This window comes from Staurois parvus, unplaced genomic scaffold, assembly GCF_062004578.1.
Source record: "Staurois parvus isolate SC_StPar_1 unplaced genomic scaffold, SC_StPar_1.0 ptg000006l, whole genome shotgun sequence".
Classification (NCBI taxonomy): Eukaryota; Metazoa; Chordata; class Amphibia; order Anura; family Ranidae; genus Staurois; species Staurois parvus.
This window is the reverse complement of record NW_028317802.1, coordinates 258522-402700: the sequence shown is the minus strand read 5'-3', so window position 1 is coordinate 402700 and position 144179 is coordinate 258522. Positions and strand designations below refer to the sequence as shown.

Here is a 144179-nt window from a genome sequence, read left to right as displayed (position 1 = left end):
TTAGTGTCTTGAAAAGGCCATAGTATTCAGTGGCAGCACATTAAACTGCATCCACTCTAAATTCAAAATGCAAAAACACAATAAAAGTGCATCAATGCACATCAAAATCCATGTCAATACACAAGAGAAAAGCATGTTGATGCATGACAATGCACCTGCCTTATGCTACAATAAGATGCTTCTCTACGAACATGCTTAGTTCTTAAATGGGCCCTAAGGCCTGTTGCACATGGGAGTAAAAAAATGCTGAGTTTTTTACTTATCCTAAATGAAATGCGTTTTTATCTATGGGACATTGCACACAGCTGAGTAAAGATCAGTAATACAGTGCTGACTGCAGAGCAGCAAAACAAAAATAGAAAATTTTTCAATTGAGTGCAGTAATTACTCATTTAGGCCCCTTGCACACCAACGTCATTATTTACTGATGTTTACACAGGAATTAGTGACGCCCATGTGCAAGGGAAAAATGAGGGGATGAGATACACCGCACACCGATATCTCTGATTAACCTCTTCACACCTAAGGGTAAAACAAATATTAATGCCTAAGCACAATTTGGCAACTTTGACATGTTAGCAAAACTGTACATATCATCACAACTACTTTGTGTATCCAAGTGCATTATACCTTGCTTTTCTACGGATAAATTGGACTTTCATTTGGTAGTAAATGGTAATAGGTATCTCCTGATTTTTCTTTATTACCATTGGAAAACTGGCCCAAAATAGCAAAAAACTTTTTTTTAAATTTAGTTGTATATTTCTTGCTACTACCATAACCTACCACCAAAGAGCAACCCAAAATAATTTCTCCTACTCCTGACAATTGCAGCGATTCCACATTCGTGTATGTTAGTTGTTATTTGTACCCGTAGTAAAGCCCAGAAACAATAGTGTGCAATTTGCTTTTTTGTATCCTGCCACCAATTGACACTAATACTAATTTAAAAATTAAAAAAAAAAAATCACTGACCCTGACCTTTGACCCTGGCCTTGACCCAGACACTAACCCTGGCACAGACCTAGATCAAACCTTGATCTAGGTATTTTTCTTTCTTTCTTTCTTGTTTATTTTTTACACAATGGTGTCCGTTTATGAAACTGAGATCAGCGGCAATCCTGAGGATCGTTGCTGACCTCAGATCATTAGTGGTTTATGAAACGGAGATGATCAGCGAAGAACATGTCCTTCTGTAATCTCACGAGATTACAGTAACAGCAGTTGTTTTCTAGAGTTCAAAGCGTTTGTAGATCACTTCACTCCTCATAAGGAGAAGCGATCCACACTGCTTCATAAACAGGCACTCAGAGGACAGCTGTCTCCTCTGAGAATACCGGAGAACTGAGCAGCAGTCATTTACCGCTGCATGATAAACGGGCACCATACTTGTTTTTTTTCTCTCTGAAAGGACAGAGAGATACAATGTATCTCTCTCCTCCATTCAGAGAAAGAAAACAAGAGGGGCAGGCTACACAGTGACTGGTCACTGTAATAGCAAATCAGAGGCTATCACAGCGATCATGTCAAACAATAAAAGATAAAAATTCCCAGCTCAGCTTACCAACCAGCTTGCAAACAAACCGAATTAACCTGTCCAACAGTATGTGTTAAAAACAAGGGTTTAGTTAGCACACATTTGCAAATACAATGCGTAAGCTACAGAGCCTCTTCACAGCACCCCGATATTCTGCAGTTCCTAACTCTACAAATTTTGAGAGCCCCCATAGTAGAGGCACATGTGTAAATGGATAGACTGAGGGCAGGTGAGCCTAAATGAGCCCACCCCTCCTTAACCTCTTTGCGCTGGCGCCTCCTGGCCCTTTAAGAGTTTCAGAAGCCGGGAGGCAGGGCAGAGTTTTAGGGTCATGTGACCGCCAAGATTCGCTGTCACGGCAGTCACATGATCGGAAAAGGTCCCAATCAAAAGGGCAGATCGGGACCTTTCCGGGAGACGTGGACATATGTGCTGGGAGCACGCAGGCCACGCTCTCTCAGCACATATGTATTTTCTAATTGTACGCAAATATGTGGTTGCTCAGCGTCAAGGCCCAGACGCCGAGAGGCCACATATTTGCGTGCGATTGGCATCAAGGGGTTAAAGGTACAAGAGCACACTGGACACCCAGCATGTAGCACAATGGCAGCTAGGGTGTCCAGTGCGCCCCCTCACCAACAATTCAACAGTACAAAAAATGACCACTGCCCCAGTCTATAACTTCCCAAACAATAAAAGAGAAAAATTCCTAGCTCAACTTACCGACCAGCCTGCAAACAAACCAAACTAACCTGTCTAATAGTATGCGTTAAAAACAGGGGTTAGATTGTTAGAACGGGACCCGATGCTCTCAGTGACACCCCGGTCTTTCCATGTGGCACACTCCCAGCACAAAGACAGGTACACAAATTAGCGGCCCCACGGAAAAAAGCACAGTTCTGTGAGGCTGCTAATTTGCATACGGTCAGCTTCAAGGGGTCAGAGATGGGACTCAAGGGGAGCTCAAGGCTGAGGCTGTTCACATTTCCTTTTACCTGTTGAACTAATGGTGTGCAGCGTTTCTCATGCCCTCATATTTCCCTGCTTTCTGGATTAAGCATAAAACAGCCTGCACCCTTATATTTCTGTGAGATTCCAGATCTACCAGAGTACCTTGAGCAGCACTATAAGGCCAGGTTCACATCTGTGTTCACATTACGTGGGCACAAGATCCCATTCATTTGAATGGACTCCCGTGCCTCGGGACACGCAGGGAATAAGTCCCTGCACTTCTTTGGAAATTGCAGTCTGCACGGGAATCGAGGTTCCCAGTACAGTTGCACCCACATTCCTCTGTGTGGGTGTTGCGGCTTCAGGTATTTGTGCGGGTCCCGGAGCGGCACCACCCGCTCAGATGTGAACCAAGCCTAAGTGGTATTTGGTATAGTGAGCCCGTGTGCAAGGGCCTGTATAGGGATAACTATGATCTTTACTGGGTCACATATATTTATATAGAGTATTATAAAATGGTTATGTATAGTATACTCCATCTTGTCTTTTTAGAGATGTGCTTAAAGTTGTTTACTGCAATTGACACACACTGGAATATCTGGATTGTAACTGTGCCAACAGGCTTGTGTAATATATTGGGTGGAGTGTCCATCTTGGTCCTTCCATGTAGTCTGTTTCTATTTGATAAGAAATGCTATTTAGGCAGAGAAGAACTCTATGGAAGGTGGGATACAGGGAGGAGGAACACTGTATTCCACATATACGTATATGCAAGAATAAATATAATTCGGAACCTTATCTCGTCAGCAGGTAATTATTCAAGTTTCCTTAAAATAGAGGAGCTTGAGCAGGAGGTACATTACTCCCTATACAGGCACCCATTACTGGCAATGAAGTAGAATTTTACCCGTCTATATGCTTACACACCTTTACTCACCTATACTCAACATTACTCAGGTCTTTACACACAATTTTTAGTCAATTGCACACGGGTGTCACAAGTTCCTAAATAAACATCAGTAAATTGCGACGCCTGTGTATGAGGGGCCTTAGAATTACACTGTGTATAACGCTTTGGGTTTACATCTATTTTCAATTTTAAAAAAATGAGCCTCACTTCTCACCCATTATAAATACAATACAGGTATGTGTAGGAGAGAAGCAGCCAATATTGTTAGACTGAAGACCAGCACAGACTGTAACTTTAAAACACAAAATCAATGCTATTTGAATAAGGGACTCATTTGTATGCTGGTTTCAATTCTAGGCTAACAGTGCCCCCTGCTGGAAAAAAATAATACATGCATAACAACACAAACAAAACATTTAAAATTCTTCTATATTATATAATACTGGGAAATGTATTCCAATATAAATAACAGACACTGGATATTTACTTTTAAATATGTACAACACATGACAGAATTATTTATTTTCATGTTTTAACATGTTTCAGAAATTATGATGTGATGTTTTGAGAACAAAACTGAGATCAAGCAGCAAATAACTCTTGGAAAACAGTTTGGACCTGAGGTATAAAATGAAACCACCACCAGACAGGGCCACTGTTTCCACGAGGCAAACTAGGTAGCTGCCTAGGTCACACTGCCACCTAGGGGTGCCTGGGCACATCTCAGGCCAGCACTCTCTCTGTGTGGCCTATGGACCTCTTGTGTGTATTCTTAATTTATATGCTGAGTCCTCCTCACCTCATACACCAGGAATGATGAGGGAATCATGGTATCATTACTCTGCACAATTGTCTCACAGCCTGTCCACACACTATCATTTAGTACCAGGGGTGGACTGACAACTCATGGGGCCCCCAGGCAATAGGGGATCATGGAGCCCCTGTGTCCTTGCCCAAACTCAAAAAAGCCTATGAAAAAGGTACCAGGGGCATCTCATGGGGCCCCCTACTGACCCCGGGCCCTCGGGCAGTGCCCGAGTTTCCAAATGGTCAGTCCACCCCTGTTTAGTACATGTATAGACACATATATCATTTAGTACATATATATGCATACACGACAGAATTCCATGCAGTGATGTATTTAGGTTTTGTGCTGCCCTAGGCAACACAAAAATAATCTGCCCCCATGGACACTGACATACACCATTCCCCCCTCCCTCCTCTTGTGGAGAGAGCCTGATATTGACCAAAAACATGCCTGCTCCCCACCTGGAAGAGCCTTCCACTACCCCCCTATCCCCGGTGATAGAGAGAAAGATACTCATCTTCAGCTGCGGACATCCCCTGGAATGAGAATCAGGCTCTACATAACACCATGAAGCAGCCTTCAGCCTCTCTCGGATCCCACCTGGTTCCCATGGCTCTTTCATTCATTCTTCTGGGGGGAGGTTCTGCCCCCCATAAAAATGCGACCCTAGACAAGTGCCTTGTTTGCCTTGTGGTAAATATGCCCCTGATTTTATGTAGCAGTGAAGTGTCGGCTCCCCCTAGGATGGGAAGCGATGACATTAGCCCAGTATCCCAGGCGGTCAGCAGTCTCTGATTGGAGGATCGGTCCATACATCTCCGGTACACATACTGGCACACACGATCCTCCAGCTGTAACAGGGAGCTGGCTAGTGACCAAATGGGGTGTGTCCAGCTCTGGCTCCACCTTCTTCTACACAGCTTTAGTCAATCAATAGGAGGGGTGTGCTCTGGTTGCAGGGTTAACCCTATGTGAGTAGGATGATTATGGTCCAATGTGTATGAGTGGGGAGGGGTGTACTGCTGGGAGGCCACCTGTCTTGAGCCACAGCTTGGACTCCGCACCCTGGCAGGAGCCATCAGAGGTGAGCCGAGCCTAAGAGGATGGCAGGTCATGGAGGTGACAGGAGGAGGAGGGGGGCAGGCAATGGTCGGGGTGAGGGGAGTGGATGCTGATTGGTCGTGTGGAACGTCGCCACATCATGAATGATCCTTCAGCTAAGGCAAGGGGTGGCAGAATGATCCTTCAGCTAAGGGAAGGGGTGGAAGAGGAGGAGAAAGAAAGGACAGAGGAAGATTCCTGGTGTCTGGGGCTAGTGTAGCAGCTGAGCTGACTCTCCTTCCAGTGTTCCTCTCAGACTCAGTCCCTTACTACAAGTCAGCTGGTGGCTGCTGATCACTGTGGAGTTTTGTAACTCTGTCTGTTTTTTGTTTGTTTCTCTATCTGATTGGTTAATACAGTTAATTTATATTTGGTTAATATATATTTTGTCTTTAATATTGGTGTTGGTGGCATCTTACGGCACTTATTTTTGCAAATCAAAAGAAATTTAGTGGTTTCGTGTTTTGTTGTCTTAATATTTTCTACTGTTTTAATTTTTTTGGTGGGGGAGGGGGAGGGTGCAAGTAGCTGGTCTTGCCTAGGGTGCAAAATAGTCTAGCACCGGCCCTGCCACCATATGGCACCAGCATTGTTCTTTGCATCACTACACTGTGCGTAGGTCACTGGGATGATAATCCCTTAAAGAGTTACAAAACCCAAAACAGTAAAATCAGTCTGTATATGAAGTAAAACATGCTTGTTATACTCACTGTGGAACCTAAGGGGTTAATCCTCCGCATTGTGTGAAAAGGCTGTTTGATCCTGTCTTCTCTGATCCTCCCCTTCTTCTACTGTCCCCAATCCATCTGCTGATAGTACAGAGCTCTAGGAATCACTCTAAACATGCTAAAAATAGTTTGTATTTCTATAAAGATTTTTTGATTTTTTTTGAGAGAGTGCATGTGATCAGCACAGGACCAATCAGCACAGTCCATACAGAGGGTCAGGGGTCATGCAACCTCATAGGACAGAGGAGAATGAAAACTCCTCCTCCAAGATTACCCAGTGCTCGGTTGGACACTGATAGAAGTCACAAGACTTATACTATATACTGCTGATGAGAAAAGGTATTTAGCAGTTTATAGTTACTAAAATAATTGTATTTCCATGTTCTGTGTACTGTGGGAGACCAGATATAGTGAATGCAGGGACCTGGGTTTAGTGACACTTTAAGGGCCAGTCCACGATGCCCTTTACTCCCAGAGTTGGGCTTTAACTTACAGAGGGCTTCTTTTCCTCACTGCTGTAAGTTAATAGAGCAATGGGGGGGTGAAGGTAAAGTTTCTCTATGCAGGTGCAGGGGCTTGATTTAGGTTAGGTTCATATTTGGGTATTACAGAAACACACATGAAATTGCGAGTGTTCCCGCAACACATAAAAAATGTGCACCCTTTTGCAGGAGTGTGGTGGCGCCATTAATTCTTTATGGCACCCCAGTGCACCTTGCTAACACGCATGCTTTTGCATGCACCAAACTGCATAGTAACAAATTCCTGTGCATTCTGGTGTGGTGCAGTTTAAAAAAAAGGTCATGCACTTCTTTTGTAAAATTTTATCACGTAGGGCAGCCAACTAAAATGAATAGGCTGTCCTAAATGGGACATGCGCAACAAATTACCATACGTTTTGGTGCGGTGCAGTTTTAAAAAGGGTCATGCACGTGTTTTATATGATTTTAGCACATTGGGCAGCTAAATGAAATTAATAGGCTGTCCTAAACGCAGCATGCAAAATTTCACAAAATTGTGCACAAACACATGCACCATCGCACATAGGTGTGAACGGATCCTTAGAGTGGACAGCTAAATTTCACGTCAAAAACTATATCAGCTTCAGAAATAGAGACACAATTTTTAATAATTCAGATTAAGAGATCTTAACAGTTCTTCCAATAAAAACAATAATAATAATTTGTATCATTATTATTATTTGCATTTTTTCAACGCAAAGTTTGCTTAAAGAAGAACTAAAGGGAAAGAGTAAGGCCTGGTTCACACCTATGTGGTTTTTGGTGCTTTTTGCAGAAACACACTACAGGCCCTGATGAAGTCATGTGACAACGTGACGTAACGCGTAGGACGTGAGCGTGGTGACGTACTTCCGGCGCGGACGCCATCTTGCTGCACCCAACTAACCCATACAAGTACAGCCATAGCATGAGGTTTACTGCTTGTTTTATCTGGTGTAATGTGAGTGGGCATTTGGCTGTTATTTTATTCTAAGAGATATTAAAACTGATTTACACTATGGGAGGTCTTTTTTCTATCTTTGCCCTATTTGTGATGTGAGCTGGCTGCTGGCTGCATTATCCATATCTATATTGGAGGGGACCTGGCTGCTTCTCTTGATTACTGAGGGGGATATCACCAGTCTGGACGGGTATCTACTGCACGAGGAGAACCTAATTATAGAAGATCCCCGGACTGAGTTCCAATAAGCGATTTGGCCCTTATAGGGTCGCTTCAAGGAGGTGAGGGGGCAATTTAGCCACGCTCAGATTATTTCCAATCAGTGGTTATGCACATCCACAATATCACTTGCACCTAAAGCGTTTGGAATACTTTAGGTGTTCACACACCTTTTGGACTTTTTTTTTCTTCCTTTTGCTTGGACTATTTTATGTTATTATTTATGTTGATGCGATTGTATTATTTACCACATTCATTCAATTTTTTAATTGTTTATTTGATTTCATTTCTTGATATGTTATCATGGCACCTGTCACCATTGTGATATTTGATCCCAATTTTAGGGATCCACTCAGTGTCACCTTGTTGTATGTATATGGCTTAATTTACCCATTTTTTCCTGGTCACTACTCACACGAGTATATTGATCCCATTTAGGGATTCACTTTACGATTATTTTTCACATTTATGGTCCCATTTGGACATTCTGTTGTCACTGGTTCCTGATCTTGATACCAGGTGAGGTCACGTTTATGTACTCACTATAGATCCCTGAGAGGATCAATTCACTGATTATGTTATTGTGGTATTTATTCACTTTGCACACCATTTTTTTGCCAATTGTATGATATATTGTGTTATATGATTGTTTTTAGGGTAGCGCTGCACCAGTCTATTTATTTAGTCTATTTATTATGGTTTCCTATGGGACCCGTTCACATCTATGCTTTTTTCAGCTGATGCGTTTTTAGAAAGGGTCAGATGCTTTTTTAAACACAAAACAGTGCGTTTTTGGTTCAATAGACTTCAATGAAGATGCTGCAGAAAAGCATGTAGTGCATTTTTTATGTGTTTTTGACATGGTTTGATGCATTTTTGACACATTTTTTAACCAGTTGTCCTCCGCCCTATAGCATAAATACTTCTACAGGGCAGCAGGGATGCGCAAAGTCACGTACTGTATATATACATGATTTGGATTTCCAGGTAGAGAGTACACACGCCCTACCCGCTCCGCTATTGGGGGCTATGGATGTCAATCACCGTGCCCCAGCTCTGCCGGCGATCGCAAAGAAACAGTGACAGGGGAGAGACCTGTGTGCAAACAACACAGGTCTCTCTCCTGCCAGCAACAACATGCTGCTTTTTATTTCTCTGCACAGCAGAGAAATATACAGCAGCATGCTTACACAGTAAAACACACACAGCACACATAGGAAAACAGCACACAGTTAACCCTTTGATCACCCCAGATGTTAACCCCTTCCTGCCCAGTGTCATTAGTACAGTGTCAGTGCTTTTTATTAGCACTGATCACTGTATTAGTGTCATTAGCATGTCAGTGGAAGTTAGTCAGTTTCCACCCAGTTTCAGAATGCCATCCACATTCCCACAGTCCCGCTATAAGTTGCTGATCACTGTCATTACTAGTACAAAAAAAATTAAAATTAAAATTCCAGTATATATACCGCCATTTGTAGACGCTATAAATTTCACGTATGCCAATTGATTTAAACGTATTGGAATTTTTTTTAGCAAAGTCAGAGCAGCAGAATACATTTTGGCGTAAGTTTATGACAAAATTAGATTTTTTTTATTTTCTTACTGGATATGTTTTATAGCAAAAAGTAAAAAATATTGGGTTTTTTATTTTTCAAAATTGTCAGTCTGTTTTTTTTAATAGCGCAAAAACTAAAAAAGCACATGTGATCAAATACCACCAAAAGAAAGCTCTATTTGTGGGCAAAAAGATATAAATTTCATTTGGGTGCAGCATTTAATGAACGCGCAATTGTCAGTTAAAGTAACGCAGCGCCGTATCAGAAAAAATGCCCTGGTCAGGAAGGGGGGTAAATTCTCTGGAGGGCAAGTGTTTAATCTGCCCAACAACATATTGGCCAGAAAAAGCATAAAAAATGTGAAACGCATTAAAAAAAGTGAAAAACACGTGTGTAAAAATGCAAAACACAGCACAAAAGGCACAGCAGAAATTGATCGAAAGCAAACTGCATAGGTGTGAACCAGAGCTAAGAGAGGATTATAACCCTTGTCAATTTTATTTTTGCCATATGTGCCCCATTGTCTCTTTGCTGGATAAGGATGTCTCTTTGCTGGATAAGGATGTCTCTTTGCTGGATGGGGCTGTCTCTTTGCTGGATGGGGCTATCTCTTTGCTAGACTGGGCTGTCTTTTTGCTATATTGAGATGTCTCTTTGCTGGATTTGCATGTCTCTTTGTTGGATGGGGATGTCTCTTTGCCATATGAATATGTCTCTTTACTGCATTGGGCTGTCTCTTTGTTATATGGGGCTGTCTCTTTGCTGGATGGGGCTGTCTCTTTGCTGGATCGAGCTGTCTCTTTGCTGGATCGGGCTGTCTCTTTGCTGGATTGTAATGTCACTTTGCTAAACTGGCTGCCTCTTTGCGGAATATAGGGGATGTCTCTTTGCTGGATTGGCCCATCACTTTGCTAAATATATGGGGGTTTCTCTTGGTTGGATTGGGCCATCTCTTTGCTGAATATGTGGGCATGTCTCTTTGCTGAAAATATGGGGATTTCTCTTGGCTGAATTGGGCCATCTCTTTGCTGAATATATGATGATGTCTTTGTTGCTCTTTGGCCAAAATATACTGTAATTCCCTACTGTAAAAATCTTATCTTAGATGTATAAATTCCAATATACTGTATATACCATAGTTTGTAGACGCTATAACTTTCGCATAAACTGAATAATATACACTTATTGGAATTCTTTTTTTTTTTTTTACCAAAGGAGTGTTGCAGAATACATTTTGGCCTACTTTTATGAAGAAATTTGATTTAAAATTTTTTTTTAATTGGATATGTTTTACATCATACATTAGGAAATATTGAGGGTTTTTTTCTTTTTTAAATTTTGGGTCTTTTTTATTTATATCACAAAAAAAAAAAAAAAAAAAGAAACCCAGTGGTGATCAAATACCATCAAATGAAAGCTCTATTTGTGAGGAGGGGGAAATGATAAAAATTGAATTTGCTTACAGTGTTGCATGACTGCGCAATTGCCAAGTGCAGTGCTCTGGTCGTGAAAGGGGTAAAACCTTCCAGAGCTCAAGTGGTTAAATGCCAGAACATGGAAATTCCCAGTACTGTTGGTCAGCTAAAGACATTTCAGGGACAAATCTCAGCACTAGTGACATGGCCAGCTGCTACAGAGATCTTGGAGTATCATTTTGTTCAGAAAAGATAGCAAATTGCTTCAATTAACCTATACAAGGCATGTTGCTCTCATTGTATACAGTAAAGCTGTGAATGTTTCTTATTGGTTTATTGGAGTAATTAGTTAGAAGCAGCTTGGGATTCCCTGTGCTATTCATAAGTCCTCATTATTGAGGCAGTTGTTCTCTGACCAGAGCCTATACAGTAAAAAAAAAAAAGGAATCTACATAGTGGATTTTAAAGCCTACATCTGGGATATTTTTTAATTTATAAAGAGTTCCCTCAGCAGCTTAAAGCTGAACTCTGGGCACAAAATATTAAACAATTTCCTTAATAGATATAAAGGATATAAATCCATGTTGTGTGTATCAAATGTTTTTGCAAACCCAGTAATTATATTGTAAAAGTAGTGGTGACATCATTAGTGTGCTGTACAGACATAGTCTGTACGGAAAGTATCGCTGTGGAAGTGACCTAGCAGTTATGGGTGGACACAAGACCAGTCATCCTGCATAAGGAGAGAGAGCAGCAGTGACTGTTCTTTCTTCCAGGAAGCAAAGTTTCACACTGGATTATTGCACAGATATGGAAGAAATCCACAAAACGCCCCAAGGTTTAAATAGGAATACAGATACCTCTTGTATTTATAGAATATTTATTTATCCTGGTGATCAGGCTGCAATACTTGCCTTTAATCCAGGACTGTCCATGCAGTACTTCATTTTCACCAGTAGCTGTCCTCAGTCTACCTTGTTGAATGACGCCCATAGTAGGTACCTGAAAAGCCATTGTAAAGCACACATTGGGGTTGATTTACTAAAATTGGGGAGTGCAAAATCTGCTGCAGCTGTGCATGGTATCCAATCAGCTTCTAACTTCACTTTTGTTCAATTATGCTTTAACAATAAAACCTGGAAGCTGATTGGTTTTTGTGCAGAGCTGCACTAGATTTTGCACTCTGGATCCTGTGTTCAGTTTTTCCTCATCTTCGGTAGCAGGTCGGATCAGTTTAGTTCTCTATGTGACTGGATTTTCTGAAATCTGTTTTGTGCAGTCTATGCTGTCAGTCAGTATAAGTCTATGTTCACACCAATGCATTTTCCGCTGCATTTTGTGTTTTGCAGAAACGCACAGCAGTCCATTTAATATGATTTCCTATGAGACAGGTTCACATCTTATCCGGTGCGTTTTTTTTGCAAGGGTCAGGGACTTTTTTAAACGCAAAACTTTGCATTTTTGGTTCTATAGACTTCAATGGAGAAGCTGCAGAAAAGCATGTAGTGTGTTTATGATGCATTTTGTGTTTTATGCTGCCCAGCAACAAGTTGAAAAAAAAACGCATTAAAAACACGGCAAAAACGCATGTGCAAAAATGCAAACCGCATCGCAAAAAGCACTGCAGAAATACATAGGTGTGAACCTAGCCTATCAACCAAGTGAAGGCTTCTAACAAATACATTTATACGCAAGCCAGACTGTACATTAGCTTGCTTCCCATTAAGGAAAGCAGGTCTGTATAATTCTCACAATTTTTGATTTTGAAGCATGGAATTACAGTAGATTAAAAAGGTTTTTTTACAAGTAACCTCTAATGACAAACGTTCAAACAAATCTTAATGTCTGAGGGCTGGTTCACATTGGACCGCGGTATGGGAAACCCACATTCTGTGTGCATTTCCCACACCAGGTTCAAAACACACTTGGCGTGTAATGCTTTTGGAATGCGAATGTGGACCGCATTCCTGTGCAATTCAGGTGTGAATCAGCCCTGAAACCAGTTTTGAAATTTTGGCATGTATTAGTGAACTGGACATACCTGTACAACTACTTAGTGTACTGGAGTGAAATATACCTTGTTTTTTTAAGGACAAACTAAGCCTTCGTTCAGTGGTAAATGGTAATGAATGTCGCATTTTATATATTATTATTATCAGAGAAATTCTGATCAAAAATAGTAACAATATTAATATTAAAGCAGAACTAAATTGTATCAGAGCACCACAAACTGAAAATGCTATTTGAAGTGAAATTAAAGCATTGGGTTTTTTTTCCGGTAAAATAACAAACATAGTATACTTACAGATTACCTCTCGGGGGATCAAGAAGGAATTTTTTTTCCCCTGCAGGAGCAAATTGGATCATGCTTTGCTGGGGGTTTTTTGCCTTCCTCTGGATCAACTGTGGGTATAGGATTATGACTTTTTTTTTTTTTGGTTGAACTGGAAGGACTTTTGTCTTTTTTCAGCCAGACTAACTATGTAACTATATACTTACCTGCTCTGTGTAATGGTTTTGAACAGAGCAGCCCTGATCCTCATCTTCTAAATGCCCCCTGTTTGTGCTCCTGACTCCTTCCTCTACCAAGTGCCCACCATAGAAAACCACTTGCTATCGTGGCCACTCACTTCTGATCCCGGTTGCTTGCGTCTACTCAGACACACAGCCCAGCTCGGTCCTTTTCCCCACTCTTTGCTCACTGGTTTTGACTGACAACAGCAGGAGCCAATGATTCCTGCTGCTCTCAGCCAAGCCTTTAACATCCGAGAGAGGCGAGAAGAGTTGCTGCAGACGTGCACAGCGCTGAACCGAGATTGGGCTCAGTTGAGTATTTGGGGGGAGCTGCATGTAAAAGGCACTACTTTTGGTGCAAAGCAGTGAGATTTCAGCCCATTCAAATGAATGTGCTGAATAGCACTGCACTCAAATCGCACAGGAATGCGAGCACATTCCTAGGCAATTCCTGGTGTGAACCAACTCTAAGGGTTCATGTTGAGTTACTAAACTCACAACAGTAAAATCCGTCTGTATATACAGTAAAGCATGTTTGATATACTCACTTTGAAACCTAAGGGGTTAATCCTCTGCATTGTGTAAAAATACTGTTTGATCCTGACTTCTCTGAACCTCCCCTTCCTCCAGTGTCCCCCTCTTGTCTCCTGATCAGACATATCGTGTGGAGTCACTCTGCACATGCTCAGTTTGGTGTGTTTTGCTACAGAGGTTTCTTTTTTCTTGGGAGAGTGCATGGGATCAGCACAGGACCAATCAGCACTGTCCAGACAGAGGTCAGGGGTTCTGCATCCTCCTGCAGCAGAAAGAAAACTCCTCCTACACGTTTTAACCAGTGCTCTGTTGAACACTAATAAAAGTCACAAGACTACTTTAACTGCTGATGAGAAAAGGTATTTAGCCATTTATATGTACTAAAATAATTGCATGTCCATGTTCTGTGTACTGTGGGAGACCAGATAGAGTGAATGCAGGGTTCTGGATTTAGTAACACTTTAACTTCTGGGAATCCATCTGCCCTTAGCTCAGGCATGCAGGCCGGAGGGTGTGCTTAGCTGAGAAAGCCTCTTCTCTCCTCCTTCAGATCAAAGAAAAAAAAATGACCATGAAGACTCCTGGCATGTATGACATTGTAGTAGCAACTTTGGGAATACCAGGTAAAACTCCAGACACAAAAACAGGAAAACAAACCTTTAACTCAGCACCTGGTTTGACCGAGCCAGACTCATGTCTGCAAAGCTAAATGGCTTGAAAAAACATCTCACAGAGTATACAAATTAACGTCACAATGCATATTTTTCCTCTTTCACTTTCTGTACATTCAAAAGACTTTCTAAACTGTGCAGTATATGGCCTTGAGTACCACCTACAGATAAGAATACCAGCTACAAGCTGGAACACTTTACTTCACAGGAAATAAGGGAGGGGGGAAGTGAGCTGGTGACCTTGCTTTTGCAAACAGAGGCTGCTAGTAATGTTGAAGTCTAAAGGAGAACTCTGCAATATTTGGGTGCTGCCACAACATTTCTTTGGCTTAGGCCAGAAACCAAGCAGCAACTGAAGAAATGAAAAAAAAATCTTAAAACAAATAAATATAATAAACCCTCTTATATATTTACTAATTCTATAGCAAAACAATTAAAATTAGTGTTGATTAAAATAGAAAAATTCCGCTTTAACTGTATATATCTTGCCCTTACCGTAACCCATCACCAGGGTTTTGTCTTACTTAAAACACAGTGACACCTACACTGACATTGACTTTAAATGTTTTTTTTTTACCCTGACATTGAGCCGAACCCTTACACTGACTCTGGCCTTCATCAAGACCATGATCCACCTGTTTTATCTTTATTTATGTTTCACACAGACTTTTTTTGTTTACAGTTTTCTCCTCTAGCAAGTAGAAAAAGATACTATTTAACGTTTTCTCCATTCAAGAGGAGAAAGCATTTAGGGGTGGTCTTTGCAGTCACTGATCACTGTGATAGCCACTGTCATTTTATCACAGTGGTTGTGAGATGGTGAGCTAGTCCTCCTAAATCTTTAGCACAAGATCTGGAACTGTTGGTGACAGCTTGGTCTCTGTGCTGGGAGTGCACTATGCAGGAAACACAGGTACGCTTATATGCAGCCCCACTGAAGAAAAGCCACTTCAGTAAGGACACATATCAGCATATGCTCATCAGCAAGGGGTCATTAAACAAGAGAAAGTCCAAATAAAACATGTTTGAAAACTCTAAAAGGTACATTTTAAGGGTAGATTCACACTATTGTAGCTCTGCGAGCCGCATTTTCTCGGGCACGGCAGCCCATTCATTTGAATGGGCTGCTGTGCTGCGTTTCATGCAGAAAAAAGCTTCCTGCACCATTTTTAGACCGCGACAGGCACAAAATCGCATGGTGCTTTTGCACCATGCAATTTCCCAGTAATTCCTGCACCCACAAATGCTGCAGTTTTATATGCATTGGGGTCCTTTAAGAATGAATGGCAGACTCCGCATGTCTCTAAAGAGTAGCGCATTTTGGCTGTGGGTGGTTATGGGTGCAGGAAAAGCTGCAATTCCCGCACCCACAATCTGCCGCAATAGTCTGAACCTAGCACAATCAAATATAGACATTTTGGGGATTAACCAAAGGAAATATGTCATTTAGTGTAAATATTGCTGCATTACCAATGCCATTACACAAGTTCTATTTGTTCTTGCACCAGCTGTGCCAAATCAAGTTAAAATTGATAGGTGACAGTTTTTTTTTCATTGGCAAAATAGCATACCAAAAATAATCAAGCACTTGTGCCAATGCTCTAAGTTAAAAATTGTTCAAAAATGTACACCATTACCACCATGACTGTAGTGAGAAGGAGCGAACAGTGAGGAGCACAGCAGGACAGAGAGGAAAGGAGAGGTGGATATGTATGAATGGACAGTACATCAACATCATGCAACAAATTAACTAACTGTCATGTAACAATTCTCTTTGTTCAGTGCATAAATTGCTAAATTGTACATATAGAGTTGATGTTTTTCTATGTGTGTCAATCTTTAATAATCCTCCCATTTATATTTAAATTGACTACGGGGACAGATCCTGACCAAAGTTCTAAGTAGCCTCGAATTTGAACCTGGGAAAATAGACACCAGAGTGTTCTGTGAATCCAGGCACATCCTCCATCTGGGACCAAAGCTGGCTTACATACAACAATAGGAGCATTCGAGGTTGGGTACATAGCTTTAGGCCCAGCTAAACACTCAGTGATACAATCATTTTGGCTGCTTCATTACATGTGGTCACCTAGAGATTTGTATTTGAGAAATGCTGCTCTATAATAACTCTTTTTCATCTCACATACGCAGGTATAAATATGTCTGTGTTATCATAAGACTCCCTAAGAAAACCAGAGCTCCACAGGAAAGATATTGCCTGAGCAGCAGATCAATTGTTGAAAACACAGAAACGTCTTTTAGCAGGTTCTATGCACTACCTCTACATCTTACTTAAAGTGGTACTAAAACCACAACAGTAAAATCAGTCTGTATATGCAGTAAAGCATGCTTGCTATAATCATTGTGGAACCTAAGGGGTTAATCCTCCAGATTGTGCAAAAAGGCTTTTTGATCCTGTCTTCTCTGATCCTCCCCTTTGTCTACTGTCCCCAGTCCATCTGCTGATAGTACAGAGCCCTAGGTGGCACTCTGCACATGCTCAGTTTAGTGTGTATGGCTAGAGAGTTTTTTTCCTTGGGCGGGTGCATGTGATCAGCACAGGGTCAATCAGGGCTATCCAGTCAGAGGGTCAGGGGTCCTGCAGCCTCATAAGGCAAACAGGGGAGAATGAAAACTCCTCCTACAAGCTTTAACCAGTGCTCTGCTGGACTCAGAAGTCACAAGACTGCTCTAACTGCTGATGAATAAAGGTATTTAGCAGTTTATATTTACTAAAATAATTGTACTTCCATGTTCTGTGTACTGTGGAAGAGCAGATATAGTGAATGCAGGGTCCTGGGTTTAGTAACACTTTAAAGATCTTATATACATAATTAGACAAATGTGTCAGAGTTATCAAAACGGCTATTTACATTTGTGTGATGTGTTAATGCACACTATGTCACACATCAGCATGCTGATTGTAGAATCCAAAGCCACCAATCATGGCTTTGTTTGTCCCCTCCAGCTGTGGGTGTATCAGGTGCTGGCCTAGGGAGCCCATTCCTGCTCTGTATGCCATCACTGTAACAACCCCTTTGGTGACACCACACTGTATTCATCCAAAGCAAACACATTGGAAGTACCCTCCAGGGAACTTCCCTTCTCTGGTGCATTATCGAGTGATGCACTAGCCCACTGTAGTTAATTGGTTTCTGATGCATGAAAAAACTGACGTCACCAAATTTTTGTCACAATGCACTATGGTCAACTGCCTTAGTGTGTTGGGGTGCTCTTCAAAATGAATGGCACTGCAATGCCTTAATGCATATTATGTGCATTGCGGTAACACATAAGTTCCTGCAATGCATACAATAGATATAAATAGTTCTTATGACACTGAGAAAACCAAAGCTCTGCTGCAGAGAATCTAGCAAAGCAGCAGACAAACTATGCAGAACACAGAAATCTCTTTGAGCAGGTTCTTTGCACTGCAAGCAGAGAGTTTACCTTTTGCAGAACCCCAGGTAGTATCTTGCCAATAAAGCCAATAAATAATTTGAGGTCTGTAATCACCTGAGCAGCTCAAGTAGCCAGTATGAAATATTGACCAGTATATGGAGCTCTCTGGAAGAAACAGAGCACCTTGATGTCTATCTCTGAAGCTGGTATTCTAAATTAGATCTGAATAGCAAATACCCATCTCTCTCCTAGAAAGGATGGATAGTGACGTTTATAAAGAGAGTCATAGACACTCATTAGAAATTTGCCTTATATTATTGCAAGAAATGGTTCATCTTGCGATAAGTTCATGCACACACCGGTAAGGTGTACATCAATCTGCTGAAAACTAGTGGTCATACACACTTTCATTTCTGATCCTGTCAATGTGCGGTTCGATGACAACAATTGCATCTACAAAGACTACAATAATCATAACTTCCCTTCAAAAGATTTTGACTCAATTTCAGATTTATCAGCCAGGACGGAATAATACTGATCATATTGCATTGATTGGCAGCACTGAGATACTTTGTTTGTGAATACACTTGTAGCACCCTCCTCTAGTTAGGCTTCTAGGCTAAGGAAGGGGTGGATGGAAGGAAGGAAGCGGTGGGTGGAAGGAAGGAAGGGAGGGGGGGTGGAAGGAAGGAAGGAAGGAAGGAAGAGTGGGAGGGATGGAAGAAAGGGAGGGTGGGTGGGTGGAAAGAATGGGAGGGGTAGGTGGAAGGAAGGAAGGGAGAGGTGGGTGGAAGGAAGGAAGGATGGGTGGAAGGAAGGGAGGGAGGGAGGGCTTGAAGGGAGGGAGGGCTTGAAGGAAGGGAGGGGTAGGTGGAAACAACAGGAGGGGTGGTTGGGTGGAAGGAAGGAAGAGAGGGGTGGTTGGTTGGAAGGAAGGAAGGGAGGCAAGGGTAGAACGAAGGAAGGGGTGGGTGGAAGGAAGGGAGGGGTGGATGGGTGGAAGGAATGAAGGGAGAGGTGGAAGGAAGGGTGGGTGGAAGGAAGGGAGGGGTGGGTGGGTGGAAAGAAGGGAGGGGTGGGTGGGTGAAAGGAAGGGAGGGGTGGGTGGAAGGAAGGGAGGCTGGGTGGAAGGAAGGAAGGGAGGGGTAGGTGGAAGGAAGGAAAGGAGGGAGGAAGGGAGGGGTGGGTGGAAGGAAGGAAGGAAGGGAGGGAGGGGTGGAAGGAAGGAAGAGAGGGGTGGGTGTAAAGAATGGAAGGGGTGGGTGGGTGTAAGGAAGGGAGGAGTGAATGAAAGGAAAGGAGGGGTGGATGGAAGGAAGGAAGGAAGGAAGGAAGGGAGGGTGGGTAGAAGGAAGGAAAGGAGGGAGGAAGGAAGGGAGGGGTGGGTGGAAGGAAGGAAGGAAGGAAGGAAGGAAGGAAGGAAGGAAGGGAGGGTGGAAGGAAGGAAGGAACGAAGGGAGGGGTAGGTGGAAAGAATGGAAGGGGTGGGTGAGTGTAAGGAAGGAAGGGAGGGGTGGGTGAAAAGAACGGGAGGGGTGGGTGGAAGGAAGGTAGGGAGGGGTGGGTAGAATAAAGGAACAGTGGAAGGAAGAAAGGGGTGGGTGGAAGGAAGGGAGGGGTCAAAGGAAGGGAGGGGTGGACGGAAGGGAGGGGTGGGTGGAAGGAAGGGAGGAAGGGAGTGAAGAAGGAAGGAAGGAAAGAAGGGACGAGTGGGTGGAAGGAAGGAGGGTGGGGTGGAAGGAAGGCAGGAAGGAAGGGATGGAGATGGAAGGAAGGAAGGATGCAAGGAAGGAAAGGGTGGATGGAAGGAAGGAAGAAAGGAAGGGGTGGGTGGAAGGAAGGAAGGGAGGGAGGTAGGGGTTGAAGGAAGGGATGGGTGGAAAGAACAGAAGGGGTGGGTGGAAGGAAGGAAGGGAGGGGTGGGTGGAAGGAAGGAAGGAAGATGTGGAAGGAAGGGGTGGAAGGAGCTGAGGTCAGACCTACATCACTCAGTCAGATTCATCAGAGCTGTCGGCTGCTCTTTTTTCAGTTTCCTGCCCGCACCTCCTCTGAAGCTGCACAGACTGGAGTGAGGGCGGGCACAGGGGGAGGCAGAGTAGATCCAGCCTCTCTCCCCTGCTCTCCTATCGGTGCAGAGGATGGAGGTAGGAGCTGGGCACTGAGAAGCACACAGCGGCGGTGGGAGGGCCAGAAAGAAAACTGAATCATCAGGTATGTTCTGTGCAGCGGTGGGGGCGGTGACAAGCAGCGATCTCCTGTATGGATGAAACGGCTGGAAGCCGCTTCTCCTCCTCTCCCTCCTGCGACTTTCAGCTGCTTCATTGAAAGCCATACAGGAGATCGCTGCTTGTCACCGTCCCCACCGCCACCCCTCCCACACATCTCTAGTTCCGACACTGCTCGCCGCCCCCACCTTATTTCCACTTGCGGGCAAGTGGATCGAGGGCTGCAGGGATGGTTGGCAACTCTCCTCTGGGGTGGGGTTCAGACCCCCCTGACTCCCCCCTTATCTACGCCCCTAGTGTGCATTATGGCGTGCATGTTAACATATGGGCACTTCCACCATAGATAATGGCAGAGAACGTTTCTCAGACTTTATTTCTGTGATTCCTGATCCTGAAACTTGTGCTTGACCTTGTTACTGACCCGGCTTTCATCTGACCTGATTCTGGATTATCCTTCTCTGCCTATGATTGCTTTTTATCTCTGTTGCTGACCTCAGCCAAGACTCCTGACCAAGATTCTGCCTATTGGTTTGGTATCTTGTTGGCTGCATATTGCCAATCACTGCTTGTTCCTAACTTTGATTCTGCCTTTGATTTGGTGCCTTCCTGCTTAGCCAGCCATACACAAATCAAAATTCAGCCAGTTCAGCAGGAACCTACCCAATTTGTATCCAGCTATAGACAGGCTGGTTTACTGTAGTTGATCAGCTATTGACTTCAGTACAACCAGCCTGTTTTTTTTTTTCATAAAATCAAACCATGGTTGAAGGAAAGAAAATTACATAATGTATGGCTTGCCTTACTGAACCAGCTTGTGACCTGACTTCCCTCATAGCTGAACGTGTATTCTGCAGGTACTACCAGCTGTAATTCTGCTCATCTGATACCAATGCTCCAAAGTGACAATCTTCAGGTTCTTCACCCTGGCTCTTGTGCCCTTCTATTGCCCTTGCAGTCCCTGTCTCAACTTCCAAGGGTGTTTAGACGGGAATTGTGCAAGAGGACACGCTCATCATCTCAGGCTTCTGATATAGGTACGCAACTTTAGGTTAAAAGCTTCCATGTTTTCCAAGATTACAATAAATCAATTCTAAAGAGAACCATACTAAATATGAGCCAATCATTGTTAAGAGTCACCTAGCCCTTCAGGAAATGCACCCCAGTCACTAACCCATAAATACCTTTAGGATGGGGGTGGTTTAAAATTAAACTCACTATTTTTTTATTTAAATATTACAAACCCAGACTAAGTTTCTTTATATACATATTTTAAAACAGCGACATTTTGGGCACCTATGCACATTTAATAACATGCCTATGAATTGGGTTCAAAATCGATTTTTATTTCTCAGTTTTACAGGCAAAACTCCTCCATTTTATTTTAATACCTTTCACATCAGAAAAGCCCATTTAGCACAACAGATTATTTCTTTCCTGCAGGTTTTCTGCTCTCAATTTGGAAGAAAAAAACCCCAAAGTGGCGTATTTAAAGATGGTTGAATGGCACCGAGGTGGCGATTATCTGATGATTTTCAAACTCCTGCTGTAGCAACAGAATAGAGAACTCAGGGGTATAATGGTTTGTATTGTGTTCGCGCTTCACGGTAAAAGACAATAGGTAGTAGAATGTCGCTGGAGCCTCGAATTGTGTGAGCGGCACGCGAATATTATATTTCCTGCAGAATAGTTTGGAAATAATCCATATTTTTTCATGGCTCCCAAAATCCCAATTTAATATTAACTTTTGGAAGGACTAGTTTAAATATTTATTATGAAAAACAAACTATGCCAGAAAGAGCTGAATATAATAAAGTTACCCTGAACCTGAGTATACTTTCTTCTTCAACCGTCTTAAATTATTCCTAATGTTTCTGGAGCTGCACAGTCAGTGGATTTTAGCTACTACTGGCCTAGCGTAGGCAAGGATTACAGTTAACTCCTGAGAGTACAAGAGTACATAGTTTACCATACCTTTCTGTTAGAGTGTAAAAAAAAATGTATTGATTAGTTGGCTGGTAGGAGAACTGCACAGCAGATGTTCAAAGTCAAATGCCTTTTTTTTGGAAGATTGAAGAAAGAAAAAGCATTGTTTGATATAAGGGCACTGGATACTTACACACCTCCATTGTAAGACATCCTTCTGCTGGGCCACACACTGATGCTATCATGGTTAGAGGTATGGATGTATTACCAGTATAAAGGAAAAGTGGTGGAAAAAAAGCACCTTAACCAAGTTATTTTTGTGTGTTAAAGTTTATGTGAAGCACTGGCGTAGCATGTGAGGGGAGGGAAGCCGGAGTGTTTTCCCCGTGGGCAATATTTTGAGGGGAGCAATAATTAGTCTCGTGCTGTCCTGGGTCCGATGCTCCAGCCAACCGCCTGACTGCACTGCCTGCACTGGACCGGGGAAAAATTACAGGATCCATGCCCTGTATCTGTGTCTCTCCCTCCAGCAGCGGGCTGCCCAATTCACTCCTGCACCCGGCACTATTTTAGTATAGTCTCTGTCAGGCAGAGGCCACATTTTAAATGTTAGAGGGTGGGCTGTGGATGTGTGTGCTGCTGGTTGAACCTACACCCTGCTCTGGCTCCCTGTGGGTTCTGGTCACCCAGGTGGAGGTGTGAGTCCCTCAAGGCAAATCCTTTACTTACTAGACAGCGTTAATCTTTATACTACTTGTCTGTTAAGTTTACTTATGAAGTTTTGATTTTGCTTTATACTTGCATACATTTTTTTGTTCATATACAGTATGTAGGCATTCTTCCAGTTTCCCTTGATGAAGACTTTTTTATAGTCAAAACGCATTGTGAAAGCCATACTGGGGAAAGTCATGTTGTGCTGTAATCTCCAATGTTGTTCCTTTTAATGTACATGTGCCATGTAAACTATACTATATACTTTTTAACCACTTGCCCTCCAGAGGATTTACACCCCTTCCTGAGCAGGCCATTTTTTTGCATTAGGGCGCTGCTTTAGTTTAACTGACAATTACGCGGTCATGCAACGCTGCATCCAAATAAAATTTACGTCCTTTTTTTCTCACGAAAAGAGCTTTCTTTTGGTTGTGTTTGATCACCTGAGTGTTTTTTATTTTTTGCGCTATAAAAAAATATCTGACAATTTTGAGAAAAAAAAATATTTTTATCTTTTTGCTATTAAACATGTCCAGTAAAAAAATGTAAAAAATCAAATTTTTTCACAAATGCCAAAATGTATTCTGCGACATGTCTTTGCTAAAAAAAAATCCCAATACCTGTAAATTAATTGGTTTACATGAAGGTTATAGTGTTTACAAATGGTGCTATATATACTGGGATTTTTTTTTTACTAATAGTGCTAAATTTAGTAATGGCGGCAATTGGCGACTTATAGCGGGACTGGGGCACTGACACTGGGGGAAACTGACTTGGTGTCACTGACATCCCCAGTGACACCAATACAGTGTACTGGCACTGTACTAATGGCACTGGGCAGGAAGGGATTAACATGTGGGGTGATCAAAAGGTTAATTGTGTGCTATTTTACTCTAAGCTGTGTGTGTGCTTTCAACTGTAACTGTGCTATGCAGAGCCATACAAAGCAGTGTGCAGGAGCTGACAGGGGAGAGAACTGTATTGTTTACATACAGTTCTCTCCCTCCAGAAGGCGTAAATTACTTGCCTTGTCCTGGGCATTGACAGCTCACGCTAAGCCCCATCCTTCCTCTACCCATTAAGAACATGTCCCTGCATTATTTTGCTGGGAAAGAAAACAGCTTGAACTAAATGGATGACCTTTCTATTACAGTAATTGCACCATATCCCCAATTTATCAGTAACACAGCCAAGAGAAAAGGACAGTGTAACTTTTCAGGTGCTACAGGTAAGTATGCAACATGTAAAGTGATATACAATAAAATCTTATTTTTGTTGTCACACAATATAAATAGGCAGGATTTGTGGACAAACGTAATTGCCCCCTATAGAGTGAGTATGCAGAAATCCATCTATGCATAAATATACTTTCCACATATAATGCCCTCAAATGTTCCAAGGTACAGCCAGATGTATCACATATAAGATAACAGAGTCTTCTAGATATAGTTGCAAATTCTCCCATAGGGGCATGGGCATGTATCTCCCACACGCATCAATTCTGGGGGGGTCCTTTTTTCAGCCACTGACCACAAATGCAGTAATGGGGGCTTTTTTTTTTTTTTTTTTAACAGCCAGCTGCTGACCACTAATGCTTGGGGGTTAATGTTACTACTGGTCATCTCTGTCTGGCTAGCAGGGAGCTAACCCAGGAAGCAGTAAAGCTGACTTGGATGTAGCAAAGTTAGTTTATTAACTAGTAGAGGTGTAACTAAAGATTGGCTTTTGGATAAAATTGTAAAGCTGGTAGACCAGTAACCGTATGCAGTAAATATTACAACAGCAATTTTTGCTGTTTGTCTGGGCTTCCACATTAAGAGAAATATAAAAGCTGCCATTGCTGACAGTCCTCAGATGATACTAGTGGTCTGGCGCTCATGATTTCCTCTGTCTTCAGTGCTTTTTGGAGATCTGACTCATGCTACCCCTTCCTCTTTTCTCCATATGTTTGGCTATCCTTATTGCATACCTCCCAACAGTCTTGGATTCTATGGGACTGCCCCCAATTTTGACACAAATCCTGCAGTCCCGTAGATCCTGTCAGGGCTCCCAGGTGTGACCAGAGGTGTGTGGCTGACGCAGGGAAACGCAGACCTCAGATATGTTATAAACAATATAATTTATTAACACTAACAAACATAAACGCAGTGCAATACTAAAACATAATACAGTGCAACCAAACCAAACCAAACCAACCACCCACAGATAACAGTACATACAAGCAAGCGTCGTCAGGCAGGCCGGGTCAATATCAATAGGGCAGGTAGGTACAGGGGGAGCAAGCGGAGATTGGTCGGGGTCACAGGCCAGGTTCAGCAGGTAGCAAGCAGCGTAGTACAGAGGGTCAGGCAGAGGGATGGTCAGGGTCACAAGCCAGGGATCAGAACAGGTAGCAAGCAGCGTGGTACAGAGGGTCAGGCAGAAGGATGGTCAGGAGCGAGCCGGGATCAGAGCAGGAGAAGTCAGCAGCGGTTCAGAAACAGGATGCAGGACAGAAACAGGATACAGGGCCCAGGACAAACACAACACCAAGGCAGAGTCTGTGGGTCTGGCCATCCCTTAAATACCCCAGCATAATCAGTTCCAGGTGTTAGCTGGCTGCAAAGTTGAGTCTGTGATTGCTGGGAGCATCCGCTGGCCAGCCCTGGTACTGCAGATCAAAAGGCAGGTGAGTCCCACCATTGCTGGCCAGTCCATTCCTGACAGATCCAAGCATGGTCCTGCATGATATAGAAATGATAATCGCATGTTCCCCTGATGTCTTATATACAAGATGTTTACTAGATCCCTTGGCTTCTTATATACAAGAGAAGATTACCTGATCCCTTGGTTTATTAATTGTAATTTGGTTAAAAAAAAAAGGGCTGCTCAGTCTAAAATTCCCAGGCATATTTTTGTCTAGTCCAGGGCTGGTGTGAGGGATTTATTTATCATAGTGGGGGATAAAGGGAGAGGGGGTGTTCTTAAAGGAAGGTCCATGCTGCTCTGCCCTGCATCTGGGAGAGAGGAGGAGGAGACAGGGTCGGAAAAGCAGGTAGAAGATAGTGTAGGCAGCGGCTGAAGTTTACAGCTCCAGCTGCCTTATGCTGGCACTGGCTCTGCATTGGACCCAGCACATTTGAAATGGCGTAGGATTTATTTCCAAATGTTGCGTCTGGGGTGACCGCACCGGCTGCCTCCCCTTCCCCACGCTATGCCACTGGGAGGAGGCATAGAAAGTAGGGGCATACAGGGAGAAAGGAGCACAGCTCTACACACTTCACACCAAACATTTATTATTGGCAACAGTTTTCCTCAGTCCCTGACTTTATCTGTTACATGCTCATTGACAGCACAGTAATTAGGGTTCATGTACAGGGGGATTTAGCAGGCATTTTATAGTAGATGCCTAGAGTAATTTCCCAGTGCTTTCCCATGTCCAGGAAACCATGCTGCGTATAGCCAGCCATACAAGTGAATTTCTGTAAATGATCATGCTCTTGTAAATATTGATGCTTCTTCGTATCAGTGTTTACCCTCACAGGCAGTACGACAGGCTGTACAAGGCACGTTCAGCTCCCCAATGCAGGAACGCACCAGGAAATGATGCTAGAACAGGCCCAGACTGGGACAAAAAATTGGCCCGGGCATTTTAGACTGAGCAGCCCAGTGTAATCCCCCAAGTGTAAATCTCCCTCACTCTAATCCCCCCCAGTGTAATCCCCCCAGTGTAAATCTCCCCAGTGCAAATCCCCCCCATGTAATTCCCCCAATGCAGTCCTTACAATATAATCTCCTGCAGTGTATCCCCCCTGTGTAAACCCCCCAGTGCAATCCTCCTCACAATGTAATCCCCCCCCAGTGTAATGCCCCCAATGTAATCCAACCAGTGTAAGCCCCCCAGTGTTATGCCCCCCCCCCCCATGTAATCCATCCAGTGTAAATCTGCCCAGTCTGACTATGCTCAGTAAACGGGAGTTATTTTCCCATTACAGACCTCAGATCAGTGCAGCTCTGTCCACACAGATGTCCCTCCTCCTAGGCTCCTCCTTCTGTTGTGGATGTACCGTCAGAGTGGAGGAGGAACCTAGGCTCCATTGGCTCTTAGGTGTGTTATTGTGCCTCCCTGCCTGTCACAATAATAGAGTGGGCAATTGCAGCGTGGAGGACTTGCGGGACAGGTGCCGAAAGCAGCAAGCCCCTGTAAGGTGAATTAGCAGAGCCAAGTGCCAGAACTTGTTCCGGCACTGGGCTCCAGACAAGGGCTGACTGGCAATTTTTGGCCCAGGGGGCAAGTACAACCCAGAGGCCCATGATGCAGCAACTCAACCCCGCTCCCACTCTCCCTCTTCCCAATTTCCATCCCAGGTTGAAGCTCTGCCCCAGGTACTCTCTGCTCACCAGGTGGGTCAAGCTGGACTGTGCTGCATCAACTTTCGGGTTCCCAAACTGGCCAGTAGGGGGGACTGGGGGCTGCAGTGGGGACTTTTTACTTCTCTTCACCATAGGAAGCATAGGTGTGCGCAGCCTATTGCATTGGGGTGTGCACTCCAAAACTCAAACTGTGTATGTGTGTATATACATATATATATATACAGTTTGGTCCATATGTATTTGAACACAGGCACAATTTTAGTTTTTTTCAGGTATTTACCAAGATGTATTCAAGCTATAGTTATATAATGGATATGAGCTGAAAGTGCACAATCTCAGGTTTAATTTGAGGGTATGCACATCCAAATTGGAGGAAGGGTTTAGGAATAAACAAATCCATCAGAGAGATAGCAGCAACATTAGGAGTGGCCAGATCAACATTTTGGTATATTCTGAGGAGAGAAGAACGCACTGGTGAGCTCAGCAACATAAAAGGGCATGGACGTCCATGGAAGACAACAGTGGTGGATGATCGCAGGATCCTCTCTATGGTAAAGAAAAAACCATTCACAACATTTAGACAAGTGAAGGATCTCCAGGAGGTGGGCGTATCATTGTCAAAGTCTACAATCAAGAGAAGACTTCATGAGAGCAAATACAGAGGGTTCACCACAAGGCGCAAGCCATTCATAAGCCTGAAGAATAGAAAAGCTAGATTAGACTTTGCCAAAAAACATCTAAAAAAGCCAGACCAGTCCTGGAAAAGCATTCTTTGGACGGATGAAACTAAGATTAATCTGTACCAGACTGACGGGAAGAAAAAAGTGTGAAGAAGTCTTGGAACAGCTCATGATCCAAAGCACACAACATCATCTGTAAAACATGGTGGAGGCAGTGTGATGGAATGGGCATGCATGGCTTCCAGTGGCACTGGGTCATTGGTGTTTATTGATGATGTAACAGAAGACAGAAGCAGCCAGATGAATTCTGCAGTGTTAAGAGATATACTGTCAGGTCAGATTCAGCCAAATGCAGCAAAGTTGATTGGACGGAGCTTCACAGTACAGATGGACAATGATCCAAAACACACTTCAAAAGCAACCCAGGAGCTCTTGAAGGAAAAGAAGTGGAATATTCTGCAATGCCCGAGTCAATCACCTGATCTCAACCTCTCTGCTCAATCTCTGAGCATGCATTTAATTTGCTGAAGGCAAAACTAAAGGCAGAAAGACCCACAAACAAAGAACAACTGAAGACAACTGCAGTTAGAGCCTAGCAAAGCATCAGAAAGGAGGAAACCCAGTCTTTGGTAATGTCCATGGGTTCTAGACTTCAGGCAGTCATTGCTAGTACATGATTCACAACAAAATTTTAAAACTGAACATTTTATTTATGATTATATTCAATTGCCTAATTACTTCTGGTCCCTTGAAAAAAGGGGGATGCCTACTCTTATAGGCTGTAATTCCTAAACCCTTCCTCCAATTTGGATGTACATACCCTCAAATTAAACCTGAGAGTGTGCACTTTCAGCCCATGCCCATTATATAACTATAGCTTGAATATTGTTTGGTAAATACCTGAAAAAAACAAAAATTGTGCCTGTGTCCAAATATATATGGACCTAACTGTGTGTATATATTGTGGGAACTCGCTTCAAATGGTAGAGCTTGGTTAAATGCACACAGCAACTCGCTTTCTTTTTTAAGGCCTTTTTAGCCCACTTTTATTTAAATGAAAGTTCAAAACATCAGAAGTTTCCCACACACGGGTATCTATCATCCACATAAACAAAATTCAGACTCCTGGCTCTCAGATATACACAAGCTTCCACTGGCCTTCCTCTTCAGGCTTATGTCTGACTCCTGCAGACTCTTTCAAAAATGGCTCTTGCACACAGCTAGCCACTAGCACACAGCTACTCCCAAGCAGCTCCTTGCCGCTTTTGGCTTCCACCTCTCCTTGGTGGAGCCCTCCTGACTCCTGTCTTCCAGGTGGAACCCTCCTGACTCCTGTCTTCCAGGTGGAACCCTCCTGACTCCTGTCTTCCAGGTGGAGCCCTCCTGACTCCTATCTGCCGGGGTGGAGCCCAGAACCCTGGTCCTGACTCTATGAAAAGGCCTGCACACACCTGTGCAATCAGTCTCCTGGCCATTCCCAAAACCTGGTCCCAGGATTGGAGATTTCATCCCTCCCAGATCTCTTTGAAATCTCCAGGCTCCAGATCCCAAAACAGACCTTACAAACAAAGGAGGAAAGTGAAAAGCCACTTTCCTCCATATCAAACACTTACCCTGGAGCCCCTCAACCTGCCTTGTTGAGAATCCTGGGTGACAGATTGCCACACTGTCACAATATATATATATATACTGTATGTAATATGTCCAAACACAGACACGCACACTCTTAAGCAGACCATAAATTATACAATTTTATTTTCTTCCACCACAGGTAGAAGAAAAGACAATCACTTGATTTCCCCATCATCACAGTTAGCGAAGAGAGGATCCCCTGTCCGCTGTCACAATGGGGATCGGGGGGAGAGGGGGGGTGCAAGGCTGCTGCATTAGTAACATGTCATAACAGTCACATCACATCAACAAACAATCCAGGGTCACTTGATATTACACAGTCCATTGCATTTAATGGACAGTCTGTCGTAGTCACATGTGAAAGCATATACAGCACCTTTAGCAGCCACCTCCCTTACAGTCTCTCCCTCCACCCAGGGTCATTAGTATTCACAGGACTGTGCATTGTGTAGTCAACTCCTCACTAGGTACACCTATCCAGGGACCCTTTAGGTAAGCAGTCTCACTCAGGGAACTCTTGGCCTGGCCTAAAAGGCCTTTTGCAATCTGCCCTAGCCCCAAGCTTCATAAGGGACAGAAGGATTACAGCCGACTCTTCCTTAATGTAGGTATACCCTTCCCAGCGTCCTGCCCTGTCCAGGGCCTACACATGCTGGTTATATCCACATAGGTGTGGGGTGTTTAGCTCCCATGCCCCAAGTGTGTCTGTGCTCCTCCCTACCTGACTTAAATATGGGCGCTGAAACTCACCCCTGACATCACTGCAGGAGGGCTCTTCCTAAAAAGGGACCTAGCACCTGCTGTCACTGCCTGCTATAACCAGCCACCATTCTTGCACAGAGCAACCTAGTGGCAAAGTAGTAGCTAGCTACACCTGCCTACAAATTGGTCAGTAAGGCAGCCAATCATATCAATGAGCCAAAAAAAATGTGTACCGGAGAGAGGTAGCCACAGCTTCAACACTACACCCGATTCACACCTGTGCGTTTTTCAGGTGTTTTAGGTGGTGTGCACTGAAAAAAAAGTCCTGCATGATGCAGCTTCATCAAGTGCACAGTCTATAGAGTTCAATGGTAGCGTGCCTAAAAGTTTTTCAGAACAGACCCAGGATTGAGCCATAAATAGACATTTTAAGTGACTGCACTTTATGCTTGCAGTAGTTACGTGTAATTTAATTATTATTTTTTTAATGACAGCACCTATGTAAACCCCCAAAATAACTGATCACCTAGTAATTCAAAATAACTAATCACCATGCATGCTTTTCTAAACAAGGTTTTGAAATATGGTTTCATAGCTGACTGTACTTTGTGTATCCTCATAGAACTTTAACAGATTTACTAAAAGAAAAAAAAATGGCTAATGGTTAAAAGTCTAATATCACTAATAAACATTTACTTTCACCTCTTGCCTGATTTGGGTTTTGGTCAGATTTTTGTCTCTTCAGTGCACTTTGGCTTCGTAATACATGCAACTAGAGTCGTAAAACACCATTTTATGGGTTTGTACTAAGCCAACAGTAATGAAATAATTCAGCTTTTATTTTTACAGCTAAATTGGATTAGGACTCACTCTGCAGAGGTCTTCATAGGATCAAAGTGTATAAATGGCAGTGATATAATTAATAGACAGTATCATGGATATTAATGTACTTGAACAGAAGTGCAGCTCATTACGAAATAACACACCCACATTGTATTGCATTTACGGAGAAACTCAAAGCAGGAGGTGGTCATATTTTGAAAGAATAGGATTATAGCATAGGGAGTGAATACTTTACATTTGGATTTAATACTTTGAATTTGCTAAAATTGAAAAAAAAAGCTGAAGTAGTTGCCTATAGCAACCAATTGGAATTCATGTTTAATTTCTCATAAAATGAAATGTGAAACTTGATTAGACGCTGTTGTCAAAATCATTGAATTTATGCTCATTTTCTTTTCTCTAGTTTTAAGAAGGAATTGAACTCTGGAGAGTGTGCCCAAGAAGGCAGGCAGAGGGCAAGGGGCTAGTATTGCCTTTGGTCTCCCTGAGGCTGATCCTTCCCCATTAATGACTTACCATGCCTTGTTCTGCATTTTTATTTCTGGTATCACCCTCCGCCAGATCTCCTGAGACTAGTAGTCAGAGGCAGTAGAGGCATGTTTCACAGAGAAGATACACACGCATTCCAAGGAGTATTTTCTAGGAGGCAAATAATGCCATAAAATTTTTACTGCCTTCTTTAAAGGAAAGTTTTTTTGGCTGCACTTCTCCTATGGATCACTGTAGTGTAGTTCGTTCTACACTCCTTAAGTCTCCATTCACACTGGTGCGAATTGTCATGCAATTTGATCGTTTCAAGTCGCACCCTATTATCCGCAATGGAAGAGGTCAAAATGGTGCGACTCCAACTCTGCCGGAATCACAACGATTTTGAAAGCAGTTCATCCACTACTTTTTGCAAGTTCAAATACAACTTGCATAGACATCTGTGCATGAAGTCGCACAGATGTCTTCCAAGTCGCACTGACATCCAACTGAAATTGTGCCAATTCAAGTGAATTCAAACAGTTTTAAAGTAAGATTTGGTGTGACAGAAGCCTTAACCCATTTGCAGCTGACAATGTGGCTGATGTCATAGAGCCTGAAAAGATCATGACCATATGGTTGGGATCTACCCAGATGCCTGGACCCACAGCCTTTCAGGACAATAAGATTTCTCTTAGTAAGGTGACCAAGGGTCCTTGCTTGCAGCAAATATTGGACCAAGATTTTCAGGAACACTAGTGAATTCCCTTTAGGTAGAACTGACTCTATAGCAAAAGCAGCAGCAATAATGGGAACAAAAATCCTTGCTTGCAACAAATAGTGGACCGAGCTTTGTATTAACACTTGAGAATGTTACATTTTCTCTTAAGGATCTGAGCAGAGTCCTCGAATGAGCAGTTGATGGACTGAGCTTCTCCAGGAACAAACACAATGTCCCCTTTGAACACAGCTGACTCTAGCACAAGAGGGTTAACAATGGCACACACTCTCAAGGATCTCTCACACAAGCCTGTACTCACTAACAGGGGCGGACTGACCATTTGGAAACTCGGCACTGCCCAAGGGCCCGGGGTCAGTAGGGGGCCCCATGAGATGCCCCTGGTACCTTTTTCATAGGCTTTTTTTGAGTTTGGGCAAGGACACAGGGGCCCCATGATCCCCTATTGCCCGGGGGCCCCATGAGTTGTCAGTCCGCCCCTGCTCACTAATGTTCTTGGATAGTTGGTGGCCTCCTTCCAATATCTTTCAGACACTTTTCCAGTGATACCAGACTAGATCGCCAAATGAAATATCCCTCAGTCAGCTCCAGCAACGTTCAGCAGAAATAGGCCCCCCCAGCCAGCCCAGCTGTGACCTCGTTGAAAAGCAGACACATTGCAGGCTTGCCCATGGGGCAAACAATCCCCTCCAGGCTGTTATCTCCTCCTCAGGGACTAGGCACCGTTGTTCCAGGTTTCAGGCTACATGGAGCCACCGTGATGGTCAAACCAAGGACTCTGCAGTGCCAGGAGAATGGCTGGTGGGTCATACTTTGTCTAAAATTCACAAGGGAAAAGTCTTGGTGCAGCTCAGCAATCTGGGAACAACTCCTATAGCCCTCCCACCATCGTAGATCTCTACATGGTGCCTCATCACTGCATCTTAGAAGCTCAACCTGGGGTAGAAGCAATGTGCGCCCCCTTACAAGTGGCCATGATGTAATTTGATGAGACCCAGTACAAGCTGGAACAGCTAGATATACACTTTGAAGACTTCCCTCTGCTGCAATAGAGGCTACTCCATCAGTTGCTGGAGAAGCACTTTCTAGTCTTTGCCACCAGCCCGGCTACGGGTTCACTGAAGTAATCGACCACCTAATTCACACAGGGGATACACCACCCATTAGAGAACAATACAGACACATTCCCCCAGCCCTGTGTCAGGGGGTCAAGGATCTGCTGTGCAACATGCTACAGAGCGGGGTGAACCTGAAAATCCGCAGTCCCTGGGCTGCCCCTGTAGTCATGGTGCGAAATAAAAAGGGAAGTCTGTGGTTTTGTGTGGATTATCGCAAACTTAATTCCTATACCCACAGAGATGCCTGCTCACTGCCTCAGGTAGAGGAGTCGTTGATGGCACTCGGGCAAGCCAAGTTCTTTTCCACTCTGGATCTGTCTAGTGGCTATTGACAGTACCAAGAAAAGACTGCCTTTATCACGCCTATTCAAATTTCAATATATCAAGATACTCTGACTATGCTATTTGAACATGTATTATTGTTCTGCCTTAACTATACTCCCTTTTGCACATTTATTGTTATTGTACTTACTGTGTTGCGATTCCAAGGACAGCATCTGTCAAAGAGGGGGGAGTGTAGGCCGGTACAGTCTGCTTCCTCCACTGTAGGTGGTGGTCAACTGGAGTGTTACCGCAGCCAGAGGGGAAGTCAGGAAAAACTTGGTATCGCTATGGTTCCTGGGTCCCCTGAGGCAGCGTTCCAGTTGTCTATGCTGCATTCAGCTGACCCCTGGTGGCCATCTTGGGTCAGCAGACTCTTTTTAGGTTCCTGTTCCCCGGTTTTAGTGCACATTTCATGAAGTCGATAGGGAAAAAAAGAGAACTCGTCTTTCAGGGAAAATGATAGCGGTAGGGAGTTCTATCCTGATGAGAAGGAACAGGCTAGGGACCTGCCATCTTTCTTAGGAAGCCTCCCCATTGGGTCAAGACCAGCCAGGCCACATTCCACCCTCTGAGACAGATGTTGTCGGAGCATATGAACCTGCTGTGTATGCAAGACACTTGGAACTGTGAGTGTTTCCCTGGTCAATTAAACTCCTGTGATATTGATCTGGTCAGTTAAGTAGCAGGGGAGGTTGGTAATCATATTCAGATGCTTTGGTGTTAATTAAATTAACAACAGGTGCACTAGATGGGCAACAACGAGATGACCCCCAAAACAGGAATGGTTTTTCAGGTGGGGCCACTGACATTTTTCCCCTACTCATCTTTTCTGACTGTTTTTCACTAGTTTTGCATTTGGCTAGGGTCAGTGTCAGTACTGGTAGCATGAGGCAATACCTGAACCCAACAGAGGTTGCACAGGTAGTCCAACTCCTCCAGGATGGTACACCAATACGTGCCATTGGCAGAAGGTTTGCTGTGTCTCTCAGCACAGTCTCAAGAGCATGGAGGAGATTCCAGGAGACAGACAGTTACTCTAGGAGAGCTGGACAGGGCCGTAGAAGGTCCTTAACCAATCAGCAGGACCAGTATCTGCTCCTTTGTGCAAGTAGGAACAGGATGAGCACTGCCAAAGCCCCACAAAATGACATCCAGCAGTCCACTGGTGTGAATGTCTCTGACCAAACAATCAGAAACAGACTTCATGAGGGTGGGGCATGATGTCCTCTAGTGGGCCCTGTGCTCACTGCCCGGCACCATAGAGCTCGATTGGCATTTTCCATTGAACACCAGAATTGGCAGGTCCACCACTGGTGCCCTGTGCTTTTCACAGATGGGAGCAGGTTCACCCTGAGCACATGTGACAGACATGAAAGGATCTGGAGAAGCTGTGGAGAATGTTATGCTGCCTGTAATATCATTCATCATGACCGTTTTGGTGGTGGGTCAGTGATGGTCTGGGGAGTCATATCCATGGAGGGATGCACAGACCTCTACAGGCTAGACAATGGCACCCTGACTGCCATTAGGGATCAGGATGAAATCCTTGAACCCATTGTCAGACCCTACGCTGGTGCAGTGGGTTCTGGGTTCCTCCTGGTGTATGACAATGCCCGGCCTCATGTGGTGAGAGTATGCAGGCAGTTCCTGGAGGATGAAGGAATTGATATCATTGATTGCCTGGCCTAACATTTGCCTGACCTAAATCCAGTAGAACACCTCTGGAATACCATTTTTGGTCCATCTAACAACAACAGGTTGCACTTTAGACTGTCCAGGGGCACAGTGATGCCCTGGTCCAGATTTGGGAGGAAATACCCCAGGACACCATCCGTCATCTCATTAGGAGCATACCCCAACATTGTCAGGCATACATACAAGCACATGGGGGCCATACAAACTACCGAGAACCATTTTGAGTTGCTGCAATGAAATTTCAACAAAATGGACTAGCCTGCTGCATCATTTTATAACTTTGATTTTTGGGGTATCTTTGAATTTAGTCCTCTGTAAGTTGATAGTTCCATCAAACTATGGGGCATCCTTACGTTCCTAACACATAACCCAGTCCATATCAGTATAGATATTCAGCATGATATTTTTCCCCATTGAGATCCGATGTGTTTTCCTTTAATTTTTTTGAGCAGTGTACTTTGCTTTTCAGTCTCAACTGAGAGTCTCATAGACTATGCTGCCATCTAGTGACCTAATTAGGAATTTGCTCCTGTTTTGGATAGCCATCACATTACTAGCTATTTGTTATCTACAGTATGCACAGCTTTTTTTCTTTCACTCACACTGTTTATACACTTAATACTATTTTGCATTTTTCCAGTAGAATGTTCATATTAAAGCACTCTCTCTCTCTGATTATTTGGCTGATCATCTTGTTACACTACAATACTATACATGGTTTCACCTTTTTATTATTTTTTTGCATCTCAGGGCTGCTGATCTCCTGTAGTATATTTTGCACATGTCTGCTTGCATACACTCATAGAATTTCACAGGTTGGGTTTCCTGATGATGACACCAGTGGACCATGTTTGCATAATGTGTGTTAAAATAACCACTTTCCATCTCCATCAGAAGTCTATATGACAGGGAGACAACACGGGATTATGACTGGGAGACAGGAACAGAGTGTTGTCACTCCATAACAGGAAATGCCTAAACAGACCTTCATGACAGGATCATGGTGTATAATGTTTTTGAAAGTTGTAGATTTGAAAATATTAAAACAACTATTGAAATTAATTTAACATGTTTATGTGTATATTAGATTTTATTGATAGGGTTTACATAGTACTTAAAAAATATATGGTGGGTATTTACTGCATGGCTGTGTTATAGCTGCCACTAATACAGAGTAATTGAAACAGTAGACTGCTTGGTCCATCTTCTTGCTTATGTCACCCAAGGCAAAATATAGCTTGAAATGATAGAATGATTTTTCCTCTCTTACATACACATAGATCCCTGCTGGTGGCACCACGGTGCACCATTCCCATAATCAAGATAATTGCTGTCAGATCAGGTATCAGTCACTCTGTACATGTCTTTTCTGAGCCTGTGGTGTCTCAGTCCAGGGTCATTAGTGAAGCTAAGGCATAGAGGATGAGCTGTCCAAGAAAATTGCTGCAGAGGAATAGCGCAGAGACAATGAAGGAACCTGTGTGATTTTCTATTCCTCATCAGCCAATTTAATGAAAATTAAACAAAGATCATGGACTCAGAGAATGGAGTTCCCTCTACATGAACCCTGGAATATGATTAAATTAATTGAAAAGAATAGAGCAAAAAATCAATTATCTACAGACAAATTTGCAAACAAAAATGATTTCTTTTAAGCACTATATAGTTAGATTTTCTTGGATCTGCACATAGAGTGAACATTTTTTCTAAGAATCTATAAATGGTTTGAAGAAAGGGGATTTAACAAATAGTGTTCACTTACTTCTTACTGTTTGCTTACGTGCAGCAAATAAAAATGTGCTACACAGTAACCCAACACTATGCAGCAACCCAAGATGTGACTAGGCCCTGGATATTTTTACTGATTTGTGTGCCTATTTTCTCACAAAGGAAACAGCTAAATATACTGTATACTATATTACCAACAGTATTGGGGAGCCTGCCTTTACACGCACATGAATTTTAATGATGTCGCAGTCTTTGTCCGTACAGGTTCAGTATTGAGTTGGCCCACCCTTTGCAGCTATAACAGCTTCAACTCCTCTGGGAAGACTGTACACAAGGTTTAGGAGTGTGTCTATGGGAATGTTTGACCATTCTTCCAGAAGCGTATTTGTGAGGTCAGGCACTGATGTCGGACGAGAAGGCCTTACTCACAGTCTCCACTCTAATTCATCCCAAAAGTGTTCTTTCGGGTTGAGGTCAGGACAGTCAAGTTATTCCACCCCAAACTCACTCATCAATGTCTTTATGGGCCTTGCTTTGTGCACATGTGCAGTCATGTTGGAACAGGAAGGGGCCATCCCCAAACTGTTCCACAAAGTTGGGAGCATGAAATTGTCCAAAATGTCTTTGTATGCTGATGCCTTAAGAGTTCCCTTCACTGGAACTAAGGAGCCAAGCCCAACCCCTGAAAAACAACCCCACACCACAATCCCCCCTCCACCAAACTTTACACTTGGCACAATGCATTCAGGCAAGTATCATTCTCCTGGCAACTGCCAAACCCAGACACATCCATCAGATTACCAGACAGAGAAATATGATTTGTCACTCCAGAGAACAAATCCCCACTGCTCTAGAGTCCAGTGTCAGTGTGCTTTACACCACTGCATCCAACGCTTTGCATTGCACTTGGTGATGTAAGGCTTGGATGCAGCTGCTCGGCCATGGAAACCCATTCCATGAAACTCTTTATGCACTGCTGTTGTGCTAATCTGAAGGTCATACAAAGTTTGGAGGTCTTTAGTTATTGACTCTGCAGTTGGCGACTTCTGCGCACTGTGCACTTCAACATGCGCTGACACCGTTCTGTCATTTTACGTAGCGTACCGCTTCGTGGCTGAGTTACTGTTGTTCCCAGTTGCTTCCACTTTCTTATAATACCACTAACAGTTGACCATGGAATATTTAGTAGAAAGAACATTTCACGAATGGACTTATTGCACAGGATGTAACCTATCACAGTACCACGTTTGAATTCACTGAGCTCCTGAGAGCAACACAATCTTTCACAAATGTTTGTAGAAGCAGTCTGCATGCCTAGGTGCTTGATGTTATAGACCTGTGGCCATGGAGGTGATTGGGACACCTGAATCAAATGATTTGGAGAGGTTTCCCAGAACTTTTGGCAATATAGTGTATTTAGGTGAAATACTGTACGTATATACAGGACTTTTTATTTGCTGGAATGATCCAGTACTGCATACTTGCTTCTGCTGGCACTGGTCATGTACTGTGCACTTCTCTTAGGGCTCGTTCACACTTGACTTTTTTTCCAACTCTTGCCAAACGCCCCTATAGCGTTTGACAAGCATTGGTCCAGTGTTTGTGAAGCGTTTTTAACGCTCCAAAAACGCTGTATGTGCGGTTTAGCGGAGATTGGTAGGCGTTTGCCAAGCGTTAAAAACACCCCACAAATGCCTACCAACCGCGTTCCAACTGCTCCGCAAACGCCGGCCAGGCAATTGCGGAGCGGCACCATAGACTTGAATAGGAGACTTCAACTCCTCCTGACTCGACCAGAGGCATCCATTTTGCCGTTACGAGAATCTAACGCTTCCGTGTGAACAGCACTATGTGCTGCAATGTGCAGGATTTTCAGAGGCGTTTGGAAAGCGGTAAAAACGCTTCACAAACGCCTGTCTGCCGTCTGCTGACAACGCTAGTGTGAACGTAGCCTAATATGAGCTACTAAGCATCCTGTCAGTTGCTTGGCAACTCCTGAATTCGGTGAAAGAGCATAATTTCCAAGTGTCCTGGATTCTACCTGAACAGTCTGAAATTTTGGACCACCAGGACACTTGGATTTTGTAGAATGACAGCAGGGTTCCAGACACTAGAACTTTCTCTGTGTTCCAGCACCCAGCACTGAGATATTGTTACTGTCAGATGGAGTTATCTCAACTCAAGAATACTATAACTATAGTCCTGGCCAAATGTCATCATAGAAAGAAGCAGTGACAAGGGGGCTGACAAAAATAATAATATATGTAGGTGGCTGGCTCCCAAACGTGACCGAATCACCCACATGCTTTCCTCCTGGGATCATCTTAAACAGGGCATGTTCAGGCCTAACACATCGGCCATACTTACAGTCATCAGCCCTTGCAGAACTCCACTTCTGCCATACATGCCATTCTGTGCACATATGGTGTATCTAAAACCAAGCATGTCCTGAACATCCACTCACCATATTCCTGGTCACCTGTTGCAAGAACTTCTCTGGCTGAGGACACTTCTTGTGTCAGGCCTGATGTCTTCCACGGGGTTACAGGATAGAGCTTCTGCTGCCCTATCCACCACCATGCTCTAGCCCGAACAGGTTTGCACAGAGTTGGTTCACCAGGATCCTATTTTTTCAATTTTTTTTTCTCATGAGATGAACAGTCTAGCTTTGCGCTATCTCACTTCTTCACAAGCAGCAAAGGTACTGGAGATCCACTGGAACACTGGACACTGGAAGCAGCCACAGGCTTGGTCCAACATCATTTTTTTAGGTTTTTTTCAGAACAGTTCAATTAAATCAATTCTCTCCATTTAGTAGTTAATAATTCCTTTCTCTCATCCCTTTCTGTTGGCTCTGCTCTTCCTATCAGCCAGCTCTGAAGCTCTATCCCAAGCTTATATAAGATCCCGAAAGAAAAGAAATTAAATAATTTCCCTTCCTGAAAAGTTTTAAAGAGGAAGCCTTCTTTAAATTGGGCAATACATTAACCCCTGCCTACATACAGGTAATTACAAAAGTCTGAAATAAAGTTGTTTCATTGGTAGTGTTCAGTGTTGTTGTTTATACTGTATCTATCTGGAGTACAGATAAGTGCCTCTCCTCTTGCCCAGTATTTATATGTTATAGTCTTAATTTAACATATACGACGTGTACCTAAACAGAGCTTGTACCTGTAGCACTTCCCCTTTCTGGGCAGAATAGGATCACCCCCAAAGTAGTATGGCAGGATCCTTGGCCTATTGTGGAGTGTGGTATGATGTGAATAACTCTGACCATGGGGTGGTGGTGTGTCATACAAAACTTGTAGTGCCCCTTCCATCTGGAAAACAGGAATCTCCCTGCCGGTCATCCAGTGAAGGGAGCTGGCGCCTATACACCATTCAGCTGTGTGAACACAGTTCCGAAAAGAAAAAGGGACGCCGTTCACCAATATCTGGTACTTGGCTGAGTCCACATCCATCTACTGCTGAAGCACCGGGTCAGTGAGCGGAGTCCCTTCTTTTCAGTAGTAGTGAGTGTGTTAATAGGTTTGCAACAGTTAGAAATAATATTTTTGGGCATAGAAGCTCACTTTTATTGAAAAATGAAATGAAAAGTCCTCACGAAGTTGCCCACACAGGGGTTTTAGATTTACAAAGCATAAGAGACCACTGAAAATAGCAGAGCCACCTTGCTCTCCTGTCAGCAGCACCACTGCTCTTGTCTCTGGTCTCCCAGACCACAGCACTTCAGGCTCATTCAGCCTTATAGGTTGCAGTACCTCACTGTATGGGCCCACTCCTGGCTTCTAGATAGGGTTCTCTTAGCACCCCATGCTCTCTCACTCTTCTGAGACTTACAGAGCCCCTCCAGTCTCCTGGACTTGCTAGTTGCCTCAGCACACTCAGTCCTGCTGACTCACTCAGCTGTCACAACTTTCTCAGTCCTAAGGGAATCTCTCCCTTGATCACACACCTATCTCCACATAAAGGTTATGTCTCCAAATAGGAGATTTGAGCTATATTCAGGCACGGCTTCCAACAAATCTGCACACCTGTGCATTCACACAGCCTACAGGTCTCCAGCAAGACCCAGACACAGGATTGAAAGCTTTGGCCCACCCAAGACACTTTTAAGTCTTCAGGTTCCAGGTCCCAATCTGGAATAAAAAAAACCCAGAGGAAGCTGCAAACACAATCTTCTCTGCTCACAATAAACATGCCAGAGCCCCGTACTCTGCATTAGTGTGAACCCTGTGTCATTATATCTATTTCCATAGTGGCAGGGTCATATACTGTTATAGGGGTAAAACAAACCATTGCACTCCAGTCACTGTAATCTTATTATTAGTTTATTTGCTCAACAACCTAGATTAGGGGCTCAGGATACCCACAAATAGCAAAATATCCCATGATTTTTAAGAGAAGCTAAATTAGTGGCATTTTTAGAGCAGCCCTCTAATAGTAATTGGCCCTTTGACCCTATGTGGGTAGTCACAGGTACATTAAAGTGCAAAGAGGTCTTCTTCCAATTTTCACCAGTAGCAGTTTCTCCCAAGCCCGGTTATGTCAGCGCCCAAGTTGCTACAAAACGGTGGTGAGATCACAATGCAGTCGTTGGGGCCGGGATCAATGTTGTCAGCCAAACCACCATCTTTCAGCAAAGCAAAGCTGTCATCTCAACCTGCACAAAGTTGCAGCCACAGTCAGCTACAGCTAAACCTGCTACAGCTAACCAGGCTACAGAGGAGCCAGCTGTCAGCAGTTCATCTGTGTTGGATTCCACCAGTCTTGTGGGTGGGGAGAAGCTCACAGCCACAGTTAACCGTATCGTACCTGCACGGAAGTAGTTGGATACTACAGTTCTTACAGGTAAGTCACTGGGGAGTGATAGTGGTGGGAAAACAGGTCTAGGCTAGCAGCTGCAGTAATTCAACTGCAGTCCAATTCAGCTGTCAGGACCTATGACTTTGACTCTAGAGCACGGGTGTCCTACTGGTGCCCCTCCAGCTGTTGCCAAACTACAGGTCCCATGAGGCATTGCAAGATTGACAGTGACAAGCATGACTCTCAAAGGCAGATGCATGATGGGACTTGTAGTTTGCAACAGCTGGAGGGCCGCCAGTTTGACACCCCTGCTCTAGAGGCAGCCAAAATCACAAATCCTGAATTCTATTAATTAAGGATCCAGACAGGAGTGTACCTCTACCTCTTTTTGTTCTGCTTTAAGGTGCCTTGTGTTGCAGAACATTGAATTGTCATTTTAAAAATGGCCACCACCTTCTCCAAGTTATGTTTATGTGAGCTGCTGTTGTGGCAATGGATGGCTGCTCACTATTGTTCTACATATGTACAGAGGGGAAAAACCCTCTGTCAAGTTTCTCCAGTAAGCTCATCAAGTTCTCCAGTTTTGAAATGCTACTTAAAGGGGCAATCCACTTATTCCAAAACCCCTTTCCCTCCTCTCTTTGAAACTTAAGGAGAGGGAACTTCAACTTTGTGTGGACATCCAGGTGAAGTCCGAGTGAGCTGCTGTTTTGGCAAAGGGCAGCAGCTCACTAAAGTTCTATACAAGTGCACAGGAGGAACGACTTTCTGCCAAATCTTCTCCAATTAAATTCTTCAAGTTCAAGTGTGCAACTGGACTGCAACTTAAAGGGGCTATCCCCATGTCTTAAATCCCCTACGCCCTTGTAACAAAGGAAAAAAGGTACTTTGACTCATGCTTGGTCATGCTGAAGTGAGTTCAGGTAAGTAATTGTTTTTGGCATAACCAACTGCTTACCACAAAAAAAAGAAGCTTTTTGTTTTCAAGTTCGTATATGCAAGAACTGAACTGTTGCCCAACACAAGGGGTCAACCCTTGTTAATTCCCAGGAGACATCTTTCTGAGCCGCAGCTTTTTGGAGTTTAATGGCTCTTCAATGGAGACTCTTGCAAGCAAGAAGTTACTTTCTACTCAGCAGGGAAAGGATCCCTTGCCAAAGTCTCAGCTACTGCTCTTCATTTAAGACTCCAGTTGATGCTCCTGATTCTGCAGAGGTGGAGGCACTGCAAGTGTCAGTTAAGCGGAACTTCACATCTTCCATTTGGGTTTATGGACTTTGACTAACAGAGCCAAAACCCAAACATCCTAAAGGATTTTTCTACTGTTACTGGGTAAGTATCCCTAGGGAGCTCTATGTCATTGCAAGACATGTTCATATACAGATAGAGTCTAGATAGCTTAGATTTGCCAGGATGTCTATTTGTGCTTTGTTTTCCAGGGCTCTGGAGGACTCTATGCGACAAAACATAGCCTTAATTGTACATATGTTGTATATTTGCAGTAATAGTATTACAAGTACTCTTTTATGCCCACTAGGGGCCTGATACTATATTTAGGCCACTAGTTGGAATGATTTTGCTAAGTGTAGGATGCGCAGGGGTGGACTGACCATTTGGAAACTCTGGCACTCGGGTCAGTAGGGGGCCCCATGAGATGCCCCTGGTACCCTTTTCATAGGCTTTTTTGAGTTTTGGCAAGGACATAGGGGCCCCATGATCCCCTATTGCCCGGGGGCCCCATGAGTTGTCAGTCCGCCCCTGAGGATGTGTTAGTATATTTGTGGTATAGTGATATATGTGTTTTAGTGTAGATTGTGCACACCTGCATTAGTTATACATTTAAATATAACATTTATGGTCAGAAATGTTACGGTCTAATAATGTCCACTTTTGGTGGGTTATCCCTGAGGGGGTAGTGTTTCATTCTTTATCCTTCTAAGTAGATTGTACATATTATTTTGAAAGATGCACTAACTCTGCTTTCTTCTAGGTGAAGTCTGTTGAACTTTGGCTTCAGTACCAACCTATCACTGTTACTTGTGTGTGCATAGATAGCAATAGGGCAGCAATGGGCAAACTACGGCCCGGCGGACCTTTTAATCCGGCCCGCGGAGCTAGGCTCCCGCTAGGCTCCTCTCACAGTCCGCCCTGAAGACCGGTGTAGCATGAAAATCTGTCTCCTATGAGGATCTGTCCCCCTCGACGTATCTGCGCATGTGCCGGAGATCGCCGATCGGCTGCTAATGCCTGAAACTGGCACATGCGCAGATACGTCGAGGGGGACAGATCCTCATAGGAGACAGATTTTCATGCTACACCGGAACGGCGCGGGAACACGGCGAGAGGAACGCGCGGAGCAAAGGTCAGTGAATTGACACAGGGGGGACTTGGGGACTTAATATGGGGGATGAATTAATATGGGGAATGAATTACTATAGGGGGGATGAATTACTATATGGGGGATGAATTACTATATGGGGGATGAATTACTATGGGGGATGAATTACTATATGGGGGATGAATTACTATATTGGGGGATGAATTACTATGGGGGATGAATTACTATATGGGGGATGAATTACTATATGGGGGATGAATTACTATGGGGGATGAATTACTATGGGGGATGAATTACTATATGGGGGATTAATTACTATGCTTACTATGGGGGAATATTACTATACTTACTATGGATGACACATACACATCATTCATCTACTCTTGGTCCGGCCCCCGGGTCCAATATATGAACCCATTGCGGCCCTCAAGTCAAAGAGTTTGCCCACCCCTGCAATAGGGATTAGGATAATATATATAATAGCTATGTCATATGGATAAGGAATGTATATATTAGCTTTATCACTCCATCTCTCCATTTCTTTTTGGCAGGGAGGAGGGGTGGTGCACTTCTTGCTATGTTACTGTGTATATATATATATATATATATATATATATATATATATATATAATTTTTTTTTTCTAAAATAATAATTTTTCTACTGCTAATTTATTTGTACATATTCTTTATTGCCAATATGTGGAATGCCACATGGCCTTTGTTAACCTCTTTTTTCCCCTCCAAGTTTGTGGGATACTCCACCCTATTATTGTAAATAGTTTTTGCTAGGAGCCTTAGACTCAGGCCAATGAGGATGTGGCCTTTTTTGGCAGGGGGGTGAATGTAGCACCTTTCTAGATAGATGCTATGATTTGTTATATTTAGTGCTGGCTAACTGTTCAGTGAAGCTGTGTGTGTTTTTGTTAGGAAAAGTTAGCTTGCTCGCTGTAATCACTGTGGTTGTATTGGGTTAGGCAAATTTAGTTCTGCTCACTGTATCCAGTGCAGCTGATTAATTAGGTCTTCTCAGTGTTCTCAGCTGCTGCCAGTCTGATAACTATCCCGAGAGTGGTATAATTCTCTGGAACATAGATGTGGAGTTATGCAGATGGCAGTATGAATATTTAGACAGCCCTGGCAAATCCTAGGGGCCAGGGCCCTAAAGGCTGCTGTGAGTCTGCATATATTCTCTGGGACACTGAACTCTGGGTCTCTTACTGCTGAGAATCAGTCCAGCCTGGAGGAAAGCTGCTCTCCAGGGCAATACTGCCATGTGCTTGCATGGATGCTGAAGCTACAAAGAGCTGACTGAGGGGATGTCTGCTGAAGATCTAGTCTGATTTCACAGGAGAAAGGTTTCTCATGGAAGTTGGAAAGAGGCCAACCAACTTTCCCTGGACATCGTGAGTACAGACGGCTGTGACAAATCTTAGAGACTTTTTGGCTGGTGCTAGAAAGTCATCTGGGTGTGTTTGCTGAAGGGAACATCAGATGGTGATCTGAATAGCAAAGGCTGGCCATACATTATACAATTTTCTTGAGAATTTTTCTTTAGATTTACCACAAATCATATAATATAAGGTCAAACCTAAACAACACCTTCAATTGTATCCAATTAGGCAGGCCCTTACACTATATAGTCTGTGGATTCCTCTCTTGTAGTTCTAAAGAAAGACGTTTGTGTGCTTTTACTGCTTCTACTACAAGCCAAGCCCACAGTTTGCTATATGCAAGGACTTCTCCTTCAGCCTTACAGAAAGGCGTTCACTGTCCTCAACTTGTACTTAGTTTCTGTTTTTGGAGTATCCCACTCAATTCCCTCAACCCTATCCAAGTTCTCCAAAAAAAAAAAAAAAAAAACACCTCTAGACTGATTATCAAGCAAAAGAGTGACTGTTTGTGGGCCTGGCTGTAGAGCAATCCATTGGGGAAGAACCTGGGCAAATTTACAGTACGTGCTACACACGGGCAAACAGCTGGAGGAATTGGAGGTCCATGGGCAACCTCACTGCAACTGGAATACTGGTAGAAATTAGGGAGACGCTGCTTACAGTAGCTGCAGCTCCTGCCTGGCTGCTGGCATGCTGCTTTTGACAGTGGAGGGATGCTCACCTGACTGCATGTCACTTGCCAAGCTACCACTGCCTCATCAGGTTTGGCCTCACTGAACTGCTGAGGGAGGGAACCTGAGGAACTTATCTTCTCTGGGTATGTATAGCAATCCAGTTATGGAAAATGGAGTTAAAGAGTCACGTTCTGCATCTGAGCATGGTGAGTTAACACTGTAGGACCCAGCTACAGTACCATTCTAGGAACCATTAGCTGTCAAATTATTTCATGTTACAAGAACACATACATTTTATGATGCATTTAAAGTTTTGCTGCAGTTGTAATTTAAAGCAGAAAAAAAATCATAACATACACCTGTTCAATTACATAAAGTATCCCTCATCTATATTGTAATCACTCAGCTCTTATGCTTCCTACAGAATTCATAACAAGACAGAATTTCAAGTTCTGAATCTGTATATTGATTGTAGCAATTACATTTTATTTAGCTTAGTTTATTTAGAGTCCCAACAAAATCATATCAAAACTTTGTTACTACTGTATATATTTTAGTCATAATCATTTTGTCCTTTGGCTTTAAAGTGTTACTAAATCCACAACAGTAAAATCAGTCTGTATATGCATTAAAGCAGGCCCTGAAATTTCCACTTGCCTGCTCGCCAATGGCGAGTGGAAATTATGGTGGGGGCGAGTGTGTCCCCCAGGGCCGTCTTGCTGGGCAGGCTCGGAGCTCAGGCCGGATCTGTCAGTGGCACTGGGAGCCGTCAGACTGCTCAATAGCTAAGGCAGTAAAAGCAAAGGAAGGAGTGTGTGCTGTGCTCTCTGCCTCCCCCTAGAGTGCAGTACTTGGCTCTGTGAGTGAACAATGAAGTACTGCAACCTTTTTATAGGGGTGTGTCTACCTAATTTCAGCTCACTCTGGTCACATGATCCTCTGTCAGCCAGTGGTGGCTTCAGGGGAGAGGAGAGAGCACTTAACAGCGTGCGTGCGTGTGTGTACATGTGTGTGTCTGTGTATGTATGTACATGTGTCTGTGTGTATCTGTACATGTGTCTGCGTGTATGTACATGTATATATATGTGTGTACATGTGTCTGTGTGTGTTTGTGCATGTACATGTGTGTGTTTGTGTGTATGTATGTACATGTGTCTGTGTGTACATGTGTCTGTGTATGTATGTACATGTGTCTGTGTGTATGTACATGTTTCTGTGCGTGTGTATTTCTGTGTATGTACATGTATCTGTGTGTACATGTGTCTGTACGTGCCTGTGTGTGTATACATGTGTCTGTATGTGTGTGTGTACATGTGTCTCTGTGCCTGTGTGCACATGTTTCTGTGTGTGTATGTGTGTATGTACATGCCTGTGTGTGTGTACAGGTGTCTCTGTTTGTGTGTGTTTGTTGGTGGCTTGTAACTCTTAAGGCCTGGCTAGTAGCTCAGGATTTGAAATTTTAAGCCCTGCATTAAATCACAATTGTTGTACTCATTGTTGAACCTAAGGTGTTAATCGTCTGCATTGTCTAAAAAAGGATGATCTTCTTTGATCCTCCCCATCTTCTACTGTCCCCAATATAACTCCTGAGAGAACTGGGGCTTGGAGACAAGCTGCACATGCTCAGTTTTGCTGCCTCAAAGGGGAGACTGAAAACCCCTTCTACAAGCTTTAACCAGTGCTCTGCAGGACACTGATAGAAGTCACATGACTGCTCTAACTGCTGATGAGAAAAGGTATTAACAGTTTATTTTTACTAAAAGAATTGCATTTCCGTGTTCTGTGTACTGTGGGAGACCAGATATAGTGAATGCAGGGTCCTGGGTTACACTTTAAGGCCTTCTTCACTTGATGTGTTGTGTCAACGCAGTGCGTGCAATAAGTTAAATTCAAATGTAAGTTAAATAAATTTTGGTAGTGCACCTTAAAGTACTAAATATCAGAAATGCAGATTTTTTAATGCAGAGCACCCAACTGCAATGCTTGTGTGCCGATTCTGACAGTTGCATTCTGGGGATTACAGTGGGAGAGTGGTTCTCCCAGTGTAGTCACCAAAGTTATGCTAATAAACAGAGCATAGTGGATCAGCTGCAAATTATACCATTTTTTATTCAGTGACACCTACTGTGAGCAGAGAGAAACCTGCAGCTACAGGTATAACCAAATTAACAGATAGACTATAAATCAGTCTGGACTATCACCCAGCATGACTATATTTAGATAGTCACCCCTGTTTAGGATAGGGTGACTAAATGTTATCCCATTCACATAGCATACCTAACAAAAAAGATTTAAAAAATATATTTTTTACCTTTGATGTCTTCTAGAAAAATATGTCATGACTGACAGCAAGAATTTCTCCTAACATTCACTGTGATCTATTCCACTAGTCTAGGCTGGAGATTGGCTGAATCCAGCTTTTATTAACGTACAGTCTAAAAGGATCAATAAAACAAAATCCTGCCACATGTGTACACACGGATCCAGAGTAATAGAGTTCACTGCATGCCTTACTATATCTCTAATGTACATACAGATCCAGAGTGACAAAGTACAGTGCATGTCCTGCTATGTACACACAGATCAAGAATGACAAGTGTGGTGCATGTCCTGCCATGTGTGTTCTGACAGATACAGTCAGAGGCTGAGGAACATTGTTGCCAAATATAAAAGTGTCAAGGTCCTACCTTTTCCCTGTGGTTATGTTACTTCATGTGCTGGTGTCCATCTTGGATTCTGCTGTGCATGATGGGAGCCCTTTTATGCCTTCAGATTTCTGTGGTCCATCCTCCAGAGGGGTGTGGCTGATGACATATAAGCCTGTGGCCCGCACATGCTCTTTGCACTTGTGTCTTGTGTCTTTGTGTTGCTGTTACTCTGTTCTGACTCTCGTGACTCTCCTGGTATCTGATTCGGCTTGTCTTGACTATTCTTTGTATTCTCCTTTGATCTGACCCTCTGTTGCTGAACCCGGCTCGTGACCTGTGATTCTCGTCTGCTGTCCTGTACTGTTCTGTCCTGTTGTTGTTGACCCCGGCTTGTCTGACTACTCTTTTGTCTCTTCCACCAGCTACACGCCATTGGCGGCGGCCATTACCGCAGCTGAGGTGTCTCGGGGGCCGCGACCTGGTTCCTGGCTGCGTCAAGTCCATCCCCACCATCAGGGGCCCTGGTGAAGGGCAGCCTGGGACTTAGACTCCGCGCCCTGAGGGACTTCGGTCTGTGGGTGGTGGTTGTCGTCAGCCAGTGCGTTACATTGTTAGGCCTGCCTGTCTGTTCCTCAGCTCCTGCCCTGACATTACACAAGTGCCATGAACCCTGACGGTGCAGGCACGCCTTCGCTCCCAATGCTAGTCGCCAGACTCGATCAACAGGATCACCTGTTGGATCAGTTCGCTCAGGCGTTGCAAACTCTGCTTGCACGCACCGCGCACCTTACTCCTGGTGTTATTAGGCCGGTGGTCGCTCCGGTGGTCGCTTCCGCTGCTGTTCCGCTTGCTGTGCCTACCGCCGCGGCTGATGCGGTACCCGCGGTGTCCAGAGGTATGACCGGTTCAGCCCCTCTTCCACAGCGCTTTGGGGGTGAGCCGAGTCAGTGTCGTGGGTTCCTCAACCAGGTGGGTATTTATTTTGAATTAATACCCCACGCCTTTCCGTCTGAGAGGTCAAAGGTGGGGTTCCTCATCTCACTACTCTCAGACAAGGCCTTGGCCTGGGCAAATCCCTTATGGGAGAGGAACGACCCGGTGATTCAAGATTTTTCTGGTTTTGTCGATGCCTTCCGTAGGGTATTCGACGTACCGGCTCGTTCCGCCTCGGCGGCCAAGCTGCTCATGACCATGCATCAGGGTTCACGGACCGTGGCCGAGTACGCTATAGAGTTTCGTACCCTGGCGGCAGAGGTCGGTTGGAACAATGAGGCTCTGGTGGCTGCGTTTTCCCATGGTCTTTCTGACTCATTGAAGGACGAGATTGCAGCTAAGGAACTGCCTGTGGTGTTGGAGGAGCTCATCTCTTTCCTGATCCTGATTGACACCAGGCTCAGGGAGAGGCCTTCACTCAAGGAACGCCTGCGGAGGCCTTCCAATCGACTGGCACCTGCGTTTTCTGTCCCACCCGTTCCTCCCTCTCCTCCCACGCCTCCTGGGGATAGCTTGTCTGGTGGGGAACCCATGCAGCTGGGGTTTGCTCGCCTTTCCGAGGGGGAGCGGGCCGCTCGGCGTCGGGAGGGTCGCTGCCTGTACTGTGGCCTCGGTGGGCACTTTCGGCAGTCTTGTCCGGTCCGTCCGGGAAACGCTCGCACCTGAGATCATGTCGGGGACAGATCTTGGGTGGAGTTTCCTCGTCCCCGGCGTTCCGCAAGGATAAGCCACTGATCACCGTGGTCCTTTCTTGGACAGGGGGCTCGGTGACGGCCCAGGCGTTGGTAGACTCTGGGGCCGGTGGGTTGTTCTTGGACAGCTCGTTTGCTGCGCAGCACTCCATTCCCCTGCAGGCTCGTGCTGCCCCATTGGTTCTCGAAGCAATAGATGGCAGGCCCCTGCAGCCGCCGCAGGTTACCCACGAGACCCTGCCAATAGAGGTAGCCATTGGGGCTGTTCACAGGGAGTTGGCCTGTTTTCAGGTGATTTCTTCCCCACACTATTCGGTGGTTTTGGGGTATCCCTGGCTCCAGAGGCACAATCCAACCTTCAATTGGCAAACAGCCGAGATTCTCTCATGGTCTCCACAGTGTGGGGCCGGGTGCATCCGGGGGCCGGTTAAGGTATTGTGTGCCTCCTCGGACTCTGCGTTGCCCACCGACTATGGGGAATACCGGGACGTGTTCGATAAGGTACGCGCTGGTACCTTACCACCGCATCGTCCTTACGACTGCGCCATATCCCTGCAACCCGGGGCCACTCCTCCACGTGGCAGGGTGTACCCTCTCTCGGTTGCGGAGAATAAGGCCATGGAGGAGTACGTGGTGGATGCGCTTTCCCGGGGGCACATTCGTAAGTCTACTTCCCCAGCAGGAGCGGGGTTTTTTTTCGTAAAGAAGAAAGGTGGGAAATTGAGGCCCTGCATCGATTATAGGGGTCTCAATCGGATTACCATTAAAAATGCATATCCAATTCCTTTGATTTCTGAGTTATTCGACCGCCTTAAGGGAGCAACGGTCTTTACCAAACTCGACCTTAGGGCGGCGTACAACCTCGTACGGATCAGACAGGGGGATGAGTGGAAGACCGCGTTTAACACCAGAACTGGGCACTACGAATACCTGGTGATGCCCTTCGGATTGTGTAACGCGCCCGCGGTCTTTCAGGAATTCATAAACGATGTCCTTCGTGATTTGTTGCAGCAATGCGTAGTGGTTTACCTGGATGACATCTTGGTTTACTCTACCTCCATGGAGTCCCATGTCCAGGATGTTAAGCAGGTGCTGCAACGATTGCGTGAGAACGGACTCTTTTGTAAACTCGAGAAGTGCGAGTTCCATCGATCCCAGGTTGCCTTTTTGGGCTACATAATTTCCGCGGAGGGATTTTCCATGGACCCTCAGAAGGTTGCGGCAGTTCTGCAGTGGCCTCGTCCCAATGGTCTTCGGCCCATTCAGCGCTTTCTGGGTTTTGCCAACTACTATCGGAAGTTCATCAGGAACTTCTCCACATTGGCAAAGCCTCTCTCTGACCTAACCAAGAAGGGGAGTAACCCTCACGAGTGGCCATCCGAGGCCATCAGAGCTTTCGAGGCTCTGAAAGCTGCCTTTGCTTCGGCTCCGATTCTTTCGCATCCCAATCCTGGGTTGCCCTTCGTCCTCGAAGTTGATGCTTCCGAGACGGGAGTAGGGGCTCTCCTGTCTCAGCGTCGGTCACCCGATGGACCCCTACTTCCCTGCGGGTTCTACTCCAGGAAGCTTTCCTCGGCTGAGTGCAACTACCAGATTGGAGATCGGGAGTTGTTGGTCATCATTCTGGCGCTCAAGGAATGGAGGCACCTGCTCGAGGGTTCCGCGGTTCCGGTCCTCATTCTTACCGATCACAAGAACCTGACTTATCTTTCGGAGGCCAAGAGATTGACACCCCGCCAGGCCAGATGGGCTCTGTTCTTGTCACGCTTCAACTATGTGGTTTCATATTTGCCTGGTTCCAAGAATGTCAGGGCTGATGCGTTATCACGGCAATACTCTGAGTTGTCCAGGGAGGACTCTGAGCCAATCTCACTTATACCTCCAGATCAGATCCTGGCTGCCATTCGCACCAGTCTGACCTCTCCCCTTGGGGAGCAGATTTTGGCGGCTCAAACTGATGCTCCTCCCGGGAGGCCGGAGGGTAGATGTTTCGTACCCGAGGGATTGCGCACCCGCCTGCTGCGTACCTACCATAACGCCAAAACTGCCGGGCATCCGGGGAAGAACCAGCTGTGTTGGGTCGTCTCTCGCTTATTCTGGTGGCCAACCCTCCGTGCCGACATTGCCTCTTATGTAGCGGCATGTTCGATCTGTGCCCAGAATAAGTCTCCACGGCATCTCCCTTTGGGTCTTCTGCAACCCATTCCCAATGGGGAGCGTCCTTGGTCACATCTAGGGATGGACTTTATTGTAGACCTCCCGGTGTCTCGGGGTCATACGGTCATCCTCATGATCGTCGATCGGTTTTCCAAGATGTGCCATTGCATTCCACTCAGGAAATTACCCACAGCGCAGGAACTGGCCACGGTCTTTTCCAGGGAGATTTTTCGCCTGCATGGGTTACCTAAGGTGATTGTCTCAGACCGCGGGAGTCAGTTTGTGTCCAGATTCTGGCGTGCCTTCTGCTCCCAGTTGGGTATTAGTCTCTCCTTTTCATCAGCCTACCACCCGCAGTCCAATGGGGCTGCGGAGCGTTCCAATCAGGCCTTAGAACAATTCCTTCGGTGTTATATTTCAGACCATCAGGATGATTGGGCCGATCTCCTGCCGTGGGCAGAGTTTGCCAGGAACTCGGCGGTCAACTCCTCCACCGGGATGTCTCCCTTCATGGCAAACTATGGGTTTCAACCCGCGGTATTACCTGAGAGGTTCTCACCACAGGACATTCCGGCTGTGGAGAACCATCTTGCTGCCCTGCGTTCTTCTTGGGGGCAGATCCAGAGGGCCTTGAGGGACTCAGCTCAGCGCCAGAAGTTCCAGGCTGATCGCAGACGGTTGCCCGCTCCTTCATACCAGGTCGGCGATCGGGTGTGGTTGTCTACTCGCAACCTCAATCTTCGGGTGCCCACACCCAAACTAGCTCCCCGTTTTGTCGGTCCTTTCCGCATTCTCCGCAAAGTGAATCCGGTGGCCTATGCACTTGCCCTTCCGTCTGGGATGCGGATCTCCAATATCTTTCATGTTTCCCTGTTGAAACCTCTGATCTGCAATCGCTTCACTACCTCTCTTCCTCGGCCCCGTCCTGTCCGGGTTGACGGTCATGAGGAGTATGAGGTGAGCCGGATCCTGGACTCTCGATTGGTGCGCGGTCAATTACAGTTCCTGGTTCATTGGCGCGGTTATGGTCCCGAGGAGCGTTCCTGGGTTCCTTCCGCGGATGTCCATGCTCCTGCCCTCCTCTGCGCTTTTCATACCCGCTTTCCTCAGAAACCTTTTGTTGAGCCGCGGAGGGGGAGGGGCCCTTGAGGGGGAGGTACTGTCAAGGTCCTACCTTTTCCCTGTGGTTATGTTACTTCATGTGCTGGTGTCCATCTTGGATTCTGCTGTGCATGATGGGAGCCCTTTTATGCCTTCAGGTTTCTGTGGTCCATCCTCCAGAGGGGTGTGGCTGATGACATATAAGCCTGTGGCCCGCACATGCTCTTTGCACTTGTGTCTTGTGTCTTTGTGTTGCTGTTACTCTGTTCTGACTCTCGTGACTCTCCTGGTATCTGATTCGGCTTGTCTTGACTATTCTTTGTATTCTCCTTTGATCTGACCCTCTGTTGCTGAACCCGGCTCGTGACCTGTGATTCTCGTCTGCTGTCCTGTACTGTTCTGTCCTGTTGTTGTTGACCCCGGCTTGTCTGACTACTCTTTTGTCTCTTCCACCAGCTACACGCCATTGGCGGCGGCCATTACCGCAGCTGAGGTGTCTCGGGGGCCGCGACCTGGTTCCTGGCTGCGTCAAGTCCATCCCCACCATCAGGGGCCCTGGTGAAGGGCAGCCTGGGACTTAGACTCCGCGCCCTGAGGGACTTCGGTCTGTGGGTGGTGGTTGTCGTCAGCCAGTGCGTTACATTGTTAGGCCTGCCTGTCCGTTCCTCAGCTCCTGCCCTGACAAAAAGTGTCAGGAACCAGAGTACCTTCTCATGGTACTGTGGTCCTTAGTCCTGAAAGGTGTAGTTCTGATGTCCTCCAGCAGGTACCTCCAAGCAGCCAGCATGCCCCAAGTGTTGGTCTGCACCTGATGCTGACTGTTGGGGGGGTATTTAGCCCCAACTCTAGCTTTCCACAGTGCCTCTGTGTTTTGCCCTGTGTGCCAAACAGCTGAATCTTGATATCTGATCCTGATTTGTACCTGTTACCCTGAATCTTGCTGTTGCTGTTGCTGTTGCTGTTGCTGTTCCTTGCACCTCCAGCCTGACTCTGCCTTACCAGATCTCTCTGCTTGCTTTGTATATAGTGTATCGTAGTTAGTTTATTAGTTAGGTTGTTTTCACTTATAAGTTTTACTTATCGCATGTGTTTCACTTTTCCTTGTATACTGTTTGTGGTGTTGGATGGTTTCAACTTGCTGATCACCTTATATACATATACATTGCCACTTGGAGTGTTTCTACTGGGATGATGCCTGCAACTACAGGCATCTTCCCAGTATTGTTTATTGTTTATGTAAAAGCCATTCTAGTGACTAATCAGCTGCCGGATTGCTTTTACAAGCATCCGAAGGGGTCATCTTGAACCCCCCTGCTGCCCTCCGGGCGCCACCATCTCACCATGAGCTCGGGCTGAAGACAGTGGTTCCACTGGCTTACTATAGAGCTGATCAGGAACTGGAACTTCCCTTATCTCTATAGTATACAAAATCAGAAGCAACGAGGATCTCGTCACTTTCAGTTTCAGCCAGGTGAGCGGGGATCAGAGAGAAGACTGAGCAGCAAAGGATCAGCAGAGCTGGGGGACTGGAGCAGGAGAAACTAGCAATGTCACACATGGTGCGCAGCTTAGCAGCAATATAGTGGGAAGTGGGTGGGGACCAGAGACAGAGGGGAGGATCAGCGAACCAGAGGATCAGCAGAGCTGGGGGTTACTACTGAGCGGGAGATCAGCCAAGCTAGAGGTACTACTGAGTGGGTTATTAGCAGAACTATGGGATCTGTTGAACCAGGGTACTAATAAGCTAGGATCTTGCTGAACAATGGTACAAATGAGCTGGGGATCTGCTGAACAGGGGTACTGTTGAGTAAGGGTACTACTGAGACAGGGTTCTACTGGGCCCCTTTAAAGCAAATAGAAAATCAACACACACTAAAAAAAGTAAACAAATGCAGCAACCACATTTAAGGTTTGGTAAGGCAATCCCAAAAACATACTGCACCATCATATCTTTTCTTGGTTCCCCGAGTATTGCTACTAATTATGCAGAGATCATGAACATTTGAGTGAAGGGTTCTCCATCCGTGCTGATTGGCTGATTGCAGTGTATTGCTCCCATACCTTGGATATCTCTACAGATCATCGCTCCCAGAGCAATAGTGAGTATGCTGATTTATAATTTGATCAGCATATAGCTCTGGTGAGTTATTCACTTCATTCGGTGGTGGATTTTTTCACGGTGTTATTTGGTTTATACAAGACTTCAGAGTTGATTGTCACTTTTATGGTGGTTGGACTTTACACAAGATTTGTGGACATTTATTTATATTTATTATTGATATTTATATTTTTTGTGTTTTATTTTGACACCATTAGCGCATTCCTTTATTTATTTATAGAGTTAAATGTAACTAGGCCACTTGGTGGACTGCAAACAATGAATCCCCATTGTATAATTCATTCATATTTGATCACCTGCTGAGACAATCATAATTCCTGATTTACTCTTACACAAAGCATTCCTACACTTATTCCATAAACAAAAAAAAATGTTTCAACAATTAATTAAAATAAATCCCAATCAGTTTGTGAATGGCAAAAATTGCCCAGAAATATAGGTTGTAGGCTACCTTTCAGTTTGCCCTTTTCATAACTCAGTAATTCATTTCCAGACCTCTACAAGAACTACACCCCAGGAAGGAATTTTCAGCTAAAATTGGAAAACCCCTTGAAGTAGATACTAAAGAATATTATAAACATAATTCTAAGAACAGACAGACCTTAAGTGCAGGTGACAATGACTAGTGTAAGCATTGTTTAAATGTTTAAAGCCAGGGATTTTCTCAGGAAGCCATAGACAATGGGCGTGCAGAACATGCCGCTCATAGGAATCAATGAGATCATAGCTGTTACTTTTTAATGCAATTTAAAAATTGAAAGTAAAATTTGTTGATTTTCCAATTCAACATTGAAGTGGTAGTAAATTCAGCTTTTATACCTTTACCTACAGTTAAGCTTTTAATAAAACTTACCTGTATGTGAAATTAATATCTTCTAAACGTGCACTGTTTAGGAGATATTCTAGTGAACAGCAGCTGGAGACATCACCAGGGCATGTGTTCTGAAGGAATGGCATACCCATGGTGTTCCTTCAGAGCTGTGTGCCACAGTAGAGTCGATGCATACTAGCACATTATGACATCAACTTGCAGAGGAAACTTTTTTTTTTTAGGTTTACTACCGCTTTACGTTAATGTAAATGGCCAAACAAAATTGGTCCCTTTCACACTGACGGTCTGATCGGTCCGCCTATCGTTTTTTCATGCGAACCCGATCAGACCATCCATAGCCCTCTATGGGCTGGTATCCGATCCGATCCTGTATGCTAAAACAGATGGATGGGGATCAGTTCCCCATCCGTCTGGTGGATAGAATTGGATGACAGTCGGGTGGAAAAGGACAGGCGGTCCATTTCCATATGACCGCCCCATAGAAAACAGTGGGCTGTGTCTGTGTCCACTCTGTAGCAGCGGAGTGGACACAGACCTGTCATCCACTTGCTCAGCAGGGATCATCGGAGAGATCCCCCACTGAGCAAGCAGATCTGCTGATAGGTCCACCCCATCTGAAAGAGGCCATAGTACATGGGCATGCAGCAAATCACTAGTTCATATGTTTCAACATGCCCACTTGTCTCTGTTAATGTAGCTATTAGGAGTGATTTAAGTGCTAATTTTTTCCAAGGAGTAGAGGAATAGATTGCACTCCCCTTGAGGGTTAGGGACTGATGTGAATGTACAATTTATATATATATATATATATATATATATATATATATATGTAATGCGGCTGTCTAAATTGATGGTATTATATAAGTACATGTAATAAATAAAAAAGGAGAGAAGTGTGAACTGCAAATGATCTCTTTGAATGGGAAACTTCAGAAACTTTTGATAAGGTTTGAATATTAGGATAAGCAGATATCCACAAATTTAATTGAAAAAAGCCATTTGTTCTTCCTCACAATCTTTAGTACACTCTTGTTGGCTCCATCTGGCATTAACTTACTTGCAAGTAGTGGTGCAGGCTCTTTAGATCTAGTGCCTACCTGTATCCTCCTGAAGATTTTGGAACCAAGAAAATGGTGAAGTGGAGACCTGTCCATTTCTTGGATAGGAATAAACCACACTGCTCTTTTGCATTTGAGAGACTCTATGTGTGAAAAGAGAGTGAGCTTTTTGATGACTGAGCATGGGATTCTGATTTCCCTAAAATTCCATGGGTGGAAGTTGTTCAAAAACAAATGTTTTGGGGCTAATTTCTCTCTAGGTTGCAAAGAGACACACGGGAAACCATTATTTTCTGTGTACCCTTGCAAAGAGCTGTTTTCTTATGCAGAAAAACACAGCTCTCTGCTCAAGTGTTAAGTATAGTGATTTTAAATTTGGTAACAATTTTGCCATAACAACAAAGCCATATGGTCATGATGTCAGCAATGGCATGGTGATCACATGGCATTGTCAATAAACAAAGCCATGTGATAAGAATTAAGATCACATGACTTTGTTTAGTAAAAAAGCATGTGATGACCATGTCAGCAATGAAACTGTGATCACATGACTTTTTGCTCTCCATTCTTTAAAGTGGAACATTCTTATAAATCCATATCTGGGCTGTAAAAGGAAAAAACCCTTGAAGTGAATCCCACCCATGCTACACGGGTTACTTATGTTACCCCTCACTCTAACCAACTCTGGTGTTCTCCTCCTCTCTTTCAGTGTTCTGGGTGGTCCCTCTGCATCATCACATACAATGTCGGGCTATTAGCCCTGAAAAGTATGTGGAGGAGGCAGGGGTGTGACTTCAGCTGGGAGAACCTTAGTGCTTCGCGAGGGACAAGTTGGACCACTGGAAGGTCCCTGCTGGAGTAATGTACATTGACCTTCTGTGAGGAACAAAACATCTATCTTTACTCTGAGAAGTCTCATTTCTACTGACTTGGGTTGAAGCCAATTTTCAGGATTTTGAAACAGTATATATACCAGGGCTTCAGAACATCTGGGTGGAAAATCTCAGCTGTAAGTTATCAGGTCCCAAGGAGTGGTCCTTGAACCCTCTCTACCTCCTAGAGATCTTCAAAAGAGTAAAAGACCCTATCTGTGGACCTCATGGCTTCTCACCACAATGCCCAGATTTCTTTGTATTTTTCATGAATTCCAGACTTGCAAGCTTTAGCAGAAGCTGCCCTGATGCAATCATGAAGGTTTTCTCTAGTGATTGCTTTTCCCTGTCTTCCCTGTAATTCTCAAAGTTCCACTGAACATATGTGTAAAGGTAATGGCGGTAACTCCTCTGTGGCCAAGGAGGTCTTGGTTTCCTCTTCTTTAGAGCCACTGCATTAAATACCCATGCATCTTACCACTGAGCCATGATTTGCTAAAGCAAGATCCCCTCTTTCATCCATCTCAAGAAAAGCTGAATCTTGAAAGTTTGAAGGTTAAGTGGCAAAAGCTGAGGTAAGCAGGCCCATCAGAACGTTCTGCAGTCAAGAAAGCAGTCAACTAAGCAGTACAGTATGTCACACACATTGTTTGGAGGTTGATCCGACGAGAGGGCTTCCTTGCAGCTCTGGTCCACACACTCCTGAATGTGGTGGTAGAGGGACAAGGCTCAAAGAAACATGGCTGCTAATGGCTTGGAATCAGGTAACTGCCAGGGATAGAGACATAGGCACAGTGAGCCAGGGTCATACAAGGTAAGCAGGCAGAGCATAGTCAGAGTCAGGTGGAGGTCGGTATCCAGAATCCACAAAGCAAGGTCAGAAGCAAACCAGATCAGCAACGGGAGGTCAGTCAGAAAAAAGCAGGAGCACAAGAACACAGGCCACGTGAAAGCTGAGGAACATTCAGAGATTAGAACTTTCTGGAGCCTCCTTTGAATAGGCAGCTTGGCTCATTTCTAGGATTGGGCATGCACACTGGTGCACACGGATGTGCGGATATGCCAGTGCATGTTGTTTACTGGCTCAAGCTTGTCTGTATGCTGGAACATGTGCACAAGCATTAGTTGCACAAGAATGAGCATTAGTTGCACAAGAATGAACATCAGCTGCATTAGTTTCTTGGTACAGTCTACTAACAATACTTATTTTAAGATTTGGGAGAACTTTATATCCTTTGCCAAACAAAAGACAAGAAATCCGCTGAACCCTCCATTGTTAGCGGTCCTGGATTTTCTGCAACTGGAGTAGATCTTGGACTTTCTTTTAACACTAACAAAGTACAAGTTTCAGTATTACTTCCCTCACAGGTGGTGCATTGAATGCTCTCTGTGCAATTCATTTTGGTCCGAATCTAAAGTCGTACACATTTTTGGTTATTCAGAGATTCAGATGAATAACTCAGAATCTCCGAATAACAATAATAAGAACAATAATAACAATAGTAATGAATTTCATTGAAATTTGTTTAGTTTTGTTTATTCATTTTCTAATGAATTCCAAATTCTTGGAATGATTCGAATTCTGTGTGAAGCATAGCTGGTTGTCAGGGAGCAAGTCAGAAAGTCAGCCGTGTCCTTAACAACCGATGACTCATCAACTGTCAGAGGGTTTCCCCGCTGACAGCTGAATGTACACAAATAAAAGAAATTAAAAATTAAGAAAAAAACAGTGTGGGAGTATTCCCCCCCCCCCCCCCCCACATCCTTTCCAGGCTCTTCAGGTCTCGTATGCATTTTCAGGGAAACCCCACACCAATTTTTTTTTTTAAATGGCGTGGGGGCCCCCCCTAAAGTCCATACAAGGCCCTTATCCAAGCATTCAGCCCAGCAGGCCAGGAATGGGGGGGGAGGGGTGAGTGCCCCCCCCCAACCTTACCAGGCCACATGTCCTCAACATGGGAGGGGGGGTGCTTTCATGATGACAAGGCCCTCTTCCCCACAACCCTGGCTTAGTGTTTGTGGGGGTCTGCAGTTGGGGGCCTTATCAGAATTTTGAAGCATCTTTAACAAGGAGGCCCCCAGATCCCACCCCCCATGTACATACATGCTCAAAGAGTTAATAATAACACAACCGTTTTTAACAAGTTTTTTATAAAAAAAAAAAAAACATAAAAATGCTGACCTGAAGTAGAAAAAAAAAAGCCAGCAGATCACTACTGTTCCTGTCTAGGGACACAGCTGTCTGACAGGCGGGGGTTACCTGGTGATGTCTGCCCCCATGTCTACCTCTCATTGGGCAAGTGTCCTTCCCAAATGACAAATGAACATGAAGATGGGGTTACCATTCCCATAATGGCACTCGCCCATTGAGAGGTAGACATGGGGCAGGGTCACCCGATTACGTCACCAGGTAACTGCCACCCCTATTTTTACCTGTCATTCAGCTGTGTCCCTGGACGGGAGCAGTCGTGTTCGGCGCATGGTGTTTTTCTTTTTTTTTGTTCGAGTCAGTGTTTATATGTTTTATTTTTTATAAAGGGCTTGTCAAAAACTTTTGTTCTGTTTTTATTAACTTTTACTTTTTTTGGTGAATGAGTAGGGGTACTATGTACCCTATACTCATTCACACAGGGGGCTCGGGATCTGGGGGCCCCCATGTTAAAGCGGGCTTTCAGATTCCATAAGTCACCCACCATAGACCTCCACAACCACTGGGCTAGGGCTGTGGGGAAGAGGCCCTTCTCCCCATAAAAATGGGGACAATGTGCTTTGGGGGGACTTCCCTGTCCCAAAGCACCCCACCATGTTGAGGGTATGTTGCCTGGTTCAGAAGGAGGGTGCTCCCTCTGTCCATTCCCATTTCCTGACTGCAAGCTCAAATAACAGTCTGGTATGGATTTTGGGGGGGGACCCCAAGCATTTTTTTTTATAATTTTAGTGTGGGGTTCCCATTAAAATCCATGCCAGACTCCAAGGGGTTTATTTACTAAAGCTGGAGAGTCCAAAATCAGACTCCCTTCTGCATAGAAACCAATCAGCTTCTAACCTCAGCTTGTTCAATGAAGCTTTGGCAATGAAACCTGGAAGCTGATTGGTTTCTATGCAGAAGTGAGTCTGATTTTGCACTCTCCAGCTTTAGTAAATAAACCCCCAAGGGTCTGGTATGGATGGAGGGGGGGGACCCCCACGCTGTCTTTTTTTATGAATTTTTAATATCTCTTTTGCTTATATTCAGCTGTCAGCGGGAAAACCGGCTGACAGCTGATGAGTCATTGGTTGTTAAGGACATGGCAGAGGCTTTCTGGCCTGCTCCTTAACAACCAGCTATATTTCACACAGAATTTGGATCAGTCGATAAATTTTCAATGGATCTGAATTCGAATTGCTTTGAAAATTTGGAATTCGTTAGAAAATGAATAAATGAAACTAAACGAATTTCAAAACAAATCAACTAAATTAAATTAGTAACACAATGAATCTATCCAAAACGAAACAAAACAATTTTTTTCGTTCTGCATGTCTAATGCTCTCATATTCCAATTTCTGAAAGCTCTTTTGAAATTACATCCTCATAAGAAATTGAATTCAGCAAAGTAGAATTTCCCTCTGATCCTTCAAGCCATGACAGAGAATTTTTTTGAACCACTGGCTTTCATATACCGTACTTGTGGTAGTGGCAACTATAGGAACAATAAATAGGGGGGCACATAAGATACTGCAGTGAAAACGGGGGGGGACTAATAATTTTCACCACTAAATCATACCACTGAAAAAAATTACATAAGTATATATCAATATGATTACAAAATACGAATGTAATGAGGAATGCAATTATACCTTTTTATTGTACTAACCTAACACCTAAAAGACAAGTTTTCAAGAGTTTTCCTTTCTTCCTCAAGTATTGCTTCAGACCTGAGAAAGCGAGGAAAATTCTCAGTCTGCAGACATACTACAAGAGAGGATCAGAGACTGCAGACATAACACAGGAGATGGTCAGAGGCTGCAGAAATACTACAGGAGAGGGTTAGAGACTGCAAAAATACTACAGGAGAGGATCAGAGACTGCAGACATACTACAAGAGATAGCCAGAGACTGCAGACATAGTACAGGAGAGGATCAGAGACTGTAGAAATACTACAGGAGGTGGTCAGAGACTGTAGAAGTACTACAGGAGATGGTTACAGACTGCAGACATTCTACAGGGGATTATCAGAGACTAGAGAAATACTACAGGAGAGGATCAGAGACCGCAGACAAACTACACTTGATGATCAGAGACTGCAAACATAGTACAGGAGATGGTCAGAGACTGCAGACATTACTGGAGAGGATCGGAGACTGCAGACATAAAACTGGAGATGGTCAGAGACTGCAGACATAGTACAGAAGATGGTCAGAGACCCAGACATACTACAGGTAATGGTCAGAGACTGCAGACATACTACAGAAGATGATCAGAGCCTGCAGAAATATTACAGGAAATTATTAGAGACTTCAGACATACTACAGGAAGTCATCAAAGACTGGAAATACTACAGGAGATGGTCAGAGACTGCAGACATACTACAGGAGAGGATCAGAGACTGCAGAAATACTACAGTAGATGGTTAGAGACTGCAGACATAATACAGGAGATGATCAGACACTGCAGACGTATTGCTGGCAACAGCTGCAATCCATACAATTTACTTTCCATCCCTCTTCTTTCCAAGAACAGACTCCCCTTCTCCTGTGCCCTTTGGAATGCCTGCTGCCTATAACAAACTCACCTATCTCCATGACCTCTTTATAGCTAACGCATTTAGTCTACTCACCTTTACTGAAACCTGCTTTCATGAATCTGACACTGTTTCCCCTGCTGCCCTCCCCCATACCCAGTGGATGGAAAGGAGGGGGAGTGGGAATCCTTCTAGCCCAAAATAGCACCTATCAGGTACTTCACCCACCTCCCTCTTTGTCAGTCTCCTCATTTGAGGCACATTGCATTCGTCTTTTCTCCCCAGTTTCTTTAAGATACAGTAGCTGTGATCTATGGGCCCCCTGGATTGGTGTAAGCCTTCCTTGATGACTTCTCTGCCTGGCTACCCTACTTTCTCCCTTCTGAAATCCCCACAATCATTCTTGGTGATTTCGACATCCTTGTTAACACTAGCACTGCTACTTCCAAATTTCTCAGTCTAACCTCCTCCTTTGACCTGAAGCAATGGATACATGCTTCTACTCACTCTGATGGCAACACCCTTGTCCTTGTTTTCTCCCACCTATGCACTCTGTGCAACCTCTCCAATAATCCTTTCCCTCTCTCTCATCACCTCCTTATTAGTTTCACTCTTTTACCTCCTCTCCCTCCAACCGCCTAATAATTACCCATTAAAACTCTTCTTTTCTCTACTCTGCTACTGACCACCTCTATGACAAAATCTCATCCCTGTCCTGCCCCTATCTAGCCACTTATGTCTACAACACATCACTGTCATCCTCACTGGACACACTGGCCCCACTCACTACACACAGAATCAGGCCCCGACCCCTGCAACCTTGGCAAGCAGATGACACCAGAAATCTGAAAAACATAGCCACGCTCTTGAGTGCCTATGGCGTAAGACCAAGTCCAATCAATATAAATCTCCTCTCCAAGAATACAATTCCTGCCTCTTCTCTGCCAAGCAGACCTTTTTTATCACTCTTAATAACAACTTATCATCCCGTCCCCGACAACTCTTCTCTATATTTAATTCTCTACATCGTCCTCCACTGCCTCCACTTACTAACTCACTCACTGCCCAGGAGATTGCCAATCACTTCAGACATAAGATTGATACAATTTGTCAGGAGATATCTGCTGTACAGATACCTTCTCCACTTAACACTCCATGTCCACAGGTACAATCATTACTTCTCTCATTCAACCCCACCACTATAGACGAGGTTGCTAAACTTTTTTCTAACGTCCATCTAACCACCTGTCCCCTGGACCCTGTTCCACCACAAATGCTACGTTCACCCTCTGGCTCTATCCTACACTTTCTAACTCACATCTTCAATCTCTCCCTCTCCTCTGGCCTCTTCCCCAACTCTCATGCACTTGTCACCCCCATACTTAAAAAGCCCTCCCCTTTTTATCTAAACTCCTTGAACGTCTGTCTATAATTGAGCGACCACCTCATCGAGAATAACCTTCTTGATCCCCTTCAATCTGGATTTTACCCTCAACACTGAACAGAAACTGCTCTCCTAAAACTTCACAAACGATCTGTTAACAGCTTCAGTAAGTCCAATGGTCACTATTCTGTACTCCTAATCCTGGACCTCTCTGCTGCCTTTGACACAGTTGACCACTCCCTTCTTCTCAAAAAACTCCATGCCTTTGGTCTCAATGACATTACTCTTTGCTGGTTCTCATGTTACTTATCCAACCGCATCTTTAGCATTATCTACAATTCTACTTCCTCCTCTCCTTTTCCTTTCTCTGTCGGGGTCCCCCAAGGTTCTGTTCTTAGATCTCTCCTATTCTCAATCTACACCGCCTCCGTGGGTCAGCTGATTGCTTCCCATGACTTCCAATACCACCTCTAAACTGGCAACATCCAAATTTATCTCTCTACCCCTCAGCCCACTTCTTCAGTCCCCTCATGTATCACTAATTTACTAACAGACTTATCAGGCTGGATATCACACCACTTCCTGAAACTCAATCTATCCAAAACTAAACTCATTATTTTTCCTCCCCCACATGCCTCTTCTCCTGATTCCTCTGTCAAGATCAATGGCACAACTATCTGCCCATCACCGCATGCCAAGATTATAGGTGTAATCCTAGACTCTGATCTATCCTTTCAGCCCCATGTCCAATCACTGTCCAAATCCTGCCACCTGAACCGCCGCAACATCTCCAAAATACACCTCTTCCTAACAAAGGACACCACAAAGCTCCTAGTTCATTCCCTATCATCTCTCGCCTCAACTACTGCAACTCCATCCTCATGGGATTACCTTTATATAGGCTATCCCCCCTTCAGTCCATCATGAATGCTGCTACCAGGCTCATCCACCTTACCAACAATTCAGTTTCTGCTACTCCTCTCTGCTAATCCCTTCACTGGCTACCACTCACCTTACAAATTAAATTCAAAATACTAACAACTTACAAAGCCATCTACAACTTAGCCCCCAGCTACATCAGTAACCTAATCTCCAAATGCCGACCTAATCGTTCTCTTCATTTCTCCCAAAACCTCCTGCTCTCTAGATCCCTCATCACTTCCTGCCGTGCTCACCTCCAGGATTTTTCCCATGCCTTTCCTATCCTATGGAACTCCCTACCCCAATCTGTCTGACAATATCTTACTCTGTTTGCTTTTTCGATGATCCCTGAAAACCCTCCTCTTCAGAGAAACCTATTCTGCCCCCACAAGTATTAAAGTCAAAGGAGGAACCACAGAACCACGTCCTTAGATTTGCATACACAGAAAAAAAAGTATCACTCCTTCAGGTTTTATAGGCGCACGGTCTTACAATACTACACAAATTTAAAGATAGAACAACTGGAGTTTTTATTACACATATAAGATTAAATTACAACACAATTTCCTTTAAAAACAATCTTAAAAAATTACTTCAGTAGGTCTCACAGATAATAGTTACAGACACAACATTTTATTTATATATATATATATATATATATATATATATATATATACATACATACAGTGAATGAGATAAGTATTTGATCCTCTGCTGATTTTGAATGTTTGGCCACTCACAAAGAAATGATCAGTCTAAAAATTGAATGGTAAGTGTGTTGTAACACTTAGAGACAGAATAACAACAAAAAATTCAAAAGAAATGCATGTCTAACAAATTATGCACTGATTTGCATGTTCATGAGGGAAATAAGTATTTGATCCCCTTCACAAAACATGACTTAGTACTTGGTGTCAAATCCCTTGTTGGCAATCACAGAGGTCAGACGTTTCCTGTAGTTGGCCACCAGGTTTGCACACATCTAAGGAGGGATTTTAGTCCACTCCTCTTGGCAGATCCTCTCCAAGTCATTAAGGTTTGGTGGCTGACGTTTGGTAACTCGAACTGTCAGCTCTCTCCACAGATTTTCAATCAGATTAAGGTCTGGAGACTGGCTAGGCCACTCCAGGACCTTAATGTGCTTTTTCTTGAGCCACTCCTTTGTTGCCTTGGCCGTGTGTTTTGGGTCATTGTCATGCTGGAACACCCATCCTTGACCCATTTTTAATGCCCTTGCTGAGGGAAGAAGGTTCTCACCCAAGATTTGACGGTACATTGCCCCGTCCATCATCCCTTTGATGCTGTGCTTTGTCCTGTCTCCTTAGCAGAAAAACACCCCCAAAGCAGAATGTTTCCACCGCCATGTTTGATAGTTGGGATGGTGTTCTTGGGGTCAAAGGCAGCATTCCTCCTCCTCCAAACATGGAGAGTTGAGTTGATGCCAAAGAGCTCAATTTTGGTCTCATCTGACCACAGCACTTTCAACTAGTCCTCCTCTGCATCATTCAGATGTTCAGTGGCAAACTTCAGAAGGGCCTGGACATGTGCTTTCTTGAGCAGAGGTACCTTGCGGGCACTGCAAGATTTCAATCCTTGTCAGCAAAGCGTGTTACCAATTGTTTTCTTGGTGACTGTGGTCCTAGCTGCCTGGAGATCATTGACAAGATCCTCACGTGTAGTTCTGGGATGATTCCTCACTGCTCTCATGATCATTAACACACCACAAGGTGAGATCTTGCATAGTGCACCAGACCTAGGGAGACTGATAGTTATTTTGTGTTTTTTCCATTTGCGAATGATTGCACCAACTGTTGTCACCTGCTTGGCAATAGTTTGGTAGCCCAGTCCAGCCTTGTGTAGGTCTACAATCATGTCCCTGACATCCTTGGACAGTTCTTTGGTCTTTGCCATGGTGGAGAGTTTAGAATCTGATTGCTCCTGTGGACAGGTGTCTTTTATACAGGTAGCAAAACGAGATTAGCAGCACTCCCTTTAAGAGACTGCTTCTAATCTCAGCTTGTTACCTGTATGAAAGACACCTGGTAGCCAGAAATCCTGCTGAATGATAGGGGATCAAATACTTATTTCCCTCATTAAATATTCAAAATCAGCAGGGGATCAAATACTTATTTCCTTCACTATATATATATATATATATAGTGTGACGAATCCCCTCTTCTGCCCGCCCCCACCTGACATGTCAACTGGAGTTTTATTTCCTCCATCAGCTCATCCCCCACAGCTATTACCTTTTGTGTCACTTGACCATCCCATTTAGATTGTAAGCTCTAACAAACGGTGCTCTGATTCCTCCTGTATTGAACTGTATTATAATAGAAATCGCTATTTGTGTGAAAATTCATTTGGGCACAGCGTTGCATGACTGCGTAATTGCCAGCTAAAATAGCACAGTGCTGAATAGCAAACAATGCCCTGGTCATGAGAGGGATAAAACCTTCCAGAGGTCAAGCAGCTAATCTCTGCGGATCAAGGCAGCTCACTGAATATGAAGTGAAGGATCCTTCAGCTGTTGTTTTAGAATGTATACGTTGTAGCTGTATTCTAGATTCCTTTACAAACAAGACTGAACTCGGCGTTTCACCACCTGCAGACAGCCAGTACCAGCACGTGCTTACTATTATGCAATCTCCTGTACAGTACTGACTTTCAGTGCGTGGGCGCTCTGGCCCGCCCCCTCTCCGGCTCTATGGTAGGTGTGAAGGGGGCGGCTCGGAACGCATGCGCACTGCGCAGTGAAGCCCTGTGACTGGCTCGGTTGCCAAAATGTGGCGGATTCCGGGGCTCCTAGGAAGGGGTGAGTATGACAGTGCCGACCGGGAGGACATGTCAGTGTTTAGGGGGCTGGGCGGGTCTTAGTTTAGCCTGGTGGTAGAGGGGGTCATTCTTGTGCTGACTTTCCCTTGTCACACACTTTTATAGTGACGGTACCTGGCTCCCATAGCCTGTATTCGGAATCTCAATACAACCTCTGTCAGGGCTTACAGCCGGCAGCTCAGTCCAAGAGAAGTGCCACCAAGTCCAGATGGTTAGCCAGTCATTGGGCAAAGAGATGGGGGTTTTTTTTGTAGCATATAGGAAAACTTTATTGAGACTAACAGGCTGTCATTGTTTTTTTTTGTTGGAACAAAGTTTTCTTCATAAATGTGCCCCTGACACGCTGCCATCCATGGGTACGTAGTTCAGTCCTGGGACATTTTTGGCAACCAATACTTTTTGCAATGTTTTTAAACGCTCCAAAGATCGCGTCCCATCATTTTATTTGGACACGCAGTAATAAAGATTATTGTACCCATCATGACTAACCCTTTCGCCGACAGCCGGTTTTGTGGTTATTTGCACATGTTTCTAAAACTCATTTTGTGCTTGATGATTATGCCCAACCCTCCACACATTATACATTTTATGAAATCGGGCACCCTGGAGAATAAAATAGCGGTTGTTCCATTTTTTATGTCACAAAACTTCCAACGGTTTACAAAGCACAAGATTTCAATTAAATAAATAAATATAATGGCGCCTATGGAAAGAGAGAGAAAATATATATATGGGTCACTAATTGATATACCAGCTGCAAAATCCACCATAAATAAAGTGTAACAAATAACACAAAAAATATAATTTGCGCTAGTAGATAAATATTAAAATATACCTGAAAATATGCCCGCTCCGTGAGGACGTCCATGACGAAACGCGTAGGGTGGGGCTTGATGTGACGTCATTACGTTTCCCAGCGATCTACTGCGCATGTGCCAAGTGGCTGGGTTCGTTTTTCACTGTGATTCCTGTATGCTGTTAACGCTGGTGTCGGCTGGGACACCTTTTGAGATAAGTGCAATGAGTGCATAATAAAGGAAGCTGTTTTTTAATAATACTGCACCATGAAGTTCTTTTATTTCTTCCGAGTGTCTGGCATTTCCCCTCTTGGATACAATTAGGGTGATCTTTTTGGAGAAGTGGATTTCCTTAGTGGTATTTGATTCTAGAGCATTCGCTCCATTGAAATTGGTCTGCTTGGATCTGGGTTCTGCAGAATATTACTCCCTGAAGACACATCCATGAATGGTCTATTAATCTACTAATACCACCGCTCCCAGAGCAATATATGCTTCAGTTTTTTATAGCTATGGTGAGTTTATTTAGTACTTTTGGTGGTGGATTGTCACATTTATATTTTTTGTGCACGTTTTTGGATCTGTATTACACATCTCAAATTTGGACTGTTTTTTTGGACACTTTTTTTATTTATAAAAAATTCTTTATATGTATTTATAAGTATTATTTACATGGATAATATTTTATATTTTTTTGTTCACCGGTATATTTTAATATTTATCTACTAGCGCAAATTATATTTTTTGTGTTACAAGATTTCAATTAACCACTTGCCCTCCTGAGGATTTACCCCCTTTCCTGACCAAGCTATTTTTTTGCGTTACTTTAACTGACAATTGCGCGGTCATGCAACGCTGCACCCAACTTAAATTTATGTCCTTTTTCCTACAAATAGAGATTTCTTTCCGTGGTATTTGATCGCCTTTGCGTTTTTTATTTTTTGCACTATAAACAAAAAAAGTCTGACAATTTAGAAAAAAACAAACAATATTTTTTTGCTATAAAACATATCCAGTAAAAAAAAAAAATCAAATTTCATCATACATTTAGATCAAAATGTATTCTGCTACATGTCTTTGCAAAAAAAAAAAAAATCCCAATACGTGTAAATTGGTTTACGTGAAAGTTACAGCGTATGCAAATGGAAATATGTATAGTGGAATTTTTATTTTTTTATACTAGTAGTGGTGATCAGCGACGTATAGCAGGACTGCAGCAGCCATTCTGACACTGGGGGGAACTGACGAACTGTCACTGACATCCCCAGTGACACCAATACAGTGATCAGTGCTAATAAAAAGCACTGACACTGTACTAATGACACTGGGCAGGAAGGGGTTAACATCTGAGATGATCAAAGGGTTAACTGTTTGCTGTGCTGTTTTACTAGGGAAACATGCTACTGTGCATTTCTCTGCTGTGCAGAGAAGTACACAGCAGCATTTCCTTGCTGGCAAGAGAGAGACCTGTCACTGTTCCTTGGTGATTGCCCGGTGCGGGCGGGGAATCTCCGGCTGGGACTTGGTGATCGATATCTGTAGCTGCCAATGGCGGCACGGTTAGGGCAGCATGTGTGCCCCCTAACTGAAAATGCAAAATCATGCATATTTATTTATTTCAGGTACTTATATAGCGCTGTCAATTTAAGCAGTGCTTTACATATATATTATACATTCACATCAGTCCCTAACCCTCAAGGGGCATACAATCTAAGGTCCCTAACTCACATTCATACATACACATAATAGGGACAATTTAGACAGGAGCCAATTAACCTACCAGCATGTCTTTGGAGTGTGGGAGGAACCCGGAGTACCTGAAGGAAACCCATGCAGGCACAGGGAGAACATACAAACTCCAGGCAGGTGGTGCTGTGATTGGGATATACGTGATTTTGCACAGCCCTGCCGTCCTGTAGCAGTAGTTCTGCTATAGGGCGGTGGATAAGCAGGTAACATAATCTAAAGTTAATTTTTGGACAAATAAACTCAATAGATTACCCATTTTTATTTTTAAAACGTTAGTAGGGCAGAGAGGGAACACACACCACTACGCATACATGATCCCGCTGCAGCCATCTTGGGTTCTGGAACATGAGTTGTTTATATGATGTAAAGGGCCTGGTTGTCATCTTTTCATTTACCACATTGTTTTAATCGGGATTACACTATGGAGAGCCTCTCTTTTTCTTTTTCATGATACTATGTCCATATGCGTATATATGCACAGGGATCTGACGTGGTTTTAGCCTCTTCCCTACTGCGCTATAGCCAAAGACGGTTTTCTAGTTCTGGGACGACGTCCATAGACATCATCTGAGAACACTCCTCCTGTGCGCCCCGACGTTGCCGTTGATCGCTGTGTCCTACGGACACAGCTGATCACGTGATATGGTAAACGGCCAATCACAGCAACCTTCTACCACTTGATGAGCTGTGTCCAATGTCCTGACCCGGCAGCACCCCCCTCCCCATGTTGAGGGCATGTGGCCTGGTATGGTTCAGGAGGGAGGGGGGTGCTCGCTCACTCGCCCCCTCCTTTTCCTGACCTGCTGGGCTGCTTGCTCGGATGAGGGTCTGGTATGGATTTTGTAGGGGACACCCACGCTATTTTTTTTTTTTTTTCTTCATTTTGGCATGGGGCTTCCCCTCGATATCCATACCAGACCCGAAGGGCTTGGTATGGATGGAGGGGGGGACCCCACTCCGTTTTTTTATTTGCCGGCAATTCTTTCTTTTACATTCAGCTGTCAGTGGGGAATCCCGCTGACAGCTGAAACATCAACACATGCTTTTCACTACTAAAATACAGCATGACTTGATAAAATAACTCATGCAGTATTTTAGTAGCCTTTTTTTTTTTTTATTTAATTTCATTCTGGGCATTTGGAAGGTCTCCTGAGGTTATCTTTTAAAAACGCTTCTAAACTCAAACGTGCATAAACGAGGCTAAATGCTCATAAACGCAGTAGGTAAACACGGCTAAACTGACATTTTTAACCTACATTTTCTAGCAGTCAGTTTCCAGTGGTAAGAAGAGTTTTTCAAACTCCCTGTGTACATGAGCCCTAATATTTTCATTGCAAGATTATAGAACCCTCCCACCTTTAACCCCAAACATTATACATTTTCTTAAATCAGACACCCTGGAGAATAAAATAGCAGTAGTTCCATTTTTTTTATGTCACACAATATTAGCTGAAAATTTTAGTTAAAAGTACTAAAAAAAAGTTAATTTTAGGACATACAATCTCATTAGATTGCCCATTTTTTGAAAAAATATAAAAGATGAGTTTGCACTGAGTAAATGGATACCCTACATATCAAGCCTTAAAATTGTGTGCACCCTTGAGCCCCAGTTCACATATATGCAGTGGGGGCAACAGGGCAAATCTTGAGCATTTCCCGCACTGCATTGAAATCGCACTCTGCTCATGTAATCTGCCACCGGTGATAATGTTACATTAATGACGCCACTAAACAGGTCGCAAAACACAGTGCGGCTGCAAGAATCTGATTGCATGGGTGTGACCACCCATGTGGTCCGATTCAGGTACGGACAAAAAAAAGTTTCCTGCACCTTTTTCGTTTTGGTGCGTTCTGAATTGAGCCATACAAAACTAATGGGCTCAAATCACACTGCAAAGAACCGCGTTTGAGTTGAACAGGAATGCAGAGTGATTCCTGTCCTAATCACATGTGATTTCGCACACTGCTATAGTGTGAACCAATGCTGAAACGGCAACAAACTTTGGTACCCTACATTTTTTCATCGGCAATGGTTTAAAAAGCCCCTACAGGTCATCCGTTTAGAATAAACCATGACTGTGGGCCTAGAGTTATTGCTTTTCATCTGGCATGTACAGCAATATATAATGTGTAGCGAAATCAACATTTTTGTGTGTAGGCTCCCCTGATGTGTGCAATCCTGTTCATAAGATTTTTTTGCGGGGGGGATTTTAACTATATGAAGGCTGCAATACTTATAGTATATTTACGTTTTGACTTTCAACTGGTTAGCAAAGCAGGGATCAGAAACAAAGAGATCTCTTAGTAAAAGCAGCACATAATACACACATTTAACTCCTTGATCACCCTAGATGTTAACTCCTTCCCAGTCAGTGTCATTAGTACAGTGACTGTGTATATTATCACTGAGCACTGTAATCGTGTCACTGGTGATGTCAGTGGCAGTTAGGCAGTTTGTTCCCCAGCATCAGTGTCAGATTGCTCGCTGCATTATCGTAGTCCCGTTATAAGTCGCTTATCACCGCCATTAGTAGCAGTGGTGCACCGAAATGAAAATTCGTGACTGAAATCGAAAATTCAGGTTGCACTTGGCTGAAAACCAAAATGGATGGTTTTTAAAAATATATATATATATATATATATAAATTGTATTCTATTAGACTTTTTAATTAATATTACATTGAAGCCAATGGGACGCGAGTTTGTATGGAAAAAAAAATCCAGTATATACAGATACAGGGGATGTTGAATTTGTATCGCCCGATCAACATGTAGTTCCGGGCATCGGGCATGTAGCTTTTTCCAACCTTTAGCCCTGTTGTGGGCAAGCAGCTGGGCTCACCTGTCAGGTGGAAGCATTCGGGCGGCAGCGCTGCCGTCTGATTGCTTCCACACAGCCCACAGTGCCAACCCCCCCACTCTCCTCCACTTCTTGTCCTGACACAGAAGGGATGTTTGACGTCTCTTCCAGGTCCCCTATTCACAGATTCCCGGAAAGAATGTAATGCAGTGTGATGTACAGTGGGGATCGAAAGTTTGGGCACCCCAGCTAAAAATTTGTATTAATGTGCATAAAGATGGAAAAATCTCCAAAAGACATCAAATTACAGATTAGACATTCTTGTAATATGTCAACAAAAGTTAATTTTATTTCCATTATTTACACTTTCAAAATAACAGAAAACAAAAAAATGGCGTCTGCAAAAGTTTGGGCACCCTGCAGAATTTATAGCATGCACTGCCCCCTTTGCCAAGCTGAGACCTGCCAGTGTCATGGATGGTTCTCAATCATCGTCTGGGAAGACCAGGTGATGTCAATCTCAAAGGTTTTAAATGCCCAGACTCATCTGACCTTGCCCCAACAATCAGCACCATGGGTTCTTCTAAGCAGTTGTCTAGAAAACTGAAACTGAAAATAGTTGATGCTCACAAAGCTGGAGAAGGCTATAAGAAGATAGCAAAGCGTTTTCAGATGTCAATATCCTCTGTTCGGAATGTAATTAAGAAATGGCAGTCATCAGGAACAGTGGAAGTTAAAGCAAGATCTGGAAGACCAAGAAAAATATCAGACAGAACAGCTCGCAGGATTGTGAGAAAAACAATTCAAAACCCACGTTTGACTGCACGATCCCTCCAGAAAGATCTGGCAGACACTGGAGTTGTGGTACACTATTCCACTATAAAGAGATACTTGTACAAATATGGTCTTCATGGAAGAGTCATCAGAAGAAAACCTCTTCAACGTCCTCACCACAAAAATCATCGTTTGAACTTTGCAAATGAACATATAGACAAGCCTGATGCATTTTGGAAACAAGTTCTGTGGACCGATGAGGTTAAAATTGAACTTTTTGGCCGGAATGAGCAAAGGTACGTTTGGAGAAGAAGGGGCACAGAATTTAATGAAAAGAACCTCTGTCCAACTGTTAAGCATGGGGTTGGATCAATCATGCTTTGGGGTTCTGTTGCAGCCAGTGGCACAGGGAACATCTCTCGATTAGAAGGAAAAATGGATTCAATAAAATTTCAGCAAATTTTGGATGGTAACTTGATGCCATCTGTGAAAAAGCTGAAGTTAAAGAGAGGATGGCTTCTACAAATGGATAATGATCCTAAACACACCTCGAAATCCACGGGGGATTACATCAAGAGGCGTAAACTGAAGGTTTTGCCATGGCCTTCACAATCTCCTGACCTCAACATAATTGAAAATCTATGGATAGACCTTAAAAGAGCAGTGCGTGACAGACAGCCCAGAAATCTCAAAGAACTGGAAGACTTTTGTAAGGAAGAATGGGCAAAGATACCTCAAACAAGAATTGAAAGACTCTTGGCTGGCTACAAAAAGCGTTTACAAGCTGTGATACTTGCCAAAGGGGGCAGTGCAAGATATTAACTCTGCAGGGTGCCCAAACTTTTGCAGACGCCATTTTTTTGTTTTCTGTTATTTTGAAAGTGTAAATGATGGAAATAAAATCTAACTTTTGTTGACATATTATAAGAATGTCTAATCTGTAATTTGATGCCTTTTGGAGATTTTTCCATCTTTCCTTGGCTTTTTTATGCACATTAATACAAATTTTTAGCTGGGGTGCCCAAACTTTTGATCCCCACTGTACACTGCATTACATTCAGGGGAGACATACAGGGTCTTTTAGACCCTGCATGGCTTATTAAAGAGAACCTGTCACCAAAAAATTATCATATAGGGGACTTTGTGTCCCCTATGTGATGAAAAAAATTAAGTAGAAATGTTTTTTTAACAGTAAAAAAAATCAAAGTTACACCCAAGCACATAACATACCCTCAAAAAAAAATTTGGGCCCACATACAGGGGCGGACTGACCATTTGGGAACTCGGGCACTGCCCGAGGGCCCGGGGTCAGTAGGGGGCCCCATGAGATGCCCCTTGGTACCTTTCATAGGCTTTTTTGGGTGTGGTTTGAGTGTGGGCGAGGACACGGGCCCCATGATCCCCTATTGCCCGGGGGCCCCATGAGTTGTCAGTCCGCCCCTGCCCGCATATATTCACTTTCAAACATAAAAGCACATGCCGGGGTGCCTACGCATGAAAACATCGATTCCAATACACACGTTACATATCGCCGCGCACGCCAGAATGAGAGCAATAATTCTAGCGCCAGACCTCCTCTTTAATGCTAAACCGATGACCTATAAGGGTTTTAAAAGGGTCACCTATGGAAAAAAAGTATAGGGTGCTGAAGTTTGTTGCCATTTCAGAAGTGCACGCAAATTTAAGGTTTGACATGTTGGATATCTATTTACTCGGTGGAACCTCATCTTTTATATTTTATATTACCTTTTGCGGTAATATCATGTGACATAAAAAATTAGAACTACCAGTATTTTGTTCTCTAGAGTCTCTGATTTCAGAAAATATATAATGTTTGGGGGTTTTGGGTAATCTTCAGGCCTAAAATGATTTTGTAAATGCGTGCAAAAATCAAAAATGGCTCTGGCAGCAAAAGGGATAAAGGATAAGCTGGACCCTCCCCTTTCCTGACAAACACCCAATCGGTACTGGAGACTGGGAGGAGGAGATAAAATGGCGCAATGTTAAAAAAAATTAAACGTTTAATTTGCCATAATTATTTGATTTTCAAAGTCCCAGACATTCCTAATTTTATCAGGACAAGTAGATTGTCATGAGGGACAAGTAGATTGGGACACCAATTTAGTCCCTGGACAAGTAGTTTTTCAAAAATTTCCACACCTTTGCCATACTTTGTAGACACTACAACTTTCATGCAAACCAATTAATATACACTTATTGGGAGTTTTTTTTAACAAAGACATTGCAGAATACATCATAGCCTAAATTTATAAAGAATGTTTTATTGGATTTGTACAAAGAAATGTGTGTGTATATGTATGTGTATGTATATGTATGTATGTATGTGTGTGTGTATATATATGTGTGTGTATATATATATATATATATATATATATATTTTTTTTTTTTTTTTAAACGAGTGATGATCAATGATGATGAGTGATGTGGAAAAATTACTACTTAAAGTAGTGCAGTGCCATATAGCAAAGAATGGCCTGGTCATGTAGGAGGTAAAATTTTCTGGAGCTTAATGGTTAAAGTGTATTTTTTTCCAAAACAATTGCCTTTGAAAAACTGCTTCACAAATACTGTGTGACATAAAAAATTGCAGCACCCTTCATTTTATTTTCTAGGGCTTCTGCTTAAAAATATATAATGTTCAGGGGTTCTAAGTAATTTTCTAGCTAAAATTACTGATTTTTAAATGTAAAAAATGTCAGAATTGGCATGGTCTTAAATTGGTTAAGTTATTGGGTGTAACTAATTCTGAACACTTTTTAAAAAGATTTTTTTTTTCACTTAACTTTTTCTTTTTCATTACATGGGGGACAAAAAGTCCCCTGTGTGATGATTTTTTGGGTGACAGGCTCTCTTTAGAGCTGATCCACACATGAGCAGTACAGACTGAAGCTCAAGTTTCACCGCTAATTGACACAGTAGTTGCTCAGCAAAAAGTCAGGCTCAAGACAGGATCAGGTCAGGATTTTACCCTGTTCACACTTCTGCAGTTTAGAAACTGTTCAGTCAATAGCCTGTGATCCGCACCTGAACCGGACCACACTGCTCAGATATTGTACAAGACTCTTTTTCAGTCCGCACTGCCAGTGCATTGGACATATGTGAACAGCCATCATAGGAAGCAATGTTATTTCGCATGTCATGCAGATTGGATGCAGTTCATCCTACAACTACGGTACATCCAATCCGCATAAATGTGAACCGGCACTTAATGAGACAGCAGGGTCTCCCCCATTCTGCAATTAAATATTATATTGCACTGCTTTAGTTTCTTCTCCAGCCAGTGACACAGAAACCCGGAAGTGACATTTTCTTTTGGTGGTATTTGATTGCCTGTGCGGTTTTTTTTATTGTTTGCGCTATAAAAAAAAGACAGACAATTTTGAGAAAATAACAATATTTTTGACCTTTTGCTATTTAACATGTCCAGTAAAAAAATTTAAACAATCAAATTTTGTCATAAATGTAAGACAAAATGTATTCTGCTACTGTCTTTGCTAAAATAAAAAATCCTAATACGTGTAAATTAAGTGGTTTATGTGAAAATTATGGCGTTTACAAATGGCAGTATATATACTGGTATTTTTTTTTTTAATACTAGTAATGGCGGCGTTCAGTAACTTATAGCGGGACTGCAGTGGCCATTCTGACACGGGGGGGGGGAGGGGGGTGGGTCTGACATCCCCAGTGACATCAATACAGTGATCAGTGCTAATAAAAAGCATTGACACTGTATTAATGGCACTGGGCAGGAAAGGGTTAACGTGGAGCGATCAAAGGGTTAGCTGTGTGCTGTTTTACTGTAAGCTGTGTGTGTGTTTTCAACTGTAAGCACACTGCTTTGTACGGCTCTGACAGGGTAGAGAACTGTATTGTTTACATACAGTTCTCTCCCGCCCCCATCAGTAATGCTCAGCGATCACCAGGTGCCGGCGTTTAATCACCGGCCGGGACCCGGTGTTTGACAGCCGAAGTCGCAAATAGCAGCTTGCGTGTGCCCCTACCTGGAAATCACAATATATATATATATATATATATATATAGCACAATCACGTATATATACACTGACAGTTAATTGACCTTTTGAATGTCGCATGAGATAAGTGGGAAAAAAAAAAAGTGTCACGTGATCCAATTATCTCATACGATATTCTTTAGTGAATTGAGCCCTAGAAGAGACTGCAAGAAGTGGTGCGTGGTTGCCTAGGTGATGCATTTCGCGGGTGTGGCCTCCTTTTTTTGGTCCTGGATTTGAAGTCAGTGCTACACATTTTTTGACTTCTAATGAAGCCAATAGATCATTATAACAAATCACATTTCTTGTTTGCCGTTTCCGCCAGTAAAGAAAGTGGCAGGAAAAGCTCCAAGATCAAAATTCAAAATCTGTATTGCCTGCTGGATTAAGTAAACTATCCTTGAGTTACACAAAGTCACGCAAGTGAGTCTTCCTGCCTTTAATGCCCTTTTAATTTTAACTTCTTCATGGGTGGAATAAGGTGGTTCCATTCTGGAGCAAATCTGCAAGGCCACAACGCGATCAAGCTTTCACTATCAAACTTTTGGGAGAAAGGTTCTGCAGGCTGTTACCAAACCTCTGCTCAAATTGCTTAGGTGATTTGAGGGGAAGTGGGAGCAGGTACCTATCAAAACTAGGTACCCGTTCCCTAAATAAAAAAAATATAATGTGCCAAATGTGGTAGAGGAGGGGGGAGGAGGACATAAAACAAAACTTTCCCTTTTTGGGTGAAGTTACTCTTTATTTATACTTGTATTCTTTTTGAATAACCAATAATGTATAAGGGGGATTAGAACAGCTGGGTTCATAGCACAAGTTTAGTTGATTTGAATGAAACACAACATCTTATTGGCTAAACTCACTGAACCTTTCTAAGTGAACGGTTTCTACTCCTGTTTGCATGTCAAACCCGTGGAGATTGCAGTTGGACTGGAAAAGGTGTGTTCAGCCTTTATATATGTATTTATTTATATCCGTTGAGAGAACAGCCTGTAGCAACGTAAATATTGCGCAACAGATGTTTTATGTTTAATGACAGTTGCTCCCCCCCCCACCACACACACACACACACACACACACACACACACCTCTTCCACCTTTCTTTGGGGGGGGGGGGGGTACCTGGTTTTGACAGGTATCCTCTTCCACTTCTGGTCACTGGTATTATTTATTACAGGTACTTATATTGTGCCATCAATTTACCCAGCGCTTTACTTATATAGTACATTCACATCGGTCCCCAGCCCTCAAGGGGCGTACAATCTAAGGTCCCTTACATTCATACATACACATACTAGGGCCAATTTAGACCGGAGCCAATTCACCTACCAGCATGTTTTTGGAGTGTGGGAGGAAACCAGAGTACTCTGAGGAAACCCACGCAGGCACAGGGAGAACATGCAGACTCCAGGCAGGTGGTGCCGTGGTTGGGATTCAAACCAACAACCCTAGTACTGCCTGGCAGAAGTGATAACCATTTAGCCACTGTGTTGCCCGGGTAGCACTGGTACCTGCTCCCTTGATGGCTGCACCAGTCTGACACTCAACCTTCCTATATTCATTCCGCAGTTCCTTTGGCCATGACAACTTCATCCTTTCAGTCTAGAGAAGAATTTTCTGTCTGAATTCATAGGCAGAATTTCTGGCTATGTCGAGGCCAGGGACTCCTAGGGTCATGGCCACGCCCCTTCTACTTCTCTCCAGCATCAGCTTTTGACTTTGTTCTTCAGCCAGATGTGGTACCAGAGAGGTGGCATTAGCAGAGGAAGACTCCTTGCCTTCTGAGATATCTGATCAGAATGACATGACTGCTACAGAAATGTTTCTGAAACTCATGAACACTATTTGTTATGCTGATTGAAGCTGTTCTCTCTTTAGCGTAGAGCGTCTGCTCGCCGTAAAGTTTCTAGTATGGGGTCCTCAAAGTTCCCTATACCAGCTAACATCAATTCTGTTCAGGCGCTGCTTGAGCCTGTCCTAAATGATGACTGGGCTCAACTGCAAAAAAATTTTTTTTTCTCTACCCTAAACTTTTCGCCCAACATATCCTACTGAGGAAAGTTTGCTTGGAAAATGGACAATTCCTGTGGTAGATCCAGCTATTTCCTAGCTTAACAAACCAAACACAAAAAGTGTGTTCAAAGACACCCCTTAGGTAGAAGGTCTCTTTAAGTCTACCTTTGCTCTGACCGGCCCTGCCATTCAACCTGCAGTTGTATTTACGGAAAGCTGTAAGACCACTGCTATTTGAACTAAGGTTAGGGCTCAGAACCCTAGCTGTCTCCTTATAGTTCCATCTGTCCATAGTCAGCTGGAACTTTTACCTTCATCTTCACACTACTGCTGGAATGGCTTGGCAGGTACACTGCCAAATTTCTAAGATTTGCTTTATCTTTGTACATATTAGATGCCTATCTGCATGTTCCCACTTTTTTGTCTCCCCATCACTAAGTGCGTTTTGCAGTAGGTGACCCTCATTACCAGTTTTTTTGCCCTTTCCCTTGGCCTATCCATGGTTGTTTTCACAAATGTGCTTTCCCAGATTTGGCTCTGCCTCATTCTGAGGGGATTCGTGTTGTGGGGTACCTGGATGAACTCTGGTTAAAGAACCAGTCTTCCTGTCCCTGTCAGTTTCATCTCTTCACAACATTTTTAGCCAAATTGATTTTCAACGGAAAGGCAACATAATAACTCTAACATGGTTTCATTATGCTTGCACAGGCCCTTGAGGTTTTTATGCATTCTAAATGCTTAGTAAATAATACTCTTCATGTCAGAATTTACATTTCCAAAGGGAGATTAAAGTGTATCTAAAGACAGAATTTTTTTTTTTTTTAGTTTTGGATAGAGTGGAGTGGGATTCGAACACATTTTGGGTTGTCCCCAGAAAAGTAATAGAGGGGAGATCTTCCAATGTGGACACTAGTTCTGGTGACACGCTAGGATTCCCTTACTTTGGAGGGATTTCTTCTGACTTCCTGTTTTCACTATGGGACAGGAAGTGAAGAGAAATCTCCCCAATGGGACAGATATGGCAAAAAAAAATTACAGGGGTTATAACTCTCCCTTCCTCTTTCCAAAATAAAAACAAAAAAAAGGTTTTGTCTTTAATTACACTATAATAGATATCTTTGGATACCAAGCCTAATAAATTCAAACTCGCTTTGTGTTTCCCTTAGCTAATTATATGATTAAGTATAAGGAGTATGCAAATCTTTCATGTCAGTCATTTTCTTGCTTTACTTACTAGATCTTAGCTAGCTGAAAAAAGAGAAACACTTCTACACATTTAACTTATTTCCTTATTGCTTTGGCTCCATCTCCTGTCTCAAAATCCTTAGATGGGTGACCATCCAAGCCAAGTTTGTAATTACAGCACAATATTGGATCAGTACCAGAGCAATTTTCTTCTCATACAATTATTCTAGCAGAGCCACCTTTATATGGTTTATATAATTAATAGTTTATTCTTTACAGGGCTGCCATTAAATCATGGGCATTACATATTTCCAGCCAAATGGCACATACTATATGTCGCTTACAAAAGAGAGACCCTTTCTGCTGTTTGTAAATGTAAGAGTGTGGTAATTTGTAAAGATATAAGTGAAGGTCAGGGCTTGTGTTACAGCAGTGTACAGCTTTTGTTATCATTGTATTTCATATATATATTTGTAAGTGTTGCCATTAGTGAGTCAACTATACCATATATTGGGGGAACTTAAGCTGTTGAAATAAACTTATTTTCTTATAACAGTAGAATAGTTTAAGGCCTTGCATACACTGGGTGCCTAGCCCCTATGAGCAAGATTCCAGCATTTTTGTAGAAGCGGAAGGCTCTGGTGCACCTTGCAGCCACTGCTGCAATGGTACTAACATTTAGGGCAGTATAGGCCTAAGAACAAATGCCCAGAAGGTAAGATGCCTGTGCTCTGGGCATTTGTCATTGGGCACATACTGCCTTAAGCGTTAGACTTACTCTGTACATAATCCAGCCACGGCAGTTTTCATTCACTCTTAAGACTTTTACAGGCTGCCAACAGCAGGGCTCGATGGTGTCCCTGTGGCTTCCACCCACATGTAAATGCCAGAATCGCATGCAGAGGGGCTAAACGCCCAGTATGCATGAGGCCTAAGTAGTATATAGAGTCATGTCAGACCTGACCAGTAACCTTGCACCTAGGGAGAGAAGCAATGAGGTCATGGTACAGAATTGCTAAGTTAGGGTGCCAATTGTGTAAAGTTTACATGAATAGGTTATGTTTTTCTTCCAGCCCTGAACCGCTGTCATGCTTCCAATATCCAGGGATGTGTTCACGGAGAGACTGAAGCTTTAAATCCTTCATCTCTGATTCCGTTGGGTCAGAATGTGGGTAGCAAAAGGTACGTTTAAAATGGAAATATTAAAATGGTTACAAAGCATAAGCATTTTTACCCTGGTGCATTCTTTGCATTAAGGTAAAAAATGTTTAGGTATCAATATTCCTCCTCACTACCTCCCCCCCCCCTCCCTTTTCCTGTTTACTTACCTGAGCCCCCATTTGATCTAGCACTGTGCCATGTTGCAGGACCATGCAATTGTCATTCAAAGTGTGAAAATTTACCTGGGCAGGAAGGGCATGAAAGTGTCCAGTATTGAAGTGGTTATAGTAAGCAACACCACACTCCTACCCCTCCTCACCTGAGACCAAGACTTTTTGTACGTTAAGGCCCTGGCATTGCACTGTGCAATACATACGTGAGCTTCCTGTACTATGGTAGTGCTCTAGTGTTTCACTTATTAAATAATACTTTTGTCCTGGTATTTCACACCACCAGTTTTTCTGCATACGATGTTTTTTCAGTGTTTTTCTTTTAATTTCTTTGATTAAAAAGTTAGTTTACCTTTTAATGTATGTACAGTGGATATAAAAAGTCTACACATCCCTGTTAAAATGTTAGGTTTCTGTTATGTAAATAAATGAGACAAAGATAAATAATTTCAGAACCTTTTCCACCTTTTAATGTGATCTATAAAAACTGTACAACTCAATTAAAAAACAAACTGAAATCTTTTTTTTTTTTTTTTTGGGGGGGAGGGGGAGAGTAGTAAACATAAAAAAACTAAAATGATGTGGTTGCATAAGTGTGCACACCCTCTTATAACTGAGGATGTAGCTGTGTTCAGAATTAAGAAATCACATTCAAAATCATGTTAAATAGGAATCAGTACACACCACACCTGCCATAATTTAAAGTGCCTCTGATTAACCCCAAATAAAGTTCAGCTGTTCTAGTAGGTTTTTCCTGACATTTTCTTAGTCGCATCCTACAGCAAAAGCCATGGTCTGCAGAGAGCTTCCAAAGCATCAGAGGGATCTCATTGTTAAACGTATCAGTCAGGAGAAGGGTACAAAAGAATTTACAAGGCATTAGCTATACCATGGAACACAGTGAAGACAGTCCTCATCCAGTGGAGAAAATATGGCGCAACAGTGACACCAGCAAGAACTGGATGTCCCTCCAAAACTGGTGAAAAGACAAGAAGAAAACTGGTCTGGGAGGCTGCCAAGAGGCCTACAGCAACATTAAAGAAGCTGCAGGAATATCTGGCAAGTACTGGCTGTGTGGTGCATGTGACAACAATCTCCCATATCCTTCATATGTCTGGGCTATGGGGTAGAGTGGCAAGACTGAAGCATTTTCTTATGATGAAAAACCTCCAAGCCCGGCTAAATTTTGCAAAACCACATCTGAAGACTCCCATAAGCATGTGGGAAAATGTGTTATGGCCTGATGAAACCAAGGTTGAACGTTTTGGCCATAATTCCAAAAGATATGTTTGGTGCAAAAAGAACACTGCACATCACCAAAAGAACACCATACCCACAGTGAAGCATGGTGGTGGCAGCATCATGCTTTGGGGCTGTTTTTCTTCAGCTGGAACTGGGGCCTTAGTCAGGGTAGAGGGAATTATGAACAGTTCCAAATACTAGTCAATATTGGCACAAAACCTTCAGGCTTCTGCTAGAAAGCTGAACATGAAGAGGAACCTCATCTTTTAGCTTGACAACAACCCAAAGCATACATCCAAATGAACAAAGGAATGGCTTCACCAAAAGAAGATTAAACTTTTGGAATGGCCCAGCCAGAGTCCAGACCTGAATCCAATCGAAAATCTGTGGGGTGATCTGAAGAGGGCTGTGCACAGGAGATGCCCTCGCAATCTGACAAATTTGGAGTGTTTTTGCAAGGAAGAGTGGACAAATATTGCCAAGCCAAGATGTGCCATGCTGATAGACTCACACCCAAAAAGACTGAGTGCTGTAATAAAATCAAAAGGTGCTTCAACAAAGTATTAGTTTAAGGATGTCCACACTTATGCAACCATATTATTTTACTTTTTTATTTTACTTCCCTTCACCTAAAAGATTGTCTCCTTTTTTTTTTTTTTTTTTTTAACATCACAGAAATCTGACATTTTAATAGGGGTGTGTATACTCTTTATATCCACTAAACATTTAAAATTGTCTTTTTTTTTTTTTTTTTTTATTTGATTCTTCATTTTGAAGCTGTTTTTAGTGTGGACTTCCTCTCACTGTCCTGCTGTTGGATATGCAGCTTCAGCACCTCATGAACCAGCATTTGTCTATAAGAACTCATTTTGCCCAACTGCGAAGCTGCAGTCCACTCATTGGCAGAATACTGAGTTCAGCCTCTGCTGTGGGAGAGAGCAGGAGGCGCATGTTTGGTTAGGCTAAATAAGCGGAGTTCTTGTAGCTGAGTGCTCATAAGTGGGGCGCTGGAGCTGTGCATCGAACAGTCATTTCATCTTACTATCTAGGCAGGAGGGAGAGGGAGAGTCTGCAGTGGCAGCTTCAAAGTTAAGAGTTCCACCTGAGAGAAAAAAAAAAGTCAGCAGCTACAAAAACTACAGCTGCTGACTTTTAAAATACAGCCACTTACCTGACCCTTGGTCTAGCGTTGTCCCCAACACCGCTGGTTTCACTGGCCGTCTTCTCTCTCTGGCACCAGCATCTTTAGTGTGGGCACCTGGCTGTGACAGCTTGGGTGCCTACTGAGCATGCGCGAGAAGCGCTGCGCTTTGTGAATGACCCTGTAGTCTTCTGGGACCTGTCACGTTTCCCAAAAGATTACGGGGAGGGAGGTGGGGAAGACCACTTCCACTTCTGATTGCTTAGCTGATTGCAGCGGAAGTGGGAACGGGTACTTGACAAATTTGGGTACCGGCTCCCTCCCCCCCTTCTCCCTAAAGGTGCCAATCCTTAATTGGGAGCAGGGGACAAAGCATTAAAGCGGAACTTCCCCTTTTGTGTGGAGCTCCGCTTTAAGGATCATTTTATAAAATGGAGAACAGCATTTGCTTTGCAATAAAACCTGTAATACATATGGTATTGTTTTTTGAATGTCATTAAAGGTGAACTAACCTTTTAAAGATAGACTGCCACCTTACCCATTCTCTGACCCACTGATACATTGCCAGTGCTCTCAGCTGCTCCTTCCTCTGTTGTAGCAGTGCCAACATTCCCAGTGTCAACTGATGTCGGATGCTAGGGGGAGCTGTGACTTCACTTTCTCAATTTTGTGACGGTAGTGGGGCATAGCAATGGTGTTACCTAGGTTATTGTGCATTAAAAAATACAATCTGTCTAGGTATGCCCACTTCTGCAGCCTGATATTCACCCATGAAAGAATTTGGATATTTACTTATGATGTCTGAAGAGACAGCCCACTGCTTGCGTCAGAACTAAGGGCTTTTGCAAGGCGTACTGGGGCAGAATGTTGTGATATTTATGGAAGTCATATACAGCACTCTGCTGGCCCCTCCCACCAGTCATGATCTTTCTCCATTGCATTGAGAAGCACAAAGACCCAGTGATGTCACTAGGTCTAAAGTTTGAAAAAATATATATAATTTGCTAGTTGTTAAGGGGGACAGAAACCAGAACCAGGGAAGCCAAAATATAACCAAATTAAACTTCAGCTTTCATAACATTTGTCTTTTGATCTAAGGATCTTTAGCACTGTTGCTATGCACTAACATGCATTTTAAGTTGTATCCCTAGGCTAAGCATTTTTAGAGATTTGGAAAAAGTGTCCATCCCATTTAAAGTCCAGCAGTGATGCTTAGGTGGGAACAGCCCATCTTGACTTCTAAAGTCAACATTTTCATATAATTTCATCTGCCCTGGTCTCTGAATCTTCTTACTGTTTTATCATGCAGTTTTCACTGATGGTAAACGCTTCTTAAGAGAATGTTCAGTTTTAAATTTCCCAGTTTTACAAGTTCACTATACATTGCTCCAGAACTATTAAGATTAATTTTAAGATGTCACTAAATGCATCAGCACAGTTGAAAAATTCTGATCAATGGGACCTGATTTACCTCAGTTGTTTTATGGTTTTTATTAGCTCTAGGTTATTTGCTTGAACTTATGCTGGTATTTCATCAGCATGCCACTGGAGATAGGAGCAGATAAATTCATGCTGTTTCTGATGTCAGTACGCTTGTTTTCATGGTTGGGAAGCTCAAAGTTGCGTGTTAAGTGTCATAGCAAGCTGCAGTCTGCTTCATCGCACAATGTATTTTTAATACAGTAACAGATGTCTATATTCCATCGGTGGTGAGATCTAAAACATTTTATGTGTGAAGACAAAACCATAGTTTAAAAAACAAAACTGACAGGTATCACTGTACAAATGCATGTGGTACTTCTCACATTACAGAATGAATCCGTAAATACCCTGAATGATTTTATCTGTGATCTCCTGACCACCGCTGCAGTAAGTGCATTGCCCTTTAAGGGAGCCTGGTGTGTCCTCCTATGAACTGCCCTGGTTTCACTCCTGTTAGCGGTTAATACTGGGACTCTAGCCGCTATTGTTTATAGTCATGAACCAGTGGTGGGAACAAGAGCTGCAACTTTAAATTAGGTGCCCAGTGCCCCCCTTTCTAGGGGTACATTGATATTTAAAAAAATGTATGACCCCCAAACACTGAATTCAAGCCACAGTACACTGTGAAGACCGTGAATCATGGTTGCGCAAGCATCATGATATGGGGATGTTTCTCATACTACGGTGTTGGGTCTGTTTATCGCATACCAGGGATCATGGATCAGTTTGAATACATCAGAATACTTAAAGAGGTCATGCTGCCTTATGCTGAAGAGGAAATGCCCTTGAAATGGGTGTTCCAACAAGACAACGACCCCAAACACACCAGTAAACGTGCAACATCTTGGTTCCAGACCAACAAGATTGACGTTATGGAGTGGCCAGCCCAATCCCCGGATCTTAATCCAATAGAAAACTTGTGGGGTGACAACAAAAATGCAGTTTCTGAGGCAAAAACCAAGAAATATTGTAAGCTTGAAAGAGCAGGGCCCTCGATCCCCTCATGTTTTGCATTGTATTGGTATTGTTCTGTCACATGTTCTGTCCCCCTTTGTAATGTACAGCGCTGAGCGAACTATTGGCGCTTTATAAATACTGAATAATAATAATAATAATAATAGAGAAGAACTGTGGAATGTAGTCCAATCATCCTGGGCTGGAATACCTGTTCACAGGTGCCAGAAGTTGGTTGACTCCATGCAACACAGATGTACAGCAGTTATCAGAAACAGTGCTTATACAACTAAATATTAATTAAGTGATTCAAAGGAAAGCAAAATCTTCAAACATTTTTCAGTTTATATAGTGAATGTTTGAGTTTGTAAAGAAGAATACAAACACTGCTATGTTTTTGAACAGTCTAATATTCACTTTTCTTCAATTTTTTTTATAGGAACAACACAAATTTGATATATTTTTCTTCATGTTTTGATTTGGAATAGAATATGTAGTGTTCCCAATGCATTTCCGTGTATGGGAAATAAAAGCTATTAGAAGGATTTTGAGCTTTGTTCACTTTTTTCAACACACTGCTATTATTTTGAACACAACTGTAGTTGCTGGCACTCCTTAAAGGTGGACCCAAGACAAATGGCTAAATACACAAATGAAATACTTACGCTAGAGCTGTTTTAGCTGACATATATATGTAGTATATCTGTCCATATAGTCATGAGATTTAAACATCTGCCACATGGCATACGCAGATCCAAGAGACCTGATTTTTGTCTGCTGCAGTTAAGTAATACTTACATGTCTTGTCTTTGCCTCCAGCCCTGTGACTTCACAGTGAAAGTGAAGCTACACACTGATTAGCTTATTTTTTTATTGCTTTGCTTTCTCCTCCTATCAGTATGTGCCGTGTTAGCACATGAGCACTGCAGCACATTTGCTTGGCTTCTTGTGCTGCGAGTTCCTCTCCCAGTTCAAGCTCTGCTGTGTAGGTGATTGTAAGCAGCTAATATTAACACATTAACTGCTTGCCTCCCGCCCACAATAGTTGTACTGCGAGCAGGCGGCAGCTCCAGGCTGGGTGACGTACCTCTACATCACGATCTTTCTTCCGGGTCTGGGGGCGCATATGCACGTGTCCCCTGCCGACCTGTGGTGTGATTGTACACATCACGAGTTGGGCTCTGCTAAAGTAAATATCCCTTAAACAGTGCACATTTAGGCAATATTTACTGTACCTACAGGTAAGCCTTAATTTAGCACTTCCGAAGGCAGTAGTGACTTTTTTTTTTCCTGCAATTTTGGATAGAGTAGGAAGGGCTAGAAACTGCAATTCCTGTCCGAAGGAAGCAAGTTGAAATTTTACCAGAATCCCACCCTGGACTATTGTCACTGTCCTCTAAGTCTGTGAAATTTTGGATTCCACCTTTAGATTGTAAGCTCCATGAGCAGGACCCTCCTTTTCTTTCTGTATAAAACTGTATTGTAATTGTACTGTCCCCCTTTATATTGGAAAGCGCTGCACAAACTATTGGTTCTATATACAGTTAGGTCCATATATATTTGGACACAGGCACAATTTTAGATTTGTCAGGTATTTACCAAAACATATTCATGCTATAGTTATAGAATGGATATGGGATGAAAGTACACAATCTCAGGTTTAATTTGAGGGTATGTACAACCAAATTGGGGGAAGGGTTCAGGAATTACAGCTCTTAAGAGTAGTCACCCCCCCCCCCCTTTTTCAAGGGACCAAAAGTAATTGGATAATTGCATCAAAAGCGGTTTCATGGCTAGGTGTGGGCAACTCCTTCATTATTTCTTCATCAATTAAGCAGGTAAAATGTCTGGAGTTGATTCTAAGTGTGGTATTTGCATTTGGAATCTATTGCTGTGAACCTACATCTTGAGTTCAAAAGAGTTCTCCATGCAAGTGAAACAGGCCATTGTAAGGCTTCAAAAACTAAACAAATCCATCAGAGAGCAGCAACATTAGGAGTGGCCAAATCAACCGTTTGGTACATTCTGAGGAAAGAAGAATGCACTGGTGAGCTCAGCAACATAAAAAGGTATGAACATCCACCAAAGACAACAGTGGTGGATGATCGCAGGATCCTCTATATGGTAAAGAAAAACCCATTCACGACATCCAGACAAGTGAAGGACACTCCAGGAGGTGGGCGTATCATTGTCAAAGTCTACAATCAAGAGAAGACTTCACGAGAGCAAATACAGAGGGTTCACCACAAGGTGCAAACCATTCATAGGTCTGTAGAATAGAAAAGCCAGAGTAAACCTTGACAAAAAACATCTAAAAAAGCCAGACCATTTCTGGAAAAGCATCCTTTGGACAGATGAAGCTAAGGTTAATCTGTACCAGAATGACAGGAAGAAAAAAGTGTGGAGAAGGCTTCAAACACCTCATGATCCACAGCACACAACGTCATCAGTAAAACATGGTGGAGGCAGTGTGACGGCATTGACATGCATGACTTCCAGTGGCACTGGGTCATTGGTGTTTATTGATGATGTGACAGAAGCAGACGGATGAATTCTGCAGTGTTTAGAAGTATACTGTCAGCCCAGATTCAGCCAAATGCAGCAAAGTTGATTGGACGGCTTTTCACAGTACAGATGGACAATGATCCAAAACACACTGCAAAAGCAACTCAGGAGCCTTTGAAGTAAAAGAAGTGAAATATTCTGCAATGGCCAAGTCAATCACCTGATCTCAACCTATTTGAGCATGCATTTCACTTGCTGAAGGCAAAACTAAAGTCAGAAAGACCCACAAAGAACAACTGAAGACAACTGCAGTTAGAGCCTGGCAAAGCATCAGAAAGGAGGAAACACAGTCTTTGGTAATGTCCATGGGTTCCAGACCTCAGGCAGTCATTGCTAGTAAAGGATTCTCTACAAAATTTTAAAAATGAACATTTTATTTATGATTATATTCAATTGTCCAATTACTTCTGGTCCCTTGAAAAAGGGGGATGTCTACTCTTAAGAGCTTACACAAATAGTCAAAAATCCTCCTGCGCTATGAGATGGAAGTACAGAACCTATTCTACAGCTGCCAACACTCAAGAACTGATACCAAAACAGTGTCAATAAATCATAGAAAACAGTGTAGCGCTCTTAAAGAACTGTGTCTAATACACAATATTAATTCCTAAAAATAAATAAATCAATATAAAATAATATAATATACAATAGTGGCAAAAAATAAGTGCCAAACTAAGATTCCAAAAAGAAATCTATCACCTATTTAAGAAATAGGTGTACCGACATATAAATAATATGTGACTACTATTTCACACAAACATATGGATAGTGTACACACATCTACTAAAATTAAGCCAAAAAATCCAAACTTAATCCAATGAGGGAACTCTTAGCAGTGCTCACACAGTGCCAAAAAAATGAAAATTTATAAATGTGTCCTCCTTGATGAAAGACAATCTTAAACAATGTCTTTTTGTGGAAATGAATAAAATCATGCAGTGTGCAACAGTGATAATTAAATAAATCCGTGACTGTGCCAAACTCTTCCCCTGTTAACGGCTAGATTGCCTCCTCACCTCCTCCTAATGACCCCAAAGGGGCCAACAGGCTTTCAGGATCACCCTGGATCCTTGATTTATAATGGCCAGCAGCTTCCTTCCTTCCCTGGATCTCCTTTGTGGGGCTCCTAGTGCCCCTGATCAGTCAAGGTGGTTCTGAAGGATAATAGCTCACCAATCCAGTGAGCCAAGAAAAACCTCTAAGTGTAGTACTTTAGTAAACTTTGTTTATTCAAAGAGTAAAGAGTATCACTCACATTACAAGCAGTCCTCCCTCCTCACTGATGTGTGGGTATACTGCATGTGAATGGGACTTCCTGGGTGTAGCAAAATGGCGTCGCACGCCGGAAGGGAGTCACCACGCACCGGAACTACGGACTCGCGAACCTACGCGTTACGTCACCGTCTGCTCGTGACTTCCTCAGGGTATACCCCGAGGAAGTCACGAGCAGACGGTGACGTAACGCGTAGGTTCGCGAGTCCGTAGTTCCGGTGCGTGGTGACGCCCTTCCGGCGTGCGACGCCATTTTGCTACACCCAGGAAGTCCCATTCACATGCAGTATACCCACACATCAGTGAGGAAGGAGGACTGCTTGTAATGTGAGTGATACTCTTTACTCTTTGAATAAACAAAGTTTACTAAAGTACTACACTTAGAGGTTTTTCTTGGCTCACTGGATTGGTGAGCTATTATCCTTCAGAACCACCTTGACTGATCAGGGGCACTAGGAGCCCCACAAAGGAGATCCAGGGAAGGAAGGAAGCTGCTGGCCATTATAAATCAAGGATCCAGGGTGATCCTGCAAGCCTGTTGGCCCCTTTGGGGTCATTAGGAGGAGGTGAGGAGGCAATCTAGCCGTTAACAGGAGAAGAGTTTGGCACAGTCACGGATTTATTTAATTATCACTGTTGCACACTGCATGATTTTATTCATTTCCACAAAAAGACATTGTTTAAGATTGTCTTTCATCAAGGAGGACACATTTATAAATTTTCATTTTTTTTGGCACTGTGTGAGCACTGCTAAGAGTTCCCTCATTGGATTAAGTTTGGATTTTTTGGCTTAATTTTAGTAGATGTGTGTACACTATCCATATGTTTGTGTGAAATAGTAGTCACATATTATTTATATGTCGGTACACGTATTTCTTAAATGGGTGATAGATTTCTTTTTGGAATCTTAGTTTGGCACTTATTTTTTGTCACTATTGTATATTATAATATTTTATATTGATTTATTTATTTTTAGGAATTAATATTGTGTACTCTTAAGAGCTGTAATTCCTAAACCTTTCCTCCAGTTTGGATGTACATGCCCATATCCATTATCTAACTATAGCTTGAATATGTTTTGGTAAATACCTGAAAAAAACTAAAATTGTGCCTGTGTCCAAATATATATGGACCTAACTGTAAATCCTGTATAATAATAAATCCACCTCACTTTCTCCTCCAGTGACTGAGGTTTTTGCAACCAATAGTGAGGTTGGGTCTCCCCAAAAAGAACACAAACATCCATAAAAATGTAACAGAGGTTCTAACCCTTCCCTGCTCTATCCAACACTGGAAATAAAAGTTTTGTGTAGTTATGCTTTATTCCGTATATAGGATGTAGAGTGTCTTTTATAGGTAAGTGTGTGATAGAAACACACACCTTAACCTGTCCAGCAGGGCTGGTGCTAGACTATTTTGCACCCTAGGCAAGACCAGCTACTTGCGCCCCCCAACAAAATAAATGAATTAAAAAAATTTAAATAAAAACAGTAAAAAAATATTAAATCAACAAAACATGAAACTGCTAAATTTCTTTTAATTTGCAATAAAATAAGTGCCACCAGCACCAATATTAAAGACAAAATCAGTGTCACGGATGGACTGTATCTGTGGTGGACAGTGGCAGGGTGACAGTTGCAGTGAGTGGAGGATGATGGATCCACACTGACAGATCCTGGGCTTGAATTCCCCCAGGCAAAGGAGGGAGATAAAACGCTGTGACATCAGGCAGCCCAGCTCACACACACACACACACACACACAGAGAACACCTGAACCACGCGATCCCACACAGTGACAGATCCGACACAACACACCAACACTGACATAGATCAGCAAGCTCAACTAGAAGAGCAGGCTTTGGGATCATAATGTCATCTCTCACTGACACATATCACATGTGATGGATGGCAGGCCAGCGGGCTCACAGACACAAGACATCCAAGACAGATATTACCTTCCTCTGCAGACGCTGTTCCGCCTCCGCTGATGAATGGGAAGAGAAGGGCAGGAACTCCACAGTGATCAGCAGCCACCAGCTGGCTTGCAGTAAGGAATTGAATCTGAGAAGAACACTGGAGGGAGCTGCAGCTCAGCTGCTACACTGGCCCAAGACACCTGGCATCTTTTGCTGTCTTTTCTCCCTCCCCTCTGCTGCCCCGCCCCTCAGCTGAATGATCATTCATGACGTGGCGGCGTCCCACACAGCGAGAGCACCCAGCCTGAGCTGCGCCCAGGCACCTCTAGGTGGCAGTGCGCCCTGAGCGGCCGCCTACTTTGCCTAGTAGGAGCGCCGGCTCTGCTGTCCAGCACTTGCCCTTTTACATTACGGTGCCTGTGTTCCAAAAAGAATGACATGGTAAGCCTCATGTGCCCTGTTAGAGACCCGTTGGCTGAGCTCTGAGCGCTTGTAGCATCTTCAGATCTTGGCTAGCCAGCAAGGGATATTTTAAAGGACCTCATGTCTACTTCCAACCATGAGCAGTCTTGTAAAAAAGTATGACCGTATTGCAGCCGAACAGAGGAAAAGCTGGTATTGTAAGCTGAGAAGAAATGGGCAGCTTTGCAAATACTGTATCAAAGGTGTTTTCGTTGGCCGTAACGATGAATAAGATGCCAGCTGTCATTTTTCCCATTAAAAAGCAGATAGTCGGAATATGCTGCTGTTATCAACAGCCCAGACACTTTTCTTTTCTCCAGACCTCATACATCATCCCTAATGAGGATTCCACAGAAGGATATGTGTCTTTATGGATTTTATGCTCTATATACAGCAAAACTGACAATTCTTCAGTAATACTGGGAAAGTCCATTTCACCAGTCATCCTGCCAGCAGAGCAATAGGTGAATGGCTTTACAATGTTCTGAAGGAAAGGTCACCTCTTGCACAGTGCTTGGGAGGTAATGAGCAGTAACAAATCAAAAAGCAATAATGGTTATGGGTATCACCCCATTCTCCTGTAAAATGAGAGGCCTGTACTGTTTAATGATCCTGTCCTTGTTCCTCACAGCTTAACATGAATACAAACTCCCCTTATGTCTATCATGCATTTCCTTCTTACAAAATAATTTCGATTCAATAAGAATAATATATTTTGCTGCAGCGGAAAATAGCAGAATGCTCTGGTGCTATACAGACAGTCTTTATTTTATATATTTGCTATTTGTGGATCAGCGTAATTGATTTATGAAAACAGCAGTTGTTGCACAGATCAACTTTGTGCTTGTTTTACTTCAGAAGTACATGTTTGTGAGTCAAAGGTTTTACCTGGTTTGTTACTGTAAGCAACAGCCTTCATTTTCATTTGGAACAAGGAAACTACTTGCTCTTCTGGGGAAAATGGATATATGATAGCGGGATAGGTCTTTAAAATAATCTTTAAATTTAATAGGCAGGTCATGCAGCCCACATATGCATAAAGACTAGGAAGGTCCAACAGATTGGACAGAATAGAATGAATATGTAAAACAGGTGCAGGGATCATAAAGGGAGTTAACAGCTTCTCCTCAAAAGTTTCCACACTCTAGCAGAAATTATGAAATCTTGGCGTTTATATTGAAAATATGACTGTTCATGTCTTTTATTTAAGGATAGTGATCATATGAAGCCATTTTTTTTTTCTTTCAAATTCTTTATTTACAAAAAGTATCCTACCCAACAAACTGCCTCAGTACAGAAATAGCAATAATGTCTCACAAGAAGATCATAAATGATACATAAGACATGCTAATATAACAATATTTACGAGATAAAAAATAAGCAACCTCTACACAGGATGCTGGTAAACGAATACAATGGAAAAAAAGCACAGCTACTCTTAAGTGGGCAACTCAGGGGTATAGAAGTTATCCTGGAGACTAGGTGATAGCAGTGTAAAACATTGGAATGAAGGCACATCGTGGATCACTAAAAGGAATAACACTTCCCTTAATACAACACTGCCTGGTATAAGGCCGCATTGCAGACACAGGCTGAATACCTGTTTTTTAGTTAATAGGAAAGAACTGGGAATAACAAATGAAGCCATTTTTTAGCACATAGTTATTTGGCTCCTGTTTAAATCCTAATGATAACAGAAATCGGCCAAATGGCCCTGATCAAATGTTTACATACCCTGCAATGTTTGACCTTTGTACAGACTCACAAGGTGACAGAGACAGGTTAAAATGGCAATTAAAGGTAAATTTGCTACATATATGGCTTTTTAACCAGTTTCCAACTGCGCTATAGTCAAAGGATGGCTACAGCGCGGTTGTCTAGTTCTGGGACGACATCCATGGATGTTATTCCAGAACATGCCCCCCCCCCTCCTTCTCCTCCGCACACCCTGCCGGTGATCGCTGTGCCCTATGGACACAGCTGATCACATGGTACGGTAAACGGCCAATCACGGTGGCCTGTTAACACGTGTCCAATGACACAGCAGATCACCGGGTAAATATGGTTGCCGGTTATCGGCTGCACTTTCCTCACGCTGTCACAGCATGAAGAAAGTACTGCCGAGAAACGGCAATTGTCAGCGAAGGCATCGGAACTGATCATCAGGGCACTGATGATCAGTGCCCAGCAGTGCCACCCACCTGTGCCTGCAGTACCACCCATCAGTGCTGCCTATCAATGCTGCCTATCTGTGCCACCTCATCAGTGCTACCCATCAGTGCTGCCTCATCAACGCACATCAGTGATGGAGAAAAATTACCTGTTTGCAAAATTTTAAAATAGAAACAAAGAATAACTTTTTTTTTTCAAATTTTTTGCTGTTTTTTTGTTTATAGCGCAAAAAATAAAATGCCCAACGAAAGGGCATTTAAATACCACCAAAAGAAAGCTCTATTTGTATGAAAAAAATTATACAGATGTCATATGTGTACAATTTTGCATGACCGCGCAATTGTCATTCAAAATGCGACAGCATTAAAAGCTGAAAATTGGCTTGGGCATTATTGTGAGCTCTTATTTTTTATGGATACTTGCTGGGAGGAGAAGGTTTGTTTAAAGAGGTATTACTACTTGGAGCAGAAAGATTGATGTAGTGTCGAGAGCGAACCATAGTAAAAAAGCAATCATCTTTAATGTGAGGCATTGATTTATGGTGAGTGAGATAAACCTCACTTTGGGAGTGGCTATTATGAGAACTGAACAGTGGGAGATGGATGTGGATTTTTTGGGACACTTATGGTGGAACTTTTAATACACATTTATGTGGTGGACTTGTATAATTTGGACTTAAATTTCTTTTGAGTTATTTGTTTTAGTATAATTTTTGATATTTTTACATATTGAGTCCACTTATGCGATAACATTTTTGTAGGGTGTAGCGCCACTTTGAATCTATATATTTAAGTTTTTCAGACACTCTTTGTAATTGGGTCATTCATTTATAAAGGGGTAACAACACTATTTTTGTATGCATATTTACACATTTTATATGATAGTTTGAGCTTTTTTCACGTGGTATCATTTTTGCAACATTTTTTAGGCTTCTTGGGTGAGGTGTGAATTGATGTTATGAGGAAATTGCATCAGTCCACTGTATATATGGATATAACGTGAGCATAAAGTATCTTCTTTGTGATACATGGCTGCTCTATGCGGATTATATTGATCCTTCAACTATTGTTCTAACTATGAGCAAAAGCAAACAGAAGATTCTACAAAGGAAAACGGAAGTGCCATGTAAACTATGGACTGAGTTATATTCTATCTATAAATTTTTTTTTACATTTCTCATGTCTGCTTACCTATCTCTGTTTCAGTTACAGCTCCCAATCATCAGGTGCGCACAGTGGTCAGAATGAACAGAAACATAAGAAAAGGGGGAACTTTCAGTTTTGCACTGGTCAGCTGCCACAGTATACTGTACTGAATGCATTTAGCGTGGTAAGTTAACCTATACTTTATTAATATTTGGACAGGTAGGTTACATTTCAGTGCTTGTCACTACACTCCAAATGCAGCCCCGTTTAAAATCCAAGATATTCCAGCATTCTTCAAGCCTCACACAATGCATCAGTGCTCAGTACCTGAACTGCCAGTCAACAGGCTTAAAGGGTAACTCCACTTTTGTGCGAAAAAATAGCAACTAAAACAAAAATAATATAGCGTATACAGTTGTGACTGAAGTCATAATGTAATTGTTATTAAAAATTACCTTTCCTTTTCAGTCTGCAGCGCTGTAGTTTTCTGTGAAATGCAATATGGCAACCTGGAGGTGTTCTGTACAAAGATGGTATACAGAACACCACCCCACAAATGTAATTTCCTGTTTTTGTGATTGGCTCACTGATTTTTCTGCAATAGATACAAGTCAGATTTTGGGATTCCCCTGCAACAACTTCATTTCAGTGAGCTACTCCCAAAGGGAAATCATGTCGAAAGGGGTGCAGACCCAGCCACTTTCCTAATTAGACACTGCAAGTGCAGCAGCTGATTGAGAACTATAAAATCATGCCTATTAGATTCACTCTGTACATGGACACAGATAAACAAACACATGCCTCTTCAGAATAACAAGGTAGGAATCTGTAACAAAGTTTGTTAAAATCCTTGCCATGTACATAGATCACCCAGAGGGGAATTTTTTTTTTCTCAACAAAAATGGAGTTACTCTGTAAAGATTTTCACATGGAGGTCAGAGCACTTGTTTTACAGTGTTCAAATATCCACTTTCAGAAACTTTGGATTACATAGGGTGTCTTCAATTTGCCGACGACAGGTGTGTTTCAATACAAGTGTGTAGGAGTAGGGACATAACAATAGCAATTTGTTTGTTAAGAATTATGTCTCCAGCACCACCCTGAGATTTACTGAGCACCTTCACTTTCTGCATTTTGCACCTATAGTATTACCAGGCCTGAATATGGTCACCCTTTTCCATGCAAGGATGAAAAAGTATAACATATGGGGTATACTCTAAAAGGCGATGAGGGAAGTTATGAATGAACATGTAAAGACATGACGATTATTTGGAGATACAACTTCAGCTAAAAAATGTGTTGCATAGATTGTAAACTAGCATATGCCTTTTGAAACTTAACAAAAAATAACAGTAGCTAAACCAGAAAAATATTTACAGCGAGGTTGAAAATATCAGTTTCACCCTTAGAATTTATTTCCTTTGTTCATTATCTTTAGTGGGACTAGAAAAATGGTAAGTGAAATCTTTGTGGTTGCTGTGCCTTGCACAGACCCTGTATAGCACAACTCTACCCAATGTGTTTGTTTTTCCTCAACTTAGTCTTCATGTGGTTTTTCGGGTGCTAGCAGAAAAATCTCCCCCAATCTTCTTAGGTTCCCAATGTTGCTTACTAAAGTAAACCTTCATATATTGCTAAAGAGACATCACTGATAGGCAAGTCTTGTAGCATGTTTGTGTCCTATGCCCTTCTAGAGGACTCTCCATAGGAATATATACTATCTAGAGGACTCTGATGTGAAATTAGGTAAGGGGGAGGGGGATTGGGACGAGGACTGTGAAGTGAAAAAGCATGTGTGTGTGTGTGTGTGTGTGTGTGTGGGGGGGGGCTTGAGGACCCTGATTTTAAAGTGTGGGACTGAGGACTGTGATGTGAAAGGGGAAACTTTGATGGAAAATTAGAGAAGGGATGGCCAGGTTTGGGTGAGGACTCTAAAGTGAAAATGGGTGGGGGGGGGGGGGGGGCTGAGGGCTCTGATTTAACATTGGGTTGACCAAGGACTGTGATATGGAAGAGGGGTGGAGGATACTGACGAGGCAGGTACACATAGAAGGATACGCTTTGTTCATTTTTCATTCCAGAGGTTTACAAGCACTTTAACTACAAGAAGCCAGTCTAAAGATTATTTTTCCTTCACTTGCTTGTGTAAGCATCAAAACACTAGTGTCTGCAGTAGCCCCAAGGACTGCATAGTAAGTGCCAAAGGGCCGCTGAGCCAACTAAGGTGTAACCAATTTATTTAGAGCCCTTGTATAGCTCTTTTATTTCTCATCCTCACTAATAAAACTAAGTGTGTGTGACTAGTCTTCACTCTTTCTTCGTGTCTCACAGGGAGCCACAGCTGTGATTTTCCTGCATTTAGCTCGCCAGGCATCATTGTACTGTCGCACCAATAAACCTCAGGAAGACAGGTGCTCACGGCGCAGTTACCTGGAACAGATCCTCTCATCTCTTTATCAGTGCAGCAGATCGTGTAAGTAGTATGTGCTTAATTAAATATATATGTTATACAAATTTTTTATGTTTCTTTAACAGCATTACTTTATTTCTACCACTCCTGACCCACTGCAGGCCATGAAATTTACAGGTGAAACTCGAAAAAATTAGAATATCGTGCAAAAGTTCATTTATTTCAGTAATGCAACTTAAAAGGTGAAACTAATATATGAGATAGACTCATTACATGCAAAGCAAATCCACAATCTCAGAAAATTTGAATATTACATGCAATCAATAAAACAAGGATTGTACATAGAACAATATCGGACCTCTGAAAAGTATAAGCATGCATATGTACTCAGTACTTGGTTTGGGCCCCTTTTGCAATTACTGCCTCAATGCGGTGTGGCATGGACGCTATCGGCCTGTGGCACTGTTGAGGTGTTATGGAAGACCAGGATGCTTCAATAGCGGCCCTCAGCTCTTCTGCATTGTTCAGTCTCATGTCTCTCATCTTTCTCTTGGCAATGCCCCTTAGATTCTCTATGGGGTTCAGGTCAGGCAAGTTTGCTGGTCAATCAAGACCAGTAATCCCACGGTCATTGAACCAGGTTTTGGTGCTTTTGGCAGTGTGGGCAGGTGCCAAGTCCTGCTGGAAAATGAAGTCAGCATCCCCATAAAGCTCGTCTGTGGAAGGAAGCATGAAGTGCTCCAAAATCTCCTGGTAGATGGCTGCATTGACCCTGGACTTAATAAAGCACAGTGGACCAACACCAGCAGATGACATGGCTCCCCAAATCAACACAGACTGTGGAAACTTCACACTGGACTTCAAGCATCTTGCAGTGTGTGCCTCTCCATTCTTCCTCTATACTCTTGGTTCTTGGTTTCCAGATGAGATGCAAAAGCTGCTCTCATCAGAAAAGAGAACTTTGGACCACTGAGCAACAGACCAGGTCTGTTTTTCTTTAGCCCAGGTAAGACTCTTCTGATGTAGTTTGTTGTTCAGGAGTGGCTTGACAAGAGGAATACGACATTTGAAGCCCATGTCCAGGATCCATCTGTGTGTGGTAGCTCTTGATGCACTGACTCCAGCCTCAGTCCACTCCTTGTGAAAGTCCCCAACACTTTTGAATGGCCTTTTCCTGACAATCCTCTCCAGGCTGCAGTCATCCCTGCTGCTTGTGCACTTTTTTCTTCCACACTTTTCCCTTCCACATGACTTTCTATTAATGTGCTTTGATACAGCACTTTGGGAACATCCAACCTCTTTTGCAATTACCTTTTTGAGGCTTTCCCTCATGGAGGGTGTCAATGATGGTTTTCTGCACAACTGTCAGGTCAGCAGTCTTTCTCATGATTGTGATTCCTACTGAACCAGACTGAGAGACCATTTAAAGGCTCAGGAACCCTTTGCAGGTGTTATGGCTTAATTAGCTGATTAGAGTGGGACACTTTGAGCCTAGAATATTGCACCTTTTCACAATATTCTAATTTTCTGAGATTGTGGATTTGGGGTTTTCATGAGCTGTAAGCCATATTCATCACAATTATGACAAATCACGGCTTGAACTATCTTGCTTTGCATGTAATGAGTCTATCTCATATATTAGTTTCACCTTTTTAAGTTGCATTACTGAAATAAATGAACTTGTGCACGATATTCTAATTTTTTTTAGTTTCACCTGTATATGAGAAAAAAAAATCCCATCCATTTATGTTCATTGCTTAGTACTTCAGGATCACACTGCCACTTGTGAAAATGCCAGTTCTTCAGGCCAGGACTTTCATTACTCAGGATAGTCCCAATATTACAAACATACATTGGGTATAGAAAAGAATCGCCCCTTTGAGATAATCATATTTTGTTGTTTTTTTGCTTGAAATGAAGACAGACATACAGTTTTTGGTTTACCCAGCTATATTTACTAAGTGCAACTTATAACATTCAAGTGAAAGATATAACAGCAATATGTCGGAAAAAATTCAAAAACAGAATCACTGAGTTGGAAAAAGGATCACCCCCCTGTGTCAGTATTTTGTTGAACCACCTATTGATTTAATTACAGCCATTAGTCTGTTGGGATTTGTCTCTACTAACTTTGCCCATCTAGACTTTGCAACATTTGTCCACTCTTCTTTGCAGAACTGCGCAAGTTCAGTTAAATTTGATGGTGCCCGCTTGTGGACTGCAGTCTTTAAGTCATTCCACAGATTTGCAATGGGGTCTAAGTCTAGGCTCTGACTAGGCCATGCAAGGACATTCACCTTTTTGGCCTTCAGCCACTGTGTGGTGTTTTTTCTATGTTCTTTGGGTCATTGTCATGTTGGAAGGTAAACCTTCTTCCTATTGGCAGCTTTCAGGCAGAGGGCAGCAGTTTTTCCTCTAGAATTTGATGATATTTTGCCCCATCCATCTTTTGCTTCTATCCTGACAAGTGCTCCAGTCCCTGCTGCAGAGAAACACCCCATAACAGGATCTTACCACCTTCATGCTTTACTGTAGAAATGGTGTTATTTGGATGGTGAGCTGCATTGGATTTCTGCTAGACATATTTTGTGTTGAGGACAAATAATTACATTTTAGTCCCATCTGATCATAACACCTTTTTCCATCTGGCATCAGAATCTTCATAGTGCGTTTTGGCAAAGCTCAGTCGTGACTGCATGTGGCCTTTCTTGAGGAATGGCTTTTTTCTTGCAACCCTCCCATACAAGCCACATTTGTGGAGAAATTGTAATATTGTAGTCACATGCACACAATGACCACTCTTTATCATAAATTCCTGAAACTGCTTCAGAGTTGCTGTAGGCCACTTGGTACCCTCTCTGACCAGTTTCCCCCTGGCTCTTTCCAGTTTAGAGCGACATCCTGATTCAGGGAAGGTCTGTGTTGTACCAAATACCTTCCACTTAATAATAGACTTCACTGTGCTTCTAGGCATTGATAAAGTCTTTGAATTTTTTTTGTATCCATCTACTGACTTGTACCTGTCCACAACATTATCCTGGAGATCTTTTGACAGTGCCTTGCCACCCATGGTTGCTTGTTTGCTTCAGCTGCACTACCAGGGACTGAAATGCTCCAGGAAAGCTCTTTTCATGCTGAGCTAATCAAAATGAGCACAGCTGATCACAGTTGAAAGTCAAATGGCTTTGTGTGCCATTGAGAAGATGATTAGCTACACCTGATTGAGTGTAAAAGTCATATTTCAGAGGGGGGTGATCCTTTTTCCAACTCAGTGATTCTGTTTTTGAATTTAAAAAAAAAAAAAAAAAAGGCTGACATGTTGGTGTTTTATATTTCACTTTGATATTATAATTTGCACTAAGAAACTGCAGCTGGATAAAACAAAAACTGTGTACGTCTTCAATTCGGTCTGCAAAGCAACAAAATGTGATTATTTTAAAGGGGGGTAATTCAATGTGATAATTTTAAAGGGGGCTGATTCTTTTCCATACCCACTGTATATGAAGTGTTCTCTGCAACCTCATGCATGTCTGATTGCAGGGTTTGCTATACTGTCTTTGGAAATGTCACCTCATATTTACCCCTTCATGGCAAAGGTAAAACAAACCTTAATGCGTGAAGCCAGCTTAGCAACTTTAGCATGTGTTAGTAAAAGCGTACCTATATTCACTTCTACTTAGTGCATTCAGGTGAACTATACTTTGTTTTTGTTTTGTTTTTTCAGGACAAATTTGGTCTTCGTTTGTTGGTAATTTTTTTTTTTTTTATGCTACCAAGAGAAAATTGGCCCAAACATATTTTTGGAATTTAGCTCTATATTTGTTGTCTTGAGTGGTCATTTTAATGGGCTGCTGTACCTGCAGGAAACATGTCCCCGAACTTCTTTTAAAACTGCGGCGTTAGGCTGCTGCACCATGTGATTTTGCACACCTGAAAACACTCTGCATTTTCAGATGCATGAGGGTGCCATTAAGAATCGGTGGCACCCCTGTTCGTTCATCTGTTAAAGAGCAGCTCGTTTTGCCTGTAGGTTGGGAAATGCGTGCAATTGGCACGTGTTCCTAGAAGCACATATGTGTGAACCAAGACTTCAACACTTTGACCCTGACCTTTTGGTCCTGATCCTAACAATTACCTAGATAAACCCTGGTCCAGCTATTTTATCTTTATTTTAATTTATTTTTACGCAACACTTTTTGTTTTTGTTTTACAGACTTTTTTTCTAGCTGTGCACTACCAGCACAAACAGGTACACACATATGTGACCCACAGAAGGCAAATCACTTCAGTAAGGCCGCATATGTGTGTACGCTCAGTGGGAAGGGGTAATTAATATGCTAGCTCATGGCATCATGATGTCACTCACTGCTTACCATTTGGTTGTGGAAGTTAAAGAAACATATATCATATCATGGCCTGAGATAAGTAAAGTAAGTGCAAACATGGTAGGAACGCAAATTCAAATCAATACATCACTGTATTATTTTACCTTCATAACACCATATTTTATCCATATGTGAGATCCAGACACATTGCCAGTTCAGGCTTGAAGAATACATGGCTATATGTGTACTGGCTTTCTTAAGATGCATTTTAAAGAATGGATTGTTGATTCTCACACAATATATATTTCTTTTCTTTTTGTTGTAGCCGTCAGCAATCACATTTTGTCTAAGAATGTCCAGTCTAGTACTTGGAGTAACGCTCAGCTGCGTAGTGATGCTGCTCTGCAGGATGTGGATAATTCTCTTGAGAGTGCATCTTTAGCTTCCTCGAGTGATAATGACCTGCTCCATCATCTGGTCGAGCAAGGTATGGCAGGTGGAAGACTGTGCACACTAAAAATTTGTTCACTGTTAATTTTTACTTATGGTTGACAGTTTTATTCATTTCTTAACATAATAGATTCCTGCAGTGATGTAAACCTTGGCTCTTCACATGGGTTAGACCATAGTTCAGAAGAGAGTACATCAAGACCTGTTAATGAGGTAATATTACGGAAGCAATAATGGAATATACAGTACTCTTTATTCTTGCTTTCCCCAGTAAGTCGTCAGAACATGCTGGAACATGTAAAAGCGGACCACCGTTCACTGCACTTTATCATTACCTCCCTTCCTCTTATTACACAATTTAATGTATTGTGAATTGAATATAGTTTAATTTAGTCCTTCATCCTCTCTCTTCCTCATTTTGCCTGGTGACGGTTCTTCAGCTGTCTGCAGCTTTTTGGGATATTCATGCCACTCATCCTAGGAGCCTGAAGGCTGGTAAGTGCTGGGGTAGCGTGAGATTTTGTGCTGGTAGAGCCAACACCTATGCAGATGCAAAATCTTGTGATACTTTGGCATTTACTGACCTGCAGCCTCCTGGGGATGTATGGCATGAATTTCCCAGAAGGGTTCGGGCAGTACATTACTCTTGGCTAGGCAAACATTGAGGAAGTGGGAAGGTGGAGAGACAAAAATAAACTATATACAGGTCACAAGACACAAAATGTTAGCAATTGTGTACTAATGAGGATGGGAATAACCAAAAGTGCAGTAAAAGGTGAAAGGTCCGCTTTAATGATTAAGAACTGAAATATACTAATAGACCGTTTTTGCTCTTTTCTTAGCTACGGGAGCCCAAAGAAGACCACGTGGAATCATTAAACCTTGCTGCCTCTCATTTGTTGGAGTTGACACAGACCAGTGTACCGACAGTGCTAAACATATTTGGTATGTACAGTATATATCTTTTATCTATGATTGTGTTTCTGGATTGTGGGGAGTCTGGGGCACTTAGAAGAAACCAATCCTAAAATGTGAAGAGTATACAACCCACACTGTATGTACAGTAGATAATGTCCAAAGTTGGACCCCGGTGACAGCTACAAGTCAAGAGTTCTAAGCCACTATGTTTAAAATGTATCCACAGCCAAATTCTTTTTACTTTTGCAAAAAGTAAAGAAAAAAAAACCCATTTGTATACAGATGGGAAAAGTCTTAACAGGAGTTTAAACCATTCCCTTGTCTATCCAAATGGGGAAAAAAGGCTTTTCTTGTACCTTTTTCTGTTTTCTTACATAAGCACTAAGGGCTTGTTCACACCAGAAGATGGTGCCGGAAATCCACAATCTGTGCGCTTCTCCCGCAACACGTTCAAAATGTACTGGGTATACAATATGCTACAGGTGTCATTGTATCCATAACGGCAACACAAACACAGTGTGCTTGCCTGTACCACATCCTATGGTACTGCAGAACCATGCAATCAGTTGCAGTGCCTTTTTAGAAGTAGTGTGTGCACTACTTTTGGTGCGATCTAGTGTGATTTAAGATCATTCAAATGAATGGGCTGAAAAACGCACCGCACTGAATCACACTGAACCACACATTCACGTATGAACCACTCCTAAAAGAAAAGGTATAGATTTGGCGTGTATTAATTCACAAATGTTTTAATTGACTTTGAATTTACTTGAAATCTGTGTATATACAGTTGAGTTCAAAATAATAGCAGTCAGACATCACTAACCTGATCAATCACTGTTTTTGGTAGAAATGATATTTCTACATGGCAAATAATTTACTAGCAGGTGTAGTTGAGTAATAGAAATCCAACAGACCCAACAGTCATGACATGCATGCTGCTGATTCTGTGTAATTGAATCACTAATTGAAAGGGGCATGTTCAAAATAATAGCAGTGTGGAGTTCTATTAGTGAGGTTATTCATTCTTTGAAAAACAGGTGGCAATTATTGCCCTTATTTAAGGAAGGAAGGCAGCAAATGTTGTACATGCTGGTTACAGTGCATTTCTCTCTGAAATTCTGAGGAAAATGGGTCGTTCCAGACATTGTTCAGAAGAACAGCGTACCTTGATTAAAAAGTTGATTGGAGAGGGGAAAACATATAAAGAAGTGCAGAAAATGATAGGCTGCTCAGCTAAAATGATCGCAAATGCTTTAAAATTGCAACCAAAACCTTAAAAACGTGGAAGAAAGCGAAAAACTACCATTCGAATGGATAGAAGAATAGCCAAAATGGCAAGGACTCAGCCAACAGTCAGCTCCAGGAAGATCAAAGAAGGTCTAAAGTTACCTGTGAGTACTGTTACAATTAGAAGATGCCTATGTGAAGCCAAGCTATCTGCAAGAAGCCCCCGCAAAGTCCCACTGTTGAAAAAAAGACATGTGCTGAAGAGGTTACAATTTGCCAAAGAGCACATTGACTGGCCTAAAGAGAAATGGCGCAACATTTTGTGGACTGATGAAAGTAAGATTGTTCTTTTTGGGTCTAGTGGCCGGAGATAGTTTGTCAGACGACCCCCAAACACTGAATTCAAGCCACAGTACACTGTGAAGACAGTGAAGCATGGTTGCGCAAGCATCATGATATGGGGATGTTTCTCATACTATGGTGTTGGGCCTATTTATCGCATACCAGGGATCATGGATCAGTTTGAATACATCAGAATACTTGCAGAGGTCATGCTGCCTTATGCTGAAAAGGAAATGCCCTTGAAATGGGTGATCCAACAAGACAACGACCCGAAACACACACACCAGTAAACGTGCAACATCTTGGTTCCAGACCAACAAGATTGACGTTATGGAGTGGCCAGCCCAATCCCCAGATCTTAATCCAATAGAAAAAATGTGGGGTGACATCAAAAATGTAGTTTCTGAGGCAAAACCAAGAAATGGAGAAGAACTGTGGAATGTAGTCCAATCATCCTGGGCTGGAATACCTGTTCACAGGTGCCAGAAGTTGGTTGACTCCATACAACACAGATGTACAGCAGTTCTCAGAAACCGTGCTTATACAACTAAATATTAATTAAATGATTGAAAGGAAAGCAAAATCTTCAAACATTTTTCAGTTTATATAGTGAATGTTTGAGTTTGTAAAGAAGAATACAAACACTGCTATTTTTTTGAACAGTCTAATATTCACTTTTCTTCAATTTTTTAGAGAAACACAAATTTGATATATTTTTCTTCATGTTTTGATTTGGAATAGAATGTGTAGTGTTCCCAATGCATTTGTGTGTATGGAAATAAAAGCTATTAGAAGGATTTTGAGCTTTATTCACTTTTTTCAACACACTGCTATTGTTGTGAACACAACTGTACCTGTACAATGTGCTGAAAAAATCATCTTTAACTAGAAAAGCTACAATTTCTGTGGAAATTGTGTGAAGTGTTCTTGCCTCCACCAGTAGGCTACAACTGGAGTGGGCGGAGTAGCTGGGTGGAGTGGCTTGAGTAACTGTTGGATGCTTGGAGTGTCTGGAGTAACTGTGAAAAGGTTGGACTGGGCAGAGTAACTTTATGGAGTGGGCAGAGTAACTGTGTGGAGTGTTAGGAGTTAGTAAAGATAGTAAACATTACACTAACCAATTGATTGTTCAAATTTAAAAAGTGCACATGGCAAGCTTGATAGAGTGAGAATCACAAGACCCAGACCTACATTTTGATGCATAGTATGTCTCTGAAATATTAAAAATGAAGGCACAGTTGCAGTTTAGAAATTGCCCTTCAAATTTGAGGTGGCTAGAGTGGAGTTTCAATGAATGTCAATGGGCGGCGTGAGTTGCAAACAAATGGTCATATTGTGAAAACTATCAGGACTATGGCTTAGCCATGGACATTTTTAGTGGCAGCAGGGATAGCTTAACGTTTTGATATAAGATTTGTGTAGGTGGGCTTGAAAATGAGTGAGTGATGGCAGTTTAGAAATCATCTCCTGAATTTTCAGCTCACACTCTAGCTTTTGTCAGCTCCCACTCTAGTTTTGAATATTCCGCCATTCATTCCTATGGGACCAATTTCACCACAAAAATGCCGATATTTTGTGAAGCATTCGGCGAAACGTTCCACAAAGTAATAGCACACCAATCAGGAACAATCCGCACGTTTCGGTATATTACTGTCTATGTAGTGTAAAAACTGTGGGAGGAGTTAGGGTGGTAAATTTGGCTATAATAAAAAGAATATGTATGTGAGATAACAGTAAGTGGTCTTGCCATGCAAGAACACTTAATAATTCAAGAGAAGGGCAAAAGAGGGAGGTATTTATGTGGACTTTGAGGAAGGAGATGGCTTAAAATGGGGAGTGCCAATGTGATGATGCTCACCATCAGCCCAAAGAGCAGGCAGCAGGATTTTGCAGTATTGCAGACATTGATCATCCTTATTTTTTGTTTGAATCTGTTTTGTTCCTATATGTGTGCTGCAGCTGTATCTGATTGGATTTGCCCTTTAATCATATCTATATGTTGATATTTCTTATTTCTTACCAATCTCTCCAGGGATCATCAGCGCCAGAGACAGTGCTGATTACAAGTCCGCTTTCCACTTCTTTCAAGAATCCGCAGAAACTGGCTACAACAAGGCCCAATACAACACGGCTGTGTGCTATGAGAAAGGAAAAGGGGTGGCCAAAGACATGACCAAAGTATGTGACATTGTGTGACTGATTGTAGTGATGAATCCCATCGGTACAAAATATTATTAATAGATTTATTAGGGCTTATTTAATTGTTCCTTGGTAAACCATTAGGTGAAAAAATAAATAATTTCTACTGAGCTCTGAATGCACATCTGTATTTATTGTGCCAATATATTCCTTGATCATAATGCGTCATGTATTCTCCTTTTGAAACTTTGTGAGTCCCTTGTTACTCCTCCTTACATGGAAGATGGTCTTTCTGGTTGTACCTTGGCTTGCAGGATCTCAGAGTTGGCTGTGCTTTCATTTAACCGCATGCCGCCCAGCCACTGTACATATACGGCGGCAGGGCGGCACTCACAGGCAAAACCACCTTTTAAGACGTGTGTTTTGTAAACAAATAGGGGGCCGCCGCCCTATTTGTCCCACGGTTCTCTGCCACAGATGTCAGTCGCCGGGTCACAGCCGCTCCTTAGCGGCTATGTAACGGCGATCGGCGGCAAACAGTGACAGAGAGCACAGCTGCAGTAGCTGTGCTGTCTGTCACTTCCCTGTCAGCTCGAGGATGAGCTGATTGAGAAAGAACAGTTTTTTTTCTCGATCAGCCTTGTCCCGCCCAGTACACACCCCCGCCCCCTAGTAAAACACTACCCTCACTCCTATAACCCTTCCCTGCTAAATAAAGTTAACCCCTTCCTCCCCATTGCCATTACTACAGTGTCAGTTTTTTTTTTTTTTTTTTGCACTGATCACTGTATTAGTGTTTTTGGGGATGTCCGTGACCCCAAGTCAGTACCCCCCAATGTCAAAATGTCCGCCGCAGTCTCGCCATAAGTCGCTGGTCGCTGCCATAAGTCCCTGATCGCCGCCATAATTCGCTGATCGCCGCCATTATCAGTATAAAAAAACCCTAAAAATCCCAGTATCTTTCCCGCCATTTGTAAATGCTATAACTTTCACGTAAACCAATTAATATACACGTATTGGGTTTTTTTTTTAGCAAAGACATGTCGCAGAATACATTTTGGCAGAAATTTATGACTAAATTTGATTTTTGCATTTTTTTTTTTACTGGACATGTTTTATAGCAAAAAGTCCAAAATATTGTTTTTTTTTCCTCAAAATTGTCAGCCTTTTTTTTTAAAGCGCAAAAAATAAAAACCGCACAGGCGATCAAATACCACCAAAAGAAAGCTCAATTTGTGGGGAAAAAAGGATGTAAATTTCATTTATGTACCATATTGCATGACCGCGCAATTGTCTGTTAAACTAGCGCAGTGCTGTATAGCAGAAAAATGGCGTAAATTGCAGTATTTATACCATAGTTTGTAGACGCTATAACTTCCACAAAAAGCAATCAATATACACTTATTGGGATTTTTTTTACCAAAAACATGTAGCAGAATACATTTTGGCCTAAATTTATAACCAACTTTCAGTTTACTATATATTTTTTATAGCTGAAAGTAAAAAATATTGTTTTTCTTCAAAATTTTTGGCCTTTTTTTGTTTATAGCGTGAAAAATAAAAAGAGCACAGGTGATCAAATACCACCGAAAGAAAGCTCTATTTGTGTGAAAAAAAGGACGTAAATTTTGTTTGGGTGCAGCATTGCATGACCGCGCAATTATCAGTTGAATTAGTGCAGCGCCAAGTAGCAAAAAGAGGCCTGGTCATTAAGGGGGGTAAATCCTCAGGAGCTCAAGTGGTTAAGGAACCTTGCCTGGTACTTCACCAGGATAAGGTGGTGTTGAGGCCTTGGTCCTCTTTCCTACCTAGGATGTTTTTTTTTTGTTTCACCTGAATTAGATTGCCATCTTTTGTCCTAATCGTAAGCATCCTAAAGAAAAAGTGCTTTCAAATTTATCTGAAGAATAGGAATTATCCGGCACACAAAAGATATGGTATCCAGCAAACATATAAAACACCAGAGGGTCACTGGGTGAAATTAGTGACCATAAACGGTCCATAAAGTTCATAAGACTTATTGGAAGATAAATGGTTCATCAGCAGCTGCCATCCTCACAGTATAGCGAGCTGTGTATTGAAGGATAAGGGAGAAAAAGGAGGTGCCACCTAAGGGCAGTTTTAACACAATAGATTTATTCACAAAGAGTTAAAAACACTTACAGGATATTGAGTAGTATAAAGCTCATCTATTAGTACAGTATTGGCCACTCCTCTCTATCCCACAGGTACTGCCAGCTGGGATCCTGACAGCTATCGAGTTGTGCATTCCACGCTGGTTGGTGTTGACTTTCTGGTTCTCACAAGGTGTCCATGCTAATTCCACAATTCTACAGCTCTCAGGATCCTGGTTGCTGGTACCTGCGGAGAGGAGCGGCTGATACTGTACTGCTAGATGAGCTTTATACTACTCAATATCCTGTGAGGGTTTTTAACCCTTTGTGAATAAATCTATTGTTTTGTGCACTGAGGTGGCGCCTCCTTTTTCTCCCTTATCCTTCAAATTTATCAAGTCTACAGCTTTGTTTCGACATTCTGATAGCCTGGTTGTACTGCCTAAGGGTCCTACTAAGGGTCAGGTTGCTTCTTGATCCACTGTTTCTGGGTGGATTTGTCAGCTCACTTCTCAGGCCTATGGTATTATGATAGAGGTTCCACCTTTTCCAGTTCCCCATTCAACAGGGAGCATCAGTGCTTCCTGAGCTATTCAGCATCAAACTTCTGTTGTTCAAGTTTGTAAGCCTGCTGCCTTGTCATCTTTTTACATTTACCAAGTTCTGTCAGGTAGATGTTCTTGCCTTTGTGGATGCCAGTTTTGGGCAGAATGCCCTGCAAGCTGCTTTGTAGTAGGGTTCCCCTGTTTTTTGTATGTTTTGGCCTTGTTGTGTTGCCCACCCCTTATGTTCAGTGCTTTGCATCCCTAGTAGTTATGAATATTAAGTCCTCTGTATCCTAGTTACATAGTTAGTCTGGTTGAAAAAAATCCATCTCGTTTAACCAATAGATGTGAAAAAAAAATTATTCAATCCTATACCCACAGTTGATCCAGAGGAAGGCAAATAAATAAAGCATAATCCAATTTGCTCCTGCAGGGGAAAAAAAATCCTTCCTGACCCTCCCCAAGAGACAATCGGATATTCCATGGATCAACTTTACCTATAAATGTTAGTATCCAGTTATATAATGTGCATCTAGGAAAGAATCCAAGCCTTTTTGGAAACAATTTTAATAAGCTAGCCAGAACCACCTGTTGAAGTCTATTCCACATTTTCACAGCTCTTATTACCGTGAAGAAGCCTTTCAGTATTTGGAGATTAAATCTTTTCCTCCAGACGTAAAGAGTGCCCCCTTGTCCTCTGTGATGACCTTAAAATGCGTAACGCTACACCAAGTTCACTATATGAACCACTGATGTATTTATACATGTTGATCATATCCCCCCTTAATCTCCTCATCTTGAGAGAATAAATTCAGTTCATCTAATCTGTCCTTATAGATGAGCTCCTCCATACCTCTTATCAGTTTGGTTGCCCTTTTCTGTGTCCTGCGATTAGGAAATAAGAAATGTTTTTATTTACCTGTAAAGTTATTTTTTTGGAGTATAATAAAGGACACCAAAGATCCCTTCCCTCTTGTCTGTGTTCCTCATTGCTTGCTACAAAACTGAAGCTTAGCTGAGCTGGGAGGGATTATGCCAGTGTGGAGATTTCTGCTTTTTTTCGGCCAATTTCCTTTCACCTAAAGCAGACCTGGGCAAATTGCCGCCCCAGCCCTTTGGCTGTCTCTATCCGGCCTTAGATACTTCCACTGTCAGCATGCTTCTCTATGCCTATCAACGTCTTCACTGGGGAAGCTGACAGACCCAGAGAGACACCCTGACAGAGGTCCGTGTAGAGAGCTGCAAGAACTGGAAGAAGAGCATGGGAGAGCGTAGCTTAGGACACATCCCGATGCTCCCCTGCTACTACATATCAAGTTCTTCCTGTTTTTAGCACTTGCACGCTGCAGACTCCAAGAGCCACGCACCTGTTCTTCACTTCAACTCCCCACTTCCTAATTTAACTTAATTTAACCCTACAATACCTGCATTGCATACAGTTGCTGCATAGCGCCACTGAACTCAGTGAGCAAGTTTGACAAGTGGTGCTGCTAGTCAAACTCTGCACATCAAGGTAAAAATGCCACGAAGCAAAGAATCAATCCGTGGCACATGAACAATCCTATCCAGCTGTTATACTATAGTTCTGGAGGATAAAACCGCGTCTCAGCTGCCTGTTTTTACCACTCCTTGTCCACTGATCTAAAAGAAACCCATTTCATGAGCAGTTGTACCTATTATTCCTATGCCATGTGTTTTCTTTCTATATATTTATGTACTTGCAGACCTTCACAGATCCAAAATTAATATAAGGCAGAATTAGGTGTGGCCCTCCACGACAGTCCCAGTTTCTCATGTGGCCACTTGGAAAAATGAATTGCCCAACCTTGACCTAAAGGTGGTAGACTTACCCAAGTAGATATGAATATCAATACCTCTGTGTTCTGTGATGTACACCCACTGGCAATTTTATTAGGTACACCTGTTCAATTGCTTGGTAACACAAGTTGCTAATCAGCCAATCACATGGCAGCAACTCTATGCATTTAGGCATAGAGATGTGGTGAAGACGATTTGCTGACGTTCAAACCCAGCATCAGAATGGAGAAGAAAGGGGATTTAAGTGACTTTGAACGTGGCATGGTTCTTGGTGTGAGACGGGCTGGTCTGAGTATTTCAAAAACTGCTTATCTACTGAGATTACACCCCATGGCATTGTTACCTTTTAACATATTTGAAAAGGCCAACATTAGATTTTCATTTAAGTAGTGTTAGTGTATCTAAATCTGCTAACACATTTAACATTACCCCCCACTCCCCATACTGATAAAAAAATAAAACTAATAGTCACCTCATCTGATAATTGGTAAGCTGCAATATATTACATTTTGGCTTTAATACCACTTCAGGTACTGTATATCGTCTTTATCTGTAGTTACTGTTTGAAATAATGATCTAATGTTTGCCTGTTCAAACATTATTTAGTCAACCATTTGCACGGGGTGTGTTTACTTTTTCACACAACTGTATATTGCATAATAAGGTTGTGGACCACTTTTTATGCTACTATGCTACTAGAGCAGCTAATTTGTTGCTTGAAATTCTGGAGACAGTAGTGGTTCTAAAGAACATAAGTGGTTTGTTACCAAGATTTATGCATTTAGTACTTTGAAAAAAAAAAAATCTTATTCAAATGTGTGTGGGAGAAGCAGTCACTACTGACAGTAAACTGACAAAAAATTAAAGAAAAAGGCACTTATTATTGCTCTATAGGAAACTGAAAGTGGTCCAATCAATTGTAATTAATGCTGAAAATCGGTACCATCGCTTGTCATGTGCAATTTTGAGCCTTACTAAGTCTTCAAAGACAGCAGTGCCCCATATTTATTCATCTTATACTTGTATCATAGCCCAGGTCTTCATTTTGCTGTTATTGTTTGACAGTAGTATAATCCAAAAGCGTCTGTATTTTATTGTTAGTGTAGTACTGAAAAAAATATGAAATGTCCTGGAATGTTTTTTATTCTTTATATTTAGAAAAAAAAGGCATCTTTCTTTTTATATTATATATGTTATATATGTTATTGTTCTTCTAGGCAGCAGAATATTATGGTCTGGCAGCCAGCGGGGGGCACCAGCTTGCCAAATATCGTTATGCCCGCCATTTGCTACAGTCTACCAGTGGGGACACACAGTCAGCACTACAGCTGCTTCTTGAAGCTGCCCAGGCTGGTGTGAAAGAGGTGAGTGTTGTGCACTGATCTTGGAACCCTTATATGAGAAGAGATATATATATATATATAATTTTCTTCTTGTTTTCCTTAAGAAAACAAAAAGAAAATGATATCTCTGAATCACACTCATGCGTTTTTAGTTTTGACTTGAGTTGCATAGAATCGTATGACAATGGAAATCACATTGAATTCAGTGGTGTCCGTTCAAATAAGTGCTACACAACTGCAATATGACTTTGGGGAAGGTACCTGTGCTACTTTGGTGCGATGCAGTACAATTTTGTCCCCAATAGACTTCAATAGAGACACACCAAAAACACATGTACATATGTTTCTCTGTGTATTTTTGCCTGAGATTTTTGCTGAAGAAGCTGACACTCACTGACATCCTAACAACCAGTGACTCACCTCTGCTGTGAGCTGGGGGATCTTGACTTGCTAGTAAAGAAGATTAAAAAAAAAAATTAGCGTTAGGTCTCCCCAAAATCCATGCAGGCCAAGGGGGGGGGGAGGGTGTTAAGCATGCAGCTTTTTTTTCCTGAACCATACCAGGCCACATTCCCTCAATATGAATGTGAGGCTACTTTTCTGGGGGTTGGGGGGGGGGGGGGTAGTAGCAAAGGACAAAGCATCCTGGCACCATGTTAATGAGGAAAAGGACCTGTTCCCCAAAACCCTGGCTGGGGGTTGCAGGGTCACTTATCAGAATATGTAAGCCCCCTTTAAAATATAGGGATGCATTAGCACAACAGCGGAAAAAGTATCCAGTACATCCCCTCACCAATTCACCAACAGTAAAATCAATTGGCAACCACCCCAACATATGACTGGCCTTTATGGCAAGGAACACACGGACGTGCGACGCATGTCAGAAAACGGCAAACAAAAATTCCCAGCTCACCTACTAGCCAGCAAACCAAATTGACCCTAACAGTTCATGTTAACACCAAGGGGTTTAGCTTGCACAGATTTGCAAATATATGTGTAAGCTGCAGCAGCCACATAATGGCAGCCCAGTGTACTACAGTCCTAACTATAATTTTGAGAGTCTCCTAAGTGCAAGCACATATTCAGAACTTGAACAAAAATATGAAAAAACTACATGATTTGCAGGTGTGAAAGCGACGACATGTTTCTCGTTAAGAGATGATGTAACATTATTCTGCTGTGTGATGAGACACCTAGCTAACAGGTGGGAAGCCTCACTTTTGTCATTCACTGCGTGCACTGGTAGTAATACGGAGTCATGTCAGAGCTTACTGAGCTTCAAAGGGGGCAAATTGTTGGTGCCCGTTTAGCTGGTGCCTCTGTGACTGAAGTTGCCTGTTTATTTGCTGTGTAGCGAGGTACAGTATCAATGGTTATGATGGCATACACAGTTTCCGGGAAAATATTGTCTGATAAGCATAAGCATGGTCAACTGACTGAAATGAGAGAAAAGGACAATTGCGCAGGATTGGGACTTGGAATAAGAAAACAACTGCTGCAAAAGCTGCAGAGCTCAATCTCAGTCTTCCAAAGCCCGTGTCCACAAAAACTGTGCGGGGGGAACTCTATAAGGAAAACATTCACAGTCGAGCTGCAAGTGCCAAACCACTACACTGTGTGCACAATTATTAGGCAAGTTGTATTTTTGAGGATTCATTTCATTATTGAACAACTACAGTGTTCTCAGTCAGTCCAAAATGTTAATAAACCTCAAACCTGAATATTTAAGACAGTAAAAGTGAGGTTTTGGCTTTCATAGGAGAATATCTGTGTGCAGCATGATTATGCAACTAAATGAAAAACGAAAATGTTCCCATCTCACTTGTTTATTTTCATCTGTTAAATTGAGAATAATAAACAACTCAAAATTTACAAATACACTTTTGTGACATTTCCAACAAAAATCAGTGACCACTGTAGCCACCCTTCTTTTTCAATAAGTCATAAGCCTTCCATTCATTTATTCTGTAAGTTTCTTGATCTGTTGAGGATCAGTGCTTTGAGCAGCAGCAACCACAGCCTCCCAGAAACTGTTCAGAGAGGTGTACTGTTTTCCTGTTTTAAGAAAGGCCCACAGGTTCTCAATAGGGTATAGGTCAGGTGCGGAAGAGGGCCATGTCATTATTCTTTCATCTTTAAGGCCTTTACTGGCTAGCCACGCAGTGGACTACTTCGATGCATGCGATGGATTGTTCTGCATAAATATCATGGTCTTCTTGAAAGATGCAGACTTTTTCCTGTACCACTGCTTCAAGAAAGTGTCTTCTAAAAACTGGAAGTAGGTTTGGGAGTTGATTTTGAGTCCATCTTCAACCCGAAAAGGTCCAACTAGCTCATCTTTAATAACAGCCCATACCAATACCCCACCTCCACTTTATCCAGCCAGTCAGAGTGGAGCTCTGTGCCCATTACTGATCCAACCATGGGCCCATCCATCTGGTCTGTCAAGAGTCACTCTCATCTCAACAGTCCATAAAACTTTTGAAAAATCAGGTATTCCTTGGCTTAGTCTTGACATATCAACTTATGTATCTTGTTCAGTGGTGGTCAGTTTTCAGCCTTTCTTACCTTGGCCATGTTTCTGAGCACTGAACACGTTGTACTTCTGGGCTCTCCAGGTAGGTTGCAGTTCTCGAAAATGACAGCCCTGGAGGATAATGGGTTTCTGGTAGCTTTATGTTTGATTTTTCTCAAATCTTTGGCAGTTTAATTTGCATCTTTTTTTTCCTCAACATGTTTTTTGCGACCATGTTGACTATTTGCAACAAAACGATTGATGGTTTTGTGATCATGCCCCAATATCTTAGCAATTTGAAGAATGCTGCATCCCTCTGAAAGACTTTTTACAATTTCTGACTTTTCAGAGTCAGGTAAATCTCTTTTTTGGCCCATTTTGCCTGAGGAAAAAAAGCTGCCTAATAATTGTGGACACCTTGATATAGGGTGTTGATCTCCTTAGGCCACACCCTCTTTTATTACACAAATATAAATCACCTGATATGCTTAAATCCAATAAGCATTCAAGTTTATAAGCATGGAGTTGGACAGTATTACAAAAATGATGATTTGGTCAAAATACTCGCCTAATAATTGTGCATACAGTGTAGTTACCGATATTAATGCTCAGTAAAGGAGAGAAAGGTGCAACACCCATAAATCCTGGACTATTGATTGTAATATCTGGCTGTAATATGGTTAGATGAATTGAGCTTCACACTGTTCCCAACCACTGGATGTTTTTGTGTGGCAAATGCCATCCCAAGCTTACGACCAGGACTGTCTTGTGCTAACGGTAAAACGTGGTGGCGCAATCCTGATTTGGACAGCCATATCTTGGTATTCTGCAGGCCCCATCATCACCTGGAAATGTAGAGTCACTGCTTGTGACTATGTACAAAGGTCGCCGGACCTCAATATCATAGAGCCACTTTAGGCAATTTTGACGAACAAGGTTCTTTTTCCTCCTGCGCCATTTCAGAACTGGAACAATATATGTATGAAGAATGGTATCAAATTCCATTAGCCACCATCCAAGACTTATATTTGTCAATTGCCAGGAGAATTCAGGCTATGGTGCGTGCGTGCGTGCGTGTGTGCAATGCTCAAAACAATTAAAGGAACACTTTGAAATTATCACTCTACAGAGGACTGAATTTTATTTCCATGAAACGATGGGGCATTCTTACGTTCCCAACACATTACCCAGTCCATATCAGTATAGATATCCAGCATGATATTTTTCCCCGTTGAGAGCTGATGTGTTTTCAAAGTGTTCCTTTAATTTTTTCGAGCAGTGTATTTTATATACTTTTTTTTTTTTTCTTTTTTTACAGTTTTTTTTTAATCTTAAAACCTAATTTAATTGACATCATGGGAGCTAAAGATCTTTCTATGTAATAGAACATGAGCAGATAATTATTATTATTTTTTTTTTCTTATCTAATCCTACCTTGGCTTTGAAAGTTAGGCAATGTGTAAATATAGAAATTTGCATTACCATAGATATCATTTCTGAGTGCAGGGACTTCACGAGGACCTGTTTATTAGACAATCCTAATAGACCGTTTAAACTTCCAACCCACAGTAAATGGTAGTGTGTTAAGCCCCATACACAGGAGCCAAATATCAGACTTTTCACTATGCCTGCTGGGTTGAACGAAAAGAAAAATGAAAGGGGCACATACCCCCAAAGAGGAAAATGGACTATCTTGGCACCCGAAGGACAACACAGTCATAAAAACAATACATTTTTCTTGTTATGCAAAAAATTATTTGATCAGATATGTACATGAATCTGTTCTAAAATCACAGTGATTTAACATATTCTCACAGGTCACATAAATTATGGTGGTTACAGCTCCACCCTTGATTGGGTTGATTGTTTGTTGATTGTTTGATTTGTTTGATTGAACCCTTGATTGTTGACTCCTCTACATGTTTCGTGGAAATAATCCACTTCCTCATGAGGAAAAGTCAGATTATTCTGAAATAAAATCATGACAGTCAAAGTACAATATCTCATAGCATTACATGTATATAATATGTTACATATAGATATCTCAAAATCCACAAATAGTTTGCTTGCCAGTGTGAGCTCATGCTAATTAAATTAGGCCAGACAAGGGCACCAACATGTCAGGCTTTTCGTATAATTGGGTTGAACGAAAAAAAAAAAACCTGATAGTGTATACCCAGCTTTACCTGCAGTTTGAGTGCAGATAGCATCTGTTTTTATGTTTTGCCTGTAAAAACAATGGGTACAGTATTTTCCTTGCTGTTCTTAGTTGTCACAAGGTACAAGTGTTAGCAGACTTTAGCAGAGAGCATTAACATTCACACCAGATATGGTGGAACTGCCTTGGGTGGCTTTTCCAGCTTAATCCTATCACATGACAAGGTAAAATGTCTTGTCTCTGATGTGCCTGTTTCACACCACTGCGTTGCAGAGGTCTGCGGGCCGTGCGCACTGAAAAAGGTACTGCGAGCAGTATTTTCCAGCGCCATGCAAAGCACTCCACCGCATGGCTGGTAATTGAACTTAAAGTTCTGTATAATCTTAAACCTGCTTCCACCCCCGTTCTAAGTCCTATACAAACTAGACTGTAGATGAAAGATGTCTATACTTACGTAGACCAGTCACGTTATCAACTCCTAGCGTCTGCTTCAGGGAAGAAGAGGGATAGCCCACAACAGATGCCACATAGTAAGTCTATGGGTGATGTCACCGCCAGGTAATGCAGCCGTTGACACTGTTCTCTCCTCTGAAGCTGGCGCTGGGAGCCAGACATGACAGACCTTCCACTTTAATGGAATATCTCTGTGACATTTCAATAAAGTTCATTAAAAAAAAAAAGATGCAATGTGCCAAGATCAGCGCATCAGCACTGCTGTGATCCCGCTGGACCCCACCACACACCAGCTACAGCCACTGGTGTGACTTAATCCTTCAGTGTAGTCCAACTATAGCTACTCTCCATAACGTGGTCTTTATTCATTGTTCTGAATTGTTGATTATATTTACCATACATAACAGTAATGTTATTGTTTTTGCAGGCTCAAGCCTATTTAGGAGTTTTCTATAGTAAAGAGTCTCATTTTGATCCAGAGAAGGCAGCAAAATACTTCTGGATGGCAGCTGAAAATGGAGTAAGTCATAAAGCATAGATCTTACAAAAAATGTGTCTGAAACATTGAATTTATGTTTACCTAAACTGCACTTGTCAACTGTATAGTGACTCGTTAAACCAAAATCAAACCATAAAAGACTACACCTAGTTTACACAATAGATACCTCTATAGAGTAGTCTAGTACCAATGTCCCTACACTTTGTATCTTTAAAAGTGAAGTATGGCCAAAGCTCTATTGGCCATACTTCTTCTGTGGGTCACAAGAGTGCACTGCACCACAGCCCAGCAGTCCAGTGAGTGTTGGAGGGACAGAGCATAGAGCGGTGACTGATAAGTCACCATTCTGTGCTCAGTGTGGACCCTAGAACTAAATTATCAGTGGTCTTTGGTCACTAAGTTCTTGGTGAAAGCTGGCAGGGGACAGCTGCAGCTTGGATTAATGCTGCAACATTCTAAGTGAGTATGTATGTTTTTTTTTCTCTCATACTTCTCTTTTAAACCATTCAAAAATGAAAAACTGGTGCATGGGCTGGTTTATGTGTGTTTTTGCTTTTGTTTTTTTCACTAATATTTTGTACCCAGTTTTTTATTTTGTTTCCTTGGGACTATCCCAAATTTCAGCTGGTGAGGCTTATTTTAAAATGGACTCATGGTGTGGCCTTTAATGATGAATTTGCATTGTGAAACATTTTCAGGTAATGCTTAAAGGAGAAGTACAGCCAAAGGTCTTTTGGCTGTACTTCTCCTGTGGATTACAGGAGTGCAGTTTGTTCTGCACTCCTGTGCCCCGCTTTTGGCTAACAGCGGGCTGAAGCCTGCTGACGCCTGACACCACTCAGCTAGTCCAGGCTGGGAAAAGATCCCAACTTCAAAGTCGGGATCCACCCCAGGGTCTGGAGTGGCACCTGGCTCAGCCTCTCAGCAAGCTGTGAGCTCAGGGGGGCTGATTAGACAGCGGTGACTTAAAGTCACTGCTCTCTGCACAGAGCGGCTGTGAGACCTCAGCGATCATGTGATCACTGAGTTCTCACACTTAGAGGCGGCGTGGGACAGATGCAGCATTGGACCAATGCTGCATCCACCGAGGTAAGTATAACGAGGAAAAAAAATACATACTTTTAAAAAAAAAAAAAGGCCAATTCAGCTAAACAGTAGCACTCTTCGGCTTATCAGCTTATCAACCCCTCATTGAAGTTTCCCATTGATCATCGACCCCCAAACATTCATTATATAAAAACAATTTAATAAATACTACCTTAAATAATAGTATTAAAGATATAATTTCTCATGAATACTGTTGAATCTTCTTTTTGGTATCAGCAGCTGCTATTATGGTTGGTAAAATGCAAAACGTTTATTAAATGCACCGCAACTCTTGCCACTCTTTTTGGCAACTGATCAACCTTGAGTAATGCTGCCTTGGTGCCAATAACCATATTTTCAGGATTAGGGACTAGCATGGAGCACTGCATAGACCTCATAAAATTAATTGGCCACAATCATTTTCCATCATTTATCATCAATGCCATTTTATCGACCCCCTTGGATAGCCCCATTGACCCTTGGGGAACCCTGATTGATACGATTCCTTTCATTGTGCTGATAAACAGCATTGCTAATAGCGTGCAAAACGAGATGGCTCCTGTTGCATTGTGGTAGCCAATTTTCTATCTACAGAAAAAAAACTCTTCACTATATCCCTCTGCTCCTCCTAAACATTTGTACATTGTGTCCTCACTGCTTCCTTCGCCCCTCTATGGCACCCACCACCTCCTCCTATTATTCCACTCTCCCACTGACCCCAACACCTCCACTAGGAGTTTCTCACGCTCCTGCACATCCCGTTCCCATGCCACCTTTCTCACCCTTCTCCTCCTCCTAGCCGCGGGAGACATCTCCCCGAATCCTGGCCCTCCACCACCTCCCTCACCCGCACAACACCCTCCCACCGCCATGTCCTACCGCAACCTAGTATCTGTCCCCCTGCTCCCTAAAATCTCCCCCCCGTTTTCATGTGCACTCCTGAACGCCCGATCGGTGTGCAACAAGCTTACCGCCATCCACGACCTCTTTGTTTCCCGCTCCCTCAACCTCCTGGCGATCACGGAAACCTGGATCCAGCCCACTGACTCTACCTCCCCTGCTGCACTCTCCTATGGAGGTCTCACCTGGACCCACTCACCCAGACCTAACGGTCGTAAAGGTGGTGGAGTTGGTCTGCTCCTGTCACCGCGGAGCACCTTCCGAGTCCTCCCAAACCCCCCCTCCCTATCCTTCTCCTCCTTCGAGGCCCACTGCGTCCGACTATTCTCCCCAACCCCCCTGAAGATTGCTGTGATATACCGGCCTCCTGGATCCATACCCCGCTTCCTGGAAGACTTCTCCTCCTGGCTACCCTTCTTCCTCTCCTCTGAGCTACCCACCATCATTCTTGGGGATTTCAACATCCCTGTCAACCTTGACAACCCGGACACAGCCCGTCTCCTCCACTTAACCTCCTCCTTTGCACTTGCACAGTGCATACAATCCACCACCCACTCCAACGGTAATATCCTTGATCTTGTCTTCTCCAACCGCTGCGCTCCCCACAACCTCACTAACACCCCCTTCCCTCTCTCTGACCACAACCTGATCACCTTCTCTATCTCCTCGTCCTCCAACGCCTACCCCTCCAAATGTCACACTACTACCAGCCGTAACCTCCGCAACCTTAACCCTGCCCCCCTCCACTCTGCAGCTGATCAACTCCACGACCGCATCCTCCCCCTGTCCTGCCCCGACTTGGCTATGACTGCCTACAACAACGCGCTGTCAGCAGCCCTTGACTCACTAGCGCCTTTAACCACACGCAACATCAGACTCCGACCGCTCCAGCCCTGGCAGACTGATCACACCAAAACCCTCAAACGACGCAGTCGTGCCCTGGAGCGACTATGGCGCAAAACAAAATCCCAACAAGCTTTCACCTGCTACAAATCTGCCTTCCGCACCTACACCTCCTCCCTCCACGCAGCCAAACAAGCCTACTTCCTGACCCTCATCAAGGCCCTCTCCTCCAATCCTCGCCGACTCTTCTCCACCTTCAACTCTCTACTCTCTCCACCCCCACCTCCACCCAGCACCTCGCTCACCGCCCTTGAGATTGCCAATCACTTCAAAAACAAGATTGACACAATTCGCAAGGACATTGCCGCAACTCACACGCCCTCTCAACCCGTCCCCTCTCACACAGCTACCCCCTCATCCCCCCTCCCCCTCGACATTACCCGCAGGGACTTCGTCACTGCTCAAACTCCCTCCGACCCCGTTCCCCCTCACTCAGCTACCCCCTCATCACCCCTCTCCCACGGCCCCACCACTGCTCTGACCTCCACTCCCACCCCACCCTACATTCCTCATACTGAAGCTCCCCCAACACTCCACACCTTTGACCTTACTACCATTGAGGAAGTCTCCAAGATCCTCTCTGATGCCCGCCTCACCACCTGCCCCCTCGACCCTATCCCCTCACAATTCCTACGACCTCCCTCCCCCTCCATCCTACGCTCCCTCACCCACATCTTTAATCTCTCCCTCTCCTCCGGCACTTTCCCCTCCCCACTGAAGCATGCACACATCACCCCCATACTTAAAAAGCCCTCCCTGGACCCCAATGACCCGAACAACCTCAGACCCATCTCCCTGCTCCCACTTACATCTAAACTCCTCGAGCGTCTCGTCTACACCCGCCTATGCTCTCACCTCAACGACAACAACCTCCTCGATCCCCTACAGTCTGGCTTCCGCCCCCTACACTCCACCGAAACCGCCTTACTCAAACTCTCCAACGACCTTCTAACCGCCAAAGCTAATGGCCACTATTCAGTGCTCCTACTCCTTGACCTCTCTGCGGCCTTCGACACAGTTGACCACCCCCTCCTCCTCAAAATACTACACTCCCTCGGCCTCAGAGATTCTGCTCTCTCCTGGCTCTCATCCTACCTGTCACAACGCTCTTTCAGCGTTACCTATAATGCTACCACCTCCCCCTCACTCCCCCTCTCTGTTGGGGTCCCTCAAGGCTCTGTCCTTGGGCCCCTTCTCTTCTCCATCTACACCTCCTCCCTTGGCCAACTCATACACTCTCACGGCTTCAACTACCACCTCTATGCCGACGACACACAAATCTATCTCTCAACCCCCCACCTCACCCCTTCGGTCTCTGCCCAAATCACACACCTACTGAGCGACATATCAGATTGGATGTCGCTCCACTTCCTTAAACTGAATCTCTCCAAAACCGAGCTCCTTGTCTTCCCCCCAGCCCGAACCCCACCCCCCATTGACTTCTACATCACATCCAACAACGCCAATATCAAACCCGCTCTGCAGGCCAGAGTACTTGGTGTCATTCTGGACTCCAACCTATCCTTCCAGCCCCAAGTCCAATCTTTAACAAACTCGTGCAGACTCCACCTCCGCAACATCGCCAAAATCCGCACGTTCCTAACCCCAGAAACCACTAAACAGCTCATCCACTCCCTCATCATATCACGACTCGACTACTGCAACTCCCTCCTCACTGGCCTGCCTCGCCGCTGGCTATCCCCGCTTCAGTCGATCCTGAATACGGCTGCCAGACTCATTCACCTTTCCAACCGCTCCATTTCCGCCACCCCCCTCTGCCAATCCCTCCACTGGCTTCCGATTGCGCAACGGATCAAATTTAAAATCCTAACACTGACATACAAAGCTGTCCACCATACTGCCCCGAACTACATCACTGACCTAATATCCAAGTACCGCCCAACACGCACACTCCGCTCCTCACAAGACCTCCTTCTCTCTAGTTCCCTGGTCTCCTCCTTACATGCCCGCCTCCAGGACTTCTCCAGGGTGTCACCCATCCTCTGGAACTCCCTGCCCCAACCCATCAGATTATCACCTACTCTCCTCTCCTTTAGGCGCACCCTGAAAACCCATCTCTTCAGGGAAGCCTACCTCACCCCCTGCTAACTTGCTGACCTCCTCCACTCTTCCTACCACTCCATCCCCCACAGCTATCTCCTCCTGTACCACTATCCCATCCCTTCTAGATTGTAAGCTCGAAAGAGCAGGGCCCTCGATCCCCTCATGTTTTGCATTGTATTGGTATTGTTCTGTCACATGTTCTGTCCCCCTTTGTAATGTACAGCGCTGAGTGAACTATTGGCGCTTTATAAATACTGTATAATAATAATAATAATAATAAAGCGGAGCTCCACCCAAAAGGGGAAGTTCCGCTTTAAGGACTGCTCCTCCACTCCCCATTAAGGATTGGCACCTTTGGGGAGTGGGGGGGGAGTGGGTACCCGAATTTGACAGGTACCCGCTCACCCTAGGAGATCGAAAACGGAAAATGTCCTCCCTCCCGGTAGTCTTTCGGCACACTTGACAGGTCCCAGAAGACTACAGGACCATTCACGAAGGGCATCGCTACTCTCGCATGCGCAGTAGGTACCCAGTTGTGAAGCTGCAAGCTATCACAGCTGGGTGCCCACACTGAAGATGCTGGTCTCCTGGAATACAGGACGGCTGGTGAAATGAGCTGCAGGGGACACACCACGGGACCGAGGGACAGGTAAGTGGCTGTTTTTTAAAAGTCAGCGGCTACAGTTTTTGTAACTGCTGACTTTTATTTTTTGATAGGTCGAGTGGAACTCCGCTTTAAGTAGTCAGTGGACCACTATTTTGGAAAAGCCTAGTCAGTAATGTTCAGATGGCTCTTTATATCCTGCGCTAAAGCCATCACTCAAACAAACATAGGCTATCAAATATTGTTCCTTGTATTTAAGTGGACCTCTACTAAAACTACAAAGCTAACAGTCCTGCAGGAATGGATACAAAAAGACAATATAGATATATAAAAGGGCAGAAATTCCTTTAGAACATGCTACTTTAAGGTATCTTCAGTGATAGCCAGATATCCGGAGGCTCAGGCATATGGTTATGTGATCTTTAACAAAGGGTAGGATTGGTCGATTTTGTACTCTCTTCCCACCCTTCAACAGAGGTCACATGCCTGCCAATTAACAAACATAGGGTTTTCTGTAATATTTTGAGCACAGTGTGCTTACAGCATTTATATGTTTTTTTGTTGTAAAATAATGGTTTTTGCAGCACATGTTTACAGTTAATGCACACAGTTGCACAGCTGGAGCCTTCTCTGTTCATTCTGAATTCAGTTCTACTGCCAGACTTTGTGCTGTATTAATAGCCAATATTTCAACATATTTTTTGTGTATGTGTTAGGATGTTCAAAGTCGCTATCATCTGGGAGTGTGCTATGAAAAAGGATTTGGAGTTTCAGTGAGCAGACTGGAAGCTCTCACACATTATGAAAAGGCTGCAAAATCAGGACATGAGCTTGCTCAGCAGAAATTACTGGAGATGCAGCAGCTTCAGAGTCCAGGTGAGGACATGCATAGTTGGCAATTAAGACATATGTAGGTATGAAACTTAAGTTATGCAATCATTTAATTAAACTTTTATATGTAATATGTATTTATTGCGGTTAAAGCAGAGGGAAAAAAAAAGAATTCACCTGAGCTCAAATTGAAAAATAATTCACTCTGATCTCTGACAAAACGGCATTACTGCCAGCATTTCCCCTGCCTAAACACATCCCTGGTAGGGAAATCATGAAAGTCAGTAAGCACCTAACAGAGGCCAAGACTTTGCAGGAAATGTTCAGGACAGCACAAAACAAACCAGCATCTGAGTGCTTGTGTGTCCTGAGACCACACTGTCACCCCTATAATAACGTGGGTGTTCAGTAGAAGTAGAGTACCCCCCAATTAACATCAGAGCGAACCAGGGCTAAACATTTTTTGTATAAACTGGACGCACATTGGAACACATTTACCATACAAAGCATACCGTCAAAAAGCGTTGTCAATTTCTTCCTTTTCAAACCTCTGACACAGCTTAGACAAAGAATCTGGTTGCTATAGACAAAACTCTTATGCAGTGGTGAATGAAGCACTTATCTGCCCATTTGTAATTTCGTGAAGAATATGCAATTCCAGTGTAGGCTGTACCAGAAAGAGAGCCCGACTGCCGCACACCTCGCCCAGCCCAAGTGGTTAGCAGGTAAAAGCAGCCTCTGCTTGATTCATCCAAGCCATGCCTCAACATGTTTCACCCTGCCCCATCCCCTGGAGCTTAAAGTGTTACTAAATCCACAACCGTAAAATCAGTCTGTATATACAGTAAAGCGTGCTTGTTATACTCCTCGTGGAACCTAAGCGGTTAATCCTCCTCATTGTGTAAAAATACTGTTTGATCCTGTCTTCTCAGATCCTCCACTTCTACAACCCCAATCCATCTGCTGATAGTACAGAGCTCTAGGGGTCACTCTGCACATGCTCAGTTTGGTGTGTGTTGCTAGAGAGTTTTTTTGCTTTGGAAGGGTGCATGTGATCAGCACAGGGCCAATCAGCACTGTCCAGATAGAGGGACAGAGGTTATGCAGCCTCGTAGGACAGTCAGAGGAGAATGAAAACTCCTCCTACAAGCTTTAACCAGTTCTCAGCTGGATACTTATGGAAGTCACAAGACTGCTATATACTGATGATGAGAAAAGGTATTTAGCAGTTTATATTTACTAAAATAATTGCATTTCCATGTTCTGTGTACTGTGGGAGTCAGTATTTTTACTGACACATTCGTTTGCCTCCCAATAATTTTCTCCTAAACATTCACATATAGAAATATCCCATAGTTCTGGGGTTATTTTTTCTCCTGATTGTACAGGAAAAAGGCTTTGTGTCCTTTTGGATCACAGGAGCAGTTCTGCACTACGGTGACCTATTTTCAGCCGACAGTGGACTAAATCCTGCTGTCTGCTGACGTCACAGAGCTGGTCCAGGCTCTGGAAAGATCCCAACCATTTGGCCCATCCTCTGATCCCAGACTGTTCACAAAGGTCTTTGCACCTCTCCTTTTCCTTCAGAAAACTCGGAACGTCCGTATCTTCTATAGGACTACTTTCTATTCCAGATATCCAAATCTTCCAGAATTCCAAATTTCCAATCTCCAAAAATTCATAAGACAATTGGATGCTTTAGGCTTTCAGATGGGTGACCAACTTACAAAAAGTCTGCTCTCTAGCCTTCTCTTCACCCTGAATATTTGGGTCTGACTCTAGATACACCTCAAGCAAAGGTATTCGTTCCAGAAAAAACTGTTCTCACAGAGCTAACGCTCAGAAATTGAAGTTAAAGAGCCATCCCTTGATGAGATTCTCCATGACCGTTCTAGGCCTCAAGGAAGACTCCTCTGAAGTTGTGCCATTTACCCAATTTCATTTAAGACCTCTGCAGCATATTTGTATGGATTAGAACAGGCATGCTTCTTCTCTTGACCTACCCATGCTTTTGTCCAGACATGGAATTCCTTCATTTAGTGAAACTCCAGCCCAGCCGTAATAAAGGGGAAGTCTTACTTTATCACTAGAAAGAAAGTTGCGAGTCTCTCAGACTGGGGAGGAGTGTTGCAGTCCCTCAGGGAACCTGGTCATGGTTCAGGAAACATGGTCAGTGATGGAAGCCCCCATCAACATCCTGGAGATCAGAGCAATGAGGATGGTTCAACATAAACTCCCTTCTGCAAGGACACCCATTTAGGCTGCAATCAGAGAACACCACAGCACTATTGTGTACGCCCGGCAGTTGTGAATGCGTCTTTGGCTTATCCTTAAAAACTTTATCAAGGACATAATAGGAGGGACGATCCCCAGAAAAAGGCCAAGTCACAGTCTGGGAAACCCTCTGTGGCTGAACCAAAAAAGAGCTTTCTTCCTGGCCCCCAAGCCTGGGACTCGAAATCAGGAGACTTCCCCACTTATCAGAGCAGGGAGACATCTGTAAGCTTTTGCGCCTCCCTGGATCTACTAAATTTTGGACACTTGGGTACAGAACATGGTATCCAGGTGCTACATGCCTGAATTTCAAACTCTGTTTCAGTGCTTCTTTGTTGTAAAACCTGCCAATGTCTTTGCAAAGATTAGCAGACCCCCATGCAGTTCTGGCATAGCTACTCTTTCAAGGTGTCCTAGCTATTGTTCCAATGCAAGAAAAGTTTCAGGATTTCTAACCTGTTCTCTGTTCCCAAAGTGAAAGGGGCATTGGCCCCATACTGGATCTCAATGTTTTCAACATTTTCCTTTTGGATACAGAAATTCCTCATGGAATCTACAAGTTAATTTATTGCTTCCCCCCATCCAGCAGATTTCCTGGCTTCCACAGGCATCAAGGGTACATGTCCTCATCTTTCCGGTGCACCAGTTCCATTAGCATTTTGCGATGGGCTGGTAACATTACCCATTTGTTGTCTTTTCATTCGGTCTGTGCATTGCACCATGGGTCTTCATCAAGATTTTAGCCCCTGTACTTGTTCTGCTTCACTCTCAGGACATTCTCGTAGTAGGATACCTTAATGATCCTCTACTGAGGGAACGGTCAGCACAGACTCTGCCAGTCAATGTCAAACAAACTGTTCAAACTCTGCAGAGGTTCGGGTGTATCCTGGAGGATCTAGACCTCCTACTGGACACTACCCTGATCAGGGTTTTTCTTCTACACAAAAAACACCTCACTCACTTTTGTTCTTCTGCAAACAATGGCTCTCCCAGAGCATTGTACTTATGTGGGACATACTCCATCTAGTGGCTGTGCACACTAATAATATTAGTATTATTGAACTTGAAATGAATGTCTTTGTGATTTTATACACAATTTCTTAATTTCTCTAATAGCAAAATATGCCCGTTCAAGAACTTGCAAGGTTGGCGAAATGACATAGAATATTGATTTTGGTGGTCAGTATGTGCAGGTGTAGAGCTGTGGACGGTATAATGTTGGCCAGTGTATAGAATATACAGTATAAGATAAAAAATATAGTTTGGCTCCACACTACTGTTGTCTCCTCTGTTCCCAGGGATTCCCAGCCTATAGCAAACACCAATACTCCCACCCACATCTGCTTCTAAGATGCTGGATATCTATATTGATATATTAAGGACTGGGTAATGTGTTGGGAACATAAGGATGCCCCATAGTTTGATGGAAATAAAAATGATCAACCTACAGAGAACTGAATTCAAAGACACCCCGAAAATCAAAGTGAAAAAACGGTGCAGCAGGCTAGTCCATTTTGCTGAAATTTCATTGCAGCAACTTAAAATGGTACTCAGTAGTTTGTATAGCCCCTACATGCTTGTATGCATGCCTGACAACGTTGGAGCATGCTCCTAATGACACGACAGATGGTGTCCTGGGGTATTTCCTCCCAGATCTGGACCAGGGCATCACTGAGCTCCTGGAGAGTCTGAGGTGCAACCTGGCAGCGTTGCATGGACTGAAACTTGATATTCCAGAGGTATTCTATTGGATTTAGATCAAGTGAGCGTGGGGGCCATTCAATGGTATCAACTCCTTCATCCTCTAAGAACTGTCTGCATACTATCACCACATGAGGCTGGGCAGTGTTGTGCACCAGGAGGAACCCAGGACCCACTACACCAATGTAGGGTCTGACAGTGGGTCCAAGGATTTCATCCCAATCCCTAATGGCAGTAAGGGTGCTTATGTCTAGCCTGTAGAGGTCTGTGCATACCTCCATGGCTATGCCTCCCCAGACCATCACTGACCCACCACCAAAACGGTCATGCTGAATGATGTTATAGGCAGCAAAATGTTCTCCTCGGCTTCTCCAGACCCTTTCAATTATGTCACATATGCTCAGGGTGAACCTGCTGTCACCTGTGAAAAGCACAGGGCACCAGTGGCAGACCTGCCAATTCTAGTGTTCAATGGCAAATGCCAGTCAAGCTCTATGGGGCCGGGCAGTGAGCATAGGGCCCACTAGAGGATGTTGGGCCCTCAGGCCACCCTGTCTGTTTCTTTGGTCAGAGATATTCACACCAGTGGGCTGCTGGAGCTCGTTTTGTAGGGCTCTGGCAGTGCTCATCCTGTTCTTCCTTGCACAAAGGAGCAGATATCGGTCCTGCTGATGTGTTAAGGACCTTCTACAGCCCTGTTCAGCTCTCCTAAAGTAACTGCTTGTCTCCTGGAATCTCCTCCATGCTCTTGAGACTGTGCTGGGAGACACAGCAAACTTTCTGGCAATGACATGTAGTGATATACCATCCTGGAGGAGTTGGACTGTGCAGCCTCTGTAGGGTCCAGGTATCGCCTCATGTTACCAATAGTGACACTGAACCCTAACCAAATGCAAAACTAGCAAAAAACAGAAAAGATGAGTGGGGAAAAAATTGTCTGTGTCCTCCACCTCTAAAACCATTCCTGTTTTGGGGGTCGTCTCATTGTTTCCCATCTATTGCACCTGTTAGTTTGATTAACAACCCCCTCTGCTACTTAACTGACAAGATCAAAATCCCAGGAGTTTTATTGACTTGATGCTATACTCTGATTAAAAAGTGTTCCTTTCATTTGTTTGAGCAGTGTAGTTACGTATTTATGTAAAACATTTCACCTACCAAAGAAATTGTAATACTGTCCAATCAGCCTTGTGATCAAGACACCTATGCCAGATGGAACAGTGCAATTAAGGGATCCAGGGCTCAATTCACTAAAGAATATCTCATGAGATAATTGAATCACGTGACACATTTTCTCCAGTCATTTCATTAGATGCTAAAAATATCAATTCACGGTCACTTTGAGTTATTTACCTCACACACCAAAAACATGAGATCAATAACTAATAAAACTGTGTAAAAGTCAATTCACTAAAGGAAATAAATAAGTAGTGCTCCAGGCATGCGTTATTTAAGGAATGTATGGGTCAATTCACCAAGAGTTAAAGAACGACTGAGAAAATTTGATAAAATAACGCATGCAGTAATTCTTTTGCAAATGTGCATTTCACTAAGAATTTTGTGGTAAATAGCTCACACATTAAAATATTGATATTGTGGAAATTAACCACTTGCCTACAGGGCACTTATACCCCCTTCGTGCCCAGGCCAATTTTCAACTTTCAGCGATGTCACACTTTGAATGTTAATTGTGTGGTCATGCAACACTGTACCCATATGAAATATTTATAATTTTTTTCACACAAATAGAACTTTCTTTTGGTGGTATTTAATTGCCACTGGGCGTTTTATTTTTTGTGCTATAAACAAAAAAATTTGAAAAAAAATTTTTTTCTTTGTTTCTATTATAAAATTTTGCAAACAGGTAATTTTTCTCCTTCACTGATGGTCTCTGTAAGGTGGCACTGATGATGCTGCACTAATATGCAACAATGATGGCCACTGATTGGTGGCACTGCTGGGCAGCACTGATGGGTGGCACTGGGGTGCACTACTAGGCACAGGTGGATGGCACTACTGGGCACTTGTGGGCAGAACTGTGGGGCAGTGATCATCAGTGCCCTGAGGATCGGTTCGGATCCCTCCTCTTGACAATTGCCAGTTATCGGCAGTACTTTCCTCACGTTGTGATAGCGTGAGGAAAGTGCATCCGATAACCGGCAACTGCATTTACCGGTGATCTGCTGTGTCATTGGACACAGCTGATCATGTGATAAAAGGCCACTGTGATTGGTTTTTTACCACATCACGTGGTCAGCTGTGTCCGTAGGACACAACGATCACGGAGATCGCCAGGGGCACACGGGAGGGCGCGTTCTGGGAGGACAGTCATATGACTCCCTCAGAACTGGACAACCGCGCTGTAGCCATCATTCGGCTATAGCGCATTTGGCAAGTGGTTAACACATATTTTCAAGCAGTAATATATTGCACGGTAGCTGGTTGTTGATGGAGGCCGCCGTGTCCTTAACAACAACTAGTAATAAAAACTGACACTGGTTCTAATCTTTCTCCACTATCCATTCCACTGGATATCATGTAATGAGAGAAAATACCACATGGTTTTATGAGAAAAATTCCTCACATTTTGATCAAATAACTCATCAGCTTTATTTCAGTAGCGGTTTTTTTGGAGAATTGCAAAAAAATTGTTTGAAAAAACTGAGTTATTTTATCTCAGATTTTAAGAGTAAAATAACTCTTTTTGAATTGAGCCCACAGTTTGAGGTTTATTCATAAATAAGGCTGCATTCACAATGCAGTGTTAGCAGATGCAGTTGTCAATTTGCACCCTGTACAAATCAAAGGCTGCTGCCTCTATTCGCATGTAAGCACTCATCTAAAAGTGCAGAAAAAGCCTCTGACTGACCCTGGACACAGCCAGTGTGCATCCAGGGTTTGTATTTCTATGGAGCTCTGGCTGCACACAAACTGGATGTTCGGTTACCTCAGAATGCAGCAAAAGATCTGTTGTGTGAATGTGGCCTTATTGGATTAAATTACTTTTATTTAGGGTGGCAACACAAACATCAAATTTGCATGTTTTTATATTTAGTCACAAATTTGATTTTAATTAAAAGACTTTTTTTGTTCACTGAAATTTTAGATTCTTTCCAAATTACGATTCTAATTATCATTGTGAGAAATGTACATTGTAAACATTATTTTTCCTCACTAAAGATTTGCAATATTCCAAAACTTGCTATAATCCAATTGAAAAAAAATATTGGCAGGCATTTATTTTAGTTTTCAATTCAACGTCCGTAAAGGAAATTGTAAGTAAACAAAAACTTCTCACACCTGGGTAGTTATGACCAGAATGTTGAATTGATTGGATGATTGACTGGTTTAAAAGTCTTTGTTTAGACCACAATTCTGTAAAGCTCTTTGGATAATGTGTCATTGGCACAAAACACGGATTGATTTTATTGCTTTAAAGCTTCTCTTTAGATGTGAGTCTTTCACTGCAGGCTCTTCCTGTTGCTGTAGTATTCCACAATACTTCCTCTGTTTCTATGCCATTGTTGTCTGCTGTAAAGTGAAGTTATTAATGTATTTCCTCTGCAGATCTAAGCTCTCCCCTGAACAGTCTTCGAGCCGCAGTCTCCAGCCCCTGTCTTCCTGTTTTGGAGCAAACAAACTTCTGGACAAAAGCCACCTACGCTGCAAGCAGCACAAACAGCCTTGGTCTACCTCACTCAATGAGCACTGGGGACCTATTGGTGATGTCCCCTGCTAATAGTGGTAGCTACCTCTTGCCACCTTTCTATAAAACTGCAATGACGCCTCCAATGGCCTCTCTCAGAGTTATTGGGGTTGGATGAATCCCCCCCTGCATTTGAAAGCACTTACATATTGTATCTTAAAGAAGGTGATAAAGTTGTCTTTATATTCAGTACTGCAAGGACACTAATGTTTCTAATTACTTACTGATATAACATAAAAGGATGAAATACCTACTTTCCTGCGCAAAACACTGCCCTTTCGGCTTTTAGATACAATTTATGATTACAACTGTACATTTAAATGTCCACTAGGATGGTAATGGACTAGAATGTGCTCAGGGCAACTGGGAACTAAAATAACAAGTGTGTGCCTCAACATTTGCAGACTGCATTGCAGACTTTAATGGTTCCCTACTAACATATCTCTCAGACCTAAAACATCAGTGATGATCCGATGCATAAAGGTCAAGCCATTAACTTGTTCACATAAACAATCGTGCAGTTGTGCAGCCAGTAAGTAAGTAAAAAAAAGAAATGGAACTTGTTTTACATGGTTGTCACCTGAGCTGCACTCTGACAGAACAGAGGGCCGACAATATAACCCCAGTAATTTATGGGTTGTAAATTTCTTAATTGCATTCTGTTGTACCACAACAGTCTATAAGCGCTTTAAAAGCATCAGGCACTTGCTAACAAGTAAGACTAGCTTTAGACATTAAAATCCAACTGTCACAAGATTGCCTTTTGCCATGATAATATGCATTTTGTGTACAGTCAACTCTATTGGGCTATATATGAAGAACACTTTTCTGCCGAGGGGTCTCTGCATAGGTCCCAGGTAACCCATGGATAAAGAATGTGAGCCGGCTGAAATTCGAGCCATGGGTGACCCCTGCTTAACAAACTTTGAGAAAGTCAGCTGCAGTCACTGTTCTGGTATTCTGACAGCTACTGTTGTCAGGATACAATAGTCAGCTGCAGGATATTTGTTGATCCATGCTGTTTATCGTTGATAGGGGAATCTGGTTTTCTCTCAATCATTGTGTACAGCCAGGTTTAAAATAACTTGGACAGCACTTATGTTATTTTGTTTGCTGTTGGCCCCAGAGAAGCAATTATTAAGGTGTTGTAGGGGCCAGCTTTAAAGTGAATGTGTTTCACTAGTTTTCAAAGGCAAAGCTACTGAAGACTCAATCCATTCAACGGTAGGCCCACCTTGGTTCAATAACGGTAATTGTTGCAGTAGTCGAGAGTGGAAGATTCTGGAGTTAGGAAATCTCAGTGTGTGAAATCACCTGCAGGGAGAGCTTTCCTCTAACATGATAGAGCTTACATAAAGAAAAAACAAAGCTCACTGGTGTAACATGATCCGAGCTCGGGTGACCATCTTGACTTTAGTGCTCTATTCACATTTAGTAGAAAATAAGGATCTCTAAAAAAAATGGTAACATCTATTGTATCCATCTTTCCCTGAGGACACATTGTGCTATTATTTGTTATTGTTTAATAAAAGAAAATTGAATAATTTTGTTTGAAGTTCACTATTTAAAAGATCAAAGAGCCTGTGCTATGTGTTTTGCATAAGACAGCTGCCAACTGCATTTATAGGCCTTCGTGTAAATGCTTAAAGGGAAACTAAAATGTACGGTAAATATAGATTTTGAGTTTTATAAATTGGGATGGAACCACATTTTTACGGGATTGCTGCTCAGTATTTTCATAATCCTTCCCACAGCAACCCAGATAAACATTCTGATGTTTTCTGTCAGGCTGAACAGATTCCTGGACTCACAGTAAGGAACAGTGAAGCGCAGTCACTGTGAAGCATGCCAATCTACTTGCCTACCACCATGTCATAGTTCGCACACAACAAAGTTTTAAAATACTGAAAATTTGCTTGATTATGTACATTTAGCTGATTATTTTTTAAAAAAAAGTTAAAATTCCTTTTAAAGAACTAGATTGAACTATGTCTTTGGGAAGTTTTGGGGGGAGTTTCTGGTTTCAGTAATTTGAGTCACAGAACAGGTATGCTCTAACCAGTTGCTTCATACTGGTTCTGGGACAGTTACTCAATGTATTCAAAATCACCCAGACAGCAATTTGCAGAAGGTGTTTAGTAATGGAAGGCACATTTCTTCCAGAATGTGTTTCCTTTGAGAACAGCGAGATTCTCCTCAGCCTGAAATACTTGATGGTGTAAAATAATCGCTTATATTCAACTACAAATCAAATATCTGTAGAATTTGAAATGTCTCAACAGCTGTATAGTACACATAGCTATAAATTCTATAAAGGTCCAAATCCAGAACTTGCAAAGAAAAATGCTTGCCATGGGGCCCCTTGAACTGCATTGGTTAATTGCTTGTTAAGTCTAGGGGGTAAAGGAATAAGATGTAATACGTATCTTTTTCCTTTATGACAGGCTTTATTGCTTTCAGATACTCTCCAGTGACCCTTGGCTGCCCTCATGTACTTAATATTTGCATTTGGGTTCCATTTAGAATCTACACGTTTGGTAAATGTGTGTTTTAGAGCATTTTACAGCAATACAGATGTGTGAATTCAGCTTAAGTGTATTTTACTTTAGAAACAAGCGTAAAAAAAATGTAGACATGCGTTCCTGTGGAGCATTTTTAACCACTAGCCTACAGGACTCTTATACCCCCTTCCTGCCCAGGCCAATTTCCAGCTTTCAGCGCTGTCGCACTTTGGCAATTGCGCGGTCATGCAACACTGTACCCATAAGAAATGTTAATAATTTTTTGGTGGTATTTAATCACCTCCTGGGTTTTTAATTTTTTTTTAAACAAACCAAAAACCACTGAAATTTTTGAAAAAAAAAAAGTTTTTTCTTAGTTTTTGTTATAAAATTTTGTAAATAAGTGATTTTTCTCCTTCACTGATGTGCGCTAACGAGGCTGCAGTGATGGACACTGATAGGCTGCACTGATGGGCATTGACAGGCATCACTGATGGGCACTGAAAGGCAGCACTCATATATTGCACTGTTAGGCGGCACTGGCTGGCACTGTTAGGCGGCACTGGCTGGCACTGTTAGGCGGCACTGATTGGCACTGATGGATGACACTGAAAGACAGCTCAGATGGGCACTGATATGTGGCATTGATGTGGCACTGATAGGCACTGACAGGTGGCACTGCTGGGGCTACACTGATCATCAGGGCACACTGATCATCAGTGCCCTGATGATCAGTGTACATGTCCCCTCTGTGGAAAGCCGATTACCGGCTCTCCTCTCCTCTCGAGCTGTCAGCGTGAAGGCTCGAAAGGAGAGAAATGCCGATAACTGGCATTTCCGTGTTTACATGTGATCAACTATGATTGGACACATCTGATCACATGACCAAGCCGACATCTTCGGCTCTTTCCGTGATCGGTGATCCGCTGTGTCCTAGGGACACAGTGCACCGCCTATCGCCGCGCTGTGCGCTCCCTGAGCCGTGCATGCGCGGTGAGAATGGGAGGACGTCATGTGACGTCCTCTCAGAACGAGAGAGCCACCTTGCGCCCGTCAGACTATATGGCGGGCGGGAGGTGGTTAAGCATCATGGTCTTTCTGTTCCCTGAACCCGTCTGGTCTGTATATTACACCCCTCCCCCTGCCTTTTCCTTAACCGCTTTCCCACTGTCCTATAGCAGAAGTACTACTACAGGGCGGCAGGGGTGTGCAAAATCACGTTTATATATGTGATTTTGCATTTCCGGGTAGGAGACGCACGCCTACCCGTGCTGCCATTGGCGGCCTCACATGTAGATAACCATGTCCCGTCCCGCCGACACCTGGCAATCACCGTGTGTCACAGATGGGGGAGAGACCTGTATGTAAACAATACAGATCTCTCCCCTGTCAGCTCCTGCACACTGCTTTGTATGGTTCTGCATAGCAGAGCCATACAAAGCAGTGTGCTTACAGTGTAAAGCACACCGTTAACTCTTTGATCTCCCCAGATGTTAACCCCTTCCTGCTCAGTGTCATTAGTACAGTGTCAGTGCTTTTTATTAGCACTGATCACTGAATTGGTGTCACTGGGGATGTCAGTGACAGTCAGAATGCACGCTGTAGTCCCACTATAAGTCACTGAACGCCACTATTACTAGTATAAAAATAAAAAATTCCAGTATCTATACCGCCATTTGTAGACGCTGTAACTTTCATGTAAACCAATTAATTTACACGTATTGGGATTTTTTTCTTTAGCAAAGACATGAATTTCATTTGGGTGCAGTGTTGCATGACCGTGCAATGTCAGTTAACGTAACACAGCGCCGTATCACAAAAAATGGCCTGGTCAGGAAGTGGGGTAAATCCTCTGGAGGGCAAGTGGTTAACCAGCACTTATAACCCTTTTGTGAAATAGATGTGTGAAGGAGCACATGTATTGGTTAAAGATGTTTATCTTAATTGTACAGTATAGGAATTGTACAGTATTCTTAGACCATGGGTTATTTGCAGCTACCTTCCAGTGAAAAAACTTGCTAGGGCTACCCCAAAGCACATCATTAAATTATTTTCTTTTTTCAACCAGTTTTTTCTCTGTGACGTTTCTGCCAAGATTTGACTGCTTACTGTCTTGGGCAGTTTTCTGAATCCGCTACCCTTGATGTATACCTTGGGAACCATATCCAGGCTCCACTATATGGGGCTAGCCTGTAATGCTTGCTTCAGGTACTGGATCCTGTATTAGGCGCTCACCTTGGCACAAAGTGCAATGTGTGTATTTAAAAAAACAGAGTAAGCGAGCGCTTGAATACTAACACAGCAGCTGTACACCAAAAAAGGCACCATATAACCTTCCGAGACGTAAATATACAAAGGGGGGGAGGTTCAGCGCTATAAATACCTAATAAACAGTATTTATAGCGCTACAGTAGGTTGGATGCCTTACCGCCGGTGCCACGAGGGGCCCCGGCGGCCATCTTTGTTCCGCATCTGGCCAGATCCACAGAGCAGCCGCATCTATCCGAGCGCCAGGCAGTGGAAGTTGTTGCTGACCAGATCTGACCAGACCAGTCTGATGATTCCAGAGGTCCGGTGACTGTATATACAAATGCGCATAAAGATTGCGTATCTGGTGAGTGCGCAATCTTTACATTACTTATCACCCTGCGGTTCCAATCATTGGACGTATAAGGATCATCTTGGATCTTAAGAGCACCCCTCCATTGGACTCTTTTACTTATTTTGCACTCTTTTCACTTTGGTAGCCACTATTCAGTGGCCTTATTTCATTACCATTCAGTCACTGTCTAGTATATTATATATCCGATTTGCTGTTTATTAAGTATTTATAGCGCTGCACCTCCCCCCCTTTGTATAATGTGTGTATTTAGTTTGGACACGTGCCTCCTGTCCAAACTTAGTCTCTGATGGATGAGGTAACTTTGTTATGCCTTATGGAGGACACTTTTCCACCCACCTTTTCTGCCAAAAATGCATACAGAGTTCCTTTTACTATCCCAAGGCATCTACTTCCAAATCAAGGCCTGCCACCTACTCTTCCTGCAAGTGCTTGGCTCCCATGTCCACCAAGACTGCCCAGAATCTAATCATATTGATGAGATGCCTCCCACACACATAGGATGGGTGTATGTTGTGCCAGTCTGGATCCAAGACATCCTGGACCTCTAGGTTCAATCTGTCATTTTAAAGGGGTACAAAAAGATTTTAATCTCTGAACCTCTTGTGACTTTTTCCCTTCCAATCTGCCAGCTTCAGTCCAAAAGAAAGAATGTAGATTTACTTTACCACCTTGTACCAACACTGCAAGGAGTGGGTGTGCCATTTCCTTTAGAAGAACAGTTTCATGGTTTCTACTTGCAACTATTCTCAAGCTCAAAACCATCTGCCTATTAGTGGACTTACAATATTTCTAAGCATATTTTTTTCATGTACCACAATTCTGGGTGGAATTAACAAGATCTGTCATTGCTTCTCTAAGACAAGGAAGACCAACACTTCTACTTTGTAGCACTACAGTTTGGGCTCTCCTCTGCACTTTTATGAACCCAGAGCAGTCATGTCACAGGTTATGTGGACGAGCTCCTACCGAAAGATTCCCCTACCACAACCTTGTCCACCAATGTCCAGAGGACAATTCAGTTCCTTCAAAACTTTGCCTGGACAATCAGCTTTGCAAAATCTGCTATCCAGCATCCATCTGAAATAACTAGGTCTAATCTTGGACACAAACCAAGCCAGAATTTTAAGGTTGCTTCTCTAAATTCCTACACAAAGACCCACCAGTGAAAATGGCACCCCTCAGTTCACTTTAGTGTGGGGGTTATGAGCTTGATGATGGCCTCCTTCAAGGCAGTTCCCTTTGCCAGATTTTACTTCAGACCTCTTCAATCCAACTTACAACATGGAACAAGCAAATCCATTCCTTGATTTGCCCAATGCTTTTGTCAAGCCAGACAAAGCTCTCCCTAACTTGATCAATCTCCAAACCTACCTTAGAATTGGGAAAGACTTTCCTTCACATGCCCTGAGTAATGTTGACATCAGATATCTTATAGGCTGAGTTGGAGTTTACAATTTCCTTACTGTCCAGGGGACCTGATCCTCACAGAAGTCAAAACTTCCCATCAACGTGGAACAGAGGCTGCCTCAGAACAACATGTGCAATACTCTCCTCAGCAGAAACTCACATTCAAGCTGTCTTTCAGCCATCCAAATCACTGGAGTGGACAGTTGGCAGGCAGACTTCCTAAGCCACCTAGACCCAAAAGCGTGGTCTCTGCATCTGTCAAAGCTGGGGAAAACCAGATGTGGAAATCTTGGCCACCAGGTTCAACAACAAGCTGGACAACTTTGTAGCCAAGCCCAGGATCCTCTAGTTTTCGAAGTGGATGCTCTGGTGATTCCTGGAAGTTCCTTGGGTTCAATTCAAGCTAGTTTATGCCTTCCTTCTAATGAAGTCACTGCCTCGACTGCTCCGCAAGATGAAGAATGAAGAGGTTCAGGTGATTCTCGTTACACCAGATTGGCCCAGAAGAACGTGGTACACAGACTTCTGGTGGACAAACCTTGACCTCTTCCAAACAGACCAGACCTACCAGCCCTAGGATATCTATTCTATCCTGGCTCCTTTTTATAATCTAAGTCCTGAAGTATATGCAACGTTTCAGATTTTGGTATTCCCACCTTACTCAGAGGAAGAAAATCCAACTCTTGTAAGATTGACCTTTGCATATGGAATGGCCTACTTTGCCTTGTGCGAATGTCACATATTTTGGACTTTCTTCAATCTGGTTTTGACCAGCGTCTGGCACTGAGTACTCTCAGGGGTGTGTCTGCTTTACTTTATCCATTTACTTTCAGAAACCTCTTGCCTTGCAATCCCTCATCAAGACTTGTTATTCAGGGAATTGCTCATTTTAATACTCCAATTCAAACTCTTGTGTGACCTTGGCATCTCAGCCTGTTGCTTTTTACTTAGAGACCTGCCATTGAACCAATTAGACATATTTCATTGGAAGGCCTCACTTGTAAAGTTGCCTTCCAGGTAGCCATTACATCTGTTATCTGTGTTTCTGAGTTGGCAGCTCTTTCCTGTAAAGGTCCCTTTCTTACAGAAGGACAAATTGGTGAAACCAAAACTTTCCCTTATCTTGCCCCAAATATACGGAAATCACCCTAAATTGCCTAGATGTGGTCAGAACTGTCAGGATCTACCTGAAGGTCATAAGGCTGTATTCACAAGAGTCAATTTTTATCCCACCTGAATTGTTAAGCGAATTAGGCAATTCATTTTTAGGGCTTGCGTTCTAAAGTATAGAGTTCCTCCTTTCCCTATTAGAGCCTATTTCAACAGGGCTGTTGATGTCTCTTGGGCTTTTCAGCATCAAAACATCTGCTTCCCAGATTTGCAAGGCCACCATCTGGTACTCTGTTCACACATTTTCAGACGGAAATTCAGGCTTTGGCTGATGCAAGGTGCTTTAAACTGTCATCCGTGCGTGTGTGTTTTTTTCTTTGGGTTCTTTAACCCTTGTCTTGTGGTCCTGTTAGCAGTCCTGTTAGCTATGTTGTTACACAAACCTCTGCTTATTGTTCAGGGAAATCCCATGGCCTTTGACTACGAGTCCTGTACTGTATAATTAAGATTTGACTTGCATGTAAATTTGTGGAGTACAGTACAGGACACAGGCCCTTTCGCTTTGTATCCTGATCACCCTTTATTGCTTGCTAAAAAGCTTGAGTCTCACTGAGTGGGTGGGGTTATATGATTCGCTCTGGAGGTAGACCTAGCAAGTGTCCGATCACCTGGGTGCATATAACCCATGGTCTAAGAATACAAGTACTGTGCTCCAAGATAAGGCATACTGTATTTTCTGGTGTATAAGACGACTGGGCATATAAGACGACCTACTTTTCCTGTTAAAATATAGGGTTTGGGCTATACTCGCCGTATAAGACTACCCCTCTTCCAATGCACACCAAATAAAAATTAAAAAACATCAGATTTGATTTCAATATGGTATGGTACTCCAGTGATGGGGTGCTATTCCTCCCACTGACACCAATGATGGGACACGATTCCTCCCACTAACACCAATGATGGGACACAATTCCTCCCACTAACACCAATGATGGGACACGATTCCTCCCACTGACACCAATGATGGTGCCCCATCATTGGTGTCAGTGGGAGGAATAGTGCCCCATCATTGGTGTCAGTGGGAGGAATAGCGCCCCTTCATTGCTGTCAGTGGGAGGAATAGCGCCCCATCATTGCTGTCAGTGGGAGGAATGGTGCTCCATCATTGGTGTCAGTGGGAGGAATAGTGCCCCATCATTGATATCAGTGGGAGGAATAGTGCCCCATCATTGATATCAGTGGGGGGAATAGTGCCCCATCATTGATATCAGTGGGGGGAATAGTGCCCCATCTTTGGTGTCAGTGGGGGGAATAGTGCCCCATCTTTGGTGTCAGTGGGGGGGGGGAATAGTGCCCCATCTTTGGTGTCAGTGGGGGGGGGGGATAGTGCCCCACCGTTGGTGTCAGTAGGGGGGAGAAATAGTGCCCCATCGTTGGTGTCAGTGAGGGGAGGAATAGTGCCCCATCGTTGGTGTCAGTGGGGGGGGGAATAGTGCCCCACCGTTGGTGTCAGTAGGGGGGAGAAATAGTGCCCCATCGTTGGTGTCAGTGAGGGGAGGAATAGTGCCTCATCGTTGGTGTCAGTGGGGGGGAGGAATAGTGCCCCACCGTTGGTGTCAGTAGGGGGGAGAAATAGTGCCCCATCGTTGGTATCAGTAGCAACCCGCCCTACCCGTGCCGCC

General features: G+C 43.1%; 1 protein-coding gene across 2 annotated transcripts; it reads left to right on the top strand.

Annotated features, from left to right (window-relative positions):
- Positions 1 to 68356: 68356 nt before the first annotated feature.
- On the top strand, positions 68357 to 136397 carry LOC149474301 (DAP3-binding cell death enhancer 1-like). 2 transcript variants are annotated; one of them, XM_089652893.1, is made up of 12 exons: positions 68357 to 68471; positions 82916 to 83024; positions 97592 to 97709; positions 99857 to 99998; positions 104586 to 104747; positions 104841 to 104923; positions 105553 to 105655; positions 109233 to 109378; positions 115034 to 115180; positions 120713 to 120805; positions 127058 to 127217; positions 134715 to 136397. In XM_089652893.1, the coding sequence occupies exons 1-12, from the start codon at positions 68441 to 68443 to the stop codon at positions 134969 to 134971; spliced, it is 1551 nt and encodes a 516-aa protein (XP_089509019.1). In that variant the 5' UTR covers positions 68357 to 68440; the 3' UTR covers positions 134972 to 136397. The 2 variants fall into 2 exon arrangements, with proteins under 2 accessions (XP_089509019.1, XP_089508958.1); XM_089652832.1 differs by having other exon boundaries at positions 97586 to 97709.
- The last annotated feature ends 7782 nt before the right edge of the window (positions 136398 to 144179 follow it).

What these genes read in the sequence shown, in the direction of transcription:
- LOC149474301 (XM_089652832.1), top strand. Translation starts at nt 68,441, where the DNA reads ATGTGGCGGATTCCGGGGCTCCTAGGAAGGG. An exon ending in TCCGGGGCTCCTAGGAAGGG is followed by an intron (nt 68,472 to 82,915) that starts GTGAGTATGACA and finishes TTTTTCTTCCAG; the next exon opens with CCCTGAACCGCTGTCATGCT. An exon ending in CATCAAGACCTGTTAATGAG is followed by an intron (nt 104,924 to 105,552) that starts GTAATATTACGG and finishes CTCTTTTCTTAG; the next exon opens with CTACGGGAGCCCAAAGAAGA.